This window comes from Pipra filicauda, unplaced genomic scaffold (assembly GCF_003945595.2).
Source record: "Pipra filicauda isolate LSUMZ 115617 unplaced genomic scaffold, ASM394559v2 scaffold138_size1969278_pilon, whole genome shotgun sequence".
Taxonomy (NCBI): Eukaryota; Metazoa; Chordata; class Aves; order Passeriformes; family Pipridae; genus Pipra; species Pipra filicauda.
The window spans coordinates 1,237,877-1,382,055 of record NW_024103862.1 but is presented as its reverse complement, the minus strand read 5'-3'; the positions used below and the strand labels follow the sequence as shown (position 1 = coordinate 1,382,055).

The window sequence follows — 144,179 nt, the reverse complement described above, 5'->3', positions numbered from 1 at the left end:
TGGGAGTCGGTGTACAAGTGGCAGGACAGGAGGACATGGCCTCAGGCTGTGCCAGGGGAGATTTAGGTTGGACATGAGGAAGAATTTCTTCACAGAAACGGTGATTACCCATTGGAATGGGCTGCACAGGCAGATGGTGGAGTCACCGCCTCTGGAGGTGTCTAAGGAAAGACTGGACATGGCACTTAATGCCATGGTCTAGTTGACACGGTGGTATTCGGTCATAGGTTGGACTCGATGATCTCAGAGGTCTTTTCCAACCTAAATGACTCCGTGATTCTGTGATTCCGTGACAGAAGGAGAAGGAGGGAACGAGGGCGTCTGCGAGGGCGCGAGGGGAGGGCGGAGGGCGCATGCGTGCGGCGCCCGCCGAGCCGCCCCTGCCTGGTGCGCGCGGACGGGGAGCGCGAGTGTGGGCAGCGGTGACGTGATGACGCCGCTGTGCGCGTGTCGCCAGCCGCGCGACCCACGCACGGTCCGCCGGGCTCGTGCCTGCTCCTCCAGCCGGGCCGGCGCGCGGGCGGGGCGGAGGCTCCATCCCTCCTCCATCTCCTCCTCCTCCTCCTCCTCCTCTTTCTCTCCCTCCTCCTCCTCCTCCTCCTCCTCTCCGTTCTCCTCCTCCTCCTTCTCCTCCTCCCCCTCCTGCCCGGGTCCCCTCTCCGACGGCCCGGCCCCTTCCCCTCAGCGGAGCGGCGCCTCCTCCTCCTCCTCCTCCTCCCGCTCCCGCTCCCGCTCCCGGCCGTGCCGGACAATAGGGGCGAGCGCGGCGCGTGTCCCTTGGCGCGGCCCCCGGCCCTCCATGCGCGGCGCGGGGCAGCGGCGCTGACAGCGGCTCCCGCCGGCGGCAGCGCGCCCGAGGGCGGGCGGGCGGGAGGGAGGGAGCGGCGGCGGCCGCGGGCTGCGGGCCGGGACTCGCCGCCCCGGGCGCTGACAGAGCCGTCCCGCTCCGCCGCCTCCCCCCAGCTCCCGCCGGCGGCTCCCGCCGGGCTTTGGCGGCAGCGAAGCACAAAGGCGCGGGGCCCGGCGCGGCCCGGCCCGGCCCCCCGGGGGGCGCGGGGGCGGCGAGGAGGCGCCGGGCCCCCGCGGGGCTTCGCCGCCGGCCCTTCCCCGCTGCGGGGAGCCCTGCGCGGGCAGGTGCGGCGGGCGAGGCCGCTGCCCCGCGGCGGGCCGGCGCACCGAGGCTTCGTCAATGGAAGTATGTTACCAGCTGCCCGTGCTGCCGCTGGACAGGCCGGTGCCGCAGCACGTCCTCAGCCGCAGAGGGGCCATCAGCTTCAGCTCCAGCTCCGCACTCTTCGGCTGCCCCAACCCCCGGCAGCTCTCGCAGGTAGGCACCACTACCGGGCCCGCAGCCCTTGCCCGCCTGCGCCCGAACACCGGCGGCGGCGGCGAGAAGATACAGCATTTAATAGATTTATGGCTGGTTATTGCCGATCTTATCTCTGTAGTATTGGTTGCGATGCGATTGGTGAGCTCCTTGGGCTTTATTTCCACAGCCAGTGGATTATTTGTTTCTTCTACAGTTTTTAAGCTAGGGCTGTTTTCTGTCCTCTTTTTTTTTTTTTTTTTTTTTTTTTTTTTTTTTAGCTTTGGCTTTCTTTGAGGGGTCCAAATTTCCTACGGGATTGCCTAAAGCTGCAGCGACTTTGCTGAAATGGTGAACATGCACTGCAGTGTTTTATGTGGGATGCTGTGCTTTTTCTCCCTCCAACTACTGAGACTTGGCAATCCGTCTAGAAGGAGACAAAGATCCTTGGCTTTTTCTTTTCCATGGTATTGTTCCCTGCCCACGTTACATCAGTCACAATATGAACTGCACTGTATTTAGTTTCATCTGATCGTGTTGGAATACTACGAAAAGGGTCATTATGACTATCAGGACAAAAGGCAGGTTTTTCTTGTGAACACTGCCCTAAATTCTGAATGTGCATTAGTATGGTTTCCCAGCACCCAGTGATAAAATTATATTCTAGCGGAAGTCTCTGGAGAAAATTATGGTGGAAAGCATGTTTTGGTGGGGAGTCAGCCCATTTTGGCTTCTAAGGATTTCTTATATCGAGGTTGAAAGGTCTCCTTAAGTGTTCTGAAGTATGTTGTCTTCACAGAAGATGCTGTCTTTGCTCTTTTCACGTGTAATGATAATTTTTTTTCCGTACATTTTTGGTGTATCTTATTACATTATTCTACTTTTTTTTCATGACTTGCTCTTCTTCATATATGCATATGTAGAAATTACAGACCTGTCAGTCACTTTTGGCTTTGTCCCTGGTTTGGTAGCAGTGAAGCTCTCTGTGTGTGTTAGGCACATATATTTTTGGACAGGAAGAATCGACAGAATACTGTGTTAATGACCAGGAATGCATATGGGAATAATTATTGGCAGGCAAACAAAGATGGACGTATGTTGACAATGCTTTCTTCCCCGAATATAAATGTAATAATTGACAAAAACTTTGCTTTTATGACATATTAATTTTCCATGTAGCAGCTCGGTTAGGATCTTCTCCATTTGTAGTGCATGTTGTGAGTTGTACTTGGTGATGGTGAATTTCCCATATTTATAAATTGTCCTGAAAGTCCAGCCTAATGTAGCACGTTTTGTTCTGTGCAAATAAGAGAAGAATCTCTCTTCTTTGAAGCATTCACGGTTTTCTGAAAAGGAATAGTCCAAATGGGCAAGGTGATATGTTGTATTCCTTCCTATATGGTCTCCAGAGCAGGTGACGCATGAAGTGTATACAGGCTTATCAAATTAAATATGGTATTGACATTTGAATTAGGGTTTTTTTCCCCCCCAACTTTCAAGCTTCTCAATGGATTCCTTGTTTTCTGACCAATATGCTGCAGGTATATTAGTGAATTACAGGAAAAGGTGCTTTAATAACTTGTAAAAAAGGGAAACTATATGTGTGCTTGACCAAGTAGTGTTTTGCTTGTATAAACCAAAGAACTAGGTTCATGCATTAACAAAAAGGAATTAGGATATTTAAGTGAGGAAGCCTTTGTTATTATTTGACTTCTGATTAGAATACAGCTATGTTTTGCTGGCTTTACGTGTTTTTTTCCTTTCCCTGAAGTCTTCTGCAGACAATATGATGTGAATGTCTACCAGACCTCCAATCACAGGCTGGACTAAAGCATCACCAGTGACATTAATGATTCTGTGTAACTCCTGAACTTTTCGTCACCTTGCAAGTCTTCTGTAAGACTCAGAGTATTCCAGTTCCATTGCTGTTCTGAGAGGTCTGAACCCATACTAGTCTATCGTTTTCAGTCTTCTGCTCCAGCCAACTTTGGGCAATAGGAGTAAAACTGGAGATGTGTACTCAAGAAGTTGGTATGTACAGCCAACATTTTACAGCTAATACGCATTTAGCAGGTTTTCTTAAAAAATGTAAGGTCTTGAAAACTGAATTCCTGCTTAAGAGATTAAAACTGAAATGATGGAGTCATAAAATGTTTTAGGCTTATCCTTTCAGCAAGACGGTATTTTACATAGGAAACACGTGTGAGGTAAATGCATGCTACATTAGACATATCTAATTTTGGCAGTGCTAAGTGGGCAAATATCTATCTCTGTATATATTAAGTGAAATTTTGGTTTTGTTAAAGTTTCACTAAATGGATTCAAAATGGGCTCTATGTTGCCTTTTAAAACTTAAGTAAAGTGATGCAGCGAATGAACCTCGAGAATTCTGGTCTACTCCTCTCAGCCCCAGGAAGGATAAATTGTACTTACAGTGTTATTAGCAGATGTTTGTCTAATCCGTTTGCTTAATCTGTTTTTTAAGATATAGTCTTATGAGATGAGGTGAGTTGACATAACTCATTATTGATGAAGGTTAAAAGTCCTGTCATTGGGCACATGTTGTTACTACTTCCTCTATGCCATCTCTGATGCTTGTCAGGTGTTTGCTGATTCAGTTCACTAGAACAGCAGAAAACTAACACAAGTAGCAAACTGGATAGCTTCCTGCCACCTCTTTGAATAAAATATGCTTAGTGAAGTTTGTCAGAACTGATTTAAAGAAAAAGATGGTACCACTAGTATTTTGAAACCCATAAAAACCTCAAATAACAGAAATTATGCAAACTCACTAGTCAGTTTTTCTTAATAGTGCTTAACTGCTCTTGTCATGAGAGTTCTTTTTTAATACTGAATTAAATCTTTCTTGTGGTGATTTATATCTTTCACGATCCCCAGTAAATGCAGATAAGAGCTTATTCCTTTTTCTTTGTAGTTTTATGTATTAATTATTTCCCTGTAGTCTTATTTTTGTTAATTTCAAAGTTTTTACAACAGAAATAATGAAAGCAACATCTCTTACCCGAAGGTTACTTGTGATGTTTATTGTTCAAGTCCAGTCAAGTGAAAAGCTGCTATTGTATGGGTTTATACAATTGTTGGAGTTAATAATTTTCTTTGAATGTGAAACAATTTTAAATGCTAGTGGTAAAAGCTGTTTTTAAGGGCACTTGAAATGGGTAACTGGTGAAATGACCAGGACATTTCATACAAATGAGATTGACTTTAGGTTCACCGTGAGATCAAGTGGATGCTAAGTAGTACCTTGAATCATACACTTAGGGTGTTCATTCCAAATGTTACAAAATTATGTTTTTCAAATTAAAGCTGAGCTTTCAGAGAACAAATTTTGATTTATTGCTTCATCTAGTTTTTAACTTGTGTTGTAGTAATATTAGTAAAAAAGAATTTCTAAAAGTGTACTTAGTGTGAAAATTTTTAGTCTGTATTTTTTATGAATAAGGGTTTATAATGAAAACCTCTTCACAAATATGGCTGCAAACACTTTTAAATTGTCCTGCGTTGCACTCCCCCCACCCTCCAAGCTGAATTGACATAAACATATCATAAATGAATAAGAGAACTTTGGCCTAACCTGCTATTTTTGACTCATTTCTCTCCCTCTGCTTTGCAACTGGTTCTGCAGTTTCTTCAGTTCCTCCAAAAATGACATCAGTAGTATCTAATAGCAATGTCTGAATGGAAGTAAAGTTCTTGTTTTGTCCTGAAATGATTGACATTGATGATGGTAAAGATGTCTCCTAATGATGAAATTGCATGAAGAGGGAGTGGAGCACATAATAGGAGACTCCCTTTGAGTCTCAGAAAGGTAGACACTGTCTCCACCTGAAGCACCAAGTATTACTGTGCACCATGTACTGGTCCTCATGTTTGATAAGCCAGTTCATTGTTCTTCTTCATTCCTTCTCCATTTCATGCATTTAAGCAATATAGCATCATACTTTGTGACTTCTCATATGTTATACACCTGAACAATAGACTGTAGATCGTGCGCATGGAATCCTAGATTTGACTTGGAGGATGAAGTGGAGAAAAAAGTCGCTAAGAGCAACTGGAAACGTCCTGCATCGGTGGATTCTTCAGTGAAAGGTGTACACTTCTGAAAAATGTGTTCCCCAACATTAGCCAAGTGTTTTGGCCACCTTTTGCTGTGTAACTTTTCACTATTTGTTACCTGATGTGATCCAAACATGTTTTACTCTGCATGTAGCATGACAAGTTACAAGGCAGAGTTGAGAGGTGTATTTATATGGTCTGAACATAGACATTGGTCTTTAATTCCATGGTTGCACCTTTTTGCTGGGAGAAATGTTGGCGTGACCTATTTTTCCGTTGCAGCTGCTCATTTCTACTCCTGTGTTTTCCTTTTAGTTGTGTCAATGTCTTTTTTTTCCTTTTTTTTTAATCAGGTTATTTTTCAGCCTTGGATGACTCATAGTACAGTTTCATAAATGATTGTGACTGTTAGTAAGTAGGAAGCAGTACACCACAGTGCTAGACCAGGAATAATGAGGAGTGGAGAAACAGAAGGAATGCCTAACGTTGGCCCTACTACTGAATGTGAAACCTTACCCTAAACCCCTTTCTTTTCTTATCCACTGTTTTTCATAATTTTTCTTCTATACCCTTCTAAACCTCTTCATCAGTGTTTGTCAATTGCTTGCTCTTTCAGTAGTTTTCTCCTGCCATTTCCTGTATCTCTGCTGCATGAATAATTAACGAGTTGAAATAATGAAATAATTTTCATGTTGTGATTCCTAGCCTCTGGAATTATTTCTGTGTTGCTGCTATGCTTGCCATTCCCTTCATCTTGTATTTATTGTGTCTGGTTGCTGAGATTACATCTATTCATATGAGAGGCAGAGACTGATTCTACACACAGCACAGACGAGTTCTGATTGAGGCTTTCATGCACTACAGTAATTTTATGTGGAGGTTCATTTTTAAAATGCTCTGAGTTTTATTACCAATTAACTTTTTCATATATTGTAATGTAAGGCAACATTGGTACTTTCATTCTGCAAAAGATCATAGCAGCTTATTTCATGACCTGTAATTGTCTATGTAATATCTAAACAGAATAATAGTTAAAACTCCCCTTTAATTAGATTGTCTTAAATCCCCAGAAGTCAATTCTTCTTTGTCCAGATTGTGTAATAGTATGTTTTGTGCTTTGTATGAACTTCAGTTTTCTTGTACTATCTCTAAAGAGAAATTGGTTTGAAAAGAGATTGTAGTTTTGTGCCCTTTAAGTTGTGAAATATTGAATTTCAACCATAAAACAATTTTACAAGAAGACAGCATTAGTATATGAATATTCAGTATTCTATATGAACTAATTATCTAGTAATAGGATGCAAATACAGGTTGTTGGAATTAGTGTTTTGAATGGGATGTCTGTTTCAGCAGCTTTTCTTAAAACAACTCTCTATTTGCTAAGTAAGGCTGTTTTTTTTAGGTTGTTTGAGAAAAGCAACAGCATCCAAACTAGGTTAATTGTGATTCAATATGGTAATATGCTCAATTTTGAGTTAATAAAATATCACAGAAATAATGTAATTTTCCGACACATCTGTTGTTCTGCAGTTTTGGCTTGTGGAAAACAGTGTTGAGGATGTCTGCATTTTGAATCTATTTCTTCCATTCTTTTATTTTCTGCAAAGCCTACGGTGGAAGAAACCCATGGTAATAGAATGGTGATTTGTTAAAACAATTCTTACTCATGTCGGTGACCACTGGCTTACTGTTTTCTTGTGTTTCCCTCATCACTTGGTATCTACAAGATTCCACTGGTTTTCTGCTAACGTTGTAGATTTCTGAATGTATTCAGTAGTTTTCTGGCATTGCGAATCTCAGATTCATGGCTATATTTCCCAAGTCCTGCTAGGTTATGGCTCAGATATGTGAAACACGTTTTGGATTGGACTAAACGTGTTGTATTTGTATTTGCCTTTGTTACAAATTCACTGAACCTGCATGGAAATAGTGAGTAATTTGACAGCTCAAATTAGTTTGATGGTTTGCCTTTTTTTTTTTTTTTCTCCCAAAAGTGTGAAACCAAAGTAACTTGATTGTCCTTTACTGTGTAAATCTTAGCTAACATACATCAGCACTTTCCACATGTGAATTTGTACAGTGGGGTGTGTAAGATACAAATTCATGTATCTTATGATATAATTAAAGGAACGTAGTGTATTCTGTCAAAATATCCGTTCCTTGTAAATGAAGGTCTGAGGATGGGCGTGCTAAAAACTTGAATCTTAATCTCAGTAATCATACTACATAATGCATTGAGTGCAAATAGTCTTTTGTGCGCATTCACAGGTAAATGAAATGTTCAATTCTCCTCAGGAAAACTCTTTTGTATAAGCAAATAGAAATACTTGGTGTGGGCATGCACATGCATGTAGGGTCTTACAGGAAACATGTGTCTGGGACCAGGAATTGAACCCAGGCCTCTCAAATTCCGGTTCAGAGTTATGCACAGAAATCCTCATAGGAAAACTTGGAAGTGTTTGTCTTTCATTAGATGTGAAGTTTTCCTCAGTTTGTTCTGATTATGTCATTAACAAGTAACTGCAGTGTAAATAAGCACCCTGTGTAATCCAGCAAGGCAACCGGCCAAAGACAAAATATTTTATTAGAAAAATGCAGTTCTAGGAAACTGGGTTTTACAGTTTAGTTGGGGAATTGTTTATTTGTATGTTTGCATCCTAGGTGTATTGAAAGGAATTTGTAGCCAAATATTTTGTTTTCTTTCTGGTTGAAAATAAATTTGTGGCTGTTATCTCACCTTCCCTGCCCTCCTCTCTTCCATACCCTGAGAATTTTTTACTTCTGTTACAGCAGTCTGACTCCTGTTTTCCTCCCACTTCCCCCTCTCTTGTACACCTTTGATATGGCAATCCTATTTATTATCTTTCTGACCACACTCCCACAATAATTATAATTAAAGAGATTCTTGGAGTCTGCTTTTCATCGCAAGGTAGAGGGTGAATTCTTTTCTCATCTCCTAGCTGAATTTGTGAAGGAGCCAAGATTTGCAGCAGGCCCTCCTCCTCTGCCTGCCTGAGCATCAGAAAGGGTATGCTGCAATGAGAATAATAAAGAAAGCTCTGTATTAGCAGAATATTTTACTATTTCTTCCACTCCTTTCTGCCAGATGAGATATGTGGAAAGAAAGAGACTGTTTCCTTTACCGGTGATAGGGATTTTTTTCCTATCTCTCTCTCTGCCCCCCAATAACAGACATAGCTGGAGGCAACTCTGACTAGTAAAACTGGATATTTAATACATGCGAAACACACCGTGTTGCCCCCTTTAGGACAAGGGGTCAGTTCTATCCCGAGGGGTAAAAAATGTCAAAGGAAAAGATACAGGAACCTATTCCAAGGCTGTGAGGGAAAAGTTATAATGGGAAGCTTGAGAGTTCTGTAGGTGGAACAGGAAAGGTGTAGTAACTTTGTGTGAGATTTCTGTCTGATGTGATGGTTCTTAGTTGTCTTAAAAATGGAGTTACATGTGGTGGTAGGATGGTGGCAAGTGATTTCAGGAGGGACTCAGTTATACATCTAGATCACAAAAAGTTAATACACTTGCAAAAAAGATGTAGAATATTATGGTCTGGTAGAGGAGGAACAGTAGTTGTCATGGCAGGAGTGACACTGGCCTGTGTTACTTCTTGCTTTGTGTTTGTAGCTAATTTGCTCCATATATTGATGTCGCAGTTAATGGTGTGCTGAGGAGAAGGTTTCACATTTAGTCAGGCATGAACTTGTACTTCCATTTTCTTAAACTTTCCAGTAAAGTTCATGTGCCACAGTAATCTCCTGAAATGTGTATGTGTGACAGGGGTGTGTGTCTTGTCAGTAGTGCCTTATCTTCTCTTTTGGAATGGTAGAGTCCTGTAACCAGTTTTCAAAGAGCCTGGAGTACTTAAATTTCCTTGATTATTATCTGTGGAATTTTAGACTTTAGATTTCAGCAACTGCAATAATTGAGCTCTTTCTGGTATTGGGCAAAGAAAAATCTGTAGTTTTTTTTCCAGCTGCAAGCGTGGTGTGAAGCAGGTAAATAACAAATATCTATGTATGGAAGTAAAGTTGAGTTTTCTTTGATGTTCTTGTTTATTATGAGAGATCCAGAGAGTAATTTTATGGAGTTTTGTAGTCATTTCTTCTGTTGTAAAGTCTGAGCTACATTTTCTTTAGTGTGGTGATAATAGGAATTTCCGCATTTTTTACTAAATTTATACAGTATATTTAGTCAGCTTTTCCTAACTTGTTTTCATTTGGACAAAATAAACTGATTATATCTTTGTCTAGATAAAACATCTAGTATATAGCTCACAATTTGACAGAGGAAATGGGAAAACTTTATGACCTGAATTAAAAAAAAATTCATCTTGAGTTTCTTTACCTTGAGAAACTCAGAATGTCACAAATACTTTAAAAACGTTGTTGTCCCCTCAATGTTTTTTTCCCTTCTGTTTTCAAAAAGGATATTAGTTCTCTTCTGCGTATAGTCCCCCTGCTTATATCTTTGTCACTTCAGGTTATTGCAAGAATTTTGCAACCCCCCATAAATGAAGACTAGAAGTTAAACATAGCAAATTGCAGGTACTAAATTCCTGAACTTTTGCTTGCGGGGAACGTGTTGGACTTGTACTTTGTGATCTGTACTGAGCTTTAGGCCCTTTTAAGGAGGAGAAAGGCTTCTTTGAATGGTTGAAGCTATGGTTACCTTGTGGTTTTTTGTGTGATACTATGGCACTATGTTATTGCCAGTGCCCTTCCAGCTTAAGTTGAGGTCTGAAGGGATGTTTTTTTTGTCTTAATAAAAGGCCCTTGCTTAAAATTCTCCACCTGTCACCTTTTGATACAATAGACTGTAAGTGAAATAATCAACTGTGCACTACAAAGCTAATCTATTTTCGTGAGATTTGTAGGAAAGATGATTTGAGAGCATCAGAGAAGAAGTTATTATTCATGATTGGCTGAATAAATAAGACTATTATGACTAATGAAGTGTAAGTTTTTTTTCTTCTTAATATTGTTGTATTTTATGAGAACACAGTGTAGGAAGAGCTATATGCTGAAAAATCTGATTGTATTGAAAGCCATTTGCGATCCAGGAGATCAGATTTTTTTTCTTATGGTAAACATGGCAGAGAGTCTGATTAGGGTAGGAGGAGATGAAGGTCGATAAGCTGAAGAATACATCTTGAGTTTGTTTCTTAGTGTAATAAAACATGTTACAGAAGTTTTTTTGTTTCTGACACACCTCAAATTAAGATTGTTAAAGTTAAGTACAATGGTTTTTGTATTTAAAGTGTCATGAAAAATAGGAGGTTAATTTCTTTAATTCTGCCTTGTTTGACACTTTGTAATGCTGTGCTTGTTGCTTGGATGTTGATGATTACTGTTGACAGGAGCCACAGTTTTTATTACTATTCCTATTTTAAATGGAAATTCTTTTTCAGGTAAGAGTTTTATTTAATGTCTGCAGTCATAGTTGCAAAGTGCTTTTGGTGTAGCGTAAGCAGTATGGCTTGTGCAGTAATTGCTTTTAGCTGTAAATCTTTACTCCTCTAGTGCTGACATTTGCACTCCTCTGACCCTGCAGAAAGCTGGTTTTCCGAGCTGGAGTAGCAGAAAGCCCTTTAATTTTTGTAGCAGTAATTTTCTGCTGCTTTGTCTCTCCTTGGCTTTCTTGCAGGATCTGAGGAGTGCTGGTGCAGGGGAAGGAACAGGAATGTGCAGGCAGGGGCCGCACAGTGTGTGGCAACACTGACTCAAGTTGTTTCCATTGCAGTTGGAGGAATGTCCAGAACGCTGACAACTGTGTTGAATTATTTCACTTTCTTCTCAAACAGGAGGGGGCTGAATAATTCCCTGGTGTTATTTGAATTAACTAATGCACTATATCAGATTTTTAGTACTCCCAAAGAAGCATTGTGCACCCATATCTTTTATATATTCTTTTTCTTCACAGAGCTTCAAAATCTGTAATTTCATCTCTATTAGATGAATCCATGGTTCAGTGTATTTCAGATATTGTATAGATGTGACTCAGTAGAAAGAACACTTTAAAAGGACTGTTGTTAACTTTTGAACAAATGCTTGATGAAGTACATTAAGTCAAAAGAATCTATATTCTTATTTTTTAACTGTAAAACATCCAATTTCAAAATTTGGGTTAATAGACTTCAAAATATGAAGTCTTTTGTTTTTCTCATCTATATGAGTAGTACATTTAGAAATAACGTTCAAATGAAAGGTTATTTTCATGTAAAACTGAAAGCATCTTTATGCATTTTTTAATGGAATGTAGCTATGTTTGTTACAGTTTATAAATGAAATGTGTGAGAACATAAGGATCAGTCCTGTCATTTGTCTTTGAGAATTGTTTAGCATACCTAAAAGGCTTGCTAGTGTGTGTTTTTATGTGGGAGTGAGTGTATATGTGTGTATATATATACACACACATATGAAAATAAATATATAGATATATATATGAAAAGATGGTAACTGAATAAGGATATGCTGGGTGCTGCATAGATTCAGAAAGGAGAAAAAAATTATATTTATTGTACCATTTGCTACCATGTTGCCCTGTGTCCATCAAATCACAGGACAAAATAATATCCTAAATATAACAATTTTGGGAATATTTGTTGCTTTCACTTGATCTTTCTAAGCAAGAAGTTTATACTTATTAGATTGTACTTATTAGGTCAACTTTATCATTTACCATAAGTTTTTAGAAGCTTTTGGTCAGAATGAACAATAGATAAAGACACATTAGTTTTAAAGTTGTAAGTGCTTCAGGATGATGTCAGATAACTGTCATAGAATCATAGAATCAGCCGGGTTGGAAGGGACCTCCGAGATCATCAAGTCCAACCCTTGATCCACTACCGCTGCAGTTGCTAGACCATGGCACTGAGTGCCACATCCAGTCTCTTCTTAAAAACCTCCAGGGACGGAGAATCCACCACTTCCCTGGGCAGCCCATTCCAGTGTCTGATTACCCTCTCTGTAAAGAAATTCTTTGTAATATCTAACCTAAACCTCCCCTGGCACAACTTGAGACCATGCCCTCTTGTCTTGCTGATAGTTGCCTGGGAGAAGAGACCAACCCCCACCTGGCTACAACCTCCTTTCAGGGAGTTGTAGAGAGTGATGAGGTCTCTCCTGAGCCTCCTCTTCTCCAGGCTGAACAGCCCCAGCTCCCTCAGCCTCTCCTCATAAGACTTGTGCTTGAGTCCCTTCACCAGCCCTGTTGCTCCCCTCTGGACCTGCTCCAGCATCTCAGTATCCTTCCTGAACTGAGGGGCCCAGAACTGGACACAACACTCCAGGTGTGGCCTCACCAGCACTGAGTCCAGGGGAAGAATCACTCCCTTGGACCTGTTGCTGATCCAGGCCAGGATGCCATTGGCCTTCTTGGCCACCTGGGCACACTGCTGGCTCCTGTTCAGCTTCTTGTCAATCCAAACTCACAGGTCCCTTTCTGCCTGGCTGCTCTCCAGCCACTCTGTCCCAGCCTGTAGCACTGCCTGGGGTTGTTGTGGCCAAAGTGCAGGACCTGGCACTTAAACCTCATCTCGTTGGAATCAGCCCAACTCTCCAACTTATCCAGGTCCCTCTACAGAGCCCTCCTGCCTTCCAGCTGATTGACACTCCCCTCCAGCTTAGTGTCGTCTTCGAATTTGCTGATGATGGACTCAATCATCATCAGTAAAGATTAAACAGAACTGGGCCCAACACTGATCCCTGGGGGACACCACTGGTGACCGGCTGCCAACTGGATGCAGCACCGTTCACCACCACTCTCTGGGCCTGGCCCTCCAGCCAGTTCCTAACCCAGCACAGAGTGCCCCTGTCCAAGCTGTGGGCTGCCAGCTTTTTCAGGAGTATGCTGTGGGAGACAGTGTCAAAGACTTTGCTGAAGTCCAGGTAGACTAAATCCACAGCCTTCCCCTCATCCACCAGGCGGGTCACCTGATCGTAAAAGGAGATCAGGTTGGTCAGACAGGACCTGCCCCTCCTAAACCCCTGCTGGCTGGGTCTGATACCTTGTCCATCCTGTAGGTGCTGTGTGATTGCACTGAGGATGATCTGCTCCATAACCTTGCCAGGCACTGAGGTCAGGCTGACGGGCCTGTAGATTCCCAGGTCCTCCTTCTGGCCCTTTTTGTGGATTGGCGTGACATTCGCCACTTCCAATCATCTGGGACCTCCCCAGTGAGCCAGGACTGTCGGTAGATGATGGAGAGTGGCTTGGTGAGCTCTTCCACCAGCTCCCTCATCACCCTTGGGTGGATCCCATCTGGTCCCATAGACTTGTGGGGATCCAAGCAGCTCAGTAGGTCCCTAACTGTTTCCTTCTGGATTACAGGGGGGCTGTTCAGATTCTTATTTTTTTCTACAAGTTCCAGAAGCCAGCTGTCCTCAGGACAACCTGTCTTACTGTTGAAGACTGAGACAAAGAAGGTGTTAAATACCTCAGCTTTTCCTCATCTTTGATAACTATATTCCTGCGCGTGTCCAGCAAATGGAGGTTTTCCTTGCCCCTCCTTTTGCTGTTGATGTATCTGTAGAAGGACTTCTTGTTATCCTTCACAGAGGTGGCGAGATTCAGTTCAAGTTGTGCCTTCGTCTGTAATTTTCTTTCTACATGACCTAACTATATTCCTAAATTCTTCCTGAGTAGTCAGCCCTTTCTTCCATAATCAGTAGGCTCTCTTCTTTACCCTAATTTCTTTCAAAATCTCCCTGTTCAGCCAGACTGGTTGTCTTCCCTGCCAGCTTGCCTTTTGGCACACTGGGACAGCCTGCTCCTGTGCTTTCAAAACTTGCTTCTTGAAATATGTCCATCCCTCCTGGACCCCTTTGTTTTCAAGGGTTGTTTCCCAGGGTACACTCTGGACTAGTCTTCTGAATAGGCCGAAATCTGCCCTCGGAAGTCCAACATAGAGGTTTTATTGACGGCCCTCCTTGCATCCCTGAGTATTGAAAACTCTATTATTTCATGATCACTGTGCCCCAGACGTCCACCGACCACCACATCTCCCACCAGCCCCTCTCTGTTTGTGAACAGGAGGTCTAGCGGGGCTCCACCCCGGTAGGCTCATTTACCAGCTGGAGCAGGAAATTATCCTCTACACACTCTAGGAATCTCCTAGACTGCCTCTTCTCCGCTGTGTGGAGTTCCCAGCAAACATCCGGCAGGTTAAAGTCACCCACAAGAACAAGGGCTGGCGATTTTGAGACATCTGCCAGCTGCTTGTAGAATAATTCATCACCCTCATCATCCTGGTTGGGTGGTCTGCAACAGACTCCCACCAGGATATCAGCCTTGTTGGCCTTCCCTGATTCTGATCCTCAGGCACTCAACCTTATTGTTACTGACTTCAATTTCTACAGTCAAGAGACTCTCTAACATATAGAGCTACCCCTCCACCTCTCCTACCCTGCCTGTCCCTTCTGAAGAGCTTGTAGCCATCTATGGCAGCACTCCAGTCATGCGAGTCATCCCACCACGTTTCCGTGATAGCGACTACATCACAGCTTTCCTGTTGCACGATGGCTTCCAGCTCCTCTTGTTTGTTACCCATGCTGCGTGCATTGGTGTAAATGCACTTCAGCTGGGCTGCTGATTTGACTCTTAACTTGGGTTGTCCACCCTTGGGCTCCTTACTGGAGAGCCCAGTTTCAACCCCTTCCCCCTTCAAACCTATTTTAAAGCCCTCCTTATCAGGCCCGCCAACTTATGGGCTAGAGTCCTTTTGCCCTTGCTAGATAGATGAAGGATTGTTCTTTCTAGCTTTTTTTTTTTCTGTTTTCCCTTTCTGCAGATTCCTTTTTGTAATATACCTCCTTCAAAGTTTGTAGAGCTTGCCCCAAAGCATGTCTTAAGCCAAGGACAGTCGCATGGTAATAGCTGATTCTCTGTGTTATTGAGTTGCCAAGTCAAACAAACTTGGCTTGACCGTGTACATGTGTGCACAGTTGTTCAGCCATCCGTTTCTGGTGAATTTAGTAGAGTGCACAGTATGCTGATTATGTTGATTGGCAGAATTATTTTGAATCCCAGCCTGAAGTGCATTCAGTTCTGTTGGAGGTATTTGTTGGTGGGTTCATTGGGGGCCTCTGTGGAGCCCAACGCTTGACTTAGGAGTAGTGCCTTGAATTAGGATGCCGTATGTGGTCTGCATAGAGGAGCACCATGAGAACGTTCCTGGGAATTGTCAACATTCAAGGAGATAAAATAGGCTGTACTGCTGGTACGTTTACTGGATCATGATAGAAGAGAAAAAGCTACAGGAATAAATGTATTGGCTTCCATTTCACACATGCTGGCATATGAGAAGAGAACTGATCAGTAGCGGATGATGGGTCTGCAGATGAAGTAAAACTTGAGGATAGAAAAGGTGATGTGTATGGGCATCCTTTCTTAATAGGTTTTCATCTGTGTTGTAGAAGACACTGCGTAAAGGTCTTACCCAAAATTTCCTTTCTAGTGTTTGTGAGAACAAAGAACAAGGAGCGACAAAAGGCAGTGTATGAGAGTTGTGCCACAAGTGCCTTTTGGGGTTTGTTCCCCTTGGGAGAAGGTAATCAGATAATCTGTGTGATGAGCAGGATGGCAGAATATTACCTTTGCGTTTCATGAGATTGTTGTGAAAGCAGTATGGTTTTGTTGAAAGCACACATTGATTCCCATCTGTTTCATCTGTTGCATTTTCTCACCTCTGCTGCCCGCTTTGTGGCATTGCTTTCTTCATGTTCCTTCATGGTGGCTTAGGCCCACATACAGCCTCTCAAAACATTCCGTGAAAGTTTCGAGTGTCTTTATGAGGCCCAGTTCTTCACTTCACTGTGAAAGTGCCAGTGAAAATAAGTTTGGTAAATAAAGGAGATGGATCTATTGCAAAACTATAGAATATTTATTAAAATAATATGTAATAACTTTTTATGCAGGTCTCTGCTCTTTAGGAATTCTACTAATTTATGCTTTGAGAAAAAGAAGGAAGCGGCTCTTGTTTGGAGGAGAAAGCTGTGGACTTTTAAGGCTTTCATGGACACCTAGGTGTGCATGTGCTGTCATGTGGTGGTGTATGCTTTCATCCCTACGTTTTGTGAAGCAACATTCTCTGCTGGCTATGGGCTGTGCTACTAATTCTCTGCAGGGAGTGAAAAAAGACTGTGCTGCAGAGAGTATGGCAGCGCCTACACGAAACAGAGAAGCCTCCAGTGAGGCAATAGTTGCTGAGTTAAAATTTCCTGCATTGAGTTTGCTTCTCCATTGTTTCTTCAGTGCCTCTGTATCAATTTCCTCATTCTTGTTGTAACAATATGGTAGCCTCTAGCACTATCAGAGCAGCGTGAGGGCTCTCACTCTTCTGTTCCAGTGCTCTTTCTGCTTCATGTCCATCAGGTCTGTGATATTGTCTCATAGGTGCTATAATTATCTGTGCTCTCTGTTTGGTTCCCTTGCTGCTGCTTTGCCTGTGATTCCAGTAGACTGAGGACTGCTGTCTGCATGCAACTGGGATAAAGGGGCTGCATTTGAGGCAGTTGTTAGTTAAAGTGAGTTGGAAAAGGGAGGATACAGGAAAAGAGACAGTCCTGGTTTTGGAAGTGGGCCTCATTCTACCGAGTGTTCAGATGGAGAGTATGGTTACAGTTTCTAGTTTCTGGATTTTTGTCTGAAATCTTACTTTTCCTGTGACTGCTGTGAATCTTCTCAACACCCAAGTCAACCAGTAGAGTACAGGCCTGAAACAGCTTATAAAATGGGACTGTGAAATGTGCTATTGTCTTTAGTGCACAGTTCAGTGGTTCAGTTCAGTGATTAGAAGGGGTTTGGTAAAAGCACCAGGGCAATGATATCCAGAGGACTTAACCAGAAAGCTACTTAATTAGATGCATAATGAACTGAAATAATTCAAAGTCAGGTTTCATCCCATGAATAAACTGACCTGGCAAAACTCCCTTATGTGCAGAAAAAAGAATTAGTGTATATAATTGCAGTACTTTTTCAATACCTTCTTTTTTTATATTCAATCCCAGGTATCCTGCAGGTTTTTTCTGTTTTATCAGTCCATGGTTGTACATTTTGTAGTTCAGGAGAAAGAAACATATTAGTGAAAATTCATTGGTGCATTCAACAACGTAGTGTTTGGGTTCAACAAAGATGGGAGATCTGCAGTTTTCAAGGCAGATGGCTTTGTAGTTAAAATAGATATTTAGTGACGTGATTATATTCTTTAGTTTTATAGTGTGCTGATCTAAATGTTATGTGAGTTTTACCCTATGTAGAAACTTATTTTTTCAGTTGGCAATTCTGAACTAGTTGTGTGTGTGCTAGTGATTTACGCTTCCTTGCCTGAAATGTGCATTTTAAATTTTTCTCTGTGCTGTTATGAAAAACAATGTTACAATAAGAAGTCAAAATACTGTTAAACCTCTACTCTAGCGCTGAAAAATTGTGCAAGGAGTGTAGGTGAGATAAGGGACTTGTCATCTCTGCCCTAACAGCAGTGACCTCTCATGTCCTGTGTGATCTGGTTGAAGGGTGCTGCTGAAGTGTCCATCTCCTTCAGCATCTCTGTTCCCATCTCAGCTATGCAGATACACAGAAGTGTATCCCTTCACTTAGCTGTTTTTGGAATCTTTACTCCGTCATAGATTCTCTTTCCAAGCCTTGCAGACTCTTCTATGGGCTCCTTTGTCTACCATAGAATATGATAGTTCTGCTCCTATACTTTTGAGGGGAAGAGGGACTTACGCTTAGGGGAAAAGGATCTGGTCAGTCTGTAATCCTTCATGCTGCTGTTTGAGACAGAAAAAGGTTGAGAATGAAGATAAATATTTTGGGGTCTGATGTTGCCAGCTGGCGCCCAGAACTAGTAATACAGAATTACTGGTGCAGATACTGTAATAGGCAGTAGTGCTGGATTCCTTGGTGTTGCTTTCACTTTTAACTGCAGTGTACTCTTGTAGTGTATTGGTTTTTTACTGAATGAAATTAATGTTTAGGCTTATTTGTGAAAAATTGCTCTGTTAGATAAGGACATGTCTTTGATAATAGCTCATTTATGCTGTGTCTACAACACTTATTTAAGCCTCCAGCAGCAACTGTGGGTTATTCTGATTACTAGGTATGTTTTTTGCTACAGAGAGAAACGTGATGTCTTTTAGCTCTTTAGACTACAGAAAGCATCTCTGGTTGGTGGGCTTTAAAATAAAATGTTGTCTTGGTATTCCATAGGCATTAAAATGCTGTTGGCGTGATAAGCAAGTGCATTTATCTTTCATGAGTGTTCACCTTCATGAGTATATTTTAAGTATTTAGTATCAAATTATTCTGTTTGACTTTATAGTAGACATACTACTAAGGAAAGGACTGCCAAGCTGCTTGTTTTTAAAGGTCTCAGGCAGTGTTTGAATGAAGCTAGCTAGTAGACAGATGCATAAGGGCTGTGCTTGGTAATACTGGCTCTTCATCACGCTGTGTGAAAACTGCAGTAATTGGTCCTTCATACTCAGAAAATGAAGCACTTAAAGTTTGCATCTCCTACTTTTTTGTCTAAGAATGCTGGTTTATTTTTAACTTTGCAACTTTAACTAGAATTCCTCAAACGAATATGTGTTATTTATAAGTGTGAGCTGTGCTTTTTGATATACAGAGGTAAAATATTTCAACAGTAGTGTGAAGGAGAAAAAAACTGTTTGAATGTGTAAAACTAGTAGGAAACAGAGGCAAAAGGTATACCTGAGCCTGTAATTTAAAAGGGAAAAAATACTGAGGAAGGAAGGGGATGTTCATGGGTAGATGTTTCAGATATTTGAGATAGGACTTCCTATATAGTGGTATTTAAGAACTGTGCATTCTTTACTCTTGTCCTTTGTTTCATTGTTAGGGTACAAAAGGTGGCTCAAGTGCAGCCCTCTGGTTTCTGTTGAAAGTGGTAAAGGGACAGACTGGGTCATTCATTTGTTCTCTCTGTCAGGCACACTCACAGGCACACAGCTTAACAAGAAATAAAGGCATTTGAAAATGTTATGTGTGGATGGACAAGTTTAGGAGTTATGAATTTTAAATTGTTCTACAACCGTAGACCAAATTATGGCAAAAGGATGCCTTCTTAAAGATGATTAAGGAATTATAAGTAATTCTAAGAGCAGCTCTTGAGGCCATGGGGCACGAATTAATTCTAATTAGCCCATGGTGGAATGTGTCATTGAGGTTTTTAAAACTGGCTGTTCTATATGGTAGATATCCCAGCATGTTTTTCGAGATGTTTCGCCATGTTAAAATCCACACAACACCACCTGGAGGGTTCTTCTTTAAATTACCAGTCTGCTTTGTGATGTGTATCTCCAAATCCAGCTGACAACTCAAAGCTTTGAACATCTGCAGGGACCACATTACATAAGTGTGTTGGCACCAATGTCGGTTCCTCCCACGCATTTAAATGAAGCTGGTATGGATGTACTGTATCTTTTTAATCAGCTTTGTCCGGCCATCTAGGTGATTTGTCTTTGGAAATGATGTCAGTTACTTAAGAATTTGCGGTACCTCACACGTTGGCAAGGAAAGTGCGGTTGTAAGGAACTGACAGGAGAACAAAAACTGAAGAAGCTGGGGATTAAGGTCTCTTCTGGAAGAGGAGGCCTACGGCATGTTTTCAGTATTGGGTCTCTTTCAGAAAACTGGTTTCGGGGTATGCAGATAAGTAAAAAAAATGTTCTTTTCTTCTGAAGTGAACTTCTAGTCTGGGTTTTTTTGATGGATCTGTGTTATTTATTTTTTGGAGAAGTGAGATAACTTTTTATGAGTCGTATACTGGCTGTCTTGGGGTTGCCTGGAATATAGGCAGGCTGTGCATTGAAGGTTTACAGAGCAGTGCTCCAGAAGTTAAATCTGTACTGACAAATGTAACAACTCCAGTTGCAGCTTTAGTGATTATTACTGTATCAAGAATTTCCAAGGTCACGTAAACTGATTATTTTCCTAGAAATTACCCATTTTGCCTGTTATACAATATGATGCATTCATTATATTTGCAGATAGTAATGATTTAAATAACTGGATTTAAAAAATTGCCTTGTGCATCATGGCAAATAAAAAGTATTTTTGTATCCATTGCTGTCATTCAAGTACAATAGGTGAAGGATCATAATTGCAGCTCTTGGAATACACGTTTTTTTATTCCCAGCTTTTTATTCATATTAGTGGAGGACGTTTTTTTAATTCAACCCTCTTTTTTCAGTTTTCATTACAAGTTTGCACGTTTTTAGCAACTTAAGATTTCAGATAAAATTCTCAGTTCTTCTGTAACACTTAACTTTGATTAGTATTTTCTGTGGGTGAAAAAAGTGAAAGTCTTATTTTAGTACCTTTAAATTACAAACATTAATAGCTGTTGCATCATAAAATTGGTGGGTGATTATAATGTTTTCAGATGGTTTATGCTTTCTAAAATTGGGTTTTATCTTAGCCATTACATTATAACCAAGTGTATTACTCTGATAGCACCAACCCACACCAAAATACTATTCCTGAAAACAATCTCTTGATAGGAAATTTCTAGGAGAGTTTTAGGATCTGCTCTTTCAGGGCTGTCTGGGGAATGGAAGGAGCCTCACTAGTTAATGAAAAACCTTTTGTGTGGATTAATGATTTCAGTTCCATCAGCAGACACGGTGTTCTTTTACCAGCACAATAAAGAACTTAATGTAAAGTCATCACACACCTTCATAATCTGGCAGCCTTGATGTCTTGGAGGCCTTCATTTTGACATATTAATTCAGTTGTGGGCTGTTGATATTCTGCAGAAATGAGTGCAAGGTGAAAAAAAATTTGATGTCATACTTGAGAAGGATTTTGTAGATTTAAAAAACACCTGAATCAAGACAGTGAAGATAGTTTTATCAATTTTTTTAGAGATTAAACTGTCTTTATAGATACTGAATTATCCTTTTACATCAACAGATACAATGGGCCTGTTACTTCACTGGTAATAATTACACAATTGATGTGCTGTTTTAGAGGTATTACAGTTCTTGGCTATTTGCAAAGCTCAAAGTATGAATCTGTGTAATGCTTGACATTATGCATTGGTTTTTGTTATTAATTTCTTTTTTTCTCGTGATCCAATGATTCTTCGATGCTTTAATGCTGAATGCTTTTTGGTTGCTTGCCTATCAGTTTTGACCATAGGTACAAAAAAATGTTCTAGAAAGCAGAATTACCTCCCTCCCAACTGTGTGTCCGTGTGCCCCCCTACCCCCCATAATTTTTTCAGGAACATGGATTGACATCAGATATACCAAGAACTGTTTTCCCTTAAAGGGACATCACTGGTCTGATGTTGATTTGGTCTGATGGAGTTTGACAACGCCTGCGGTTTGAAAAGGCAAGGTCTCTTACTGACACTGAAATGATGCATATGCATATCAAGGAAGTGAGTCACCTAATATTCTCAACTGGAGAGCGAGGTTAGGAATTGGAGCACCCTTGTGCACGCATGTAGCAGGCTTTGACATGCACGGATTTAGCACATACATGGAGGCAGTTCCCATGTTCATAAACTCAGAGTCAGTTCTAGACTTTGTAGTATCGAATTATCGCAGTGCCCAGAATGTGCTGATGTGCTGTATGTGATACTAAGTTGCTCTCTGAAGGATTTCCAGATATCTGGCAGTTTAGATTGATAAATGTAGGAAGATTGGATAGTTACTTTTTAAGAACTTTGCCTGAACTGGTGTGCTCTTGCGTGTGTGTGCTAAAATGGAAACTGTCAATCAGAGGTGAAAAAATAGTCTGCTTGTTGAGGGAGGCAAGAGTATGCCTGACCTCTCTTCTGGTTCCCTGTTTGTGTGAACTGTGAAATGGAGCCCAGGTTTCTTCTGGATTAGTCAGGTGGTGGTGATGCTTAGCTCCTACCTGCAGTTAGTTAATTGTCATGAGTGACAGCTAAAGAAAAGCCTGTGAATGTTGTCTTCTCCTTCCTTAGGGTACACATGCTGTTTACATTTATAGATTCATGAATTCAGTCACTTCCCCCAGCTCCCAGAGTTGGGTTGTTCTTCTGGCTTTGCAAAATGCTTGCTCATCATATTTCAGGAGAAGCTCTTATGCCTCACTACAAGCTGGAGTTTTCCCAGCCTCCCGTTTTCTAAATTCTTGGTTAATGAGCTGGAGCGGTTTGCAGACCTTGTTAAGGTTTCACTGCGAAGACAAGATAAAAGGGAAGAGCAACTAAGTAGCACCATTGAATAGGTCATGGTCTTAGGGCCTGAGATGCACTCATGTATATTCTTGTGAAATAGGCGGGTTGGTTGTACTTCTGCTGCTGCAAGAAAAAATTAGGAAGTGAAACCCAATAAAGTTGAAACTGAGTAAGCAAACCTCTGTCAAACAGATAATGTAACGGGGTGGGGTGGGAGAAAAAATGACTACCCAAATCCATCCGAAGTTATATTTCTTTCTCAAAGATTTTTTCAGACCTCCCCCACCTCCTATTCTTTTCTGTCTTAAGAGCAAACAAAAATTATAAGTAATGCTGATGTTAAGCTTTCTCACCTGTTTTTAGTCTTATCTGCAGTGCAGCATGGGGGCTTTCTGTTCAGTTGTTCATTGGGTTTCTTACAGTTCACCCTTTGTATTTGAAATAACAAAAATGCTGGCAGTTATGGAAATCACCATCCTTTCAATTTTAAAGGAAGACTCTCAAACTATGCCACATGATTTATACATAATTGTTCGGGGAATAAAATAGAAAAGTAATCCATCAGGGGAGTTTGTCAGAACATGTTTTGTTGTACAAAATGTCTAGGAAAAACGAAAGTAAAATAAACAAGTATGCTGTGATATTTGGTTAGAGAATAAAAGCTAGATTTCTCTTTCGAGGGGTTTGTGATGTAATTTAATTTATAGGGCGGAAGAGGTTGGGGGCTGCTAAACTACTTGCTTAATTTCACATATGAGATTCCATTTTATATGGAATGATTTCCATGAAAATATGAGAATATCCAGCTAATTTCATCTGTCATTGGAAAGAAGCTTATTGTCCCTTCAGCAGGTTTTGTGGGGGATATTGTTGTGACCTTCATAACTTCGCATTCAAAGTAATTTTTTAGTTTCTAGTTGTCTACATTTTTTTTTTCTACAAAAACAAGGAGAAAGCATTAACATGAAAACATACTGCTTGATAAAAATTGAAATTTATCCTCTGTATTTCACAGATATATGCTGTTTTTTTAAACATAACCATATTTTTCAGTAATACAATAATAGACTTGCCTTCCTAAGCCTTGAAGAAGTTACAATTTTGATATCAAAACTGTTTCTGTGGTCTGTTCCAACATATGATAATAGATACTTACTTGCAAAAAATAATTTTTTTTACTCCAGTTCCTCTCTTCAGGAGGCTTGCATTTGTATGAGCTTATCCAACTCCTTCACAACATGTCTGGATTCAGGAAGCGGTGGAATAATATATATTGCCTTAGGACAAGCCATGCTTCAGTGGAAGGTTGAAAGGCGTACAGGTGAAGGACAGCGAGCCTCCTGTACCATGTCCGTGGTATGGGGGAGACTGGAGCCAGGAAAGGAGTTCAGCTTATTGGTCACTTTCTTCTACTTCTTGGATGTTGACTTTTATATTGAAACCTATTTTGCAAAATTAGGGAATAGAAAGATCTAGCAATGTACTTAGATTGAGTTCTGAGTCAGCTGGGTGTTGTACCCTGTGCACACACACTGTAACAGGCAGCATTGCAATCTTTTTGCTCAAGGTGGTCTCAAAGGACTTATGTTAGTCTGGTGCCACCAAATACAAGCCGTAACCTGATGACAGGAGGCATCAGCGTTTCAGATAAACTGCCCTATACCTGTGGGTTTTTAAAACATCAGGTAATTATTTTTATTAAACAAGGAAACTTAATTAAGCAATGTTTAGTCTCATTGTAATTATTGTAAAGGAGGAGGCTCTCAAACGCGCTGCAGTGCTCTTGTGGCTAACCTGTTCAAAGCTTTGTACAGTGTTAAATTTTCAGGGTCGAAGGCATTTTGGCGTGAACTGAAAACTTATTCTCATCTCTAAGGACGGATTGCTTTATGGCTAACGCCCTGTCCACACCTAGCCCTGATTACTACACCACTTACAACCCTAGTAGGCATTGTGTGCCTGGAGGAAACAACTTCAGACAACTTTTAAACCCACAAGTTTTAAAGATTTTTATTGAACTTTGGGGTTTGTAGGTAATTAAAGCAGCCAGTCCAGTGTAGAAAGTTCAGTTGTTCAGGGAATAGTATAAGTATCTCAGGTCTAGAAAGATAAAAATGAGTGGGTATACAAAACTACTCTAGGTTTGTTTTTTTTTTTTGCATTGTACCACTTTCTGTAAAAAGTTGGCACTCGCTGGTTGAGAATGATTGCTTTAAATTTGTGCAATTTTTTCTACATATAGCTTATATACTGAGTGTATTTATCTCTATATAAAAGAATTATTACTCTATTGCTCAAGATACACTTTCAGTGTGTTCATTTTTGAAATAGATTTTTGTTTTCTATTATTAGAAATTATGAGTTATGTATGTAGTTTATATCTTACAACAGCAAAAGTTGTCTCTGAGATGAAGATAGAGTTTGTAACTTCTCTGGTAAATTATGGGGGTAGAGTATGTTCTGACCTATAGAGTTTCATAGTTTGGTTGTTGGTTTGTTGTTTTCTGGTTTTTTTTTTTTTTCAATTGAAAGAAAACAAAAAAACTGTGACTGCAGTGTTCTTCCCTTATAGATGTAATGCTAAAGACAAGTACAATATTTGGGAAATACACATTTGGATTGCCTGTGCAATCCATGTTAACATCCTTACATCAGTGCACTGTGGGGTTTTGATTTTGTTTATGTTTTCCAGGAAATCTCTGCCTCTTTTATTGCACAAAATGTACTTGCTTTTGTTATGAGAAGCATTTTAGCCATTCCTTGTGTGTTTTGTCTAAGAAGAATGGAGGATTGTGTGTATTTAAAAGGCAGTTAAATGCCACTCTGGAGAAAAAGATATTTCTCATGCTTCCATCTTGTGATTGCTTATTAGTGCAGACATGTAAATCAAGCTTTTCCTAGGTCATGACTGGATGCTTCTCATTTGTTAAGTGTTTGATGTGAGATCTTGCAGCCTGATTTGCCTTTCCTGTCCTCTTCCTCTCCTCCACCCACTCCCAAAAGAGGAAGGCGCTTAGGCCGGAGAGCTGTGCTTATGTGAGGGCCATATGTGATTAAAAGAATGGAAGAATACAATTCTAGCAGTCTTAAACTGGGACTGATATCTGGGCTCTGATCTTGGTTCTGAGCTGGGGTTTGAGGATGAATACTTGTCATAGAATCACAGAATAGTTTGGGATAGGAGGACCTTAAAGATCATCTCATTCCAAACCCGCTGCCATGGGCAGGGTCACTAGACCAGGTTGCTCAAAGCCCTATCCAGTTGCTCAAAGCCTGGTCTTGAATACTTCCAGGCATCCACAACTTCTCTGGGCAGCAACTTGTGAAGTGCTCTGATAGTTTTGATAAATGCTTTAGAGAAAATTAATTCTGCCGTCGAAGTTTGAGCCCTTTGCAGTGTGTGAAGCCTATTGCCATTTCAGACTTTTCACTTTTTAAGTGAAGAATTATGACGTGGAGCAGCAACCTGTGTGCATAAATTGACTTGGGAATTCTGTGGGAAAACAGAAAGGAATCTTGCTCTTGGTTTGTTAAAAAACAGAGAGTATATGCTGTAGGAGAATTCAGTTAAAATGCACTAGTATTCCTTTTTTTTTGAAAGATATTTTTGAGGGTGAGGTTAAAATTAAGGACATTATAAGGGTGAATTATAATAAGCTGACTATTTCGTCTAATGGTTTATTGCCATGTATACCTTTCAGTGCAGGATATTTTCCAAAATGTTTGTGTTGCTTGTTTGGAAGGACATATATGAAACTTTCTTGAAATAAATAAAAAGTACTTAATAGAAATACTTGTGTATCACAAAGCAGAATAAAAAGTTCAGTGTTGAAAATGAGTTGATTATGTTGAGGATTTGAAAACTCTTAACAGTTTGCAAAGGAAATGAAAGACCAAGGTGATTTCAATAAGTTCTGTGGCATGATACGGAGTAGGACTTTGACCAGGCTGATGGGACAGTATGTGCTACCCTTCTTTTCCTGTTCTCCTACACTATTATTTGGTGGAATATGATGCAAAAGAGGGGACAGTAGAATGAGTGAGTTATTTGATTGCATGAGCAAAATTTTGGTTAAAGGCAAGAGGACAGTTTGTAATTTTGAGTAGGAAGCAATAAGGAAGGAGTTGGGGCAATTTTGGTGGAGGTAGGGTGTTTTATAGCATGGGAAACAAGGTTCTGCCATGTATGTCACAGGCTGGCTCCAGATGGGAGCCAAAAGGCCAGGGATCTTGAACTACAGGCTGGGTTGCATTTCTTTCTATATTTTCTTAGCTGCATCTTTGGGAATAGTCTTTGCACTTCCGGTACTGTTCCTTTGGGGAGCAGCGACATCCATATTCATGTAAACCAAAGAATGTTTTTAACGTTTTCTACTGTTCTTTTTTTCTGTATTTCCATAAAATGAGAAAGGCTTTAATTATATTGAGGCTCGTGTCTGTCTTCCATCCTATTTGGAGAAGTAACTGACAGCAGATCCTCCTTTTACCTGGAGAATGGGGCGAGTGGTGCTGTACCCCTTTTGATCTGTGAACTCCCAGCTCTGACGTAATGATGAGAAGCCTGGAATTATGCTACAATAGTACAGGTTACTCCTCTCGTTCTCTTCCGTCATCTTCCAAATGTGTTTCAGAGGTTGCCTGTTGTTGCCTAAGCTCAACTGTTTTGTCATTCTACTTTGTTCCAAAAGTGCCTCTTTAAAATTAGTTCACTACATTCATAAGGAAATTATGATCCAGTATACCAGATTTCCCCTGTACTGCCTAAGTCATATGACATTAATGAAAATAATTGTGACTTGGTATTTTTATTTTTTTGTGCAGACAGCACAAAATTTGTACTGGAGATAATCCTGTAGCAAGCTGAAATGGCTTCTTGCAGAACAGCAGAATGATTAGTGATGCCAACTTTGAAAACAAAACTGGGATGTGGTAACGAAAATATGTGCAATTTCTACCTGAAATACATACTGAACTACTGTTCAAGGTTCTAGGTTAAAATGAAAGATTTTAACACCAGCTTGTGTGCAAACAGAGAATACAGCAAGCAGACTAACACCAGGACTTCAAAGTAATAAATTCACCCCAAGTAGCTAACTGTTGCCTTAATTAGATACAGCTTCAAAGTATATGCTAAGATTTTTCCACTACAGCTTTTTATCACTTCCACAAGTTCAACATGCCCTATACAGATGCTTAATTTGTATGCTGGGCCCTGTGATAAAGCTATTTCTGTCGATGAGATTCCAAAATTGTAGGCACTGATGTCAATGCAGATGAGGTTAGCCTAATTTGGTCAAGAGAGGGCTATGCCATGCAAAATCTTCTTTACATGGGCACATAAAGGCCAGTGCCAAGGCTGACAGGTGTCTAGTGGGTGGCAAGGAGCTTCAGAGATAAACATTCTTGTTGGTAACTGCTACAATTCTTGTTTCTTTAAGAAACAATATAATAATTGTATGGCTTTTTTTCAGCATCCCTGCGGGATAATTAAGTGAAATGGAAATGGAACATAATTTTATGAATGTAAATCTTTCAAATCCTATTGAAATAACATTTTTTTTCCTGTGCTACATTCTTAATTCAAATTCTGTTTAATGTTAAAGACTTGACAATGGAAGTAGCATCTTGTTACCTTCAAAAATGGCATATTAAGTTTGGAGGTATACTGCTGTGAAATCCATGTAAGAAAAATTACTTGAAAGTAGTTTTTAATTGCAGGAGATCTTGGAATGTTGTAGCTGTGATGAAGTTCACACTCAGGTGAATAATGAGAAGTCTGTACAAGGATATCGTACTTTTGAGAAGACTGTAGAAGGATATTAGTTGCAGTTGAAGAAGTCCCTAGATTTTTTCCTCTGACTTTCCACCTTTTTCTATGTCAATGTGTCAGCTGTGAAGTATATAAAAAATGTATTAATCTATTAATAGAACTCTTTCTTTATGTGCCTGTTTCCATACCTCCTTCCATGCCTACCCCTAACGGGGGATTGCAGTCGTGGGATTTTTTGCCCACAAAATTTTTTATATTAGTTTTGAGCTTGTAATTCTTCTGTTCCTTTGTCAGCTATCTCTTTCTCAGTACTGATGTATTAGATAAAAAAAACAACAACCAAACCAAATAAAAACAAATCCTCTTTCTTTGTATCCAGGAAAATATATCTTACACTGACATCTCTGTAATTGAAGGCTGAGCCTTTTCAGTGTATTTCGCTCTCAAATACAGTCGTCCTTTTCAGTTCAACACCTGCAGACATAAGGCACAACACTACTGAAAAGCTCTCTCTGTTTCAGGGTCAGCTTTATCTATAGTGGGTGAGATGCTGAAATAAGTAGGTTTGGTTTTTGATGAAAAGTGTCTGGACGTATGGATTGCTGACAGCCGCATGCTGACAGAATATTAATGAAAGGCAATAACTACGTGTTTTGCAACTGGGTAAATGTCTACAAAACACAAGTTTTGCATGAAAATACCTTTATTAAACTTCATTAGCAAGCTTTTAAAGCATTTGCTCTAAGAAATTTGCATCTACTGCTGCAGGTCAGAGAATGAGAATTTAGAGGTATGTAAAACAGGGTTATATTGGTAGCTTAATAAAATAAAAGGTGGGAAGCTGTCATAATATATTACAGTCTGGAAAGCGAGGGAAAGTCTTGAAGTGGCAGGTGTGTTGAGCTGTGGCATTTGGAAGATGGGTTTTCAGCTTCCTCTCTCATTAGAGCCTCTCCAGGTTTAAGGAGTTGAGCTGAAATTGGTCTGCTTAACCAGTTCAGTAGAAATTGCTGAGTTTACCCTTAATGGGTGTAGGTTTTAATTAGTTCCTGGAAAAACACATAGAAGGCTAAAAGCATTTTTGAGTATGGTGGGTAAGCAAGTTCTGAAATAAGTGTTTAGTACAGATGAATCTCCAGATGAATTTTCTCCAGAAAGAACTTTGTAGCAGAAACTGTAACTCCTCTGATGGTTTGGGTTTGTGTATGCTTTTGGAGGTTTTTTTGTGCGTTTTTGTTTATACTGATTTGACAGCAAATTGTGTAACCAATTTCAGTGTTTGTCCTGTGTAATCCTTCAGTTATTTTAATGAAAATAATCTCAGAATAGGAAAATGAAAGCCAGGCTTGATTTATTTCAGATGTTCTGATGCTATCTCTGCTTAATTTATGAATATGAAACTTCCAGTTTTCCCCTTGAAATGTAATCTTTTTTGACAACATAATTTTTTGTAATGGCTATCAAGGAACCAGAAACAAAGATGATTCCATTACTGCCTTTTTAATGCTTAGCATACTTTTGGAGCTTTAGCATATAACAGTGTGCCGAGGGAAATGCTGAAATGTTTGGGTGTTTGAGTTTTTTTCTCCCTGTAGGAATTATTAATTTTTTAAAATCAGATCTGCTTATAATAAATGGAAGCTTGGTTGACTGGGGAGTCTTGATAGGTGTCAATATAGCTGTGGGAGATTACCCATCACTTAGTCAAATAGAAGTTTAGTTGTTTTTATTAATTTTATTTATTTCTATTTCCTTTGCAAGTGTGAGTGAGAGAGAAGCCTAGGGAACAAGTCAAAAGGAGCAGCTCACACTGTCCCCTGCCCCTGTGCTTTTTAGCCTTCATGCATTGCACATGGTTGCTCTCTTCTCTGGCTTTATGAGCTAGACAGACACATCTGTGGAAATTCATACATAGAGCTGCTGTCTGGGGAGGCCTTGATTGCTTGCTGTGCTCCTCCTTTCCACACTCACACTCCTGGAAGCTCTGAAGCTGCACAGGTGAGCTAGTAGTGTTCAGATAAACATAAAAGTTACTGGGAAAGCTTCTCTCCAAGGTAAAAAGCTTAAGCCTTGAATGTAGAGGACACACTTGTTGTGTCCTTTGTGTCTTCTATAGATAATTCATGAAGAAATTTAAGATCCAACTTCGTGACTTAAAGTTCTGTGATGTTCTTTTCTGGTGTTGTGGTGTGTTGACAGTTTTATATTGTCTTTCTGTGAGATTCTAAACTCAGTGCTTTTTATTTAGGTTTCCAGTTAAATATAGCACAGTAAGATGGTCTTTCACTGTTCAAAAGATGTGCTTTAGAAATAGAACATAAATGTTTTATTACAGAATCTAAAACATTGGTAGCTTTTCTTGTCACATGTTATTGTTCATCTGTTTTCGCTTACATAGCCAGGTTACTTGTAATATGTGAAGTATGCGGGAATTGAAATTACTGTTTATCTGTTTCCATTATACCACTCAGTCTTTGCTGAAGGTGTATTAGTAGTGGAACACAGTAACTCAAAGCAGCTAAAATTCAACTTTTTGCATCTCACCTTCAGAATTCTGTCTTTAGTGAATGAATTGGCGTCTTGAGACCCTGATGGAGCTTTGTCCTGTGACAATAGTGCAGTTTTTTAACTCTTCAAAATCACAGATGAAGGCATTTTTATTGAATTCCAAAACTGGCCCAGTTTTTTGCTGTGCAGCACACCTTTTGTGAATGAGCAGATGACAATGTCTGCAAACAAGTGTGGGCAGATACAGGCTGATGTGGACCAGTCCTGGTTGAGCATCTCTACGACTGTGCCGACGTGGTTCTTTGTCTGAGGTGATAAGTCTCACTACATCCAACAGTTAAAAAATAAATACTTCCTAAATAACACGACACATACTTGTGTGTAGGCTGCAGTCTTAACTTTTTCATACGTTTTTATTTGTTTGTTTCTTAAAAGAGGATTTGGTAAAAGTAGAGTGGAACTTTTTCCCAAAATCTCTTCTCTGAAGAGAAGTAGAAATCTTGGTTCAGTGGATTTAAACAAAGCCCTAGAATGCAACAGTGAGTAAATATCCATTAAAAATGAGTGTCTGAATAAAATAGAGAAAGAATACTGTGTTGTAGAACTTCATCTTCTGGTGATTTGTTTTAGCTAACTTAGTAAATTTCAGAGTATCTACAAAGAACATACCATTATACATTTAAATAATGTAAATTGGTTGTTTTTTCACTGTGGCAGTTTATACCATATAACACTTTCTCCTATGGAAATGCATCTGGCTATAGAACTGAAGTTCATGGTATGACAGAGGCAGTGAGACCGTTCTAATTTGTATTGCAAAAGAAGCATTTTAGAAAGAAGTAATCTGTTTCTAGATGTTTAATCTATTTAAGGAAATTAAAAATGTGTTCTTCTCTGTCAGTCAACTTAGATATGTATGATTTTGCCTTTTTCAGTTACATATCCATTTCTGTTAACCTGCAAAAGCATGATGTTGAGCAAATAAGATGAAAGATTTAAAACAGCCATCAGAAAAGTGCTATATTTAATAATGTGCTTTCTTTGGCAAAGATTTATGTGATTTGTGTATAAAATACAGACTACCTTTTACCCCTTTTGGACACACAGTACACAGGATATTCCTGGTAGTTTTCTATTGCTACATTACAGTAGCAATAGAAAACTCAGAGTGAGAGATGGTACAGAAACGCAGGTTGTTGGCTTCCTTTCAGTCATTGGGATTGTATCTTTTCTAAGAGGGGTTTCTGTCTTTTCTGTCTTACTGAGGACTGAAATGGAAGATTTCTGAACCTGAGAAGTGGTCTTTAAGGTTGTGCCTAAATGCTGCCTTCTGGATCTGTAACTGTCCTTGACTGTCAGAGTTCATGTTCTGGAGTTCTAAGCCCTTGGTTTAAGATCAACCAGCCTTTTGAGTTTAGTTGCAATGAGTTAGGTAGTTGCAATGATGATTTTTTTGTGGTCATGAAGGTGAATTTGACTAACTTCCTTAAATTTTTCATGTTTGCGTACTGTTTGCTAGCTGAGATGTAGCCTTATGTGGCTGAATCACTATCCCTGGAGGTATTTAAAAGATGCGTTTATGTGGCATTTAGGGACGTGGTTTAATGGTGAACTTGGCAGTGCTGGGTTAATGGTTTGACTTCATGATCTTAAAGGCCTTTTCCAACTATATGATTGTATGATTTTGTTAATAAGCAGCTAGAATTGTTGGAATCTTGTACCTAGTTGCAACATAGACTCATATGGCAAATCATTTAAATAAGAAGCTGAATTGAAAGTGAAATATTTAGGTAACACTTTAAATTAAGATATAAACAGAAATATCATTTGTAAAAGTTGGTCATTGTGTATACATTGTGAAATTCAAAAAGGTCTGCTCTCAGTATCTGTAAAAATAATGGTGTATTTTCCTCTCTTTTTGTTCCCTTGAGTGCAGTGTTTAGTGGTTGGGTTGGGCTGCAGCAATAGCTACCCACACTTGTTACAAGAATACTCATAGATTACCATTTAATTATTCTTTGTTAGTGAAGTCAGCTGGAGAGAGAGAGAGATCACACATGATATATATAATGAGGCAGGGAGAAAAGCAAAGAAAAGATGGAAATGAGTTGAGAGCTGTGGTTTTTTTCACTACGTGCTGATGAATTTGTAAATGATAGGCTTATTTCTCTGCTGTCATTACATGCTGTTAATATAAATACAGTTATATGGTCCGTAGCAAGTAATAGGCCAGTCAGAAGTGTATCCTAGAAGTCAGTGTGCATAAACATCTGTTCTGTGCCTGTTCTGGAAGGGGGTGTTTGAAGGGCAAAAGAGACTCCATGGAGATCTCTTTTCTGGGCCAGGTGTACAAGTGCATGCACATGAAATCAGGTCATTCTGGTAAGTAGGAGTGATTAGCAACAGGCCTCAAACTTCAGCGTAAAAACTCATGTGGTGATGGAGGCCTGTGAAGCCCTCCTGCATTTAAACAGGAGTGTCATATGAGACCCAGTACTGTCTGTGAAATATGGTGCTCTTGCTTCAACTCTTGATTTCCTGTAGGTGTTATTGAAATGGTTTTCTGTGGGATGGAGCATTTAAAGACACTTGTACACATATAGTAGTTACTGAGGTTTGTAAAGCAACCTTGAGTCATTCTTCAGGGCTGATGGACTTCCGTAAAGTTAAAAAAATAATAGAAAAGGATTGGGACAGATGGATATTTAGAAATATACAAGTAAAACTGGGATCCTGTATTTGGTACTTCAGACAACAGAGTACATAATAGGAAATAATGGGTTTCCACATGGAGCCTTGCAGACCTCTAGGAGTGTATATGGAAATAATTGGATCCTTGCAAATCACCATGGCATATTAATGGAGAACTACTTCAAATCAGTCGGAGCTGGTCCCATGTGATGCCAGTTTCACTATGAGAGCAAAAAAAAATACCAGCAAACTGGTTTCTTTAGTAAATTCATTACTGGAATCTTTGTAACAACTGTTGCAAGGCTCCAAGCACTTTCTGCTGTATTGGTAATGAATGCTTGTCTTATTAGGAGTTGCACAGAAAGATTAGCTCAGCAAATGCAAAAACTGTAGCAAAACATGCCTTTGACTGCTTAGATGCATCTACAGTGCTGCATGTCATCAAATTTACATTGAAGTCATTGGGATATTTCTGTTTCTTTGTTTGGAAATTTTAAGAGACAGCAATTGCACTTGTACATTTGAGCTGAGGACAGAGGAACTAGATGATGACTTGTATGCTATAGTTGAATGTTAAGTACTGTAAATCTTGCCTGATGAAACATGGTCTCTCTGCAGGCATCAAGAAAATGGATTTCAGAAAACTGAAAAGGAATATGCTAAAAAGCAGGGAAGAAAAAGAGAAGAAAAAAATGAAACAGCCTTAGGAACTTCCATGATTTTTTTAAGTACAATGCAGTGTATGATAGCTGTTCTTTCTGGTGTGCATCTTAGTTTCAAGATGAAGCTGAGACTGATAGTCATGTCCAGAGTTCAGGGGTCACTGATTGCACTCCCAGAACTGAGGTAGCGTAGCAGGTACTATGTTAACACAGAGGGAATTTAGTGCCACCTTATTTTTATGTAGTCTTCTACCTGCGGGTTTACCAGACTTATAAATTACCTCGAATAATTTCTTGCACGTTTTTGTAAAATGTCATTTCTTTCGCCTTCACCTTGGAATTGGGAGTAGGGTTATTCAAAGTGGTACTTTCCCCAAAAACAGCACTTTAGCTTCTGTGTTAATTTCTTATAGTTCTCATACAAACTGACACACTTTCTGATCTTACTGTCTCCAAATTCAAAATCTTATTTCCAAAACAGTTTTTCCGTTCTCAAGCCATAATTAAAACAAATAATGCTGTAGTGGTGCTTAACAGATGGGCATATATTTTTATTTCAGTGTTCTGATATTAAACTTACGTATGAGACAATAGTTTTAAGAAAACTTCCAGTAAGAGGAGGCTTCTTAATTAAACCATTTACTGTTGGAAGACAAAAGAGGAAAGGATGATTAATTTGTATAGCTGTGTTTTCTAAGGTAATATTGTGTTTCTGAAATTGATGGAAGAAAACCTTGCTCCATGCACCCAGGATAAGACACTTTAAGAACATCTTCATGTGTTTTGAGAGAGGTAAACGGAAGACTTGTAAGGGATGGAAAGCAGTAGTGAGGGAGAGAAGTGCTTGACCTTTCAAAGAGTGTAAGGCTATTTATGTCAGTCTTATTTGGAGGAGAGTTCAGTCTTGAAGCAAATCACCTCATTGTCCCTGTTTATTGTGCCCATTTTTTTTGTTTGTTTTCCAGAGTGCTTTTGGTATGTGCTAACCAGGCTGCTTCCAAAAGAAAATAAATCATTCCACTCCTTGCATGCACCAAATGTACTGTAGTCCATACTACGGTCATAGAGATTTGATCAGTTATTGGGTCATTTTTTGGTGGCTTTGAACCCCTTGTGGTAGGGTCTGTTTCAGGAAGTTTGAGTAAAAATTTTTGCAAAAAAATTTAAAACTCCTGGGTTTCATATCGTATAGGTGTAAAGATCTCAGCAGCAGCTGTTTTGATCTGCTCCAGTTGTGCCAAATTGCTAATGCAAATATAGCCTAATGCCATTTATTATGGGTTTGTTTTTTTTAAAGTAACATCAGACTGGTGGTGACTAATTGTCAGGGTGTTTTAACCTTGTCAACTGGAGGTGGTAATGTTTTTAAATCTGTCTCTGTGACAGTTTGTGTTTTGGGTGGAACTTGACAGACCTTTAGATAAGTGCTGCATTCATTAAGAGAGGTACCAAAAGGTCCATTCTGAGTGTTATGGCCCATGATTTTGCTCTGACTGGTTTTCAGGGGCATGGGGTGGGGACAGAGCAGAAGATACATGTTTGGAGTGTAATAGTGCTGTAGGAACAACTGGTGCTGAGACCATGATTATAGCTTAAAAAGCAGCATAAATATTGGGAATCATCAGGTAAAATAACAGAGCCTTCTCCTGCCTTCAGTAATCATCCACTGTGGTATGTGTCCTCTTTTCCTGTGGATGAGAGGAGATTAATTTCTCAGTGCTGAAGTTAGTGATCTGTGCTAACTTTTGTGTTTTCTGTGCATATTGGAATTTGCAATTGATCTTTTTGCAAAAAAAGTTATATGAAGAGCACAATCTTCATATAATTTTCCTTTCAGTTATTCATCTTCATCCTTTTAAACTCCTCAATGTTCCACACTGTATTTTTCCACCTCTGTAGCTCCTTTTTTTTCCAAACTATTTGAAATTTCTTTGTATTTCTGAAATGAAACATTTTTATCAGCTTACAATGACAAAATTAAAATAAATCTCAAAGCTGCCCCAAGCATGTAGGACCACTTGGCTGCCTAATCAGTGATCTTGGAGGAAGTTGGTCTGCTTTCCAACTCTGGGAAGTTCTAGGGAGGCTACAGCGAAGTTCAACCCTTGGAACAATAAACCAAAGCCACATGCCAGTTCAGGCATGAGCGTGAGTGGCAAGGAAGACAGTATGAAGGATGGCCTGCTTAGTGGACAAAAGAAGAGATTGGAGAATGATGATTGGTTTGAATGATTGCACATATTCAGTGCATTAACTGTCTTTCATTAACATTATTTATAGTAAGTGGCTGTAAAAGCAGTTTTGAAATGTTTTTTTGAAGTGGCAGTTCATAATAGTTCTCCAGGTGGCAGAGATAATAGGAATTTGAGAATATTGGCTGTGGTGGAATCTGCTGGAAACAGGCTCTCGATAGCATTTGAAGGCAAGACAGTATCCTAAATTAACTCAGGTGTTTTGACTACGGGAGTTTGATCCTGTTGTCTGGCACACTTTGCTGTATTAAAATGTGATAAAAGGATGTAATGTGGTTATAGATTTCCTTTAGCATTTCTGCGGGGTTTATTAAGGTTTTACTCTTTGCCGTGCCGTCTGGTTGTGAAACTTTCTTGTGGAGCCCAGCATTGGCAGCGAGGGGAGCGGGGCAGCGCTGCTGTCGCCGAGCACATTGCTGGGGCTGTCAGGTGACAGCTGCCGCCTGCCTTGTGCCTCCCTGCCCTGTCCTGCGGCTCGGGCTCCCAAACCTCGCACGGACTTGAGCACTGGCCGCCAGCGGAGGAGATTATGCTTCAGGAATCCGGGGTAATCCAATGGGAATTGCATTGATCTGGTGTTTAGCTCTGATCCTTATCAAATGGATTACTTCTAAGGTAGGCCTTTTTATTATTCTGTTTTGACTAACTGGGTTTATAAGTGGCCTGAGAGAAAACAAGTCGTTAGGAACTTCACAAGTGCTTATTTTTCTTCTTTAAATCTAATCTGTTTTGGAAACACATCATTCGTCATTTAAGACTATGTTTCCTGAGTGATCATACCTGATTTTGTAGCTCTTGACTTTTGCCTGCCTTGAAGTGGGAAGAGTGTGTTTGTAGCAGTGCCAGTTAGGAGACAGGGGAAAAAGGATCTGAAATGGCTTCTGAATGGCAGGGGTTTGCTTACCTCTGATACTAACGTATCTTCAGTTTTATAGCCCTTTAAAGGCTTTGTGAAAATAAGGAAAAACAATTTTAAACATAGTGAGAATAATACAAATTAAAGTATTTTGCTTCCTGGGCAGGATATCCTTTTTGTATTGTTGATTTTAGAGTTGTGGGAGTGGAAATACCAGTTTTGTTTGATTACATGAAATATGGACTACTTGGCTTACTTTGTAGCCTTTCCATTTTAGATCCCTGTGTTTTGAAAAATATCTGCTAATGTTAGACAGGATTAGGAGTTCCTGCTCTCTCATTCTAAAGAACATAAGTATCCCTGTAATGCATATTGTCCTAGTAAACATAGGTGAGATTGGTGCCTGGAGATGACACCAGGTTCTTCTTAGCATAGCTCACTGTCTAATCTGGAATTAATTCCATAGGGGGAATAAATTTAAGTTAAGGATTGTGAAGAAGAGCCAGAATCATTGGAGAGAATGAGAAAAAAATGAAAAAAAACAAATCAGAGTTCATGCATTTATATGTAGATAGATTTTTTTTTTATTGCTACACACTTCTAAAATTTTTGTACAATTAACAGGAGAATCTGAACGAGCACGAGTTTGAATTTGTTGTAAAAACAGGCTTTGTCAGGCATCCATGCCTGTGCTTGTCAGTCCTTGCCTAGAACATGTTTCTAAGTTTACTAAAAGCAAAAATGGTCAGGCTTCGTTCCTGGCACTTTTGACAACTTTTGTCACATCAAGAAAAAGACCAGGATACCCAATGGATGTTCACTTGTGACTGAGGGTAGATTCTAAATGCCAGAGTGTTACAGCCCATGTGCTAGCCTTGTACATCCACATATTACTGAGGTATTGCCGAACTGCTGCTTTTCTGGAACTTGACATTAAAAGCCTGCTCAAGGATTATGTCTAATCCAGTTTGATCAAAGATTGTTTTAAAGTGGGGAAAAATAGGAATTCCAGTTAGCTGACACAATACAGTTAGGCATAAGAACCTCTGCTTTTTGTGGTTGTGTTTTTACATGTGCTAATGGTTGTTTTTTTAATGAATTAGTATTTTTGTATTCATCCAATTACCCTATTTTGCTGTTGCCTTTGTGTCCTTCTGCTATTCTGATTTAGTTTCTAAAGGCAATACCCCTGTGGGTTTCTGTTGTCACCTAAGTCAATCACTTATGCTTTTTTCTGACTGTACTTTCTGATCAATTGCCAAGCTTTTGTATATTTTTGTTAAATCCTGAATTTCTTATGTTGATAAATCTTTGGGTGAATCTTATGATGCCACGTGATAGACATCTAAGTTATATAAGAGAAAATATCTTACAGGTGCATGCTGGATGTATGTATCATTAACTTTTTGATAACTATAATCAAATGATAGCTGGATTTAAAAATGTTTGCTGTCTGTCTTGGGAGGTGATCATGTGAAATAGCTTTATATGGAAGAAAATTATCACATTCAGATATTTGGAGGGAGTATGTGTTTCTTATTGCTTATTAATATTGCCTTCCTGAAATTCAGCTACATTTTCTTATCACTGGTTTGATAAACTTTAAAAGTACTTCTTTGAACTCCAGTGAAATATTTAGGTAACAGTAGTAGGACCATTTTGCAGTGACTTACCTGAGTTCAGTGGCAGTTTAAGGGCTTTAACTGAACATTTTCCAATGCTTTAGTGAGTAAAAACTTGTTGGTGCCATGTGGAAAACTATGGCTTTATGTTAGCATATAACTTTTAATTACTTGAAATAATTCTAAGAATTATTATACATGACAGTTTTGCTTTTGTAATCCAATGCTACTTGGAGAAATAAGGTCTAATTAGTTTGTAATTCTAGGAACTTCTAGTTGATAAACTATCTTATGATCTTAAATAATTTTTAAGTGTGAATGTTTGAGGCAGCATCACCAGTAAATTGCAATTGCCATGATATAACAACTTCTCCAAACTTGTTCAGTTTGGAGAACTGGTAAGTTCTTCTCCAAACTGATAGAGCGGTTGAGAACAATTTTCTGATAGCTGGGCAAAGAACTTGGACAGAAAAGCCAAGTAGGTAAAAACCCCTGCCTGGCTGTGTTGCCCTCTGTCCTCTGTCTTTTCTTTCCCACCTTCTGAGTAAACAACTGTGTCACAAAATGGGGGTCGTGTTCACTATCAAAAAGCTCAGATGGTTCTTTCTCATGGGCAGTACTGAATTTTGAAGGCTGGCAGCTCTAACAGGTTTTGTTACAGAATGAGACCAGCAGTTGTTTCACTTGACAGTCCAAAAGCTGGCTAGCTGACACTTGCCAAAATGAAGAGCCTGACTGTTCTGAACAAGTTTGGGAAGTCCATGTGATAAAACTGATACATCAATGGAAACGTTTCTGTTTGGCACAAACAGCAGCAGGTGCTCCGTTTCCAAGTGATACATGTATATGCTGTACTCCCTAGCATCACTGAAGCGGTTTCCCTTTGAAGAGATATGTATCTGTGTGCTATTTTGGCATGTAGTTCCCATTGCATGGCCTTTAATAACTTCCTACACTCTATGAAAAGATGTTCAGAAAGATCTGACTGAAATCTAAATTCTGATAGATACTTCCTTTGCATATTTTTGCAGAGTCCTTGTATCATTATTAAAGATTAGTGAATCTCTCACTTTAGTTTGAACTTCTTTCATTCACTTTCCACAAATATGTCACAAAAGAGAATTGAAAGCTTTTTTACTGTATTGCCCTTTGGAAGAATAAGTGACACTCTAATATGAAACTGAAGTTTAAGGTGAGGTTTTCAAAGTGGAAGTCCAGTATGAACAATTCTTCGCAGTCATCTTTCTGACATCTGTCTTCACTGCTGAAGCCAAACAGCCTACCCAGTTCGGATGGCTGTGCTCATGTCTGTAAGGAGGAGAGCAGTTCAGAACCTCACCTGATCATTTGGGGAATTTGTGTAATCATTTGGAGTCCAGAAAACATTCCAACCGACCAAAGTTGTCCTTGTGCTTGAAAAGGGAACCTGCCTAAACACATTAGGATTGTTGTAACTTTGAATGCTAGTAAGTCTGTCTGCCTATTGGAATGATGCTTATTTGTTTGATGTTTGTACAGAGGATCAATATTGTTATTAACAGGTACAAAGCTTCAGGTAGACCAAAGAGGTGGCAGAGATTTAGAAATAAAATTTTATGCTAAATGAGTTAAAAATATTAACAATAACATGATATTTTGAAGTGCCAGAAGTCAGTCTTAGTCCATGAAGATTTTAGCCAAGATTTCCCCAGGGTAATACAGCGTTTGCTATGGTCATCTCAGCTGTGTCAGTAAGGTACATTTTTAGCTTAGGTTTAGTCTTGTTGTAAGTTTAAGTTAAGGTTAAGTATAGTCTGGGTGTAGGCTACAGAAAGTGGGCCTGTGATTAGCAATGAGGAGGGCGGCATTTTTGGTCATCAACAAGGGTAAAATCCTGGTAATTATATTGTTTGAACTGTAGAGTGCTTTACAGCAACTTCAGTTCTTGAAGACACATTTGCCTTCTTACTTATGAATTTACCTCATGTATCAGTTCACATCTCAGTAGAAGCTGATGCTTTAAATCTAATCTTTCTGTTTGCTGGATTTAAATAGTGGCATCTGGGCAGTGCATCTTAAAGAACAACACACAGGATAGATTAAATTACTTCTCTCTTTTTGGTCCTTTTTCCTTGCATTTTTCTAGAGTAGTGTAGGGTGTAATATAACAAATATACAGGCAGTTTTATTTGAAGTGGAAAAATAGGTTTATACACTTCAACCTGCGGTAGATAGTCTGTTACCTGTTTGCAGCATAAGCTGACATAAAGCAATCCATTTCTGGATGAGTGCAGTATTATTTAATTTACTTACCTATCACAAGTAGCTAAAAAACCTTTCTACCATTAGTTCTATCCTTTATCTTTGACTGCCCCCCATAGTGCTCCTAACTCACTTAATTGCCTGGTCTAAAGGTAATAGGTCTGACCATTCATCACCCACCCTTTTTCTATTGGTGAAACTTGCTAATAAGTTTTTTCCTCTTATGTATTTTATTTAACAAATTTCAATGAATGAAATATATTTAGGACCTCTACAGTTTTACAAAACTACCTGAAAATGTCCTACTATTTGTGAAGTATTACTAGTGGAGTTTACACAATAAATAGTCTCTTTTTCCTTAGGAAATCAAACTTTGAAAGGTAATTTTAAAAGATTTGATTGTTCAAAGATTTCTGTGAGATCTTTCAAGGTCCTTGCCAAACAAAATCACTTGTCTATATAAGCAACTACTTTATGTTCTTAAAAATGTACTTTGTGTTTGATATCATACATGGATGTACTATTTTTAGACAGCAAGTAATATTTTAGAATCAACATATGAAAAGTGTTGATTTTTCAGTAAATTTTTGCATATTGTTTTCCTTCTTGGAGACTAATGCTCCAGTTGGGCATGGGTCTTGAAGCTGCATGTGTGCTTAGCTTTCTCCTGTATTAGATTACAGAACTGTACTGGACATGTCTAGAAATCTGTGATAGACAGGTGCAAATTGCAAGTTAGCACTAAATTACATCACTGATTGTGCCTAGTCAGTGATATGAAATGTTCCAGGCTACTGAAAATGTATTCAACTGAGATTTGCTAAAACTCAAAGGTAGGTTATATGAAGAAATTTGAAAATGTTAGTGGGAAATCTGCACAATTTTCTGGCTGATGAGTTGCATTTCTGCCTTTCCTATTAGGACAGGCACACTGCTTTGAGAAATGCTGTACAAACATACTTTGAAAAATTATTTGCATGGTTTGTGATCCTCCAAGGAAATATAGAACAAAAGCTGAGACAACAAAAAAGTGCTGTATAGTTCTTTGTTGTAGTCTTTACAACAGCTATTATCATTGGACCTCATTTGGAGTTAGGTCTTGGGTAATTTCTGTAATTAAATATTAAGCTTACTTTTGGAAAAACTTCTCTGACTTCAAGTGTAAGGTTTTCTTTGTTGTTTTAGCATGAAAAATATTTAAAAAACTAAGTGTAACTAAGGATTTTGGAGTCTTAGCACATCACTTCTACAAATCACTGCGATAGAGGTTATTTATCTCTAGTCTTTCTTTGTGTTCATTCAGTTTGTTCTGATAGATAAATGCACGTAAGCAGTTCTGCCTTTTCCCCCTTCCAAGAAATTTTTCTTTATTTCATCTTCTTTCTTTTACAGTTATTTTCAATAACCAATATCTGTTTTTTCCTCTCCTGTTTTGTAACATGATTTGATTTCTTGTCTTTTGAGCTTGCACATTTTCAGGCCGTTGTGTGTCCCTGGTATAGCATTGCTCCTGCTGCAGTGACGAAAAAATGGGTGCTTGTGTTCACCGCCAGGCTGGCTTTTATGTGAAGTTCTCAAAGGACTCTTCACAGCACTGAGGACTTCACTGTCCTCAGTGTAAGAAAGAAGTGTAGTGGACAGGGGAAGGTCATAGGAGTTTCTAATGTGCACCACTCCCCCTCCTCTCCCCCCCCAAAATCTTATTTCTTTAAATAACAGCCTGATTGTGAAAGTGATCCTCTAATCCCAGGGTTAAGAAGTAACAGTAATGAAGGCCCTAGGAAGTGGCAGAAGATGGTTGAAGCACAGTAAAGGCAGGATTGCTGGGGTAAAGTAAAGGCTGGGTGCTAGGTCAAGCCAAGCTTTGAAGACTTTGTGGTGCCACTGTTGTGTAGCAATGAGAACATTCCTCCAGTTTTTAGCTGTTGGAGGACCACTTCACCACCACCTGTGAGACTTCCCAGATTATAACTATCCCATTAGCTGAATAGGTCTGAAACACGTCTTGTGTAGGTAAGAAATACAGCTTATGTGGGAGTATCTCGATGTTGTGCATGGATAACTTGATGACTCTTTTAGACTTTTATCATAAAATATGAAATAACACTTGCTTGTTTTCTCTGAAATATCTTTATGTATTCTTGCTTCAGTGGTACCTTGATTTGCCTGCAGAAAGCAGTGTGGCAGCCTAGGACTGCAGTTATGGTGTCATTTGCTTTCTTTTACTTCTTTTAAAACTACTTTTATATTTGAAAGATGAAAATAGCCCATAGGCAAAAGTAAATAAATAAACCAGGAGCTGCAAGTATTTTTTTCAAGTATGATGCTCTAGAAGGCTGTGAGAAGCATTTTTTTGTGTCTGTGTAATCTAGGTCTGTGTCTTTTTTTTATTGTGAGGAATGATTGAGGAACATCTGAAAAGAAATTTATGAGGGTATTTTTTTTCCGACACTTTGGTCCTGTTTTTCATAATTTTTTTACTACCAATTCTTGTCCTTCCTTTGTCCCTACTTAAATTAAAATTAGTAGACATATATGTCTTTGAAAGATGCATTTTTCGCGAAAGATGCAAGATTTCTAAAATTAATTTTGAGAGTTAAATTGGAAATGGTCAACTAATATTTTCACTTCAATTTAAAAATTATTTATTTCTAACTTACATAAAATATGCTTTCTCTTTTTGCAGAGACGTGGAGCAATTTCCTATGACAGCTCGGATCAGACTGCGTTGTACATTCGTATGCTAGGTAAGCATACCAGTTTCTGTATTGCAAAGTTCTAACATTTATGATTGATTTAAATAATAACTTTTTAAATATTTGTGTTGAATTCATAAACTTATCAATCTCTTTCTCCTGGATAACATTTTGGTTAGATTCTTTAGAAGAGTTTGGGTTCTTTTGTGTTGACTTGGGTTTTTTGGTTGTTGGATTTTTTTCTTTTTCTTTTTTCCTGAGTTAATTATTGTGTTGGATGTTTTACTCCTGTACTAAAAAAAAAAATAACCCACAAAACAAACAAAACCAAAGAAAAATTCTTGTAATTAACCTAAAGTGCTTGGTAGAAGTTAAGTTTTCTAAGTGACTCATGAATGACCTTTATTTCTGTGATGAATTTACCACCCCTGCATGGTATCCTTCTGGTTAAAACTGTAGCTTAGGGAACATTTGTGTGAGAGTTACCACGCACTCTTAAAAACTTCAATATGGAAGATATGAAATGCTCAAGGTGTTCTTAAAACAATGATATGATTTTAAGCAATATTTTTCTCATTAATCCTAGGAGGTGACTTGAGAAGGAGAGGATGCATGACAGGGCCAGGAGTTCAGTCAACCTATGAATGTTTTCAGAGTAGGAACTAGAGAAAGACTAAAGCTGAATTCAAATGAAAGCACACTACTGGGAGGGGAAGACACCCAAGGGGAGACCCTCTGTGATACTGAGTGCACAGAAGGAGTTGAGGTCACTTGTTGAGAGGAGAAAGATGCAAAGCTCTCACAGTTCTGGCTGCCAGATTCGGTACTTCCCGCACCTCTTCTGGAGGCTGCTGGTGGTGCAGATGGCGTGGGGACTGTGTATGTGCTCTAAGTCTGTTTCACTGCAAAAGGATGCCACTTAATTTAAAGCCATCTTGAGCTATGATTTTCTGTTGAAATGGACTATGAATGTGTTTGCATGATGTCTCTCGCAGCTCAATGAACAACAGCTAGTGATTACTAATTCTTAACCATCTCCAACTCAGTCAGCCATAACGTGTCTTTTTATGCCCTGATTCTTTTCAGTTTGGTTGTATATTGTATGTGTTAAAGTCCCCAGAAATTCATAACTGCCTTGTCTATGAATTTAGAGTTGTAAGCTATATACATGTGTACACATGTGTGTATATTAATTCATAGTCTTAACTTGCATATGTGGGCATATACCTGCATATTTACATAAAAATCCAATTTTGACTTAGCATCTTCTATTTTTGTTTTTTTTTCAATTATTTTAGGTTTTTTATATTTGTGAGGTTGTTAATACTACAGCAGTGACTGTCTACTGAAGGATTTTTGATCAGAGAATTTAATTACTTTGGAGATCTGTTAAGAGGAGGACAGAAGAAGCTGACTTCTAAATGTTTACTGAAAAAGCCTGTGGGTTTTTTTTTGTTGTTGTTGTAATTAGTTTTATTTTGCTTTCAAAACTTAAAATGAAGTAGTTAGGCCCATCATTTCTGCAGAAGGATATGTGATAATGCTCAAGTAATTCTAGAGGAAAGCAAAGCGTGACTTCCTGTAGTTCTTGGTATATACTCCTGAACTGAGGGAAAAATCTCATTTGTCTGGAAAACCTTTAACTATTCTCATAGGCAGAACTGGAAAATAATCAGAATATGATGCTAAGTAAATTAAATTTTCACTTGTTCTCTCATTGGAATTAATTATTACAGTATGTGATTGGTGCTTGTTATGAATAGCATAAGTCTTGCTCGCTGGCGTAACTCATTCGCGCTGTTCTAACTTGGGTAGGGGGAGGAGGGTACCAAAAAGCAAACAAAAAATTGCTCGCTGGATGTTTTAATCAGTATGATAAATTTGTAGTATTTTCTCACTTATTAGGGGTCACTTGGTTCTCCCAAATGTTATGTACACTGTACTGTACAAGTTAGCAACTATTTACATATATAGTACTTTTGTAAGTGTAAATGGACTGTAAAAAAGACCAGCCTGAAAGCTGAACAGTTGGATGCATCGGTATGTAGAAACATTCATATCAGAGTAGATTCAAGAGTTAATATATTCCATTAGAATTTTTTGCAAGAAATGTGAAGCATTGCATTTCCTACAGTATTGTGATGAAGTTTTGTTTTTGTTTTATTTATCGTAGTACATTTTAGTGGAGTGAGCTGTAAGGAATCCTCAGCTGTAACTTAATGGGAAGTTAGGCACAGTCATGAGAGGTTTTGCCTTTTACTTTCTTGGTTTTTATTCCATATAGAGTATACCTACTAGTAAAATGTACCTTGATAAGGTGTTTATTTTAGCAGACCAAAAATATAAAGCCAAGGGTATCTAGGATACCTCTCTTCCTCTATTTAGCTGTGCTGGCTGTAAAGTTTCTTCATTTGATGTTTTTAAGCTGTTCCAATGGGAATCCAATGGATATTAATTTACATCAAGTAAATTGGAATTCCTGTGGTATAGCAGTGTTGCCAGGTTCCACTTAAAAGATCAAATTTTAGGGCTACACAAAATAAACAACTAACTGTTAACTGTCTTCATCAGTGTGTCAATATAAACAAACAGGGTTGACTGTAATGACTCATCTGTCATACCCTATTCCCAAAATATACACTAAGCCACTCCCGAGTGGCTTATTTACTATTTTAAGATATAGATACAGATGCAGCATTGTAGAATTTTTCTTTTAAGACCTTGGAAAGGCTAATACATCTGCATCACCTCAGCTACTACACCCCTCAACTACTTTTCTCAGCAACTATGAGGAATTCTCAAAATATCTTTTAAATGCTTCTGTGTAATCTTGATACTTCCTTGATTTTTTTTCTCTTATTTGCTTTTCTGGTTTCTTTTTCTTGCTGTTTTCTATTGCCTGAAAGTTTTGCTGCTGTGAATGGAGTAGAAAGTGTGGGGCACTGACTGCTTGTATTGGTGAGCGTGCACCTCTCAACTAAAACTGGAGCATTTTACGCTCCTTTAGAGAGATTTTACTCTCCTTTAGAGACGTTGGAGGAAAGCTACTGTGTGATGCACGCTCTTCTCCTGTAGCAGTTATGTTGTATTCAGTTTGCTTTAATTCTGGCGTATTCAGCTGACCTATCATCTGTTTCTTCAACAAATTTAATAGGAACTTTACTCTGTGAAGCTAGTAATTCTGTCTGGAAATCCTGCTCTTCAGAACTTCATGGCTTTGACTTGGGTGCTTTACCTTGAGGTGGCTGTCGTAATTTCTGCTCCCAGCTGTCCTCCGTGATCTCTGAGGTTTCTGCCCCTGCTCCAAAGGCCTCAGCTCCCCAAGCAGCTGCTGCATTGTTACTGTGCCACAGTGGAGCGTTAGGGTAGCACGAAGTATGTGCTGTGTAACCCTAACGCACAGGGATGTCAGCTGTGGCATTTCAGCTGCCTCGGAAGTATCAGAGCTGTCCTTGCCCTGTAAGCAGGAATCTGAGAGAGGGGCAGGAACTAAGCGATCTCTTTCAAGGTAAGTCTTGTTACAGCCCTGATTCCTTTGCTGTTTTCAGTTGTAGCTGCAAACCTCCCACTTAGATTCATTCTTCCATGGTTTATTTAGTCTTCAATTGAGTTTCTGCCTGTATGACCTTTGTCTTAAAAATGCAAGCAATCCTGATCATGTAGAACTATTCTGGAAAAAAATGTAGCTGAATACTCGGCCATCAGATATTTTGTCATTTTTGTGCACAAAATCAGGTTTTGAAAGGAAGGCTTCACACTTTTAAATCTTCTTCTTGATTCTTTGGAATCACAGAAACTCTCAAAGAGGGAAAAAAATTGTTCCTGGAAGTCCGCTGTCATTAAGATGCTGGACTTGAATGTGTTCCCTTAAGGTAACAGAGGAGTCTTTTCAGAGTGGCTAAAAGTCTCCAAAGAAGGGGCACTTAAGATAAAAGCTGTCAGTTAGGTTGCTGTCACTTCTGTGCTCCCCCAAGGAAATACACCTGTGAGCAGACTGTGTGATCTCATTGTTTAAAAAGATTTTGTAACCGTTTTGATATACTTGTAAAGGTCTAAATAAATGAAAATTATTCAAAAGTTCTTTTGGTTTAGGTGTTGAATTTAAATTGTCTTTCAGCTACCGTAATAATGATTGACTCTGAGGCTGGACATCTGTTGCTGTTTGTAGGAATTATGTAACAGTGTCCTTTTGTCTGATAAATTCGAGATGTCTTGTGCCTTTTCTTAAAGTTACCTATGAAGATAAACATGTCTCTTCCTTAAAATTAAATTCTGCATAATTTCAGTGACAGGGTTACAAAACACTTGCACGGGATTTCCCAAGCAAATCGATGCAAATACGTTATGTTGTGTGAAAGCACAAGGATTTGGGGTCTGTTAATCTTTGCAGTTTACAGCAACTGAACAGTGAATGCATAATGACGGTCCAGTATTCCTGGATGTTTTGGGACTAACTATACCTATGCAGTAGAGATAAGTTTCACTGTGCTAATGGCACATAATTTCATGACATGTAGCCAGTTAGATGCTATTCTTTTTTCTGCTTCCATATACTTAGAAACTTCAGATGGAAAAATGCTATCATCAAAATCCGCTTGTACCAGTATTTTTCAAGCACATTTGTTGTCTGAAATCTTAAAAAATGCAGCAGTCCTGTACTATGGTAATGGAGACTGCTTTTCTGCCTTTGTTTTGGTGCAATAGAATTTTCTACTTTGCTTGCTGTAATACATTCCAGTCCTGTAGAAGTGATATATTTTTCCAGAATAAATACAATTGTATTCTAAATAACTAATCCATTGTTAAAATCTTTATTTTTAAAAAAATATCCTCTTCTACCATGATTAAGGAGAGAGAATTTATTTAACAACTGTTTAATGAAAATATTTTGCTTTCCTTGCTGGAATTTCTCATTCCTTATGTAGGCAACTAAATACACTCATTTTAGCTGTATCTTATTACAGTTGCCTTTTTGTTACTTTGTGATGTGCATTTATAATATATAATTTCTTCTTTTGGCTAAATATTCCTGTAAATAGATGTTCTAGTAATTCCTGTTAAAAGCAATGTAGTCAGTTGCACTTCTGCATTTCACTTGTAGACAGTTTTTCATGTTTTCCTACTCAAAATCCTCAACACTGTAGGCATTTCAAGGGTAACAGGGATACTTAGTCTGTCCATACTGTTAGGCAAGGTACTAGTAAATAAAGAAGAACAAAGCACAGAGAAATTTTCTGGACATCATTTATCAGGTGAATCTGCTTGGTTTTTTGTTTGCAGAATTCCATGTTGGTCTTCAGGTATTTTTCTGTGAACTTTTCCTATTCTTGATACTTAAAACAAGTAAATTGTTTGCCAAAACCTAGTTGTACGTTGACTGAAACTATTTGTTGATTTATATTGTGGTTTGTAAATTTTGAAAGTAAAGAACTACCTTGAAAACTAAATATAATTCACAAAATCTATATCACATTTTCTGCAAAAAATTAGCTCAACTAAAAAAGTCTTTTTTCTTTTAATTCAGCTGGTGAACTCATTCACGCAGCTGTAGCTATGCCTGATTACCCAGATAAATGTGAGTGAAAGGTAATGAAAGTTGAATTTGCCTCCGTGTAAACTGATATTTTCATACACAGCTACTAATGCATTCGCTTCCTCTCTTCCAAAGTTTCCTCTCTTTTTCCTTTTCATTAATTTATTTTGTAAATAAAATTCACCAGTTGCTTTTGCCTAACAGAAGACTTCTACAATCTGCTGCCTCTGTATTGCCGGGAAGGAGACAAGTCTCTTGCACTCTGTTCAAATGAATGCTTGAAGCATTTTTAAGTAATATATTGTCAGGTTGCTTTCCCTTGCAGCTCATTTAAGGTTTTCAGTTTCAAAAAATAAAAGGGCTAATTACTGGAAGGCACATGTATTTAGTATGTTTCTACTGTTATACAAATTTTACACCCAGTATTTGGGGAGCCCTGGACCTACTTACCTTTTTGTGGTCCTTCCAGCCTGGTTCACAAGATAACATTCATGTCAAGTGTATCACTCTAGGTATGTCAGTGTTTATAGATATGTATCTCTACAAAGATGCCTGTTGAGCATTAAAAGCTTAAGTCAGTATCTTTAGCTATTTTCTGACAAGTTGCCTGCTTCAGCATTACAGATTAGCCGGTTGGAAAAGAAAAGAAGGGAAAAATACTTTCAAGGTGTCTATTACTTGCTGGAAATTAAATAGCTAGATTTTTATTTTGTTTTTTTCAACTCAGTCATAGTTGCTTTTGTTAAGTACTTATTTTGGATTCATATAAAAAGCGCTGTGTTTGAGGTGAGGAGAATACTACACTTGAAGGATTTTCATAATTAGAAACCAGAACATTTGCACACCTTCAATTTAACTTTTTGTTAGGATTTGAGGAGGGAAACACTATTGCATTTGATCCTCAAAGATTTGTCCAAATTTGTAATTGCAAAAGGATTTTAAGTGAAAGCTTTTAATCGAAGTGAACTACTTATATTAATGCATACAAGTACCTAATGAAAGAATACTGATCAGCTTTCAGTTGGTAAAATGGATAAGTAGAAATCAACTAGCATGCTAAAAGATTCAGGTTGAAGCTAATTACAGTGCAAAATAGTTTGATAAAATTTTAATACTGAGTTTTGGTATTTTAATAGGCTCTTGTGTAATATTCAAACAGCTGAGCACAAGTAAGTAAATGCTAGTGGGAAAATATTCTATTATGTAAAATAAAACCATATTTTAACTAGCTTATTTGCTAAAAGCTACCATTTCTAGAAGTTGAATCTTTTTTGTATTTTATAAAATGTTATCGTTTTATGTGTGTTACTGAGGAACAAATCAACTTTTAAATGTTTGTGTTTTCTGTCATATTAAGGTGCATTTTTACCATACTGATGTAGCAAGCTCTTCCTAATTTCATCTGAATGCTTATCACATGCTTCTGGCAACGTATGCTTAGGCAGGAGAGATTTTGACGAGAAAGCATGTGATTGCATGTTTAACAAGTCTTCAAACTTTGTTTTGAATTCCACCTTTAAAACAAAAAGCATTGAAGTAGGCCTATTGTTTGAATTACTCTCCTCCATTAAGTACATGAATCTTTACCCCTCCAGGCTATGTTCATTTGCATTTTATCTCTGCCACTCTTCCACACTTTTATTTCACTCTTGACCCTGTTTCTAGGAGATGTGCGAGTAAGAAGTCGGGCAGGATTTGAAACAGAGAGAAGAGGTTCTCATCCATACATTGATTTCCGTATTTTTCACTGTAAGTATTTAAAAGCAGATAAATTACAAATACACAAAGGCTTCCATCAGTTTTAACTACTGAACCTCTAAAAGATAGCAGCTTTTATAGCAAGACCATTTTTTATACTTAGGAAAATCCTTCATGCTAGCTCATTACCAAAAATAGAAGAGGACAATCCTCACTGCTAAATTTTTGTTTCTAAAAATTTAGTTTAAACTCATTGAATTTAAACCTGAATCCCTGTGGAAATGAAGACTGTCTTATATCCAGCTACTGGTGTGTGTGCTCACTTGACAGACACAATCAGTTGAGGGGAATAATTTCCTGCTTTTATGCAGCAGCAGAAAGGCCCTGTCGTGCTTGAATAGACTTACAGTAGATATCAATGTGCTTTGACCTCATCATAATCAATTAACATTACGTCTACTCAAACATGTAGCTAGGGCTTAAATTTTTCGACAGATATAAATCTTAAAGTGTTACAGGAAAACAGCAGACTAAATTTTTTTGATTATGTGTTTTAGGAATCATTTTTTCTCAGAAGTGTTGCAAGAATAATGTTTTTGTAGAGAAAAAAGTTAAATTATCTATCTGTGGTGTTATAACTAAATTTGTCAGTAGTTGTTGTAACATGAAGTTTCAATAACCACCAAACCAATATGCAGGGAAAGTGCAGAGGATTTAAGTCTTAATTAAATTATGTCAATAATGAATGTATTAAGTGTCATAAAGTATCTATACCAACACTGAATCAGCACAGTTCCAAGTATTCTGAATACAATGGAGAGATTTAGAAAAACTGATTTCATGATAACAAGTGTGGTTGTTGTAATTACCCTGTTAATAAAAATGAGTGGCAGAAACTGGTCTTATGCTCTGATTGTAACTGAAGTTACTCTTTTAAAAAAGTAGATCACATTTAAAACTCTTAAACTCTTAGTTTCATTCAAAAGTTTCATAACAATAGGTGAGAAAACAAAGTTTGAAGAGTGTGCTATATTGATTTTTCCAACAAAGAGGATAAGAATTTCATCTCAAGTCCTGATTGAGTATAATAAATTCTCTAGAAATAGCATGCAATTTATGAAGTTCATAACTATGTCTTTTTGTGTATGTATATATATGTGGCATTTCATGCTGATAGGGGAAAATACTAACAGAGTAGGAAAAGAACTACCAGTTAAAAGGCAGTCAATGTGTGATATTATTGCTGTTGTCAAACTAACTATTCTCTGTGGTCCTCATCACACTTTTCTTTCCATCCTGATGATTGTGCATCAGGCAGATCATGACTAATCAGGAAGAGGATTTTCACACCCTTTCTTCTTGCCCCTACCTGTTCAGGCGTAGGCACCAACTTTTAGCAACATCACCTGTGGTGTCTGATGACAGCAAAGAATGTTGCTAGGAGGCCCAAAAAATTCTTTGGCTATAGCTTCCCTCTCAAGTCAACTGCTGTGGCAGTTTTCAGAGTTGCCATATTATAGTCATATTTTTTGCACTTCAGGACTGTAGCCTGTTGCAGGGTTGCTCTTCAACTTCAGGCTCCTGCCGTATTGTGGAGTTTCTTTCAAAGTCAGTAAGGAATTCAGAGCCATCTCTCACCATATCACTAGGTTATCTATTAATTAATGTAATTGTGGGATTTTATTAATCAGTAGAATATTTTCTTTTTCTCTGCAATGCTAATTGAGTCCTGATCAATGTTTCCTTAATAGTTTTAAGCAAAAGAAATTTAGTATGATACTATGAGACTGCAAGTCGAGAGAAGTTCTGGGAATCAGACTTGACCTGGTTTTTAGGGTATTGCCCCTGCCCTCTCCCGGTAACTCCAGAAGGATTTGATTTTGCCACATTGAGCTACATGACCGAAAAATGTTCACCCTTACGAGCAATAGCATGTGAGAGGAGCCAGCCAGCTCTTCTTTCCTTGAGGCAAAGACTGAACTGAAAAGGGTCTCTTCTGGAGCCAAAGCAAACTAAACCATCTGAATGCTCGCTTTTTTTTTCCCTCCCCACCACAGCTGTATCCTGAACATCAGTAATGCATGAATATGCTTCCTTCATCATGTTTGTATAGTTTCAGTGTAACTTTCTTCTACCATCCAGTAACTTTATTGTGTGGTACTAAATATTTTGCAAAGATCATGGCTTACCTGTTTTGCAGATGTTGTATATACTGGCTGTCAGTCACAGTGTGGAAGCATTATTGCTGTTTTGTATTTTTCTTAGCTAATTTGTGTTGTTCAGCATTTTCTTTTTGTGTCAGTGATGTTTTTAGAAGAAGTTGAACATCTTTCAGGAGGTCCAGCTAATAATCTGCTGACCAGTTCTCTTTTCCTATATTTTATTGGTAGGCTCTTAACCCCGTATTTTATTAGTAGGTTTGAAGAGTACTGAATTTTAAATGCTTTATTCTATTTTCAGGAAGCTACTGTTGTGTGCATTTGTTTTAAATAGTCACTTCTGTTTCATTACACTGTTTTAACTTGCAACTTCATCTAGTGTTGCTGAAGAAAATTTTTAGCACTTACTTATTAAGACCACTTCTGTATCTTCTTAAGCATTATAAGCTCAGCCTCTGTATCCTCATCCCACAGTTCTGTAATTGACACATGAATATGCAAGTTTTTAACTTGACTAGAAGTATTCTCAACGGTAACCTTTTTCTAGGAAATTCAATTTGAGGAAAGATTGTTGAAAAAATATCTTTATTGTTATTGTTAGAGATGGTGGTATGGGAGTCATCTGAGAATTCTTTAATTCAGGATTTGACTGGTGATCAACCTAAGTTTGTTGGGTGGTAATTTTCCTTCTATGTTACATGTCGTTCGAGAAGTCACCTTTTTATAGGTAATAGCAGGAACTAACCAGGAGGAGTAGCTTAATTAACAAATTTTTGTTTGAATAAGACTGCTTCCTGATGAGTGGGGACTGTATTCCTCGGTTGGTTTGCAGTTGGTTAATGTTGAATCATCAGTTAGTAGCTTTTCTGTTACTGTGGTCTGTTGATTATGCCTGTGTAGGACCATGGGCATAAGCTCAGAAAGCAGCTCAAAGCCACTGTTTCTGGAGAGGAGAGAGCAGGCACACAACTTTCTTCCTCTGAAGTAAATTTTGGCCTTAAATATAATGGTTGTTCAGTGGATGTATATAAATCACACTTGCACATTAAAATGCCTGCACTGTAACGTTTTATTGACTTGACTGTGGAACTTTTAACTCCATGTGTAACAAGGAGGAAGTTTTGCCATTCACTGGGACAATGCAGCACGTACTGTTTGGTTTTCAGGGAAGTTATTGAAAAAGTGATTTCAGTAGTGTTAACCACTCTTCCTGTCTGCTGATTTACAGATAGGCTACAGTTAACATGATTACTTAAAATTTTTTTTTCACATTACTTGAGACATCACAGACAGTAATTCAGTCTACAGCGTTGGGAGAATATGTTGATAAAAGCTAATGCAAAACAGAATCTTTGGTAGAAGAATTGGTAAGTGACAGTATAAAAATATTCCCTTTTTCAAAAATAGTAAACCAGCAATAAATTTTTAGGTTTTGTTTTCTTGCTATTGAGAGGTTGTCAGTAATGTCTATTTTTTTTATATACGTTTGTCTGTGTATATATATACACACACACTTACAAATACACTTAAGTAACTTTGAATATGTTTGTGAGGAGTTTCTAGCATGCACAAAGAGGAGTATATGATGTGCCCCAATCACTCACTATTTCACCTGAAAAAAAAAACCAAGCAGTGCTCATTTGTGTATACAGTATGTTATACTGAGGAAGTGAAACCAAAAGGAATAAAGCTCAAGTGAATAATTAAGATAACAGAAAAAACATTGGGAAGTGCCTTATGCGGATACAACCTAAATTAATGCTTTTAAGCTTCCTTTTTAGGAAAGGGTTGTTGGATATAGTCAGAAGAAATAGATAAAAACCCAAATATTTTTGGGTTTGTGGAGAGGAAACTTTTTTTCTTTGTGCTTTTCCTGTTTTCCCTGACCCTAAATAAATAAAACCTTGTCAAAAGATTTTTAGAATTCTCTTGGGCCACTCTCATCTGAGCATCCTTCTGTGGGGAGATAGTGATGTTGCCAACACATGGGGCTCTATTTTGTGTTTTCTAGATAAGGGAATATGACACATATGTGAGTTAAAATGTCTTGGAAACAAGAAAGGGGTTTTTGAGTTATTCAGTATGTGTCTATATGGCTGAATTTTGAAGCAGATAGATGTTATCATATGGTATAGTGCTTCACATAGGAGAGAAAATAACGTGATTTGAACTTAAGACTTCATTGAGACTTAGACAGTTCTTCTCTTCAGTTGTATATGAAGCCTTTTTAGTGGGAAAAGAAAGGGAGACTACTATAGGTAATGGATAAATCTAGTTCTCTTTCTTGAGAAGGCAAACACTTGAAGACATTCATGAGTTTATTATACAACCTTCAGACAGTTTACTTGGAAATCATAGTTCATGTAACATATTATATGCTACTCTGAGATCTGAAAAAGATGTCAGCATCTACTGTTTGCCATGGTGTTTTTAACTTTTCAGTTTTTTTGGTCACAAATTGTTGGAAAAGGTTTATCTTACACAGTGAATTTAGATTCCCCTTGGCTGAGAGGCCAGAAGTCAAAGAAGAGAGAGGAGTGGAAATCCAAATTGATTGCTTTAAACAATTTGTAAAATCCTTGTGTAACAGCAGCCAGTCCTGCTTTTGATATCATCTAGAGATTGAGATAAAATGAACCTGGTCCAGGTGAATTTGAATGCCCTTTTTAGTTTTGAGAAAACAGAGGAATTACCAAGCTGAATATGGTTAAAAGTAATTGTCTTGTTCAACAGTCTACTGTGAAGGGTGAGTTTCACAATGAGTAAAGTCATGCGAGAAGATTTCTGTGTGGTCATAGGTTGAATGAATTTGTTTCCCTATGAAAAAACCAGCACTGAGAAGTAAAAAGCTTGTACTCAAGAGATTTCTCCAACAGCTGCCTTTCTGTGAAGCATGGGATTCTGAAATGGTCTTCTAATTATTCACAATCCAGATTATTCAAATATATTGTTTTCCTCAATATGAGCAAAATTTTGACTTGGGTTTAGTGTGGAGAATGCAGTCCCACGAGGGGAAGTCACAGACAATGCTCTAAATACAACCTTAGCCAAACGAAAACAGTGAAGATAAACATGAAGTGAAAAGTGAGCTTGAAGTGAGCTTGGTTAAGGAAGATTTTGGGATAAAAGCTGCCAACTGAGAATACAGGACAGGTTTATTTTTTTTCTTTGCTGTCCTAGATTGTTGTTTTACCTACAGTTTCTTCTTTACGAGTTTCTGTAAAACATTGTGTGTGCCCTGGAGTCTTGCACAGATACAGACCACTCTGTTTTATTGCTGAAGTAAGTTTGACCTTAGAAGAAGACAGAGACACATTCTGGTTTCTTTTTCCCTTTTCTTTTGAACCTCTCCATTGCGTTTCTTCTCCAAGTAGCTTATTTTGAAAGCTTTTCTTTTTTTTTTTTTTTTATGCTGGATAATTTGACGGAAAGTATGTGAGAATTCTTTTGTTTTCATGTCTGCTCTTAATTTGACTTTTGTATTTGCAGTCATACAGACTGGTAAAGGAAATTCTTTTTCTGTTAACCATGATGTGTTACTTTTGAATTATTCTTTCATTTCTGGTGGTGGAAAATAGCTAGAAAGTATTACTTGAGGATTCTGACTGTCCATTATTGTAGAACTGAAGATTTCTAGGACGCTGAAGAAAGGTGGGTTTTTTTATAAGACATCAAGAAAATTATTTGATGTTGGTTTGGAATATATTATCCTTTTGGGAAAATAGTGGAACCATTATTGTGTCATGTACTTGTCCTTCAGGAGCATCAGTATCTCGATTAACACAGCATAACCCATTTTGTAAGGGCTGTATTTGTGTTCTGATGATATTCCTCTAAATGTTTTGCTTCAGTGAAGTTCATTGGTTCACACTGTGCTGTTGTGAGCTGCAGATTTGCCTTGCCCAGTGGGTGGGTTCAGGTTTAAAAAAAAAGTACACAATTGCAGGATTACTGGGGTTATGATTCAGTAGATTGGTATGGAAAGATTATGCCTTGTATATAGTTTCCTAGTCCTGAGATTATTGCATAATATTACTCATTCCAGCAGAGGAATGACATTGTATAATTTGCTTAATTTTCTATCTTTCCTGAGGTGTTTACAGAAATATTAAGATTAGCCAAAATTCAAGAGAGATAAATTAGTAAAATCCTGTAGATATCTTTTCACAGTGTTTTCTTTACACTTTTTGTGCTGTGCATTGGCTTACAGTGCCATTGGAGAATTGGCACTTATTTCATACTGAAGTAGTCTAATCTCTTCACTTTGAATAATTTCTCTCAAATTAGCTCTGCTTTGAGCAGAGAATTGGACTAAAGGACTTTGGGAAGTCTCTTCTGGCCCTTCCCACCTAAATTATTCTACAGTTCTGTGGCTCTATATTTTGCTAAAGCAAAAAGTATTTCATTCTGTAAGGTCCTTCAGGAAAGACGTTATCTTTGGTAGTGGTGATATTTAGCAGTTCTTTCTGCCTCCATCGGGGAAGATTTGTTGAAAACCACTGTAGTTTTTAATATAATTTTGGTATTACCAGAGTTTCTTGAGGCTTAACAATTTTTTCTGAATCCACTCAGTCAGAAGACACTTGCAAAGCCATGTTTGTTTCATTGATCCTTAACCTGCATAAGGATTTAGCATATTTTCCATTGATCATTACTATTTGGAAAAGAAATGTATGAATGTTTGTATAAGTAGATATATACTAAAACCAAAACAGTCTGGCTTAATTTTTTTCATTTAAGCAGGAGAGGGGATGTAGTGCCTTACAGTGATGCTGAGCAGGGGTTCAAAGTGCTTATAAGGAAAACAAGAAGTATAATAAGGTAATTTAGACCCCAGTAGTCTTTCTATGTAACTTCAAAATCCTTGCTGAAATTGTATCTTCCAAATGAAATCATAGTTTTATATAATGCTTTAGTACTGAATGTCTTAAAAAGTACTTGAAACTGCAAATCATGAGTGGAAAACTTACAGAAGAGTTAAATAACAGGACTTAATTTTTTAGAAAATGTTCATGGATCTAAAATAATATATTTCTTAATGGTTTGAGGGGGATAGATGGGAAATTAGAATGATTATGGGTCCCTCTAGTGGTGTGAAATGCTAGATAAGACTTTCAAATTATTCATAAATAGAAATTATTTGTATCCTCTAAGACCTTAGAAAGATAAGTGACAAATTGAATATTGCTTTCAAGTGTATATATTTACAAGTAGTAGAAACTTTCAGATATCATGTCATGTTTAGTGACATTATCTGATGTGTAAAAATGATAAATGCATAGTTGGGCTTAATATGGAAAAATCGTGAGAGATTACTTCTGCTGAAAGAAGATATTTCTGTGATAATTCTTAGGAAAAAATCTCCTGGTGGGCCTGTGCATCTCAAACTTCAGGTTTTACATTAAACGTAAGATCCATCCTCTCAAATATTGTTTTTAAATTTCTTTTTTCTGTTAGTGGCAGTGATACCTGAGATCCTCAGTTATGCTCTTTCTATTTATTATAGCAAAAACCAGTGATTTTTATTGTGGATAATTTCCTATTTGCCTTTTGTGCTGTAGCAGGGAAGAAATGGAGGTACAGTTCTTAGACTGGATAGCCTTGTTTCAGCCAGGATCCCATCAGAGGGTATGAGTCTTTATCTTTGCATTAAAATAAAGTTGAAGCATATTGTTAGGATTTAGGTTTTCCATTAATAAAAAATTAAACCAAATCCTAATTAAGCCGTCATTCTGCCTTTTGTTGACTGTCCTTACTGTATGCAAGATGCAAAAATTCAGAGAGCAAATCTATCAGTATATGATTTAGTGATATGATTCTGTGATTATCACTTGTTTTCACTTTGTATTTTTATATCAGCATGAGAAAAATAAATATTTAATATCCCTGTGAAATGTGATAAAGCTTTTTTTTAGATTTTCGTGAAGAGTGACATGCTTGAAAGATTGGGAGTGGGAAGAGAGATTAAAATTAGTGTCTTGAAATACAGATGAAATCTGTTGCATGAAGGCAACGTGCACTATTTTATTGCTGTATATGCATAACATTAGCAAAATAATTGATATTAGTAAACAGAATTACTTTTTTTTTTTTTTAGATAAAGGAATATTTTATTTTACCAGCATCTCACTTAAGATGCTTAGAAACAAGAATATAACAATTTTGATCAAACAAACAAAAAGAAAACCCCCCAAAAATTGGAAAATATTTTGGATGATATCTCTATCTTAGAAAGGAACGAGAAGAAGAATGTCATAGGATGGCTGCTGTCGACTAGGCACAAAGACCTTACAGGTTGTGTTCTGATTCCTTGCATCAAAAGCACTTCCAAATGCTGCAGCTTCCTTAACAAGCCTGCCATCCCAACTTTGCTTTCATTCTCTTTCAGTTCTCAGGGCAGTAAATGGCATACTTATTTTCTCATTCTAATTTGTCTCTAAGCTATCCTTAAGAGCAAATGGTCAGTATTGGATATTAGAAAGGCATTTAGCACACTGAAGGCTCCAAATGAAAGATGTTTGGGCTGGGAGGAGGGACGTCTTTGCAGCATGCTTATTCATGAGCACTCTTCATTCTTCACCACCTTCTTTCCATAATAAATACATTATTGAACCTTGATTTGGTCGGGTCTTCGAAATTAGCATCTCATTTCATGACTCATGATAGAAGAAGGTAGGCTGACATTCTCATATTAATCATGCATATAAAGAGGACTGATGTGCCAGGAGGGAAATACCAAGTTTCCATTGCACAACTGTATTTTACCAGTCCTTCCCATGAACTGGTCTTAGCTGGTCTGCTGGAACCACAAAGCAGTTGGTTTGTGTATCCTTAATAATAATTTATCTGTGAAGAAAAGGAAACAGCAGGCACGGTTGCTATCAGTGTTCCTGCAGCTGAAGAACCTGTCTTCCTCCCACCCCATTCCTTGAAAGCCAGCTATTTTCTGTTTCAGCCTCCCTTTCAAATTAATAACCTGTCAAACCTCCGCAACGGACTCGCCTGTTCTGAATTGTCTTGTGGAAAATGTTTAGCTGTTAAAGGGAGAGAAATTTACTTTTGGGGTTGGTGTTGTCCCCCCGCATGAGGTGTTCTGGAACTGCAGGGGGATGGCAAGGCTCAAGATCTCTTTTCTCAATTGGAAGTTATTCTAATCATTGCAGATCTAAATCATAAAGCCTTTTAGTCGAGGTTTGTTTAACTTGGGCTATACGTGTCCAATAACTAGTAGTTCAAAGGGAAGTGCAAAGCCCGGCCTCTGGGGAGGAACAGCCCCAGCTTGGCTGAAAAGCACCTGAGGCTTCTGGTGGGCACCAAATTGAACATGAACCAGCCATGTGCCCTTGTTGGAAAGAAATGGTATCCTGGGCTACATTAGGAGGAATGGTGCCAGCAGATAGAGGGAAGTGATCCTGCTCCTTTATTCAGCACTGGCAAGGCCTCACCTGGAGTCCTGTGTCCAGGTCTGGTCTCCCCCGTAAAAGAAAGACATGGCCATACCAGAGTCCCATAAAGAGTCAGGAAGATTAAGGGGCCGATGAGAAAAGGCTGAGCTTGGACTGTTCAGGTTAGAGAAGGCTCAGTGGGGGAACTTACCCGTGTATACAAATACCTGAAGGGAGGGTACAAAGATGAGGGAGCCAGGCTCTTTTCAGTGGTGCCCAGTGCCAGGACCAGAGGCAGTGGCACAAACTGAAGCCCAGGAGGTTCCCTCTGAACATCAGGAGACACTTCTCCACTGTGAGGGGTACCAAGTGCTGGTACAGATTGCCCAAGGAGACTGTGGAGTCTCCATCCTGGGAGATACTCAAAAGCCTCTGGGACACTGTCCTGGACAATGTGGTCTGAGTGATCCTGCTTGAGAAGAGCAGTTTGACCAGATGAACCCCAGAAGTTTTGTAATAAGCAGCATTGCTGCTGGGAAAGCTGGAATGATGTAGGCTTTGCTGTTTGTTTGAATTGCATCAGCTGAAGCAGTGCTCTTTTTTTTCTTCCTTTTTCTTAACAAGGGCTAGAAAAAGTAGGATTAATGTGTAAAAGTAGTTTATGAGCTATACAAATAGGTGATAATTTAGAGAGTTTAAACATGCTAAATGTCTCAATAGCATATTGTGAAATAAAGATTAATAATGGTTTACAGAATAATGAAGCTTCACAGAAAACCAAGCAATTCATTTGCCTCTGTGCCTACATCATCATCAGAAAAAATACAGAAGCAAGACCATGTGCAACCCCCCACAATGGCTTACAAATACAAGTGGAATGTCTGTACTGCCAGATTATTGCATTTCTGTGTTCTATTTTGTTCTTTGCTGCCAGAAGCTGCTGTTTTACTTGTATTACCTACATCATACTGTTCTGTCAAAGATTAACATGTGGCATCTGTGACAGTGAAACTTAGTTTGTAGTATGACAACAAGAATAGGTTTTTGTTAACTCTAGATCTGTGGAAGAGTACTTGAGATCAAGAAAAGTATCTGCATTATTTCTCCTACTTTAAATACTTTGGTTTTTTGACATTTAGTCAAGTTCCTGGCTTTTGTATGTGACTTTGTGGATATTTTAGATCATTTTATGACCCAAGTTACAACAATTTTATATTGTTTTATTTTTCAACCTAGCAGCTTCTGTTTTCAAATTTGGATTTTAAGGGATTGGATCAAGGTTGAGGGGGAAGAACTATGCCCCTTTAACAGCAGCAGATGTATTGCTCCCTGATTCTCTGTTCTGCAGCCTGGCAATGCTCAGATTGTAACCTCATGTTAACAAATGTGCTTAGAAATATTGGTAGAGTAATGCAGCCTGACAGAGTCTATTTATTTGCCTGCTGTACATGTGAACGTTGCTTTATAAGCTACTTTTATCATATGTAGTACATATATATATGTATATACATATATATATGTATCAGTGTCTTCAGAGGAAGTACCCTTGTCCTTGAGTATGATAACTTGAAGAAGGATATTTCACATGAAGTTGTCTGAGTTAGCCCTGAATTTCAGTGTCTTGATAAAGTGCTTCAGGCATGTCTGAAAGAATATTCCAGTTTTCTCAGTTTAATCTCTGTTAGCACAGACTGTTCATGTGGAACACTGCTGCGTTTGATTAGATACTGTGTGTTTATCCCACTGTCAGTTCTGTGTAGAGGTGTTTTATTACTGTGGTTTGGAAATCGGTATATTAATGAGCTAACATAGAACAGAAAGTAAGTTGGAACTTCTGCAGGGAGAAGAATTTAAATAGATAAGATTTATTTTACATAGGATTAAGCTGCTGTCACTAGAAATTGCTACGGCTTTTAATTGAAGTTGTCAGTAAGACTACAACTTCCCCTGTACAGCATTTTAGACTGACTTTTAAGAACAAAAGTTGTCACTCCTTACTTCACCAACTTCTAATATGCCTTGTTCTTGGAAGAAGAAGAAGAGATCTGTACTATGGAGTTGAGCTCATGTTGGTTTTGAGGATCTGCATTTTTGGAGAAGAACCTGTTTGCATTGACTTCCTTAATACCTTATTTTTTAATTTTTTTTTCTTTTAGCATAAGTAATTTCAGGCAAAATGAGTGAATATCAAGATTATTGACTCTTGGTTATAGAAAACTGCCATTAGGGTGCTGCTGAAAAGAAAGTAAAGGCCTTCAGTATTTCAAAATCAGAGTATCTGACTTGTTACAAAGAAATTGTAGCTATACATAGTTTGATCTTCAGGTTTCTCAAACACTTCAAGTATATCAAGTGGAATTGGACCTAAGCTAGCATCAGTCATTTGAATAAACAGTTAACCTAGTAAGTATAAAGCAAAATATTTGGATTAATATTTGAAAACAGCTTAAAATAATTTTCTGTTGTGTTTTCACTGTACCGGCAAAGAGATTTGCATATGCTGTGAAAATAAACATGGTACTTGTTTGCCAGAAGAACGTAACTATCTGCAAAAGCACCAGAAGTACTTGAATGTGTTTAAAATTTTGCCAGTAGTAGAGCTAAGAGATTTTCTGAGCTTTAAAATCTGTGTAGAAGTTACTTGTATATGCTCAAAGCCTACTTGTATCTCCTGTATCAACACGCAGTTTCTGATATTCTCTTGCTGGTGTACGTATTTTATGTGATTTGTTAGAGAAACGGATACACGAGAGCAGTTTTCAAAAAATGATTTGTTTGCAGTAGCTATGTGTTTTTAGACTATTTCCATAATGTTTCTGTCCTTTCAATAACAGAGTTCCTTAAAAAGATGTGTTGCAGCTGTGATTTAAATATTCGTTTTTCTTCACAGGGTGCTTACACGGAACACTTTTTTCTAAACCCTGGCTCTGTATTTATTATTAATAAAAATATCTGTATTTGTGACTGAAATGTTTGATACCAAAAAAAAGCATTGGCTTTATACCAGACTTCCCTGAACACTCATCTTTTTGATAAAGGTTTTTTAGCAAGAGTGTTTATTTTCTTGTTTTTTGTAGCAAATTCTGAAATCGAAGTCTCTGTGTCTGCGAGAAATGTGAGAAGGTTGCTTAGTTTCCAGCGATACCTGAGATCTTCCCGTTTTTTCCGTGGTATCACTGTTCCAAATTCTTCAAACATTTTAGATGATGATTATAATGGACAAGCAAAGGTTGGTTGCTTGATCTTTATTTTTTTAAGTATGTTTTTTAAAATGCCTGCTAGCATATATAACTGTATCACATGTTCAAAGTACAACCAAATACGAGTTTTAAGCATGTTTTTTTAATATACGTATGTGTATGTATTTTTGTGTGTTAATATAGATATATCTTAATAGATTGCAACAAACTCCTTTAATGCCTACTAGTGTACTGGGATGATTTTTGTGGCTAGTGTTTTTCTTTCTTTCTTTCTTTTTTTTTTCCTAGTAACTGGTGAATGAAGGGTGCACTCTAAAAAAATTAAGAAAGGAAAATGTATCTGTATATAAGAAATGTAGTGGAGCAATTTGGACAACTGTTTTCTTTCATTTTTAGTCTAACATGACTAAAGAACATCTGAAAGAGTGACTACCTACTACTGCAAACTCAGTAAAATGCAGTAAATTGTTTTCTCAGGACATGTTTATGCCAAACAGACTTTTTCTTTGGTAGGCAATTCTTCTAGAAAAGAAAACTGTGATAGCTATGTGCGGGGGAAACAGGTACTGGGAAGAGAGGTAGTGTTAAGAGAGCAGCTACCTGGATAAAAGACTAGCGTGTTGGGGAAAAAGGATGGATAGTGCTGAAGGAGACTGAACAGGCAAAGATGATTCAGGTTATTCAAGATCCCAGAGGCTGTGTGTCACTGCATTTAGTGCTTTTTTATTTGTCATATTGACACAAAAAAGGAATATACTTACACAATGGACATATCCTAGCTGAACATGACCAGGCTGTGGTGTAGAAAAAAATCTGATAGCCTGGAGGATGGATCTTAAAAATGTACATGTAATTTAATAGCAAAGAGAACTTGTTAATGCTCTTGTTTTCTCAGGTAGCAGAGTTTTAATGGCTAGCAGAGAAAAGCTAAAATGCTTTTTGCATAATTGGATTATAAACCAGCTCTACCAATCTAATGAGAATAGGAGAAGGCAGGAGTCTGTCATAAAATGTGCTGGACAGGTATTTCTCATACAGGTAGGGGAGGCAGAGATTGGGATTACTGAACTCTGGTGAGGCCTCGTGTGATGTTTGGTGTTCTTGCTGATCCCTTTTGCTGGAAGGACAGTTCATGTGAAGCTGCTGAGAAGACATGCTAGTTCAGTGAGGTGGAAAGTCAAAAGCTAGGTTTGTAAAGAATTTAAAATGCATTATGGCTCATATAATGGGTCAAATGCAAATGGCTCATATATCTAGTAAATCATCTAGATACTATTTCTCTTCTATAAGCAGGGAAAAGACAGAAAATGAGGTCGAAGACCACAGATTTATTTTCTAGTTCATTGAAAAACTGAAGTCTGAATGCAGTGTCTTTCTGTCATATTATTTCTGGTTTTAACCTAATTGTTTTAAATTGTGTCTTACTTCTTTTGAGAACTTGACTAAAGGACGAAAGGAAAATCTCCAACCAGTTCTGTCAAGGCACTTCTCGGGTTTTTTCAGTTTTTTAATTTGTAAGATATATTTTAAAGTTTTTCAGTTATCAGGCAAATTTAATTATTTTTTACTATTTTTTTTGTATGTAGAAATCCTAAGACTTGGTCTGTCTCTTAAATCTTAAATACTCCTCCGGGTTACAAGAAGATAGACATACGCTGATTAAAAGATGACAGCTTTTGTGTTTTCTTTCAGTGTATGCTGGAGAAGGTTGGAAATTGGAATTTTGATATTTTTCTGTTTGATAGACTGACAAATGGTGAGTTTACTTTTGCTATTTCGTTTGTGTTTTATCTCCTAGCATAACTTAACTGTGGCACTTGTATTGCAGTATATGATTCACTAAAAAGCACAAATTTCATCAGGTAGTACTTTTTGGTTTAATAGTGTTTAATCTAAGTCCTAGTTTGCCTGGTCACTCCATTAAAATAATGATGCTGTCAGTGCTGATAATAATCACTGATTTGTAGAAGAGCCCCTTCATGTGCTTTGTACTTTCTGTTCTCTTTCAGTAATTTGTAGTAGTAATTTGATATAAATTCACAAATCATTTTACTGTCTTAGACTTTTTTTTTTTCAATTATGGGTTTGCTGGTAATTTATATGCTTGTGTCCAAAAGGTCATTTATATTGAACAAGTATTTTTCTGATAAATTTAAAGTTTGATAGTTCTATTGCTTTATAGTGCAATAAGAAGGCACGTTGGTGTGAATGCATTATAATTAGGACATGTAATAGAATACCTGGAGAATTAGGAGTTGAGGAGAGAGAAGCTGCTGTATTCACAGCTTGCACAAAATAGAAAAAGGAAGAGAGCATCATGGTTAGTTTTGTGCGCCCATTACAAGTAGCAGTAGGAGCTACAGAAGTATTTGGTTAAAAAACCGCCAAAGTATTGTTTAATTTACAGACAGACAGAAAAGAGATCTGTAAAAGTGCTGAAAAGGAGGAGGGAGGGCTGCTGCAGTGGGTAGGGTGAATATTTATGTCATAATCACAGTGATGGAAGCTGGATTTTGAATAAAATGGAAGGAGGAGATAAGCAAGTCCAGCGCCACAGCGACATTTGTGACAGTGTGGGAAGAGAACGAAGGGCAGCTCTTGCAGGTCTTACATCATATGGAGTAGGTAGCAGAATTGCAATTAGAGTGTTTAAAGTTTTGCATCCTAATTAAGTAATTTTAGGAGGACATTTTGATCAGGCAGTCTTGTTCTTGAAAGTTTTTAAGGGCAGAATGCTGTATATAAAACTCTACTGGATGAGCTGCCCTGAATGAACCTCTAAGAAACAAATTACCCAGTAGATGTTCCAAGAATTGCATAATTCATTGTGAGGAAGTGGCATGCACATGGGAATACATTAAGCCCAGTAATAAGCAAGGTTTAGCAGAAATTTTTGTCCTTTTGTACCTCAATTTCTGTCTATGCTAGGTTCTTTAATGCTAAATGAAGATTGTCAGCCATGACATTGTTTGCAGAGCAAATAATGGGCAAGCTATTTCAAATAAACATTTTGGGCTATTCTCTGTCTCTTGCAGTTTTACCTATTTTACCATTGCAAACGATTATAATATAGCTATGAGTAGGCGAAGGATATTGTAAGCTTGTAATAGTATGCGTTTCCTGCAGAAACTTTTTCGTAGAGTTCTGGGTAAAATAAGGAAGAGTTCAGCAAAATACATGACAAAAATGAGAGCATATTTACAATGTGAGCTAATCAATAGTGTTGACTTTTCTCTTTGCCTGATCATTTCTGTATTTGGCTTTCAGCTGTCTGTTTGTGATATGTTGCATAAAGTTACTTATAAGGTTGAATGTCATTGTAATGGGTTTGCATGTTGAAACCTGTTGATTTTTTAGCGTTCAGTAACGTTTTCCTCCTATCAGTTGACACTGGAGAGTTGGTGAATTTATTATCATTAATCAAAACCCGTGGTTATTACTAGAAACAACTAATGGAATCTTGTCATGCAGTAAGATTTAAAAACTTATCATAAATTGGTGTAGAAAAATTTGCTTGTATAATGTTTGTGACCAGTCTGTTTGAAATAATACATTTCTTATGAAAGAGTCACTGATTTCATGGCTTCCAATGAATTAGTATTTTCATCTTATTTTTAGGAAACAGTCTAGTCAGCTTAACCTTTCATCTGTTTAATCTTCATGGACTAATTGAACACTTCCAGTTAGATACGATGAAACTTCGTAGATTTTTGGGTAAATACAGCTTTTTATTATGATGAATATTGCTGCTTTTTTATGCCTTAACTGAAGTGCTGGTTGTAGTTTAGCAGTAAGGTTTGAAGGGTATTAATGCAGTCCAGATCGTGCAGTGATTTAAATTATATTGATTGAGACAATTTCTCAAAGTTTCTATGAGTACAGAACTTTCTGTGTTAAATCCAAACAAGTATTAACAAGTGTAGTAGTTCCATAGCTGATGTTGTATTCCATTTATTAAATCTAAATAATCAGAAATATATGTGACATTGTGTGACATTTGTATTGAGAAAGGCCGGACAGCTCCTTTCTTTTAATATTCAGTTCTGCATTGATCTTTGCTTCCCAGTGATATAGTTTCCTAACTGTATGGAATATGTAAGCTTGGCTGGGTTTGCCAGTGCCAGTTTGATGCTGTCTCTGGCTTGCTCAAACTCTTATACAAGTAAGGACTGTACTGTGGGCATAGTTTCTCCCTAAGCAGAGTGCAGGACAATTTTACTTGAACATTTGGGCCTGCAGCACTGAAATACTTTGATGGAAAGAACTGTAAATACAATGTGGAATATTCAAACCAAGAAGTACATTCACTCAACAGCTGAATGAGCTGTCTTTCTGCATCCCAATGCCATAGACAGGCACTGGTGTACAACGTCTTTCCATTGGTTTTTCTGCGACAGTCAGTACCTTTAATTTTGTGAAGTGGGCATGATTTTTTTAACTGAGCAGGAGAAACAAGTTTCTGGTCCGTTTTAGCAGGCTTTCACAGTTCCAGAGAAAACAATTCTGTGGTTACAAAGTTTGTCATTTAACAGAGGAGAAATCACATTTGGAAGGCTTTTCTCCCCTTTCAAATAAGGGAATGTTTTTGTTTTCATAATTTAGTTCTCTTTCAGCTTAAAAAAAAAAGTTTAGTTCTGTCTTGCATTTCACGTTGCTTCAAAGAGGACTCAATTCCTTCCAGTTTCATAAGTGTAAATCGGCCAACCTTAATGACTGATATATTGAAATGTGAAGAAAATTATTATAGAAATCCAGTCTTAGACTGCTTGAGTTGTAACTGAGTGTGGTTTGTCTTTCTCATCTTGCTTATCTTCTGGTTAGTTGAGATTTAGCAAATCATAGTACTTGAAATGAAAGACTAGTTAGGAATTAGTTAGCTGGTTATCAAAAGATAACTAATAGTTTTAACTACATATGATTACTCAAAGTCATAAGTCACTAAAATGAGATTAGACTTGGAAGAAGGCAAAATTTTATTCTAATTTTGAAAGTCACCACCTTTCCCTTTTGTTAATGCCTTCTACTTAATGTCACTGAGAAGAACATTTCTTATGTCTGTTCTAGTACATCTGTCAAATCAAGGAACTTTTCTTCCAAATGCAGCTTTCAGCATGAACGCAGTTCATTCTTTTCTTTTGCTCCCTCTTGTACTCCAGTCCACAGTAATCTGAAGATCAGATTCTGGAAGACTAGGACAGCACAAGTGGTCCATAGTACCATATAAAATTCACTTTATTTGGGAACTTACTGGAATCTTTTTAAGTAGAAAAATCTGGTTTTAGTTCTCAGTAAGATCTCAACATTTTATTTTTGTATATATATACATCTATATATATGTTTATACACATACATAGTCTTTCAGTGATTACCAAAGTTTACTTGGAGATCTGCATCCTCCTACTGTGTGTTTTCAAACCTGAACAGGGGGAGAGAAAATATGATGTACTCTATTCCTGAAAACATAGGGTGATTGTGCTATTCTAGTTCAGACAAACCATGATCAAAATTTTGACCTAGGTCTGCTTTATTAAATAAGTTAGAAAAATTGTAAACTTCAGGTAGCTTGTAAAGCCACAAAAAAATTAAGGACATCTGCATTCGTGCACTTGATGTGAGGAACAGGTGGGAGAGAGTTCTACTGCAGGTTGATAGAGCTCAAAGACATTTATTTTCATCATTTTTATATGAGCTGTCAGCTATGCATTGAGTAGTTTAGAGGTTATGTGATGGTTACAGTATTTTGACTTTTCATGAACCACAGCTCTTCACAAATACCACGTCAGTAATGCTGTAACATTGCAATCACAATTACATGGACCGTTTTGGCTTGTCAACTGAGTAGAAAAAGAGGTTGTAGGCATGTTTGTTTGATGGGACTGACTGACTGTAGTCAGCCAGGAAAATATTCTTTTAGGTTTGCTTGAAAGAACTAATGTGTTGTATCAGGCCAAACCTTAGAATGCAGTTTGGTTATTGTATTTCAGGTCTTTTTTCCCTCCATATTTTTTAACATTATAGTTCTTTCATTCCATGTACTTGACCTAATGTTGATACCCTTTAAAGAATTCTACCTATACTGTTTGAAGACATCCAGGAAGATGAATGAGAGAGGAGAAAAGCAAGGAAGAAGTTAAATAGGGAATATTGAATCTAGGAGTAGTTAGTCAGACCATCATCTAAACGAGATTCTTTTCTAATTTGCATGTAGGCTTAAATTGTCCTGAGGTATAAGATGCCTAAAAAAGCATAGAGGTGGCTTTCCATGACCACTTTCCTGAATGGGAAAGAAAAGCACTTCATATGGCAGAAATGCAGTGCCTAATTCCTCTGATTCTGTCTATTTTCAAGGCCTGATATGGGATCCTCCTGATGCTTTGGTAAACAGCATCATCATTTTGTATTCAGGATTGCCTCATGGTTTGGACAGTCTAGATTATCAGAGGGAGTCTTCTCTGGGAAGGTCTCAGAGTCTCTCAGATGATATACTGATTTCAAGTTGTTTAATTTTGCTCTGAGATGACTTTACATGTGGTTGATTTCCTTTAGAAAATACTATTTCTTCACATAGAAATGGTATACCTGTGTTGTGGTTCAGCTGATGATTTACTGACTGGGATGTTTTCACGTGTATGTGATTTGGGATATTGCTTATTTCTGTGCCTAGTAATGGAATATAAAATATTACTTTAAAAAACTGTTATTTTATTTAAATTTGGATATATGTTATTTTCCTGCAGTTATGGTTCAAGAAGATTATCACAGTCAAAACCCTTATCATAATGCAGTTCATGCTGCTGATGTGACTCAGGCCATGCACTGTTACTTAAAAGAGCCCAAGGTAAGGGAGTGTTCTCACTTTCATATCACGTGTATGTACAGAAATATGTGCATTTGTGTGTGTGCATATGAATGTATTGTGTGTGCATATCACAGAATCATTTAGGTTGGAAAAGGCCTCTGAGATTGAGTCCAGCCTATGGCCCAACAGCACCATGTCAATTAGACCATGGCACGAAGTGCCACATCCAGTCTTCTCTTGAACACCTCCAGGGACGGTGGCTCCACCACCTCCCTGGGCAGCCCATTCCAATGCTTAACAACCCTTTCTGTGAAGAAATTGTCCTCATGTCCAACCTGAACCTCCTCTGATGCAGCTTGAAGCTGTGTCCTCTCATCCTATCACTAGTTGCCTGGCAGAAGAGGCTGACCCTCACTTGGCTACGACATCCTTACAAGTAGCTGTAGAGAGTGATAAGCTCATGTATCTATATATACGTATACATACATGCATACGTATGTGTATATGTATATATACTTTTTGTTAAAAGTAAAGAAACCTAAGAACCCAACAAGACACTCTCTTGCTCTCTCTGTTGCTGAGGTTGTGGGTTCACACTTAGCAATGTACTTTTCTTTTTTCCCCTCTTCTGAGCTGACACTGTTTTTTGTGTGATTTCACATTGGACCAGAGTAGAGAATTGAGGTTGGAGCTGTTTAACATAGTGCCGTGCCCAAGACATTTGCATAGAATTGTAGCCTGAGTCAGAGCTGGCAATAATAAACTTGTGTATTTATCATTTGGGGTGGAGTTTTTCCCCCAGAAACTACTGTTACCCTTGCTTTGCTCATCTTTGATGTCACTGAATAGGATGCTTCTGCTAGAGGCAGTTGGTAACATTACATTAGGACTTCTCTTTGGCCTTTCTTTTTAAGAAATGGCAGAGTTACAGACATTAAGGAGCTGAGCTGGTTGAGTGTTTGTTCCTCCCTACTTGGACTGCTGTCAGGCTGCTCTGAGTGATTGGACAATTTTAGGACTAAATCCTATTCTTCTGTATTAAATTGAAAACTGCAGTGCTTTATAGCCAGGTGAGGCACGTTATCTACCTTGATGCAGATTATCACCGGTCTGGTATTCTCTGGAATAGCATAGCTCCTTATTCTGCTTCTGAAGTAAAACCAAGTTAAGTTCTGGCTCCCTTGATGTTTTTCAGGGGCTCTTTGCCCACTCCTCCCACTCAGTTTCTCAGTGCTGCTCTCAGATCAGTTGGTGCAGTGAGCCAAATCAGAGCTGATACATGATGAGCTTTTTTATGGCATGCAGTTTGGAAGCTCTGAGCATTTTTTATTTAATACTCATGATGGAAGTTTTGTGATGCTTTAGATACAAGTATAGACTTTGTATTTTTAGTAACATATACAGCTACAGATTCTGTTGCACCAGAGTGCTTTGTAAACATGTGAGGCATGATAGATGGCAAATGCAACAGGGAATATAAACTTCTGTCCACGTGGGGTGTTTGCTGCATTTTACCTTTGTATGGGCAGAATTATCCTCTCTGTTTTAGTGTAAGCTAGACTTTCTGACTAAGTCTAACTCACAAACCTCCCAATCGTAAGTAGTAACAGCTATGAGCAGTGAAAGTAAGTCTGTGCAGGTGAATGCTGAGTTAATTGACATACACATACTTCTTGAAAATATTTATTTGTGACAGAATTTCCTCCTTTGTTTCTGGCCCGCTACACTTTTAAATGTAATTTCGCATAAGAGTAGAAATCCATTCTGACCAGTTCTAAAGTCTTCCAGAGCATTAATTTCTTCCCTTTAAGAGGAAGGGTTTTTTATGCTTTCTAAAATATAGTATGTATTTAAAGCAGAATTAACACATACAGATGGACTCGGTAAATGACAGGGAGAGCTAATTTTAAGAATTTGCTGCTTTTATGGGATCTGCTTAGGAATAGTACTTCATTACCAGACAGAAAGTAGGATTTTGTGTGCCAGTGTTGATTTCAAGACTGAACCTTCTCATTCAGAAAGAATAATGCTTAAACCACTGTTGAAATTTTGTAGCTTTGAGTGGGGCAATACTGTGCAAAGTCAGTGGAATATTAGTTTTACATCTTCAAAATTTTCTCTGAATTTCTGTTGGCTGTTAATTACTAAAAAACAAAAACGCAACATTCGTGCACTTTCTCTAAGGGCATACTTGCATTACTAACATTTATTGGTTTTGCCTTGCAGCTTTCCAAATCTTTAACTCCGTGGGATGTTCTGCTCAGTTTAATAGCAGCTGCCACACATGACTTGGATCACCCAGGCGTTAACCAACCCTTCCTAATTAAAACAAACCATTATTTAGCGACTTTATATAAGGTAAGAACAGAATCAGTTGTTTTGTTAAAGCCTGGTTTGGAGAATGCTTGAGTAGTACAGAAAAAAGAGTATAAATTGTGATGTGTTTAGCTAGTGGTAGGTTTGAATCCAGACATTGTTTCCATGCCACTGTGATAAAAAAATGTGCAAATTAGCAGCATATTTGGGGTTTGTGAGTTTTAACCTCTTTGGGGAAAAAAAAAAAAAAAAAGAAGGAAGAAATAAAAACACCAACTCCAAAACACAGCAAAACTTTCTGGTCTGCTCTTGGTATACAGCTCTGCAGTTTAAGAAAAAGGCATTGACTGATAGGTGTTATTCCCTTTTAATTCGCAGAATACCTCAGTATTAGAGAACCATCACTGGAGATCGGCAGTGGGGTTGCTGAGAGAGTCTGGTTTATTTGCACATATGTCGTTAGAAAACAGGTATGTTTATCCCGAAGAGTATAGATTGCTTTAAGACGCAAGCAAGCTGTCACTTAAGTAAGACAGCCTTGCAAAACAAGATGAATTATTGCATGGCAGTTTTGAATACAAAATGTAGATGATGATCTATTTTAAGAATTCCTGGATACTGTGCTGGTGGAGTAGAGCAGTTCGTGGTGCAACGTGATATCCGGAAAATAACATTTACTGTGAGCACATTGAAGAAGTGTATTCATGTAGACAAGCACCTGTTCAGATTAAACTTGGCAGCCTTTTCTTGTTCTACCACCACAACTGTAGTTTAAAATAGACCCTCTTCACCTACTCTAACAAGAAATAATCCTGAAACAATTAGTTTGTGCATTTTTAAGAACAAAAAAAAGGGAGGGGTGGGGAGAAAAGAAGGTAAAAGCTGTTTTGAAATCTTGAAAGCTACCAGTGAAGTGTCCTGGTGTTTCTGTGGATGTTGTAAGACTTTTTCAGCAAAAGAAAACAAACAAACAAACCAGTTCAGTGAAAATGCTGATTATAAAGCTTGTATTTGTATAATAATAAATATGATAAAAAGACATCTCAATCTTGTGATGACTGTTGTTCTTAATTGTTATGCTTTGAATGTTTGGTATCACTAATTTCAGGCAGCTGATGGAAAGCCAGATAGGCGATCTCATTCTTGCCACAGACATCAGTCAGCAAAACGAGTATCTGTCCATGTTTCGATCCCATTTGGATAGAGGAGACCTATGTTTAGAGAATGCAAACCATCGGCACTTCATTTTACAGGTGATCTTTTTGGGAATATTTTTGAAAACATCATTTTAGAGTAAAAACAATTTACTTAAAAATGCTAAATACTACTTCTACCAGGCTTTCTCCTCCTTTCAAAAGCAGAACTATCTTCTAGTCATTCAATTCCCTTCCCCAGCACTTCTCCCAGGTGATGGTGAGTGTTGGTAAGTCTCATAACTTAAAGCTACTAAAGCAAGGAGAGTTGTTTTTCCAAGAGAGGGTTTAGCTTTTCTAACAACTCCATTGCAGCCTCAGAATTGTGAAATTCTTTGTCAGAACATTTTTTGGGAAAGGAAAGCACTACTGTTGTGAATCAGTTTGCAGCTGTGCTAGTGAGCTTTAACAAACTTTAAAAACAAAAACCTTGAAATTATTTTTAGATTTGTAGACATTTGCTTATTAGGTTCATATTGTGGACTATAAAAAAACTTAAACAGATGAGGAGTTCTGTCTTGTGCAAACCACTGCTAAAAATATGAGCTTCAGAGCCAGAAATGGAAAATACTGTTTGCTTACTTTGATGTTTCTTTTTTCTGAATTTTTTTTTGGCTCCTGTACCAGTGAATATACTAAATATAGCGCCCCTGAAATACTTTGACTTGCCTGAATTTCCATATTACTCAGGGATGATCATGAGATCTGATAGTTCCCTGAGTGTTTTTTAAATATTGCGGAAGATGGGTTTGGAGCGCAGATCTTAGGTAGGTTTGTTATTCAGAAAAGTTAAAATAATCTGCTGTAAGGAAATAAATAATTACAGGTGCTTCTGTTGAAGGGAAAGATGGTCTAACACTGTGTGTTAACTTGTTAGATGGCTTTGAAGTGTGCGGATATTTGTAACCCCTGTCGGACGTGGGAGCTGAGCAAGCAGTGGAGTGAAAAAGTAACAGAGGAGTTCTTCCATCAAGGTAAGAGTAGAATTCTCTGTTAGTATACCATATATTTATAGCGTGGAAAGAGCATCATGAGTCCTAGTCCATTTATATTTAGGACTAACAGGGATGTACAGTGCAGCATGGGATTTTTTTCCTTTCATGGGTTGTACTTCTTGCAAAAGGTCGGAATTACTAAAACTCATTGAAGAATCTGCTTAGAAACTGAACCTAGAATGGCTGGTGCAACCTGAAAGGTGCTTCAGATAAGTAATTATGGCTGCTTTAAATTTACCCAGTGGCTTCAGTAAATTATGATGAAATATGTTCATCATGTGTCTTCAATATTTAAACTTGAGCTGTGAGGCCTGTTGGTAAGCAGGTGAGAGCCAGGGAGGTTTTTAGTTACCATGCAGTTACAACTACTTATATAAGTAGTTAATAAAGCTTGTAATTAACAAATGGAGTGAATTTCCTCCATTATTATTAAATTTTAATAATAAAACTAAGGCTAGTTTAGTTGACTTGAGACCTGCTAATTTGCACATGGATATGATAAATGGGGAACAGACTGCTTTATTTGCTGTTACCCACATGAGGCTTAATCTTTGGTAAAGGTGATGGGGAGGCAGAACCACAAATTGTCTTTAGCCAGAAATTTCTGAACGCTGAGCTATTCTCTTCTATATTACGAAGGGGGGATTTTAATTTGTCATTTCTATGACAGTCTAGGAAGCTTTGTGAGGAAGGGGATGTTAATCCTTCAGTAAACTAGTGGTTCTATGTTTTTTAATTAGTGTTTGATGAAAAATAGTATTTAAATACAGTATTTATAAATACTGTTAGTCTCACTGACAGATCTACTTGGATTTTTTTGGAGATGGGGAGAGAAGTAAATGCATTCTACCATCTACAAGACACCATCCTGGCACAGCTCACCTCTTTTGGTGTTTGTTTTGAGTCTGGACCATATGACTTAACGGTTGTATTATACTTTTGTTTCTTTAGGTGATATTGAAAAAAAATATCACTTGGGTGTGAGTCCACTTTGTGACCGACAGACAGAAACTATTGCCAACATCCAGATTGGTAACTACAGTTCAGTTTATTTCAGTAGATTTCTGAAAAAAGGACCTTTTGGGTACATTTGCTAGAGGCTGTACCTGCTCTGTGTGTGTGTGGCAGCACTTCATAACAAAGAGCACTTTTATTTCAATTTGCTGTATAACACTTCTGGCTTGAACTGTTTACAAGAGGTACTGCACTGAGAGTCTTGGAGACCTGAGCCCCTCTGTTCCCTTACAGAACAGGTACAGCATGGGAGGCAGCTGTCTGACTTCTCCCTGAACTGCTGCTGCCCAGAACTTTCCTGGTCTGAAGTGGCTATTTTGGGAAGAGGAGGGTTCCTTCCCCTTGCTGTGTGCCTCGGGTGCCTTTTGCAGCGAGATTGCCACAATAGGGCTCTAGCTCGCTGGGTTTAGCTTTCTGGAATGTCAGCATTTCCTTTAAATGCAACCTTTAAAGAGGGTGGTGGACAGAGATTTGATGGAGAATGGTGAATAGCCATTATATTAATAGTTTTTCCTAAATTCAATTCGATTTAAAATAGTAAAATGTCCTCTTATTTTAATAAAAGTTGCTTATGTAGGTTAAATGGGACTCAGTTAAAAGCACAGTAAAGAAAAGAATAAATTTGACCACAAACACAGTATTAATTATGCTTTAAATTGACACAAAAGCTGATGTGTTCAATAAGATGCACTGGTTTAATTTAGAATGTTAGGAAAACATACATTTCCATAATTGACAGATTCAATTTTGGTCATCTTACCCTTGAGTTTTTGTTTCATGGAAGTAGACAGTGCACATAAGAGAACATGTGCATATGCACAAAGTTGTGTATAAACACACAAACAAGTATATAAATGTGTGTTAATGTTTTGTGGCCTTGTTTAAAAAATTTCTAGAATTTATATTTTAAAATACTTTTAGCTGGCTTAATATTGTGAAAGTAATATATTCTTTTTTCCCTCTGTGTAGTATAGTTCAGACTGTCTGTGAGGTAATTCATTATAAAATTCCCCCATGTTCCTCAATATTTTCCTTTATTTGGTCATTGCTGTGAAAGACAGAGAGTTAATTTGTAATCCAGTGTATTGCTGCTGTTCTGACTGATTAGTAAAATCTTTTATAGTTTGAGAGATTATTTTGTAAAGATACCCTAAATATTGAAATGGATTTTTAAATGCACATTGGAGAACAGTAGTTTGACAGATTTACATTTTGCTATTAAATTCTATTTAAAATATTTAGGTTGAGGATTTTAATTTTTCTCTGGGTTTGTTTTCTGGTTTTCATTTGTCTCTGTTTGCTTGTTTTTGAAGGTTTTATGACCTACTTAGTGGAACCTCTGTTTGGGGAATGGGCCCGGTTTTCCAACACCAGGCTGTCACAGACAATGCTTGGCCACCTGGGACTGAACAAGGCAAGCTGGAAGGGAGTGCAGAGGGAACAGTCTGGCAGTGGTGACGATGTTGACCCTACTTTTGAGGAAATGGACTCAGACATATTACCTCAGGAACCTCGATTGTCCTGACCTCAGTCCTCATGACAAAACTGCCTCTTCTATTGGTATCTGCACGGTTGGATTAAAGGAGATACGTGCCAGCCCAAGGTTTTAGTAAAATGGTAAAATGATGCCAGCATTATTTATTTCCAAGTTTTCCTTTGACACAGACCATTTGAACCAGAATTTTTTTAAGCCGCAAGATTTGAACATAGAGCAATATGCACCCACCTCAGCTGGTTTTCGTTCGGAACCTTGAATATGCAAAGCACAGCAGTGACTGAGCCTTGGAGCAACTGGACGAAAGCTTCATTGTGCCACACATGGCTTGGGTTTTTTGGTGAAATTTGGAATACGGTCTTCAAATCTAAAACTTGAGATGGATTGTTCCACTCCCTTGGAATTTAGCAAGACTTGCATAAATGTGTTCAAAGCATACCTTCCACTCAGTCCCTGTTTTAATACGGAAATGTGAAGTGCCCATCCTCTGCTGCCTCTGGCAAGACTTGATGTTTACAAATGTACTCTGAAACTGTCGGTTCTAGACTTAACCTTTGCGCATGGCTGTGAAGGAACCACTAACTTCAGTTTTTTGCTTTTTTAAAAGAAAAAGATCAAATCTGAGACTGCAGCTCTCTTTTCTTTGGATGCCAGAAAAGCCTCCCATTTGCCATAATTTTGTTTGTGCACTGGGAGCTGAGCATTCATCATAGAGCACAGCCAAGCTTTACTCCAGTGCTATATGGGAATGCAATTTTTTAACAGCAACAAAACACTTCTGAATCTGGGAAGGGCGGGGTGGGGGTGGGGGGAAGCGTCTGAACTGCATTGCGATTCTGCAGTGGGAACATCGCATGTTGTTCTCACTATTGTACACTTGAACTGCACATGCAAGAAAAAGGTGGAATGTCTAAACACCATAATCAGCTCAGGGTATTTGCCAATCTGAAATAAAGTGGGATGGGAAGCGTGTCCTTCAGAACAAGGGTACAAATGCCCCTTTCGCTGCAGCGTGTGTGTATGTGTGGGTGTGTGAGTACGTTTGGGACGGGGAGGGCGGGAGGGCTCGGGGAAGGGTTTGAACGGCAACATTGTTTTCTTTTATTTTTTTTAATTTATTCTTTTAGAATGTGACAATTTCATGAACAGCCACACTGGGGAGGAAACTGTAACAAATTGCTACAGATGCCTTAAACTATGCACAAAGCTAAGTGACCAAATTTGTTTTTGATTTGAAAAAAAAATAATAAAAAAAAGTGCATTGTTTACGTATTCCTCCCTCTACTGAAACATTACCCACTGATGGGTTTTTGATGGGAAAAGGAGAAAATGTTTTTTAGGACAAAATTAAAGGACTAATTTTAAACTTAAAACATTCCATTTTTGTAATTTGTTTTACATTGTTTTAAGTACAGTAAGCACAACTGTAATCTAGTTTGAGAAACTGGTGCTTTCTTTTAGTTCATTTGTATTTCCCTGTTATTATTGTAAAAGACTGTTTATTAATTCTGTTTACAGTTTGTTGCAACAGCCATTTTTGGGAGAGAGCTTCAGCGTAAAGCCATTTGTAAAGGCTTTGCCATATTCATTTTAATATGTGCCTGTTGCTGTTAACTTTTAATTAATAAAACAAAATCTTTTCACATTATGCTCCTGTACATTTAAGTTACGACTGAGTCCAGCGTTGTGGAAAGGTACCTAAGGTTGCAGTCAGCTTCCACTGTAAAACTAAGCCAACTTTTGGATTTGAAAATACTAGTCCTCATATGCCAAAATTTATTGCCTCTTGAAGCTTGGCCTTTTACTGTTTGAAAAGCAAATCCTGACTTACCTGATTGTTTCCCTTCTAAAATTGTTTATTCTTTCATGTTCCCTGAAGTAGTATCATTAATCTCAAAGTGGCCATGTTTAAAGAAATAAATTTCTAGTGAAACCATTCTGTTGAACCTGCGTGAACTTCCTTCCTTTGCTGTCAGTGCAAGTTCTTGCTGTTGTCTGACTCCAGCAGAGAAGGATCAGATGGGACAATGAGCTTTGGTTGTAACTTGAAGGAACAGAAAAGCACTTTTTAACAGATTGTCTTTGAAAGGGCAACACTTTCCAGTGGTGTTTGAAGCTGTGAGAACACAGAGGTAAGGACTGCGTGTGAGTAACTTACTACAGAGAAAAGCTGCAGCTAAGCTTCCCTACAGCCTGGGCAGGTTTGTAGGGTTAAATGTGGGAAAGTACTGATTCCTCTTGCACTGTTTTGAATAAAAACATGTGCCAAGACTGCAGCTATTTTCAAAACGACCACTGAAATCATTACCTGATGATGTCTTCTGTGATGCATGTGACTTGGTTTAAAGAGCCTCAACTGCATTTTAAATTTTAGTACTCATTAATTTTTAGTACTCACTGCAGGCTGTTTATAAGCACATTTTAATATCTAATGCAAATTAAGCTTAATGGATTTACAAATAGGTATATAGCAGTATTTCAACATACAGTATTTATAAAGAGCCTGTGATTCTTTCACACTGTGCCATCTTGCTGTCCTCTGCTCGGACAGGAACCAGTACAGTTTGTCAAGGTGCTTAGAGTGAAACATGAGTAGTTTTGTTCTAAGCCACCTTTCCTGGAAAGGGGCTTCTATCTTTTCCTACCAGACTGGATTTAAAAAGACTGGTTCTAATCCCACCTCTTAGTGTACATGGAAGGTTCTGACATTAGACTGAATTAAAAAAGCAAAAAAAAAAAAAATAGCCTTTTTTGACTTATCTAGAAATGCTTTCTACAAATCTGCATTAAACTTCAACATTCCTGCAGCTTGAACATTTCATGTGAGAGCTGAGTGTGTCAGGAGCGGGGTCCCTAAAGCACCACAGCCGCTCACAGCCCACGGGAGCCCAGAAATGTGCGAGGGGATGGGGGCCAGGTCCCCACCACAGACTGTCTTAATTCACAGATCTACTCCCAGCACTGTTCACAGACAGATACAAAGAGGCTTCAGGTTATGTCTACGGCCTCTGCCCAACATGAGTGGACGGCCTTAGTTTGAGCACTTTTACTGTGGGCAGTGGCATTGTGCATGTAAAAGATTTCAAGTAGAAAGATACAAATTAGGGTACAGTATAAAGTAAGTTATTTGATGTCAGCTTTGTGGTTTTATTTTCTTGTGCAGATGGCATTTCTTTTACAGTAATTTTACATCAGTGATAAGGCTCACCCCGTTTCTGGGCACTGGATACCTCAGTTCAAGCAGGCAATGCCTGGTGTGGGCTTTTCTCATGCTCTAGCCTAGTTTAATAGGTCACATGATATCCTGAATTTTACATGTTAATTGGACTGCCAGGGGAACCCAGTGTACCAGGGGATGGTTAAACAAGTACCTTCCTGCTATGTTTGTGGTGAGGCATAAACTTCTCACTGGTTCCTCATACCCTTTTTTTTTTTTTTTTGTCGTTTAATCTGAATGTAACTAGGTTAACAGTGTGGGGCTTTTCTAGACTAACTCTGTCACTCCTGGTGCACAGCAAGGTAAGCAGACCAGTCCTGGAGGAGATGGAAGTAGGTTGTCACTACATTGGTTTACAGTCATTGTAACAGAATGTAAACTATACTTTACTGTGGCTGCTATCATTTGTAGAGTACCACAAATCAAATATGCCATGTTTATTTTAACTGCTTTTAATTTTATATAGTGGCAATGGAGCATAAAATACAAAAGTTTAAAACACCTTTTTGGAAGTTAATTTTGGTTTTAAGTCATTTAAAAGAACTCAAGGATTGAATGGCCTGTCAGTAAGACTGATGGCAGAGCATTTTGGAAGGAAGTTACGTTGTGTACATATTAACAGCATTTCAAGTTCCACCCCAGAAAACCCCCTCCTCCATTGTACAGCCTACATTCCAGTTATAAGCAGCAAAGCTTTATCTCCAGTAACCTCGTCATTCAGTTCTCTTTATTAAATAGTGCTGCTTTTGTCTTTTCCTAGAAAACAGAAGCTTCTAGAGGCAGTTGTACTTGTCCCAGGAGCCAGGATCAACTTAGAGCAGGCTCAGCTTTTTCTACTCCCATGTATGGTCAGAGCAAAGCTTGGCTTCATTTCACAGTGTAGCTAAGCTGTAGCTCTGAGCTCCTGAACAGATTTTTTGTATGTTTAGCTTGAGCCTTTTCTACATCTGTGGCTGGAGCCATGAGCTGAGGTGGTTGGTGCAGGTCTGGCAGCAAATAACTGCTGTGGGGAAGCCTCAGAAGGGCTTTCCTTGGAAAGCAGGTTATGTGCAATGGCTTATCCCATGTCTTCCCAGCAAACAGGACCATGAGCGTGCGTGCAGGTCCCAGCTGCAAGAAATTTATCCAAGGACCCAAAACAGCTGGGGAGAAAGGTGTCCACAAACATCCCTTAGAGCAGCAGAGGTGAAAAATGTACTTGCACCCCACGGTACTTTGTACCTTTATTTTCTTACCTCCACTGTTTCTCCTCTAATTAACACATATTCTCTTACTATTTTACTCTGCTGCTATCTACTGGCTATTTCATATTCACTGGACTACCTGTTCACAGAGGCTCCCACAGCACGATTTACTCCTTGTCCTGCACTCTTTGTAACGGCCACAGGACGATGTAAGCAGGTTTTACTCTCTTAGCCTTGCAACCTCATTTGAAACAAACAACCCTGCACAAAAATGTGCTACTACTTAAAATTTATCTGAACTCTGCAGCAGATTCAATTTTTTCCTTTGTTTCACTAAGAAGCAAAGTGCCTCCAGGTTTTCTTTGGGCTAAAATTTTGCTTAAGTTAAATTTAAAAGAAAGGCTTCAACATGAAAATTTCAATATCAAATTACACATTGTAGTGCAAGTTACAGGTAGAGCTCAAATAACTGATATTAACTTAAGGGTGTATCACCATCATCATTAACATGTACACAGATTTTTAAGATGGTCAGTTATGCATAAAGAATGCTGTATATATAACTTAGTGTTAATAAACTAAATCCACCATGTAAGTCTGAGTGGAAAGCCAGGCTTGACTGCAAAATTAATACCTGAGTATAATGGTCCAATTTATTCCCCCTGACAAATCACACACAACCACGTTTAGTGCCTCACTTCTACTTCACATTGAGTCTTTCTGTGCTGTAAGAAAGAGACCACTCAGTACTAGTGCTATTTGCAACATAAAATATTTTGGAGAAAGGAGCTCAACAGTCTTTCGCGTAGTGATCTGAATTCACTAGGATTTTTCAATTAAAGTCTTCATTTTTCCTGTGGACTTCAGCATGTGCGGCCCAAACTGAAAAGGAAACCAGAAACATGTTCAGATTGCTTTCAACAGAAACCTTGCTGAACTACAGTCCATCCAAGTTGTAAGTAAAAGCAGAACTTGGGCAGAGATAATTTCCTCTATCATCCTGCTCCTCTGCCCGTGGATTTCACAAAGTAAAGGAAAACTTGTGTCAGCAGTTGACTGAAATTGCTCAGATGAGGCAGCTAATGACCTGCTGGAGCAGCTCTGACTAGCGACAGCTCACTCTGCCACAGCAAGAAAAGAAGACAGATGCAGTTATCTTTACAAGTTGACAACCAACTGCTCTAGCACCAGTTTTACAGTATTTCTGTTCTTACTCTACTTTGCCTTTTTGTGCAAGTCCTTTTCAGAATGACCACAGAAAGATATCATACAAGTTTGATCTAAGAAAGAAGGTACATACTGGTAAGTAACTGATGGACAGATTTTATTACCTCATTAAAGGTAATAAATGCTCTATTGTCTAACAAAACCCTGCAATTTCCTTAGCTCTTGAGGACTTGACCCTTAATCTCAAAATGTGGACTGTAAATTTTGAAACTAGAAAGTCATAAAAAACCTCTGTCTAAATAAACATTGCCAACTTCTGTTCTTTTCTTTAAAGCCCCAGAGATGCTGGGGAAAGAAGTGATTAATTCTAGGGAATATCTGGCCTTTTAGTTGTGAAGAACAGCCTGAACATTACAGAAATACACCTTTAAAGGCCAAAACCAGAAGGCAAGTAAGTCAACATCAATTAGCAGAAGTACTCAAAAGTCCTGAAATTTGTGGCTTGGGAATGTTATTTTCCTTAAAACTCAATTCAGAGGTGATCCAGCTTTTGGAGTTTTATCTGCATTTTTTCAAATGTATATAAAGGGTTCCATAGCAGAAGGCTTCAAGTATTGCTTACAAACAAAACTGATCTATACCAGCTTGTTTTTTAAGTAAGTGTACATTGCTATAAACTTATATCTTGAACATTCACTGCTTAAAAACCTCTTCAGTTTCAAATCCATCTGAAATAGAAGTCATTAACTGGTGCCATGATGTGGATTTTAAATACAGTTTCACTTTAACATTCTCACACTATTAAGAAACTGCTCTTATTTACTCAGCATTTCCAATTATTAGAAGAAACTCCCTATACCAAGATCCTGCAGGCATTATGAACAATTTTCTTTCTGCATTCCTAGGAATGGTGACATGGTTCAGGATCTTGCTTCAAAGTTTCACCTCCACTCTCTGAATAGGTAAGGTTGGTGGTAGTAACAGGCAAACACAGTTCATATTTGATTCCAGTATGAGCCCTTAGCAATGGAGTTTTCAGAATATCACATGCTTGTGGCAACAGAAAACACTTTTGCTTAAAAAATAAAAATGACAAAACTGTAACAGGACCTTTTAAACCTAGGGCCAAGACAGCACACAGTCCTAAGATTTGAAACTAAAAACATAGGACTGCCACAACTCCTGGCATATCAGCAGTACTTCACAGGGTTTTGTGGATTGGGATGCTAACTTGTGGGTAACTGCATGTGCTGGCAGAAAGATACACTTTTGTTTTCACAACTATAATTTAATCCAAGCATGTGTTCAGAATCACAGTACTCACCAGCACTACCTCACTCTGTGTCTTTGTTTCAGTCTTTGGAATCACTTTTTCTATTTCACTTTGGCTGTCATTTCGGTATCGATGAGCAAATTTCTTTTTGAGAGCTTCTGCTATTAATGCTGCAGGATCTGCAGGGTCAGCCACTTTAGGTTTTGTACCTTCTGAGGATCTAGAGAAGAAAATGAGAAGCGTTAACACAGTCCAAAACTTAACCACTTGTGAATGCTTTTGCTTTCTGTTTGTCAGATGTTCCATCAGCAACTGTCTCACCTTGAGGTAGTTCCAAGTCATAAATCATTACTGCAAATGTTAGCATATTGATACTTATTTCCATTTATTACCTTTTCACCGAGCGTAGTTTCACACTGTTCATGTCTTTGAGGATTTCTAGCATGTTTGGTACTTCAGACTTCTTTGGCCCGTTTTCCATCACACTCTGGCCAGAGTTCGTTTTTTTGTTTTTCCTTTCTTTAATGAGATCAATGGCAGACTTGCTCTGCTGCAGACCCGAGGGAGGGGGTGGTGGCAGAGGAGGAGGTGGCGGTGGTGGAGGTGCAACAGGGACAGCAGCTGGAGCAAGTGGACTTGACCCAACTACAAATGAAATGAGTGTTACACGTCAGTTTACTTGGAACTCCCCTTTACATGTCACAAATGCCCAGGTAAGAACATCACTGTAATAACTTCAATTGCCTCCCCTCTGCCACCTTTAGATTGTCACATAACTTCTTAATTCTTAAACCACCTAAGCTGAAAAGCCACATAAAAATCCTTCTGGAAGAGTGAGAAACGCCCTTTAAATTTCCAGTTCAAATTCTAGGGGCATTCACGTCTACTGCAGTGGGATGGATGTCACGACATCTTTTAGTTATCACAGAATCACAGAATATTCTGAGTTGGAAGGGGCCCAAAAAGGATAATCGAGTCCCACTCTTAAGTTAAGGGCCCATACAGGCATCAAACCTTGGCATTATTAGCCCGTGCTCTAACCAACTGAGCTTATCTCAGGGTCATGTTCTACTGTTACCAGTATTTCACTTTCTTGTAAGAGGCAGGTACTGAGCTGGAAGTCACAATCTGCCAAATGTGAGCAATGTTTCTTCCTACTTACCATCACAAATATGAAATTACCATAAAAGATTTTTAAACATAAATTTCAGAGTTCAAACAGTGCCCAAGTTGAACCTCATACCAGCTCTCCGAGGTTAAGGATTTTTACCTAATCATCTCATCTGGTAGAAGATTGAGATTCTCACAATAATCTTGATTTCAAGTTTCCAGTACAGTTTAGGTAATAAATGAAGGAACCTCTGCTCAAATGCACGTTTAAACAAATCACGAAAACCATATCAAATCAGAGTTTTGAAGCTTGGGTTATAAAGTGTGTAAAGGTATGTATACAGATAATACAGAGGAGTCTATTCTGTGCTGGCAAAGACACAGCATCATTACCACGTTCTACCAGAAGAGGGAGGTAAAGATGATAAAATCAAATAAAAATTTACCTTCCCTAATAAACAGAGGTAAAGGGAAAAAAAAAAAATTATTAGTTATTTCACACACCCCTGTTCCCCCCCACAATTAAAATCCAAGAGTGAAACTATGTGATCCTTAAAACTATTTCATAGTTTTGAATATGAGCAGGTCAAGAAAAATAAAGAAACTACTATCAGTTCACAGACAAAAGCTAAACAAGAGCATCTGAAGAATCAGAATAAGATCTTATACACAAAACACAGGCAAAACTGTACTTGCTAAGTGACTTTAGGAAGGAGTTAAAACCAAATGCCTGTCATCTGCAGTTGACAAGGGCCATCTCCCACTAATCTTAGAAGACTTAAAACTGGAAAGCAGTCAGAGGTGAGGGAAAGAGGAGAAAGAGATTCAGGAAAAGAATTATTCTGTTTACTGCCAGAAATGATGCACCACTTCTGGTTCCATATGGACAATGTGTCTGATCCCAGAGATTATTCCAGTAAACACTTAATTGCCTTTTCTGTTCCTTGTTACGTATATTACATATTCCAAAAGTATAATTAGTATCTTGTATGAATACTTAATGATATCAGAGAGCTTATTTCATGACTGAATGGAAAGACTTCAGTGCTAGTAATTAAGTTACATTCTTTTAGTTTGGTTTAAGCCATCATGTTTATCATGAGCTTTGCTCTGAAAGCTGTTTAATACTACTTCTCTCATTCACAGATTCAGAACTCTGGCAGACTTACACACAGACATGAAGACTTTTGGAATACTGGGAAATACGGAAAATCTGTCAGATCACTTGTCTTCAAGACCTGTTTTGTATCCTTTGGTTAGTGTGCCACGTCTGTCTACCAAACTAACAAAAACAATATGGAGAAGTGCTCAGTGTTGCAGTATTTCACAAAAATGAATTAGCACAGTATTAATTATAAAAGGGACAAATCCATTAACTAATTTTTGCTAAAAGTACAGCAAATTTAATACCTGCTGTCAAGTTCTGCTGTTCTTGCAAGGTTACAATTTTGGCTATTTGTGCTCTTAAAGTGGCCAGTTCATTTTCTAGAGCACTGATCTTCTGCAGTGCTTCTTCATTTGCCATCACTGCGCTCCTGGGCACTGGTTCTTCTGCCGGTGGGTTTTGTAAGGACACTTGTCTACATGGAGACCTCCTGGAATGATGTAGTTCCCCTGAGGGAGGCTGGGCTGTTTGTGACCAAACTTCTGATCTGTAACAAAAATATCACAAGCTATTTTAAAGGCTTTGTAATAAGATAAAAGCTAAAGCAACGTTGCCTACAAACCAGGAATACAAATGAAGACCTGACTTCAAAAATCTCTTTATGTAAATCACTTCCACCAACACCTTATGTAGCTTAAGGTAAATAAGAGCTTCTCGTCCTTTCTGTTTGCATCACTACCTGTATTTCTTCTCTTCCCCAGGCCAGCTTTTTGTAGAATCCTTCATTTCAGAAGAAAAAAGGAATACATTCCCCCTCACCCCAATCTATTTCTCTGTTTCATACCTATTGTATATTTTATTGGATTTAAGATCTTTTTTTTGCCCTCAAATGCCACCATTTTCCCCCATGGGCTGCAAACAGTCACTTGTTGATTCACTTGAAGTAGGAAGAGTTTATTAGTTTCACAGAGTATTTTTTGTACTTTTTTACTTCTGAGGGGACAATCCCCAAGTCTAGCAATGTTGGAAATATGGAGTATGTGAAACAGCTTAGTGATGCAGAGGCTGCTTATCAGTAGATGGGCAAGGGTCATGTATCCAGTTTCCTAACGTAATAATTAGAACTACAGAGAAAAAAAAGTCTTACAGTTTTAAAGAGTCCGTGACCTTCCTTCCTCTTCTCACAAGAAAATGCAGCGCTGCTGCCTTCCTTTATTACCCACCCAAGCTCAAGCCATGTTAAACACTGAGGCATTATGGAAAAACTGCTCAGGTAAGTCACATAAGCCCTTACAAAGACACCAACATTGTTAAACGGTTTATCTCAATATCTGAGTTGAAGATGTCCCTGCTCATTGCAGGGGGCTTGGACTAGATGGCTTTTAAAGGTACCTTCCAATACAAACTATTGATGATACTATAAGTAGAACTGATAGGGATTGATGACAACAAATTATCATAAACATTAAAACTGCAAAATATGACCACATTACTTGGTGGTCATACCTCAATCCTCCTTAACTTCAATCCCAAAACTTCTCAGGCGTGTCAGGATTCCATTGTTTATTCAAACATGAGAGTAAGAACAGGGGCTGGTGATAGGACTTTTTGAAATGTGTAGAGAGGCTCCAGATTAATACAGCCCAAGTGCCCCATCACTTTGGATGCATGGATTAAGCTGCTGTGGATGCTCATCACGTTAAATCTGCAGTTGTGCTACACCTAAAGCAAGAGCCAAGATTTAAGGCTAGAATGAACTCCCACCTCAAACCAGGAGTAGATACAGATTTGAGTCTTCCATGACTCTGACAGAAAACATCAGCACAACTTGCAGAAATTTGTTCAAGGAAAATTGAATGTTATCAAGGATGATAAAATTTAGGTGTTGTTACCTAGACAGGAATAGAAACTAAAGCTGAGAACAGGATACTTCCTACAGCAGCCACCTCCCTGCTCTCCCTAAGGTGGAAGGAGCCAGTGGTCACTTCACTCTTTATTATTGCTCTGAACAGAAAACACCCTTTGTTTTTTAGCTATTCTGCTCCTTTAAAGTTTCTAGAAGGCAGGTTTAAGTGTTTTAAGGAAATGTCTTGATTGGAACCTAACACTGTGGGAAAATATTATGTCTGAGTTGTCATTACTGCTCTGACTAGGAGTAGGGGAAAAATGATTTGTCATTGAGTTGCTTCCTCTATAAAACTGCATTCACAGAAGAAAAACGATGTCTGCAAGACTGTTTACTGAATTATACCATGAATAAATATTTAACAGTAACACCTATGTGATCTTGTCGAAACAGAATTTCAAAAGCCTGGAAAACACCTAATGCATACTAGCTCCATGAGTGATACTGTGCACAGACATAATAAACAGGGCACATTGAAATACTCCTATTTGCTAAGTAATTCACTTACATGCTCCATTATAAGCTGTTTGCCTTAAGGTCACTATATATCTGCAGGATTATTTTAGTCCCATCCCACATCCATCTGTCCCCCTTCCCCGCTTCCCAGGCAGACGTTTCAGCAAATATGCAAGTCCTACATCTTTTGTAATAGGTTCTTTGAAGCACCAAAGAGCTATTCTCCCTGTTGTCTCCATTAAACATAATAACTTTACAGTTCAATCCTTAAACAAAATGTTTCTGTGCAAACAAAAGTAGTATTGGGCAGTTAATTTCCTTTGTATCAAATAGACTTCACAAATAGTGTTTCCCAAACAAGTGTTGATTTCTGTGACTCCCCTCTGAGTTTGTGAAATTAATGTGGGCAGTGCCAGAATGTTTGTTATGCAAAGCTTCACTGTAACAAGTCATGTTGGAGGGCATCTAAGTCATTACTTACCTATATCATGCTTTCAAATTAAGAACAGTATCCTCCAGTAATCTCTGAAGCCAACAATCTCTGCCCTTCTCTGGAAGGTTAGTTTATTTAAAACAAAAAGCTCCTCTGCACTACAGAACTGTACCTCTGTTCCAGGCTAATCTGAGCAGCAATTTGAATAGGATGAAATAGAGAACTTCATCCCTTCAGCCAACCCGTTTCATGCAGTGACAGTGCTGTGTAGAACCCTTGGTCCAACACAGCAGTACCTATCCCACCATTCTGGACACATGTGCTCACATGCTTCCCTGCCAGTTTTCGTTATGAAGATTAGAGATGAAACACCAACCACAATTTTTCAGTTGTACTTAACAGACTGCAGAGACTTAACTAGAAAGGTGAAAAACAACGTGCTAATTACTGGATTGTCAAAATGACCATTGCTGCTAATGAGGAAGCTGTGCAGTACTGCCCTGGATCTCAGAACTGGAAAACCAGTGTTAGCAATTGTCATACCACAGCAGACATCTTTGTGGGGACAAGGATGCTTGAAGCTACTGCATGGAACTCTTTGCAATACATAAATAAAACCCACAGTCTTCCTTGTATAAAGCCAATGTCCCGTATCTTTTCAAACCAGTCCTTTTTTCACAATCCTGTTAGTCTAATTTCTACTGTTTCTTTTCAAGACCCTACCTCTGGCTCTTCCCTCTCTCTTCTCCCAGCATTCAAGTGCCCTCAGTTAACTGCAATGCACAACAGCTTCTCATCAGAGAGGAGCGAGGTTTCTTCCTCTCAGTTCAGGATTTCAGAGAGAAGATCTGAGAAACATACCTGAGCCTTGTAAAGACTTCTCCTTCTTCTTCAGCAACCCAGCCCACATCTGCAAAGGAGGCCACTGCATCTTCTCTAAGTTGAGCAGGACGGTTTCCTTCCGTGACATGAGAAATAAGCTAAATTTTAAAGACAAGATTGAAGGCCTTAGAGTCAACATTCCCAGCCCATGCCACAGTTATTTTATCCAACACTTCTACTGAGGCTACATGTCACTATTAACACATACACGCACAAACACATCTGTAGCCTTAGCACACTTATTTCTGTCCTGGGCTTTGTCCAGAACCATTTCACTGACTTCAAACTATTCAATCTAGTCTGCTGAATGCCTTACAGAGGTTCATGAACTATCACATGAACTACTGAACACTAAAAATCCAAGGCAAATTGTTACCTTCAAGACAAACAAATATCAACATTCTCACACAGTTTGCTGTATTAACTCAAATAGTATGTTTTCAAATTACATTCATGACCAGTCATTAAAAAAGACACTAAGGCTACCAGTACTTCTTAAGTCTTTTGCTCTGATTTAGTATTATTTTGAAAGTGAAATTTTGTTGAAGCTTCCCTTTCCCTACAACTTCCAGAATTTCTGCACAAGAAGTATGTACATTGCACAGGAAAAGCAAGCAAATGAACAAACGCCAAAACCAGGCAAAAAAGCCATTTCTACTAGCTCAGTAATCACAAAGACTGAGTGAGAGGTAGGATGCAATCATAACATTATACACTATTTGCTAACAATCCTATTTACAACATGCCAAACAAACTGACCATTTTCCAGCATGGTTCTGGCCATTAGCTTTACAGCTGTTTGAAGCCAAAGGTGAGCAAGGCTCCAGAGATTGGAACCTTTCTTAGACTTCCAGCTAAGTGACATAAACCGAGATTTGAAAAATTGTTCGGACCATCAGTACCTGCTCCATAGCCACAACTCAACAAAATGGTTTCAAATCTATTTTGAAATTCTGCTTCCCTGGGTTAGACGAGGGCATGTGTACACAGTCACTGGACTCCTGAGCAGCCTGGGCTCAGTATCTCAGCTGATAAAAGCTACTGAACCAATTTTCAGTAATTTCTTCTGCTCAGTCTGTCACCTTGAGTTACCTATCTCCAACACAACCACGTCCCCTCTTTTCTTGTATTATACAGAATCACAGAATTGTTAGGGTTGGAAAAGCCCTCTAAGATCATCAAGCCCAACTGTTAACCCAACACTACACACAAATCCACAGCCAAATCTGCACCAGTTGTTGCAGCTGTTCAAGTGCTGCCTACGGCTAACAGTGGCCAAGAGCTGGGAATACTGACAGAGGTGGTGGTAGTAGGTATCAGTCTGTGAAGGCAGCTTGGATCCAGCCCATTAGCACTTAGGTCAATTTTCAAGGCAAATCCTCTCTGTAAGGGCAAACTACTATGTAGAAGCAACTATAAAATGTTGGCATTAATCTGAATTTGTAGCAGACCCATCACAGTAGGACTGCAGTCTGGATGCAGTGAAACCATTTCTCAAGAATATCCACACATACTTTAGTTGTAGCCTAAAGACACAAGTCCCAGGAAGAAAGAAGTTTTGGAACTGGGGCTGTTTTTCCCCAGGAGTTGTTACAAACAGCTTTAGAAATTGAGATTAGTCATCTTCACCTCACACTCTCACAACTTGTATGTGAGCCTTTATCACAGCTCCCAGGAGTGTGTATTGGCACCATCAGATCATTTGGAAACAACAGGGTTTTTTCCAGGTAGCATCAGCACAGATGGTAATATGTTTATCACATTAACAGTTGTGCCTAATACCATTACAGTCTGCCTCTCTTTGAAACAGTCTAGAGAATACTATACTGCATGTTAGGATTTTTGCTGTTTGATGTGTCCTTGGCTTTTTTCTTTTTAAAAATAAATTGAAATTTTCATGACTGCAGCATTTGTATTAATGTTAATGGCAATTTAAAAAATTTGTAATACATCAGCCACTTCTTGCAGGTGATACAGATTTTCCTGACAGTAATGGCCACATGAGGAACTATTACCATTTGAAGACTGAAGCCAAATTTAAATAAAGGCACTACACATACTTGAATCAAATATAATTTTATAAATCAACAGTAAGGAAATACATTTATCACTGCCAGATTTCCTGAATTGTGAGATAAATAACTTCCAATTCAACATTTAGGAGCAACCCTTCTGTTATATTATGATACAAGTTTCTTCTTACTTTTTTATTCATATTTATATGTAAGCAGAATATGCTTGTTACCCCATATACAGATGTTTCTTTCCTCAATCCCTAAAGACAACAAACCCTTCCACGGCAGTAGATTTTGAATTTAAGTTAATGCAAGATTTTTACTTTCATTTAAAGGTTAAAAGCCAACATCCATCTCTTAAAAACCATCACCTGCCTGTAAACAACTCTGTGACTACCCTATTCCTCCAGTCAATTCCAGCTGAAGAAAACTCTGTCGACTGTTCTGCCAGCACCTGATATGGAGAACAGAGCACTGAAAACAGAGTCCCAGTTCTACTGGATGGCAGGAACTGAAAGAATCAGTAAAGTAGGCTGCTTTTCTTTCTCTGCAATCTACATACTTGCTTTCCCCACTTTGTCCTGCAGAAGCTTTTTTTGCCGATTGTAGTGTGCTGATTTTTTTGCCGATTGCACGTTGCACACACAGACACACAAACACACACGCCTGGGGGTTTCAGACTCAGCACGGATGTCTGAACATTACACACACAGAACTGGAACGGATGCATAAAGAATCATTGAGTCCAACTCCCCGAGAAAGAGTCAGCCTCGCCAGTGTTTCCGCCCGGTTTCGAACCGGGGACCTTTCGCGTGTTAGGCGAACGTGATAACCACTACACTACGGAAACGCTGCTTGGGGATGTGTCAGGGCAGGATCCCCACTTTTTGTTTGCTCCAGAAAGTGCAAAGTAGAACAAATACTTTTATGCTTCTAAGGACAGAACAAAACTCTCTAGTTTCAAATTAATAATACAGTTATGTATTAGACATTTGGAAATACTTCTTCAAGTAAGATGAACTTGCTATGATTTTTCAAATTAGCCCAGTAAATTCAGATGTTTGCTACGTGCACACCAATTCCTTAGGAGACTTTACTGAGTTATCAGGTATCCATCAGACAGACAGGAGAAGCGTGGGACTAAAACAGAGATACTGTAGCTGAAGGATACTATCTTCAGAGACGCTCCTGTAGGTTTGGTTGAATCTACCTAGGCTATACTGGTAAGTTTATTTTTCCTAAAGACTACAGATAAACCTAAAAAATATGACATACAAAAGAACTGTATCAACCATTTAGAGTAGTAAGGTAAGCTCTGCTGCCTTTTACTGAATACTTGAGCAGCATTTAGCAATTAATTTAAATGTTTACTGTGGCAAGATCCATAGAGACAGACAGAACAGTCAGCAGACCCCAAACATCAAAATGTTAAGCTACCATTCTTTTTTGTCCAGACCAGCTGAACAAACGCACACGAGAAGATAAGTATGAACATTACAGAGATATTCATTCAGTATCTTTCATCCATTTATCATAAAGAAAATGAGGACTTGAGGACAGTTTGCTGCTCTGGGGTTAGAAACAGTGATTACATACATGCACCCTGAGATGAGGCAAGTAAGATTTGATTTGTTTTTTCAAATAAAGTGACTTACAGCAAGGTTCAGTGCATGGTCCTTTCATAAAATAGCTAAAGCTGGCAAGAAAGAAAGAGGAAGAGACAGCTATAGGAAAGCATCAGTTGCAACAGCATGAAAACGATCAAGATCAGGATTGAACTTCACTACAGAATCTTAATGCTGAGATAAAGACACAAAAAACAGATGTTAGCATCATGGTTACATGTTCAACAGTTTATATATTAAAATAGTATAATGTCTCCATAAACCATATAACTTTTAATGTGTTTCAAGGCTCAAATTTTGAAATTCCTTTTTCTAACTAAATCAACTCTGACAACTGTACTTCTATTTTTAGGATCCTTTCCTTTCATCTAATAGAAGGTGAATGCTTAGACTTAGTGTGCATGGAAAGCTGACTGAATGTCTCTTTAAGAGGTAAAAAAGGCAAATGTTATATTTAACAGAATTCAGACCAAAACATGTATATGTATTTATTTATTTGTTTGTTTAAACACTAAAAATATTCAGGAACAGCTTCACCAGATATATCTTACTGTTCTTTGCTACATTAACCAGAAATGTCTTCTTTTATGTACCATATTAAGAGAAGGTAGTATTTGGCAAACTGTCTGCAAATGAGCATGATCTTCCCTTGTATAGCCTTTACAGTACAGCAAATCAGACACATTATAGGAGGACTTCACTTCCTTCCAAATCCGAGGCACAGGCAGCCCTATTGCTGGCAAAACTACTGCTACTGCTACTTCAAAAGTTTAAATGCAGCACACCATTTGCTCTCCTTCTCACTTGCACGAATTCCCATCCCCCCCCTTATTTTTTAAATTTCACCAAACCACTATAAATGTGAGACAGCTGCCCCTCCACCCCCTCGTTTCTCAATGTACTTATTTAAGAGAGGCAAAATGGCTTTTACTATGACACCAACAAGGCTTCTATGGTCATCTTAACTATCTAGTTTTGCTACTGTAATTTCAAGCCTAAATATTGCTCTTACATTTCATTTAGGATAAAGAAATTAATTTAAACACTGAAAAATTAGCTGTGTGGAAATTAATTCATCTTAGTGTGGTAGATGATTCCCTCCATTCATCTTTATGCTTCCTGCCCTTGCTCAGCCCATGAAACATTCCTCCCAACTTGAGTTTCAAGTACTAAATTTTTCCAATTCTATACCCACCCCTACCCCCCTAATACAAACACAGAGTTGAAGAAATCATGTGTAACAGCTTCCACTTTCCCATCTGTTCCTGAAAGACTCATTATAAAAAGCATGGGTTTTCTCTTCCTTGAGTTTTTTACCCTTGCTCTTTACCCTCCCCTTTCACCTACACAGCCTTGTATTTTAAACAAAAGCAGAGTACTCATGTTATCTTGTTACTAATGTCTTATTTTCTGATAAAGTTGTTCATTTTCCCAAATATTGTTAACACTGTTCATCTTTACATGCCTCTTAAGCCTAGCTTGTAAGTACTGTTTATAGAAATAAGTTTCAAAAAATTTTCTCTTTTATGATTTTTTTTTTTCAATTCAGTTGAACTGGAAGCAGGAAGAACTGAAGTAGGCTAATTCTCCTATGTCTAGTTTATCATATTCTGCTTTTACAAACCTTCTAGTCAGGAGCAAATACCTTTATCAGTATAGTGAAACACATATTCTAAACTGTTGAGGACACCTACCTGAAACTGAACTCTTGGACACTGGATAAGAGAGAGGTTAGTACCAATTTTTCTTACAATACTTCGAGATGAACCATAAGGCTTGCTTGACCAAAGCACCTGGATGGGGAAGAAAAAAGAAGCCAGCTGTTAGGGAATGGATTTTTATATCATATTGTAATAGTTCTCCCTTATCCTTCAATACTATGCTTGTGCTAACTGTATTTAGTTATTCCTTTCATGCTAGAACACAATACAATGTATATACACTAAAATCTGTATCAGTGAACTCCTTACATCCTATACATGAATTGATACAAGATTTCTTCATGTCATTACATTATAGCTATGGCTACTTAAGGTCAAGACAACCTTTGCATTAAGCAATAAATCAGGTAACACAGAAGGATTCAAGAGCTGGAAGCATCTTCAAAAACATAATTTGTTGATTTTCAAGACAACAAAGAACCTACATCAGGTCAGACAGTTTTTTTTATGGGATTTCAAGAAAAGACACTCAATCATCGAAAACTCCATAAAGTTATGTAATTCTACATGTCCCAAAATATCTCTTTTCTTTTTTAATTAAGAGCTGTTCTAAAACAAGAATAGTGTCTACCAGTCTTAATAGAAATAACTAAACTATAAGAAACATGAAAGTGTAACTGCGAAATTAAAGAGCAAAGGAAAGTAAAAAGGGGAAAATAAAACAAAATTTTTGTAAGAAAGGAACTTTGTCCTAAAAAACCCCACCCAAACATTCACCTATAGAAAACTACCCATGGCACCTCAACACACCTTGCTTTATCAGAACTGTTTCCACTGCAGTTTAGATTTCCTCCACGTTGTTTCAACGGGGATTAAATTTGCTTTCTTCTGTTGTATTTAATGTTTGCTCTATTATTTACCATAATTGCACGAAATGAAATAAGATGGGACTTTAATCCTAGGAGAATACTACAAAACGAACCAGAATAAAAGCAAAAAGCACCAGAAAGAAGTATGAGAGATTTCAACACAGGAAAGGCAACGAAAACAATGCAAAGAAGAAAAAGAATAATGAGAAGACTCTAACACAGGGTACATTGTTAGTAAACAATTAGAACACTGTATGGTAATTTAAAAACTTGGCCAGTGTTTACTTATGGCTGCAAATACGAATTTACCACTGAGACATTTTAAAGGCTCATAGCTTCAAGCAAACTCAACATCCTGTTAGAAGGTTGCCTGACAACAAACACTTAGATAAAGTCCAGGCTATTAATACTGAAACAACCCTCATCTGGCACAGGAGTATTGCCTGTATTGCACTGTAGTACAGCTGTGGGAGTTACTCAACACACAGCTAAACTATACACAGCAGATATGCTAAGCAAGAATCACTAGTCTTAGATGTTGAAGGTTCTATTAAAAAGAAAACTTTATGCTTCCTAGTATTCATCCCCAGATTATCTCAGAAACTTTACACAAACATTTTGCCTATTTCTAAACAAGTATCTTTCCTTCCTCTGGCTTTAAAAATGTTGACAAAATAAATGTGCACTGCACGTATGCTATGCTATATCCTCACATCAGGGCTACAACTTTGCCATGAATCCACTCAGATCTATTTTTTTTCAGTCTATGAAACATACATTCTGTTGCTTGATACTCTGCTAAGTTTGAACACAAATGTTTCAATGCAGAGTATTGATTCTGTACTTTGGTTGCCCCAACAAAGACCTCAAGTTTGTGACTCTCACATGATTGTTTGTTTGTGCCTGAGCAAACAGCAGGTAGATCAGTAGCCTTCAAGAAATAGTCACTGACAAACAGTACCACAGTAATACAACTGATTGTGGTGTCTGAAGCAGAAGTGTTGGAGATAGACTCAAAGTGATGTGGCATTGGAAAAAATAATACCAGTCAAGGGAAGGCTTAATTAATTACAGAAGTATTTCCACAACAGCAAGAGAGCCCAGACTACATGCTATCTTACCAACATAAGTGCAGTGCATTTTAAACAAGTGGCAAAACTTGTTCAGAGATTGCTCAGACCACAGACAAGATGTTGACTAGCACCCAGATACTCAAAAATATTTGGTGCCCAAATGCCCTCAGGGCTCTTCAACCACAGTGGCCTGGTGCATCAAAACTTTGAATGACCCAGTTTTGGTAATTCAAGATGTGCCAGGACAATATTTTCATGCAAACTGTGCCACAAGGTATGCAAGTAAAGTCAGTGCACTACTGCTCAGCTCAGCTACACAATCTCAGCACTGCTCTAACCAAGTTCACACAGCTTCTTGTTGACTTGAAGCACTGGCAGAGCAAGTCTGCAAAATATTACTTAGTCATACACTCCTATTGCATCAGTGTTCTGCTGCTGTCCAGAACAGCTGACATTTGGAAATGTAACTGCATTATCACAAACTTGATATAAGTAGAGAATGGGAAGAAACAGACTAAAAACTCACTCCTCTCCCTATTTAGGCTGAAATCGCTGAATTATGCAGCAACACTCAAGGTAATGCTACATATTCTTATACTTTGAATTTTCAAAGTTATATAAAAATCTCAGATCAAAGTTCAAATAACATCCCAAAATACAGATTCTTGTTGGCAATTTTAATTTGGTATGTATAAACGTTTTGCTATCCACAGATTCCCAAGACCGATAAAAGGTTCTAGCACAGTAATACAGAGTAAGCACTGCACATAGCTGTTAAGGATTTCCCCATTGTTAAAACATTAAAATATTTTAACAACTTACAGGGATTACTGCACTGAGGCCAACACTTGTACTCAAAATAGCTTCCTCAAGGTCCCAGCGACAAAGCACTTCATGTATAGCAGCGCTCTCTCTCTCTCTCTCTCTGCTGAGCATTCAAAGAAAACTACATACACACTTTCCTCCAAAACGAGAGCTATGCATGCACATTCCTTTGTTCAGCCAGTGCAGAACACAGCTGTCTTGCTCTCATGTATTTTAACACTTTCAGAAATAGGTAAACATAGCACAATTATAATCATCTCAGTTTCATGAGGCTTTTCATATCTCCAAGGTAAGAGCAAGAAACATTTTTTTCATCACTGAAAGTTCTCCTTCAGCTTCAAAACACACATGGAAGTCCAGCATGAAAAGCAGTGTTTACAAAGTAAACAGTTTGTTATTAGAGCTAGAAGGAACTGCATAGTTCTTTTAACACATACATTGCTCAATACTTCAGTGTCCAAGTTGTAAACTTCATGATTTTTCAGCAATGCAGAATCAGTACTGAGTGTTCTGCTACAACTGGCAAGCACAAACTAAAATACATGAAGTGCTTTCTATACCTGATTTTCTGAAAACATAAAGGAAGTTTGAAATACTTACTGATTCCATCTTCAATCCAACTTGTTCAAATGCCATCCTAATTAAGCGCTTAAGCCAGCAAATCATCTGGAATGGAAAAGGCCTTTCCAAACTTGGATTTAAGCCTTCCAAATCTACAGGGCTGCCGAGGTTCCATAGTAGTTCTGAAATGAGACACAAGAATTTTAGATGCATGTTGTGGAACATACACAGAAGTAAACTGCTACATGTATTCCTAAAAAAACAAGCTTTAGAAACAGTGAAAACGAGACACATTAGATGACACCAATTCCTCGTACTGGAAAGCAAAGGCATTCAGAAGGTATTTATTTACTCAATACAGGTAACAAAGACTTTTTAGTAGGGTCATTTTTATGGAATCCTAGAATGGTCTGTGTTGGAAGGGACCTTAAAAATCATCTTTTTCCAACACTCCTGCAATGGGCAGGGACAACTTCCACTAGACCAGATGCCTCAGGGCCCTATCCAACCTGGCCTTGAACACTTCCAGGGATGGGGCATCCACAGCTTCTGTGGGCAACCTGTTCCAGTGCCTCACCACCCTCGCAGCGGTACGTATCTAATCCAAACCTGATCTCTTTCAGTATAAAGCCCCTTGTCTTGTCACTACATGCCCTTGTAAAAGTCCCTCTCCAGCTCTCCTGTAGCCCCCTTCAGGTACTGGAAAGAAATCAAACCATTGTAAAGTTAACATTTAAAAAGTTGGGGAAATGATTGCTCACTTGAGCTTGGACAGATGATGGTGTTCGACAACTCCAAGTGAGTATCAAGCCCTATGGAACACCTGCAGGTGCAGATCAGCACTATCATTCAAGTGCCATACCATATCTAAAACTCATTTCTATGCAGGAATTGACTGCAGAAAGCTGACCACCTCTCTTGATTCACATTCTCTGACAGCGTTGTTGTTTATTCCTTTTTTTCTACAACTAAGGAGAGAAAGGAAACACGGAAAAATGACTAATGCAAGAAAATGACAGGAAATACTGTAGTGTGGGAATTGAAAATATTCAAGCAGTTTATAAAGCTGGACACATTTCAAATTTCATCTATTTATATACACTCCCATTCACTTAAATCAAGATGGTTTTATTGCTCCTTAAGTGAAAATAGTATAATTTTTCTTTAGCTGTGTTCAACACCAGTCATAACGTGGATGTCACTGACAAGTGTATCCACCAAAACCAGAAAAGGAAGCCATAGATTTAGGTTTACGTTTGTTTTGTGTATCAGGCTGGAAACAACACTCTGTTGAACCACCCTGAGCAACATATTTGTAGTATGAACAACGGCATTGCTGAAGCCACTCTGAACCCAGACAGTGATGACTAAAGCAGTGTAACAGCAAGGAACCGGTACTTGGGAAGTTTGAAAGCCAGGAGATGGAAAACCAATGCTGTTTGAAACTGCCCACAAGCCCTACAGTTAAATCATCGCTGTTTCCATCACAAATTTTTTTCCAACAGTTTGTGGTTCCTTAGTAATAACCTACTTCTCGTGGAAACTTGGCAGAAACAATGCAATTCTACAGTTATCTTTTTTTAGACAGGCTTAAAAAAAAAAGTTGATATTAAGTGTCTCATCTCCACAGATAATAAAATACATTTCCCAACAGAATTTTCTTTTGTTTCTGAATAAACTAGGAAGAAACTACTAATCTACACCATGAGATTAGAATGGAAATTGAAATTGTTATAAGAAAAACAATAGGGAAGAATAATAGGCTACCTACCAAACAGCCATGAATACAAGCTACAGTCATTCATCATAAATAGATAAGACAGGGACTTCCTTATGGAACTCTGGAGAAGTCTGTTAGGGAAGCATGACCATCTACTTGATCTATTATTCCTTTAGGCATCTGTTATTCTTCCCTTAGACAATCTACCTTATGGACTGTGTGGATCTTTGATCACATTGCACCTGCTGTGTTCTTAAAACAGGAAGAACACAACTCTTTCTATGTGCCCCACATTAGATATGGCATCATATCTATATGGTACTGTAGACATGCAGTGACATAGAAGAGACAGGAATGCTCCTTTAAAAGGGGAAACCTGATCCAAAAGCATGGTACATGTGATACACTCCACCTCACTTCAAAGTCTAGACTTGTTGAACATGCAGTGTGGAAATCAAAGAGAAGAAAAACGGAAGCTGTGTCAAGACATTCAAACAAAAGAGAAGAAAAGGTAGAGTACTCCTGAGCAACTGCAAGGCAGGGCTGGCTGAGAAAGGCAAGTGAAAGGACTAAAAGGAATGACTGTATCCTGATACATTGCTCCTTCAACAGATAGCCAGGTTATTAGTTTAAAAATCCCCAGACAAAGTCAGAGGCAGGTGTTGTTTCAGGAAGTGAAGAAAAGGTATTATTTTGTTTCTGATCCACTGAGAAATCCCAGTCTTTAATAACAGAAACAATTCGGACAGAAGTAAAAAGAGAGTGTTAGAACTTCCTCTGAGAAAATCAGAGGAGGTTTAGAAAGTTTCCATGAATTTAAGAAATTTAAAGGCAAAGAGGTAAAGGACCAACACAAAAACTGACAAAACAATCCATTAAAGGCACAAACCAGATGTAGAAAAAGGTAGCATAATATGAGGATGACAGAATAGTATAAATAGGAAATAGTAAGCTAAAAAAGGCTAAGGTACAAAATGAGTTCCAGCTTACAGACATAAAAGAAGTCCTACACATGTATTGGCAGTAAGAAACAAGAGATACAGCCACAACGTAACAAGTGAGGAAAGAAAGCAATGAGAGATATGGATAGTCAGTATATTCAGTGTTTTAATTTGAGGATGGTAGAAAAGACAGACAGATAGTGGAATGGTTTATAGATAGCTCTGAAAAGTTATAAACATCCAGTATTTAGAGAATTTTACCTTGCAAAGTACAGAAAACAGCCAAAGCGATTTCTGAAATATTACTGACGAATTTTAGAAACTTGTTCAATGAAATCCAAAAGATCCAGGAATAAAAGGAGCATGCTGACACAAAGCATTGGAAATAGTCCCAAACACCTATCCTGCCCTAAGACATTAAGGTGACCTTTGATAATTCCAGGTTCCAAGACTTTGATGATCGAGCACAAAAGAGCATGCATTGAACAAAAGAACTAGTTCAGTAAAATTAATATTTATAGTTCACTTTATAAGTAATTTTTAACTCTGTAGCCTAAATACTTCAAGTACCTAAGACTGGGGTCATCAATGCCTTGCTGATGTGAATGACCTGCCTGCTTTTGCAGCAGAAAGTGACTGAAATCAGTCTGTAAGAGTGCAGAGTACCACCCAGTTCCTGAAATAGTTTCCTTAGTTTATGGTACTAAGGAAAACCACCATGTTTGAACAACCTCCAGCTTATCGGTTATCTAAAAGGAAAAGGCTTCTAAGTAAATCTTCTAAGTAAAATTATTAGTTCTACAGAATTATCCCCGGGGCAAACTTCCTACTCATTTCTTTCAGACTGTATTCAGACACCTTTCTTCACCAAACTTAGATATTTCATAATTGGTTTATGTGCCAAGAACGGACAGAGTTCATTCCAAAAGAAACTGCTGGGCAGCAAGAATGAAAGTGTTAGCAAATTCTTCTCTCCTGCTCTGTATACATGCCAATTTCAGAAGCAGGAGTTAAATGTTAATGCTTTTAGTAATAATATCTCTTCTAAAATACTGACCCTTGTGGTATTTATCGTCTGTTTTCTTGGTGCTACCTACACTAAAAACAGTAGAAGTTGAATTCCCCCCCAAATTTCCACAACTCAATTACTACAATAAAGAGCCCTGAGTAACAATAATATTGCTATAAAAATTGGTCCTTCTGCTCTGCCTCAGCAAAATTATTACATGCATAAGCAGCAGTCACAGACAAGATTACAAAGAGATTCAAAGAACAACAGCACAAAGAATTACATTTCACTGCAGGAAGCACAAAGGGATTGGAATTTCATGGGTTCATTTAAATAAAACCCAAAAATTAGCAATGCTGAAGAACTTTCTTTCTGATACGGAAATATGCAGGAATTCCCTCGTTTAGAAATTAAGAGGTCTACATTTCCAAGTGTAGGGATTCTCATTTTAGCCTCCTTGAGCTCTCTTTTGCCCCTACTCTTCCCAATCACTTTTGCAGGTTTCATTCAATACTGTCATATCAAATCTCAAGTCTACAAAGCTGAGAGATAATACCACTTTTAAATTACAAAATGTTCATTAAATAAATATAAAGGCTTTGGAGTCTGTACACGTACATTCAGTAAATAAGAACATTCAGTACATAAGAACTTTCTAGTGAGTCCTACACATGAAAGATGAAAAGAAAGAGAAATCAAATGCAACTGCTTTTAAATTGAAACTCTTCCATGTATATTTTCCATATTTGTCCAAGTCCCTTTCAAAGCATAAGTTCTCACTCTTAAAAAGAAATATGATATTCATATTTTTCCTACTGAAGGAAGTTTCTCTCATTCACTTAATATCCACACAAAAATAAAAGAGAATGACTTAATGGGCTTGATGGAGCAGATCAGCTTTAACAAAGAATAAACACGGGCATGAAATCTGAAAAATTAAAGGTCTAGTCTCTAAATTGAAAGGGTATAACATAAATAAGTACAAAATTTTCAAAGAATCACGGGTTCAAAGGAATATCACCAACAAAAAAAAAAAAAAATCAAACACAAAAAGATCAGGCTCCTCATTATTTCAGCAAGAACTAGGGCAAGCATATCTCCCCAGTCTTTTAGGCTGACACATGAACCAAGCTCATCTAATGAAATTATAACCATAAGGAAACATATTAAAAAAGTAACAAAGAAAGATAAAGCCAACAAAACATTATCACAGCAATAGCCAAAGGGGCAGGAGCAATCCTCTGACAAAGGACCAGATCCTTTCCCAAACTGACGCAGACCAGTTACAAGTTATTTAAGTATGTGTTTGTCAGAGGTCACATAGCCAAAAACAGAGGTCTAATTTTTGGTGTGGAAGCCACAAATAATGAAGCACCCAAGTACTTTCAGAAACACCTGTTTGGAAAGATATGCAGAGACAGACAAAAGTCAGTGAATACTGCAGAGACAATCAAGGGCTTATCTAAACTAGTACCAGCGTGAAATCTAAAGCAGGAATTGAAAATTATACATACTTGCAACAGAACTTGCTAAAGGTTTCTTGAAAACATAGCCCCATCACATATACCTGAGAGAGCAAAACTATATTCATCACATCTCACTCATGTTAACCTATCTTGTCAACTAAGGACTGAGGAAAAAAAAAATCCATGTTTCAGCACCAGTTTAATCAAAAGCCTTTGCTCAGCAGAGATCATACCTGCACAGTGCACTGTGATACCATTGAGAGGTAACTGAAACCCTTCACCATGATGGTATTACCACCATGTGGTATTACATGATACAGACACAACCACACACCTACACTTCCCTGCCAGACGGACAGACCTCCCTGGTAATCGCTGTGAACACCATTCTTTCTGCCACAGCTTTGAGAAACACAACCATGCAAATCTTATTAACAAAAGGGTGTGTTTGTCTGAAAAAAGCATTTTAAACACCCAATTTTCCCCCCGTAAATCTCTCTTTATAACAATGTTGAATTCCTACACACAGTAATCATATTTTAGCTAGTGACCCCTACGAAGCAAGTTATTTGGATTCAGCAACAACTAACTAAAACTTCTAGAGATGATCTGCAGATAACTCAGCTGCCTTCTTTTTTCCTTATCAACTAGCTAAGAAGCAGTGGGGATCAGAAGACTCAATTCCTTTTCATTTAGTCTTTGTAAGTCTTGCCTTCACAAGAGCTGAAGAGCCCTACAGCTGCCTGAGGACAGCATGTAAATAATGTTAATGAAGTCCTGCTGACGCTGTCAGGCACAGGTCAATGCACTACGCTTGATTTCAGCGTTCAAAATCTACTCACACTCAATATTTGGAATTTCAACAGCTTGTTAAACAAAATGAAAACAAGCATCCAGCAAGTTACTTATTTATGACCACTGCAGAAGAACCTGAGCCCAGCAGCAGCATCACTAAAGGTGTACAAAGCAAGCAGCGTAAGTTTACGGAAAAGGGAAATAAAAGCACCAGACTCCCTCATTTTCTCTTTATACATCAACTCTGTGTTTTACAGCCTCCTTAAAAATCCTCCCTCAGACTTCCCCAGATTATCTTTTATTTACACTGTTCCTTGTGACCTGTCACCCCTATCGCAGCAGTTCACCTGTAGGCACGACCGCTTCGACCCCGGCACCCCGAGCCGCTCCCACGGCCTGGCACCTGCCCTGCCCTGCCGGGACGAGTCCCGGGCGCCGCCACGCTCCCGGCGGGAGGCGGTATGGCCCTGCCTGCGGACAGCGGCCTGTACCTACGGCCAGCCGAGCGGCGCCACTGCCGCAGCTCCCTTCTTCCCCCCTCCGCACCGCCCCCCGCCCGGGACCGGCCGCGCCAAGAGGAGTTCCCATGGGAAGGGGAGCCCCGGGCCCCCCCGGCGCGCCTCACCCGCCACCGCCGCCGCGCCGCCTCACCGCTGCTCGCGCGGCCGGTCGCGAGCCGCCCCCGCCAGCCAATCCGCGGCCGGCTCGGCGCCGCCCTGGCCAATCGTGGCCGCGCCCGTGCCCGCGGGAGGTGGGACTTGGCGCGCGCTGCGCCGTGAGACGAAATACCCGGCAGGGGCGGGGGAGCGCGAGGTCACGTGACCGGGACCCATCCGATAGGGGCGGGGCTCTGGGAACGTCACTGGAGGGAGGGTGGTCCTGGTCCTCCCATGGAGGGTCGGGGCTGACCTTGCTACTCTCTACACCTACCTGGGAGGAGGTTATAGCCACTTGGGGGTCGGTCTCTTTTGCCAGGCAACTAATAACAGGATGAGAGAACGTGGCCTCAAGCTGTGTCAGGAGAGGTTGAGTTTGGACACTAGGAGGAATTTCTTCACAGAGAGGATGATTAAACTTTGGAATGGGCTACCTGAGGAGGTGGAAGGAGTCACCGTCCCTGGAGGTGTTTGAGAAAAGACGGGATGTGGCACTCAGTGCCGTGGTCTAGTGACACGGTGGTGTTCGGTCACAGGTTGGACTCGGTGATCTCAGAGGCCTTTTCCAAGCTAATTCATCCTGTGTTTCTGAGGCGGTGGGGAAGGGCAGCGGCCCTCCCTTGTCTCCACCGAGCCGGCGCTGCGGTGCGTGTTTGAGGGCTGTTCCCGGCTCCCCAGCGGGGGCCGAGGGCGCTGCCTGACGGGCTGCGGCATCGCCCGGGGCTCCGTGGGTGGTGTCGGCTGTGTCCCAGTAAAACCCGGTTGGAAGCACCGCTAGGACCACTGGGAGTCGGAGGGCGCTGGGTGGGTTGCGGGGTAGAGGGGAGCTCGGGGTGTTTCCTCGTGCTGAATTGATTTAAGGATTACTTTGGGGATGTTTCCAGCTTTACAAACTTTACTGAGAACTTTGCTCAACCATTTCAAAATAAGGTGCAAAGCTGACGAGTGGAGGAATACGGAAATGGAAAACCTTTGAAACTTGGAGGGCACGGGGACCGAAACCTTCAATAAAGGATCCAGATGTTGGACCCGATGCTGTTAGAGGGTTTTTCCAGCCTTGACGATTCCTTGATTCTATCTTAAAACAAATTTAATTGTCAGGGTCTCATAGAGTAGGGATTACCCGCTTCGGCACTGCGTCTCCTATGCAGCATCGGGTGTGGTTCATACTATATTGTTTTACAGTACACGCTACGCTTTACTTGAGCAGTAAAATCAGCTTCTGGAGGTGACTGCCTATGGAAAAAAAACCCAAACGGACCTGCGGGGCCGCCGCTCCCTTACTGCCGGTCGAGTGGGGTGGTCAGGACTACTACTTCCGGACTACAAGTCCCGTCGTACATCGCGCCCCGCCAGGAGCAAAGCGCGCAGAGATTGGGGGAGAGCCGCTACCGGTCCTGGGCCAATCGCGCCGCGCGGTGTTGCGCGGTGCCGGGTCAGAGCGGGCCCGGCGGGCGGTGCGGTGAGTCTGGTCCCGCTGCTCTTCCCGTTGCTGTTTCCGCTGTTCTTTCCGGGTTTCACCGCCGCTCTCCGCAGGCCGCGCCGCTCCGCGGGACATGGGGGCGCGGGGCTGAGCTGTTCTGCCGCCCGGGGACTGCTTCTGCGACGGTAGGGCCCTGCCGGGGAGGGGAACAGGCCGCGCCGGGTAAGGGCCGCGGGGGCGCGGCAGGTCCAGCCGAGGCTCCCTCCGCGCTCCTGGAGCTCGCGGTGTCCGGGGCCTGCGGGGCTGAGCCTCCACCGGGCGCGGGGCCCGGGAGCTGAGCTGCGGAGCCTGTTCGCCGCCGGGCCGTGGGCTCGGGCGCTCAGGGGGCGCTGGCAGCGGGTGCGGGCTGCGGAGGTGCCTCCCTGGGGCCGCTCCGACGGGGGCACAGAGCAGCAGAGAGAGAGAGCTGCGGTGCTTGTGGTGGGGTTTGATCTCAGAGCTACGAGGAGGGGAGATGAGCCAGCACCTGGCTCACTGCTCTGCCAGGCTCCTAAATTCTAAGTAACTTCTTAGAACTTATAAAACAGCTTAATGTTTTTATAAACAAATGCCGGCGGGGGTGGAGGAAGCGAGTTTTCATAAAATTGGTTGTTGCAGGTCATGGTGAGAACTTAAGATATCCTCGCAGTTGTGGCTGAGGGGGGATGGAGAAGAGTCTGGGAGAACATAAAACCACAGAATGTTTTGGATTGGAAGGGACCTTAAAGGTCCTCTGGTTCCAACCCCTCTGCTGTGAGCAGGGACACCTTCCACTAGACTCAGAGCTCCATCCAACCTGGCCTTGAACACTTATAGGGATGGGGCATCCACAACTTCTCTAGGCAACCTGTTTTAGTGCCTCACCATCCTCACAGCAAAGGATTTCTTTCCCATATCTGATCTAAACCTACTCTCTTTCAGTTTGAAGTCATTCCTTCTTGTCATATCACTATATGCTCTTGTAAAAAGTTCATCTTCAGCTGTCTTGTAGGTTCCCTTCAGATGAGTGTGGCCTAATGGGATAGGAGGTGGTAAAATTTGGTATCTTTTTTTTTTTTTCTTAGAAGATTAGAAAGCAAAAGATAAAAGATGATCAGGATAGAAAGAGTCATGGGAATGATCTGGTGCTTGGAATGCAGAATTTGAACTCAGACTTTGGTTGGCATCAGCTCCACAACTGACTTGATTTCTAAGTTTTGAATAAATTCCTTTGTGAACATTGTAAAGTAATAATATTAAAGAGAGTTGCTTTGTTTTTTGTTTTGTTGGTGGTTTTGTTTTTTTTTTTTAATTTAGAATTGTTTTCTTTGGAAATACAAACTTTTCTGTTGATTGTGCTGCTGTATCTCCCAGGTAATCTCTCTTGGACTTGTGATAGTCAAGAAAAATACCCTGAAGACTAATCATTGGCATGTACTTTTCACTTTAGCACTGTCTTTCCTGAAGGAAGAAGCAGTGACTTGGAGATTAACAGTATTTTTTCTATGTGAAAATGTCAGAAATTATCATAATCCAAACGCATGTTTATGGCTCTTTTTTTTGATGAGTGTGATTAATTTATGTTGCTGAAAGGCCAACCTTCGGTGAGAAAAAACTATACATAATGTTTGTACAGTAGTAGTTGGTTGACAGATGATGCTAAGAGATGTTAAAATGATGTCACAAATTTAATTTGTTTTATTTTTATTCAGGGAAAACGAGATATTTAACAAATTACCAAGACATATTTATTTACTTGCACTTTTATGCCTTAAAATAAGTTACTTGGATGAGCTGGTAGTTTGGAACGACCAGAACCACAGTTAGTGTTTAGTAGTTTCAGAGACACATAATCAATCTGAGGAGACAAACTAGTTTTTTGCACCAAGATACAGTATTTTCTCTGAGTAAGCTTATGCTTTTGTTGCTTGTTAAGTAGTTATTATTAAACAACTGCGAAATCCAATACTCTCAAGGTAACACTTGTCTCCTTTGAAACTGATCTGGTGGCCTGGGCTTCAGCTGGATCGAGGAGTGACCTGCTTGCTCTTCTTGTATTGACAGTGAAAAGGGAAAAAAACACCCCAAACCCAGCCTCTAAAACCCTTTTTGCCTTTGAGTATGGCATTACAGTAGTTTTTTTATATATATGTATATGTGTGTGCAGAGTAACGTTTTACGTTCACTGTTCTTGATGAAATGTTAGTATTTTGCTGACTTTTCTGTTTGATTTTAGTGTAAAATTTGTGGATTGCCAAAGCTACTCTGAAAATACGTATTCTGAATTTGCATGTGTTTACACAGAAGTATGTTTGCAGACTTCTAAGGTGCCTTGTGAAAAAACTATGGATTTCCTGGAAACATTTGTCAATAGTGTAAAAAATACAAATGTGCTCTCATAGAGGCTGACAGGTCTGGAATAACATATAAGAAACAAATAAAAATCTTATTAACCAAATATACCTGTTCTTTGCATAGGAAGTTTAGATTTCTAGTTTACAAGTTTCAAGATCCATTCAAGATCAATTCCATCCGTGTTTTATGAATTCTAGTCCTTGTTTCTTACATACTTTTTTGCTTAGAACTAATCAATGCCTTTGTTCTTTTTCTTATCTGTGTTTTAGTTGAGGGTAAGTATTGTGGTAGCAGTAATACAGGTTTTTTTACCAGCAGGTGTATTTTGTATGCATGGTGCAGAAAAAATGAACTCCGCTATGAGTGAGGAGCCTGATGCCCTCTCTGTAGTTAACCAGCTCCGAGATCTAGCAGCTGATCCCTTGAACAGACGGGCCATTGTTCAGGATCAAGGATGCCTGCCAGGTCTTATTCTGTTTTTGGACCATCCGAACCCTCCAGTTGTTCATTCAGCTTTACTAGTAAGTACTCTGGGAATGAATTTGTATGTTGGTAGGGCATTTTCAAACTTTGTTAAACAAGGTGTTTAAACAAACAGTTTATAAACAAAACTGTTTTAACAGTTTGGTTAAACAAGGAAAAAAAACACCTGGCTTTATGTTATGTTGATATTTGTTATATGTGTTTTTTTTAAAAGACATGTATTTCAGAAAATTTTTAGCAATGACACGTTATTCCAGGGTTGACCTTTTCAATATGTTAATTCACTTTGCATTTTTTCCCTAATACAGCTATTTCACTTTTTGTGTGGAGGGAGGTAAGGACCCTTAAATCTCTTTCTAAAGATGTAGTCATGGAGCTTGGTAAATACACACAGTGATTTGACATTCATGGTGTAAAGAACAAAAAAACCCCATATCATAGGGTAATTTAAGTTAGAAACAACCTCCAGAGGTTATGTAGTACAATCCCATGCCCAAATTAAGTGCACTAAAATCACAGCTCAAGGCTGTGCCTGTTTGGTTTTGAACACCTTGATGGATGGAGATTTAATAACCTCTCTGGCACCCTGTTCTATCATTTGACCACCCTCATGTTATTAAAAACAAACAAAACCCTCTCAAAACCCAAAGAACCAGCCAACCCAAAATCTATCGATATCTACTACAACTTGTTCCAGCTTTCATCTGTTTCTTCTCATTCTAAGTCATGAACACTGAAGTCCCAGTTTCTTATCCTGAATCTGAATACTAATTTAAAGCGCATTTATTGCTTAGAAGTGAGACAAATGAAAGTCAAAATTGAGTTATTTGAAGAATTGAATTAGACTTTTAAGATTTTAAGTTACTGAAATTTATGTGGTGCTCTTTTTTTTTCCATTTTTATGTCCTTATTGAATTGTAAATAATGTGAAAGAACAAAGAGCTCTGACTTTTACATGCAAGTAAACATTATTCTTTATGTCACTGAGACATCTCTGTACCATGATTTTTTATTCTTCATTTGGATTGCTGTCATAGTAGATATTAGTAGACTTCTTGGAATTACCTTAGTGACTCTGATATTCTTCCAGGTTTCGGGAATAAGGTCCCATAATTCAGAAAACCTGTATCCTGCTAAGTGTTTTTTATATTAGCCTTGTTCTAGCACTTGTCAGATTATAATGTTCTTCAGTAAGAGAACTTTGAGTTTACTGTACTTGGGAATATGTTGCATTGGTTTTCTTTCCAGTGTGGTTTCCTTAGGTTCTGTTCTTAAAAGAAGATCTTGTTTGGATGTCTTTTTCCTTCCTTTGTTCCATTGGGCTGTGTATTCTCACAGCCTGCATGAGATTCAGAAATCAGTCTGTGCTCATGTTACAAAAACTAACTCTACACAAAAAAGACTGGCTTTGTCAGAGTGATGAGGACTAATGCAGTTTGCAGTGTGGTTCCACAGCCCCAGACAGTACTCAAGTTGTGTTGTAAGGACAGCTCGGTGGGTGAGAATGGGGGACAGCTGGGTTGTTCCATTTGGGAATAACGTACGGTTAGAGTGTATTAAAAATTGGGATTTAGAGGAGACCATGCTAGATCCCAGGACCCTGGCTGCAATGAGAAATGGATCAGTTTACTGTGAAAACATGCTTTGGTCTGCTACCCAGACTCTTTGTGTTCATGAGTTCTTGAACTGCTTAGGTTCTGTAGCTTTTAATATCTTCACTGATAACTTTTTATATTTCGTGTTTTGTATTTTTCTATTCTGAAAAGTCTTTTGGTTTTGTTTTTCTAGTCATCCCATTAGTCAAAAGGTGCTTCCCTTTGGATGGGAATCATTAAATGTAATGATCTTTCATCAAGTTTATATCTTATAAAAGGATATACAGCACTGATTTTCAATTTCTTATTACGCTGTTCTGGGATTTCTCTAACTGTGAAATTATAATAGTCTCTATGAATCATAATAATTGCCTTTTTAACTTTTTTGATATGTTATAGAATCTTTCAGGGAAGGTGTTTTCCTCCCCCTGTGCAGTTACAACTCAGTCTTTTCTTCTGTCTGATCAAGAAGTGATATATATTTTCTATAGTTTTCTCTAATCTTGATTTCAGGAATTTTTTATGTTACACTTCAAATGCTAAGAGTTTTGGAATGATTTAATTTAAAAAGATCAGAAGTAACCTGGGCAATACTGCTTTCTTTTCCTCTTAAATTTGGACTAAAATTTTAAAAAATAGGACTCTAAAGTTAAGAAACTACCTTAAAATTTCACTTAAAACCATCAAAGATGCCTTCTGTTATTAAAATTGAGAACAGTATGTTCTGTATTGAAGTCTGGAGATATTCCTGTTGAGTATGATGAACTTACTTGTGAACCTTAAAGGTAACATAGGTATGTGTTTAGCTGAACAAAGGTTGAGCCAAAGTTCATAACAGTAACCTTCCCTGTGCTTTCAGTATACTGGATTTAATAAGTAAAAATGATCTCACTTCTTGGAAGGTTCAGACCTTTGTATCTCCCATGGGGGGCAGGGGGAATAGGAACTTCCTTATGTTGAAAAGTTGGGTCGCTTAAGTTGGTGTCACTACTTTGTATTTGGTGTTATTTTAATGGAAGTTACATGTGTGAGGTAAGAGTATGTAACAGATGGAAAAGAGACTGCCTGTGTTTTTGACTCAAAAAATCAGCTGTTAAGGGAATAGGTTTTTCTTTGTCCAACTGGATTGTACCCTTACTACATTGCCAGAGACTAATAAAAATATGAAACCTATTCCACCAATAAGGATATATTTCATAGCATGCAAGTTACTTCAGAGCTATTATTTAGGTATTTTCCCATAATTGAAAAGTAAGATAATAAATGCATATACAACATTTATAGACTGCAACTATCAGTACTGATCCACATCAGGAAATAACAAAAATCACTTCTAAAGTTTTTATCATGCCAGACAGCAACCAGAGTTTCTCAAAAGGCAATAAAATGGTTTTGTGACTTTTACCTAATATGTGCTGAAGATGACTTGATAAAAAACCACCTCAAGCGATTAGTTCTCTATTTCTGGAGGGATTAAGGAACTTGTTATTTTTAAAGCAGTTACCGAGCAGCATAGCTATTATATGACTATATTTAAAGAATCGGTGCACTTCTAAACCTATCACAAAACCCTTTTTATAAATCATTGTATCTGTGTATTGCAGGATTTTGCAAGTGCAGTTCTTGTACCTGCATCAATAAAACACCTTTGGAAGTTCTTTCTAAGAAAACTTTTTCAGCACAAACTATAGAGAGATATCTTGTGCAAAGAAGGACTGACACTGTAACTGGAAGGGAGTGTTAGGAGGATCATACAGATATGCAGGTGCCAACTGGGGTCAGCAGTGTGAAACTGTGCAAAGAATCTACCTTCAAAGTCAAATAAACAAAATTTTGGGCAACAAATAAGTGTAAATACCCAGTTTAGGTAACGGTAAGATAAGCAGCTTGCTGCTGTTTGCATTCTGTTCCCGGAGTGATGGATTATTCATGGTATGATGAATATTGCAGTTAATCTTCAAAAGCTTACACATGTGGTAGCCCTCTTTCTGTGGACTTGGTAGAGACTTGGTGGTGCTGAGTTTTCTAGTGCTGGGGAAGCTGATAGAATTGATGGAAATTATATTAGAAGCATCATGTATAAAAATTACTTTAGATCTCAGGTCACAAAAATGTTTGTTGGAAGGGACTTCTGGAAGTCATTGACTTCAACTTCCTGCTTGAATTGGGACTGTCACCAGCACTCAATCAGGTCAGTTGTAGCTTTGTCTCGTTGATTCTGCAGTTCCACTAGGTCATGTGTTCCAGTGTTGTAGTACCTTCAGAGGTAATATCTGATTTAAACTTCTCAAGCTACAATTTGTGGCTGCTCCCCCTTGTTGCATTGTCTGCTGCTGTAGAGGAAAGTTGGGCTTGATCATCTTCATGAAGGCTTCTTGTGTAGCTGTAGATAGCTCTTAGATTGTCCCTTAGACTCTCAGCCAGTATAAGCAAACCCAGTCTCTCAGCCTTTTCTCTTAGATTAGATACTCTATGCTTTCAATGTATTTATAAGAATAAAATAATTTTTTAATGTTCACAGTAGATAAATTTTTTTCTCTTCTTACTAGAACTGCCATTGTGAATGTTTTTCAGATATACACTAGTAGGAATGATTTCTAATGTACTGGAGGTATTACTGATTTGCTGTGATCCTCTTTTTTTAGGCTCTCCGCTATTTGGCTGAGTGCCGTGTCAACAGAGAAAAGATGAAGAGTGAATTGGGTATGATGCTCAGCTTACAGAATGTAATACAAAAGTAAGTTTACAATGGGTTGTTGGGTCCAAACAGTGTAAATGTAACATTCTGATGCAAAGTGAAAGTTTTACTATGAATTTGTAGACTCTGTTTCTAGTATTTCATTCTTCCCTGTTGAAATTATGTGGCTGCAAACAATTAATTGTTTTCATTTTACAGTATTTCAAAGTAGTCAGACCACAGTCTACAAGAAATCTTAATTTGCAAGTCATTTGACAAACAACAGTTTTCTTTGCCTTGTTACTGATAACTAATTTTGTCCCTTCCCTTTAGTTTCTCTTATGATCCTTCTCATCATTGTAAAAGGATGTCCTGCAGTAGTGCATTTAATGAAATTGTTTGGTATCTGCCACATTTATTCTTTGAATCCCACCTTTGGGAAGGGAATTTTTTTCCATGTATTTTTGAAGGTAATGTATCTGCAGCTCTCTGTTGAGGAAACATCTTGCAGGTGGAGTAGAAGCTAATATGGTTTGTAGTCTCTGATATCTTTGTACAGTGTGTCATCTGGGTTCGAACACTGTCAGGGTAGGGGGTGAGCATCCACAACCTCCTTAGGCAAGCTGTTCCAGTGTCTAACCACCCTCACAATAAAGAATTTCTTCCTAATCTAACCTAAATTTTCCCTCTTTGAATTTATACCTCTTTCTTCTTGTCCTATCACTACAGTTCCTGATAATGAGTCCCTCTCCTGCTTCCCTGTAGGCCCCCTTCAGATACTGGAAGGTTGCTAAGAGGTCTCCACGCAACCTTCTCTTCCCCAGACTGAACAGCCCCAACTTTCTCAGCCTGTCTTTGTAGGGGAGATGCTCCAGTCCTCTTACCAACCTCATGGCCCTCCTCTGGACTTGCTCCAACAGTTCTGTGTTCTTCTTATGTTGGGGACGCCAGACGCCAGACCTGTTTGCTGTACTCCAGGTGGGGTCTCACAAGAGCAGAATAGAGAGGGAGAATCATCTCCTTTGACCTGCTGGCTACACTGCTTTTGATGCAGCCCAGCATTCAGTACTCCTGTTATTAGATATTGCAGGATTATTGTTGTATCTCTGTCTGACACTACTTACCTGTCTATATGTGCGAACCTGAAAAACTGGAGGGAAGATTCTGGTCTGTACACAAGTCTTGTGTGATACGTGATCTAGGAAATATTACAATTGTTTACTTTGCTTTACTTCATTAAATCTGCTGAAACTAAGAAGATTATGTATTGGCATGGAATTCTGAATTATGCCTAAGTATCATCTTGTTATTCACCAGTTACCCAAAACAAAAAGACTTAAAAAAAATGTCTTAAGAAGAACAATGATGGAAATGACTAAAATGCAGAAGATTTGCCAAATTTTTTGAATAATGTAACAATTATACCTTTTTAAAATGATAGGTGTCTTGAATGTGATGTATGGGGGGAAAAATGAAATTTAAGTCTTACAATTTTCACCTTTTTTTAAGAACAAGCATAATTAAGGTAAAATATAGAGAAGTCTTTTCTTTCTACTGTTATAATAACAATAAGACCTGAAATGTTTAGGTAATAACAGAAGCATGTATTTCAGAAGAACTTTTAGTATAGATTACATGTCTATTTGGAGCGCAGAGACATCCTGAAGAAGTTGTTGAGAGGGGAATGGTAGTTCATTATCAGTCTCTACAGCTTACAGATATTACGTGGGAAACATTGAAGAATTTCATGGAAATCTCTTCAGCGTTTTTTTCTAGGTTTCAATTTCAAGGGTCAAAAGAATGTGAAGTTCAGAAATGTGTAGGAAAGGAGAGAGAAGTCAATAAAAACTGGAAATCTTGTAGGTGTTCTTTTTTTTTCTAGAAAGCTCTTTGGCAAGAGTAAGAACATTCGTTTGATTTGTATGCTTGTAACATTTGGAAAGTGTGATATCATGAAAATTTAAATACATAGCATCTTCAAATATAAGACTTTGTCATGTGCTTGTCAGGATTTTAGGTTTTAATGTTGACAGGAAATGCTGAAGTTAAGTTTTGTATTGCCTGCATAAATATGAAGAAAGATGGTTGAGAAGTGCCTAGAAGATAGATGTAAAATGATTTTTGTCACAAAAAACCAATGGTTTGGGGTTGTGGCTTGTTTTGTTAGAAAGTCTGTAGGGCAGAAAACTAGGTCTCTACAGTCTTTAATTTGCTTTACAAAATGTGGGGTTTAGCATTTAACATGATTTCAGTTTACCAGAAGATTATATTGCATGAACTGAAACTAAACATTAATAAGTCTTAATTAATGATCTTAATGACTGACTGGTCATGCTGTACGTTCCCTTTTACTTCTAGAATCTGTGTATTTAGCTCATCACTCTATCTAAAATATTTTTATTATTTCCAGAATTTGATTTGGGATTTAGATTTTTTTTTTTTGGTGATGTGTTACAAAAATGCAAACAAATTGTACAAAAAAATACAGAGTTCTGACAGAATTCTGCTTTTCCAGTTATTGCTTGGTTCTCTCAAGCAAGACAGAACTCAGCATCTTTTGGACCAAAAGGCAAGTCACAAACTGAGTATTTGTCATAGTTCAGACTTAAGTTGATGTTTGGCAGTGCTAAACTGACACTGTGTTAGGAAGCTGAGTTTGTCTAGAATTCCGGTTCTCCTTTGCTTTCAGTGATGCAAATCCTGAAATTTGAGGGCTTTTCTCATCATATATCTCTTTATAAGCCTTGAAGGTCTTTGTATTAGAGACCTCAAGTTCAGGTGTGGAATTTCTTGTCATAACCTACGTACAGCTAATGAGTCTAACAGATCTTTAAATGGTCAATGCCATCAACTGGAAAGTAGTTGGAATTGATTTGCTATTGATGACTTCTTGTAATAGTACATGGGAGCCTCAGGCATAGGCCCAAACCCTTTTGTTGTAAGTAATAGACAGCCAATGGAAAAAGAATATAGCACTTATACACTCATAATCATGAAGGTAAAGTACTGTTTCCTTCATAAGACTGCTGAGGATGAGAGTTGAAATTGAGTGCCAGCTGTTTATCCAGTCATGGAATGGCCTGGGTCGGAAGGGACCTTAAAGATAGTCTAGTTCCATGCCATGGACAGGGACACCTTCCACTAGACCAAGTTGCTGGGAGCCCCATCCAACCTGCCTTGAACACTTCCAGGGATGGGGGACCCACAGTTCCTCTGGGCAACCTGTTCCAGTGCCTCACCACCCTCACAGTAAAGAATTTTTTCCTAATATCTAATCTAAATCTACTCTCTTTCAATTTGAAACCATTCCCCCTCGTCCTGTCACTATTTACATGCTCTTGTAAATAGTTGCTCTCCATGTTCCTTGGAGGCTTCCGTTAGGTACTGGAAGGATGAAATTAGGTCACCCCAAAGCCTTCTCTTCTCCAGGCTGAACAAACCCAATTCTCTCAATCCCTGTAGGAGAGGTGCTCCATCCATCTAATTATCTTGGTGCTTTCCTCTCGACCTGCTCCAACAGGTCAATGTCCTTCCTGTGCTGAGAACCTCAGTAATAAGCAGTAAATCATGGTGTATCATGAAGAGTGGGTAGGAAGTATTTGAGACATCCAAGTTTAACAGTAGTTCTTTGAGGTACCTTAATATCTCCTTTCATGACTTACCCATCCTCTAGCATTCATTATCTGATCAGCTTTTTTTGTATTTGCTTATAATAAGCATTATAGCTCAGTTGTGAAAATCTTGTTGCTGCTTAAAATGCATGTCTGGCTGACTCCTTAAGGAACAAAGGACACGTTTTAGGTTCACTGTGACTCATTTTTGAGATGTATGAAGATTATTTTTTGCTAACAGAAGAGTAACAGATCTTAAATGTAGATACTGGAGGTTATAGGTTCTAGAGGAGAAATATGAAATGTCAGCTCCGAGGAGTACAAAATAAAAATTTGAAGGCAGCGAGATATTTTTATGTTTAGGACTTTTTTTTTCAAACTGAAACTTGATTTAGAACACATATGACTTTCTGAGATACTTCATACGAAAGGCTTCATACACTCCCACATTTATCTAGGACGTATGAAAAGCTGTTCAAGTTTTGTGGAATATTTCAAAACATTTTTCGAAAGTGAAGGTTTCTGATGTCCTGTTCTATACTTGCTGCTTTTTCCCTTAGCATGGGAGATTTTTTCTTCTGTTAGTCTACATCTGCTTATTTTTAAGTAAAACTTCATGCATCTTTCCGTGTTACAATCTAGAAGCAAGCAACGGTGTTGGAGAGAAATCAGACCTTTAAAATTCCAAAATTTCAAACTTCTTTATTTGTTTTTTTTACTGACTGATACTGCTTTATGGCTATTTCAAAAATGTTTTGCTCCCTTGTCAGGTGACTGAGTACCAGTAAGTGTATGTGCAGAAGTGTTTATGTAAATAGGTAAAAAGGAGAGGAAAAATTAAAGCTCATTGGATAATGAGCTCCATTATCTAATTCCATTCATTGCATTCCAGCAGTCATCAGCAGTTATTTAATATTGAAAACTGGTTTAGTTGCTGGCTTTATGAATTGTATAGAGGACTTAATGTGTCCGTATGGACTTTCTAAAATGTTATTAGCAGCTTCTAGAATTAAAATTAATTAGGATTTATAGCATACAAGGAAATATACTAATTTGTGTTCAGAGTGAAAGTGACTTTTGATGGACAGTAAAGGTCAAAGTTCATAATTTTTCATAATCTTTATGAGCAGCATAATGGTACTGTTTAAATATAACTGGTATGTATTTAAAAAAAACACTGATGAAGAGTCAATATACTAAATAGCTCTTATTATGGAACGGCAAATTACTGAGAGTAAAATTCCAATTACTTAGCTAAAAGAGCTTTTCAAGATAGTCTTCCTTTGCCAGGGTGTCAGATTTAACAAGCTGAACTAAATCCAGTGCATTAATCAGCTCTTCCAATTTATTACTTGCCTAAGAAGATTAGGGCAATTAATATGTGTTTAATTAGAGTCCCTTGCAGATCTGGTAAAATACATGCAGTCTGTAATTACTGACTTCTTACTCAATTTTAATTTTGGTAGTCTTAATTACCTGCACTTTTTGAAAATTTAATTATTCGTTGAAACCAGCAAAGTTTAAATTTATGATGTCTAACAAAAAAAAAAAAGCAAAACCCTAGTGTTTCAGGTAGTGTTTGCTGAAATTTAAATAGTAGGGATATAGCATCACAATAATTTTATCATTTTTTGGTTGTGTGACATACTACTTTTTCTCTTTTGTGAGAAAGGAGGAATGGTTGGGGACAGACAGGGCAAAGGCCATATATTAATTAGCAAGTAGGCAAACTATGCATTTAAAGGGGTATCTGATGATGAAAGGGATGTTGCCATATAACTAGCTTCAAGATAATATTTTATGAGAAAGTACAGCTAAAAGAAATTCTGTGAACTTTTCACATTTAATGCATTTATGCTATTAATTGGAATACCTAAATTCTGATCTGCAAAAGAGCTGTAGAGATTTTATTTTTCTATACCTGAATCACTTAGTCATCTTGGTTTTGTCGTCCTTGGTATGTGGGTTCATTTTAACACATCAAAATTGAGAAATAGTTAAGATTGGGTAACAGGAAGCGTGACTTGGTTGCATGATTATTTTTGGACTGTACCATACTTGTGATTCTGCACTGAGAAGTTGTGTTTTTGGAGAAAAATATGGTTATCCTAGGTCTTAAGTATTCATGTCAGCAAGAGGTTCCAAGAACTTTGGTTTTAGAAATTATTTACAAATTGCAGTATCATCTGGAACAATAGTAATACACACATCTCTGCATATTTCACCTTAACTTTCCTGGCAGGCCTTTCCTTTCCTGTTACTTTCCTAAGCCTCCTTGTTTTACCCACTTTGTTACATTTTGTGTTTTATAAGGTAAGTGCATCTAGAAAATGACACCGCTGGTTGCTGGTGCATCTCCTCAGGCTGTGGGGCTCCCTTGTATTTATTTATATTGTGTTGTAGCAATGTGCTTGTTAATAATAGATGGTCGTGGCAGGAGGATGCCTGCAGGCTGTTTTATTCAGCATTGTTAGGCAAAGTAGCTTAATGCCCCCCTGTCCCTTTGATACCCCTAGTTGAAGAAAATTTTTACTGTAATTTTCCAAATCTTACAAGTTTTGGACGTAGATTGTTTCTTGAAGTTATTTTTGAGAAAGCATCTTCTTTCCACCCACGAAAAGAAAAAACACAAACAAACAAAAACCCCAAAGCAATGCAATATTAGGAAATGTAGGAGACATCAGTATGTCCTCTTTAAATATACTATGTTATTTGTTTCAAGTGACTGAAAGCTTCTTTTGTCTGTCAGACAGCTTCCTGGTGTTTGAAGAGGTTCTCTCTAGGAAGGAGTGGAGGGACAGGAGAGAGGGTTCAATGTTGTGGGCTACTTTGGTCAGTTAGGCATGTAAAACTTCATGCTCTTTTTGTTCATGCATCATGGCAAACTCACAAGAGTTCAGACTTAATCATGGTTCAGCAGTTGGTTTTAATGTGTTCCGAGACCTTTCTTTTGTGTATTAGTTGTATTTTGTCTATATCCTGTAATGTGTTTTTTAGTTTTATGAACAATATAGGAAGTCGCGATCTCAACACAGAGGTGCAGGCACAGGTACAAATGGAAACAATAAATAAAACACAAAAAGCATTACCTAATGAAATGGTGTAAAATCCTAGTGTTACAGTATCAGTGTTAACCTGGACTTCAGTCGTGGTCTAATAGGCTTTCTAGGAGAATCTTATGGTTGTTGTGAGGTAAGTAAATAGGGCTTAAAGGCTTGGAAAGTTGGATGTAATTTTTAAGAGTAGTCCAAGACTGGATTGTCTGCAATTCAAATGTAGCTAGTAATTTACATGTTGAAATACTACCGTGGGTTTATATTTTGCAGGTGTTAATAGAAATTAGCAGTCTTGTAAATAACTGTTCTAAAAGACTTATTATGAGAGGTACGATTTAGGATGTGCTTACTGGTTTTGTTTGTGTGTGTAGAATTGGTCACTGAGAAAAATAAGAAAACATGATCAAATGTAGGGCACAGACACCTTCCAAGATGTACTTTTGTTTTAGGGGCAGGGGTGGGAAGGAGTTATTGGGGTTTTTTTTGCTTGTTTATCTCGGGACCTTTCTGTGGTCAGAGACATTCCACAATCATCATTTTTACTTGCATGCAACTTACTTGCTTAGTGAGCTCTATATGATCGGTACTGTTTCTGTACTCAACAATTAGGTGTTTGTTAACCTCTAGTTTTGGATTTTTGTGTGTTTACATTATTATTTTTCTCTTTCTGTCATGTGTGTAATTCCTATTACAATATTTTTCACTGCAGTCAGAAATGCAGTTCAGTTCTACTTTTTGCTTTCCAAGCTACTACTTTTACCTTAAAACTTCCCACTTGTCTGGCATCTGTATCAGGACTGTCGGTTGTGTGGCTTTTCATCATCCGACATCTGTATCAATTTAATCTGGGTACTATGCATCCATAGACCTTTTAATATACCAGTTCAGTACAATACTAGTTCAATTAGTTCAGCCTTAAGTATGCTACTTCAGTGCATTTGCACGCTCCATGGAACAGCAGAACTTCTGTTACTGGTTTCTGTGCAGCACTTGCAGTTAATGCAGAGCTTTCTCTGACACTGCAGTGCCTGCATTTCAACAGTTTCTCTGGTCCCTTTACTTTGGTGTATATTTCATTGTCTTGGCATTTCTAAAATTTCAGGTAAAGTTGACAAACAGTGAGGTAACAAAGTAAGTAGTCATTAATGCAATGTTTTTATGTAGCATAAGATTTAGAGAGTACCTGCAAGTTCTTCAAAATCATGGACTTCAGCTGGTTTACAGTGACTGGCTTAAGAGTATGACAAGCAGTGCAAGTAGTTACCTAAGCATCAAAGTGCCTAAGTTCTACAGTGGTGATTTATGTAAAATATTGAAAAGCCACTTTACCAAATCATAGGTTCCAAAAGTCACTTTACCAAATCATAGGTTCCTAAACCTGGAAAAGAATTTTCAGTACCTGTTACTGAGTGTATAGGCATTATTCCGGTGTTACTTTTCTGACAGAGGGGCACAATCATAACTGCTTTGAGTGCTTTTTATTTAAATGGGGGAAATATAATCAGTTGAGAAGTTAAAAATTAAGAACTAATTGCTTTTTATTGTAGGCAAGAAACATTGTGATGAGTATTGCAGAATAAAAAAAGTTAAGAACTTTGAAACATCGAAAAAAGTGTGTTAAATATAAAATAAATTCAATAAAAATACATGTTTGAAAGTGCTTTGTGCTCAATGTCTTAGCCACTTTCTTCTTTATTTAGAAATTGACTGGAGTAGGGAGTTAAGTATTTTAGAAAGCAGTATAAGTTTAAGGTGTTTTTACTTCCTGTTTTTTCTGCAGACCTTATATTAAACCACATAGAGAGCTCTGAGAAATGATTATAAAAATGAAGTGGTTTACGGAGTGAGACACAATGATATGATATGTTAAAAATAATAGAATTAAATTAGTATTTAACTGCTGACTGTAGGGTAGGAAAAAAATACTATAATGCTGAACTTAGTGATTCAAGATGCACGTGACATGGTGTGCCAAAAAGCAACTGTCTTTTCTTTTTATGGTGGGATTCTGTATTGAGGTGGAAGGGAAGAGATTTAAGTGGATTGACAGAAGAGTCAGGATTGGTAATGGCAACGCAGGATGCCTTTAACACTCAATAAACCTCATCATCAGCTGGTGTCAAACACGTTTTAGGCATACAGTGACCTTCACTGGTTACTATTGAATTTACAAGAACAGTGCTTAGGTAGGTTCTTCCATATGCTGACTTTTGCTGACATCTTACAAAAATTAAGGATTAAGAAGCATTGAAGTAAAATTAGCAAGTTCTGTTGTGAATATTTAATATTAGTGCAGATGTGGATTGACTGTATTGTAGGCTGGAGCCATTTACTTATGAAAGGGAAGTTGATAAATAACACTGTGAAGTTCCTCATTTTTCCTTTCCAGTGTCATTGTGTCTGTATTTGGTTTACAGTGAGTTTATCCACAGATAATGTTTGTTCCTGTTTTTTTGACCTTCATAGTAAGAATCCCAACGAAATTGCAGATTCTTTTTCTAATAAACCATAAGTGTCTGGATTACCCTACTATTTTTATTTTTTATTTTCTGAGTGCTGCTTGATCGATAAACATAGTAAGGTGCTGATGTATGATTAGAAGCTACGTGGTTTAAATGGGTATTAGAGGCAGTATATGCTACAAAGGGAAATGCCTAAAAAAATTAATGATGAAACAGTCTTCATTAACAGTTTCTGAATGGAGTTGTTATTTCAGAAGAAAGTGAATTTTATTCTGGAACAACTAGTGCAAAGTGAACATGTTATTCTGAATTACATGTATTTTTATCCAGGAGTGTGTTTTGATACTTTGTTTTGCATTACCTGCTACAATATCTTTCAACAAGACATCCATTGAATTTTGCATGTAGAAAGTCCTATCTAGTAACTTGGAACAAATTGAAATTGTTAGCACATTCTTTATTTATACAGTGCATCATGAAGTTCCCACAATGTTTGCTTTAAACCTTGGTATATGCTTTGAACTATTTTGCATGGGGCGGTCCCTTTAGCTAGAAGTGAAGCTACTAATACTGGCTTGCTTAAAAAATAAAATAACCAAGTCCTTTGCTTATAAATAAGTAGCTGAAGAGAAGGAAAACAAGATGTTGAAATAGTTACCTACTTCAAGTCTCTGCTGAGTAGATATTAACTATATTAGCAAATTAGTCAAATACAAAGCTTACCTATAGATATGCCTACATAGATTAAACCTGCATTTTTTTTCTCTGGGACAGGTTGGTGCTGTAGTTTGATTCTTATTATTCATACAGGTTTTGTTTAGGGAAGCCCTTTTCTGTAAGTTTGGAAACTTTTTGTTTGTTTGTTTGTTTAACTTTCTCCAGTAAATGTCAGGGAAATAATCAGATGTAACATACTTCTCAAAATTAAAATAAATGGTGGGTTTTTTTTTAAAATATAAATGGATTTTCCAGATAGTTATATAGTATAATCATGTATTGTTGTATTATGTACTTAATGCTGTTAGCATGTTGATAACACAAGAAAGTGATATTTAGCTTCCTTCAAGATGTTTGTAAAATCCTTCAGTACCAAGCCTAATCTCAGCACTACTGATACTGCTACCTGGTTGCTACAGCATTATTCCTGGGAAGGATTGGCTTTTTAATGGCAGCATCTTGAGTCTTTCACTGTAAAGGACCAGAGGCAGTTGGTTACCCTTAAGAATTTTTATTTTTTTAACCTTGATGCAATTTGTTTAAGCCATATAATAAACATGATTTCTGCAATATAAATCCATAAAATTATTACTGTTCATTAGCAGGCAAGATGTTAGAATTAGCTACTGTGAAATGCAGTATGGAGTTTGTGTCTGTTATGTAGACTCTTGTCTAGCAAATGCTACTATGAAGCCTTTTGAGTTTAGTTGAGTAACAGGCCCTGATTTTTTTTTTTTTTAATTTTTGTAGATGGAGAGTATGTCCATATGGTAGATACCAAACTGTGGAAGATTAAAAGTTGATTTTCCATTTAGTGTATAAATAGCAAGAATTAAACAAAATTGGATGAATAGCTGGGTTAAGCATATGGCATATGTTCAAATTTGTTATCCTGTTCTTGAAAGTTCCTTCTCTTCTCATGATCAGAGGACAATAGAATGAATCAGGAAAATGTTCAAAGTATGATAATTACTCCATTTGCCAAATGTTTAAGGTTGTATCACAGTCACTGATTTTGCAGCAGTCAATGGGACTGTACTGTGATTTTACTCATATTTACAATTCATATTTAATATTTAGGCTTGCTTTTTTCGTTTTCAGCAGTCTTCAGAACATCCCAGCATTTACATGGGGTTTCTGTACATTTTCAGGGTCAGTAGCCATATGATGGAAATTGAGCTGTAAGTGACACTGGGAATCCAATCCTCACTCCTAATTTCAGTGAGGTATATCTTGTTTAGTATAAAATCAAGCTTACAACATCAGGTTTCTTTGTGCTATTACGAGCTTTTTAGTTTAGTGTCTCCTGGTCAAATTGTCACAGCCAATAGTGTGAGTAGAGTCTGGAAGACTGGCCAAGGGGCAAGGGTCTTGCAGTTCTGGAGAGCATTCTAGCAAAATGTGCCTGACCTTGCCTTGTTACTGCGGTGTGACAGCCTTGGAACACATAGTTGATACCACGGGAGTGCGGTCACATGTAACACTGCACTCAGGCTGTACATAGGTCCATTGAGCAGTCCACCTGCTTGGTCTTGGGATTTGGAGTTCCATATGCTGCTGCTTATTCTGTCACTTAAAACTTGCCCAGTCCTACAGGTTCTCTTGTTTCTCCTGTTTTACACGTATGAATTGTTTTTCCTGTTATTAACCTGCTACTATGCTTTGATAATGCTTGATATATTGTTGTTGGCCAACAGAAGAATCCTACTGCCTGCATGCTTTAGGATTTTGACTTCTTTCTTTTTGAAGAAAGCAGGTAATGATCATTTTTTTCAACTGCTCTATAATATTATCTGGTCTTTGTGTCTTGGGGCTGGAGGGAACTGATGTGTACTGTGAAGTGTGGCATGGTAATAGCACCATACCGGGACTCTGAGAAGGTGTGCACTGAAGTAATGGGGCTCTTCAAGTTGTTTTCAAATGATGTGCCCATTGCCTGGAATGAGTCGGGGAAGCAGCCATGCTTGTGAGTGATCCCGCTGTATGATGGGATGCACTAAAAGCTCACAAGAAAGAGCAGCATTCTTGGAGGTAAGAAAGAATTTTGACCTGGCACTGGAGCAGAACAGCCAGAAAAACAACTAGATCGGATAACTGTCTTGAAACAGATTGCTTTTTCTCTAATACCATGCTCTTTCTTTAGGCTTGTCATTCATGCTCAACATTTTTATCAAAACCATGTCAATCACTGTGTCTTACTTCTAAAGTGAAGGATCAGTGATTTCCTACCCCTTACAGAATGTAGCAACTCTTTGCAACTTACTGCTCCCTTTAGTTGTTGCTGGAGACAGTTCCTGTCTTTAAGTAGAGGAAGAATGGGCTCCAAAAGAAATTAGTCACCTGGAAACAAATACATCAGTGGTCTTAATGCACAGTTGATTTAATATCCATTTGTTAGCCATTTACAACCATAATTAAATGATAACTCTCTACCATGTATATACTTCAAGTATTCTAATTCACATGCATTTGCCCAACAATGTATTTAGAATTAGAATTGATGCCGATCCATGAAATTCTTACCTATGCTTTTTGTGTCATATGGGATACTACATTTATTGCAGTGAATGAAGTTCATTACGGAAATAAAATGATGGTTGAAAATATCACTACTTAGGATCCTAGGGAAAAATATTACAGAATCACAGAATATGCTGAGTGTGAAGGAACCCACAAGGATCATCGAGTCCAGCTCCTGGCCCTGCACAGGACCATCCCCAAGAGTCACACCATGTGCCTGAGAGTATCATCCAAACACTTCTTAAACTCTATCAGGCCTGGTGCTGTGACCACTTCCCTGGGGAGCCTGTTCCAGTGCCCAACCACCCTCTGGGTGAAGAACCTTTGTTTTAATATCCAACCTAAACCTCCTCTGACACAACATCAGGCCATTCCCTCAGGTCTTATAACTGGTCACCACCGAGAACAGATAAGAGCCTGTCCCTCCTCTTCCCCTCAGGAGAAAGTTGTAGATTGCTCTGCCATATAGAGCAGTATTCACATGTATGAGAAGGATTGGGATCAAGTGAAAGTATCTGCTCCTATGTGATCATAAGTTTTCTCAAACTTTTTGGAAAGGCATTTAGATCATTCTATAAATGGAGTCTCTCAAAACAGTAGTTTAAGGAAAAATGATGTGTTTGGTCCTTTGTTACATTCATTGATTTAGGATTTTTCTGTGAAAGACTAAGTTAAATCTGTGTGTTGTTTTTACTTTTAATTTATGAGTAGGTTAATTAGGATGGGGTTCAGATGAGGTCTTGTCAATTATTGGAGCCTTAACTTAGATAATGAAGACATTTTTCTTCTTCAAACTCTTCATATTTGTTAGACTGTGTTGTGTAGTGGAATCTTTTTGAAGACCTGTGCTTTAACTTTCCATTACTATGTAAAATCCTGAAGCTGTCAACAGAAGAAATTTTACCCGAATTGACTTAAAGGTTGAGATCTATACCACAGGCATTCTCCATGAATTGTAAGGCTGTGTGTCATGCTCCCTCACTTACGGGGCCATGCCTGCTGAAAATAGGTATAGTACAGACTCTTTGTATGTGAAAGTGTCTATTACATAAGTGGTGTACTGTAAATGTACTATTCCTGTATATAATTTTTCTTGCTTGGATCTTAACAGAGTTCTGGCAGTGAGTTTTATGACAGAAAGAGTCTACCTCTGGTTGCCCTCTTCTCACAGAGGTTTCTCAGCCTTTTGCAGGGGATAAGCTATAGTACTTCTCCATGTATCCTGAGAATCACAGAATATCCTGAGTTGGAAGAGACCCACAAAGATCATTGAGTCCAGCTCTTGGTCCTGCACAGGACAGACTGACAGGTCAACACTGAGTTGTAAGTGATGCCCCATTCTAGAGCTAGAAGTTGAGAATGGTCTGTCTTTGGATCTCTTTATTCCTGAGCAACCCTGGGGAAAAAGATCCTTTGGCACAAGGCTGAGATTGGTCCCTAGATTACAAATTAAACTCTTGAACTACATCAGATTTGGTTAAGAGAGTAAAAATGTAAACTCCTGAGTAAGCTTGTTATACATTGACATTTTGATCTATGTTGTGAAATTACTTGAGTTTAAAGTATTTCTTTGGTATGCCTGTGTGATCTCATTTTTGGCTTTATATTAAATTTATACTAAATTTACTCAATACAATTATTGTGCTAAGTAGGACAACAAAGAAATCATATATTTTGACAGAGAAGACTGGGAGCAGTGTTTTCCTAAAATCAAATGTCATGTTTGAACCAGTGAATTATTGGGGTTTTGAGTTTTGTATTAAAAGTTTCTAAATTGTTATTATAAGGTGTAATAATCTCAAATAGCTTTTCCTTCATGCTATAAGTTAAGGTGGAACAGGTTGCCCCATCCCTGAAGGTGTTCAAGGCCAGGTTGAATGGGGCTCTGAACTACCTGGTCCCTGCCCACAGCAGTGGGGTTGTAATGAGATGATCTTCAAGGTCTCCTTTCAACCCAAACCATTCTATAATGATTCTGTGAAGGTGAAAACATTTGGAATGCCAGTTGACAAATTTTAATGACTTTGAGAACAAAGCCTCCCTTTTTCCATCTAGTCTTGCCTTTAGTTCATGTTGCCTTAAGATAAAACAATTTAGAACTGATCAGTGAACTGTAAGTCTAAATATGGGAGCAGGAAATTTCTGAAATCAGTCTGTCTAATTGTCAGATGCATTAAGAGTTATGTAAGCTGTCATGCAGAACTCTTTGGAAGACAATGTATAAGGAAAATAGTTGCCAGGAAAATTAAATAAATTTGTGCTTTACATAAAAGCCTGTCTCCTAAAATACTCTTAATCTGAAAAATCAGATATCCATCAGTAGGTAAAAATGGATGTGCTCCCTGTATATTGCTCTATGAATTTACTGAATGACTTCTCATTATGTGTTCACAGACTCACAGAGGCGTTGAAGTTGGAAAGGACCTCTTCAGGTCATCTGGTCCAACTCCTCTACTGAGATAGTCACCTAAACCCCTTGCCCAAAACCATGTCCAGGCAGATTTTGAATATCTTTAAGAGTGGAGACTCTACAACCTGTCTGGACAGCTTCTGTCAGTGCTTAGTCACCTTCACTTTTCAGTGGAAAAAGTGTTTTCTGGTTTTTCAGTTTGTGCCACTGCCTCTTATCCTGGCACTGGGCACCACTGAAAAGAGCCTGGCTCTGTCCTCTTCGCACCTTCTGTTCAGGTAGTTATATACATTGATAACACACCCCCCCCCGAGTCTTCTCTAGGCTGAACAATCCCAGCCCAGCTCTCACCCCTCTCTCATCAGCCCCTTAATTATATTCTTGACCCTTTGTTGGACTCTGCAGCACATTCATATATCTTGTGTACTGGGGAGCCCAGACCTGGACACAGCACTCCAGATGAGGCCTCACCAGTGCTAAAAGGGGCAGGATCACCTCCCTCCACCTGCTGGCAGCACTCTTCCTAGTGCAGCCCAGGATACCAGTAGCCTTCTTTGCTGCAAGGGCATGTTGTTGGCTAATGGTGGACTTCATGTCCACCAGGGCCCCCAGGTTCTTTGCAAAGCTGCTTTCCCACATGGTCATCCCGAGATTATGCCTGACTTGAGCTGGTGCCTGGGGCTGTTCCTCCCCAGATGCAGGACTTTGCACTTTCCCTTGTTGGACTTAATGAGGTTCCTGTCAGCCCATTTTTCCAGTCTGTTGCACCTCTGGCACAACCATCTAGCATATCAGCCCCTCCTTCCTGTTTTGTTTCATCTGCAGACTTGCTAAGGGTCCATTCTGCCCTATTGTAGAGATTGTTAATGAAGATATTGAACAGAATTGGACCTGGTGTTGACCCATGATGTACACTGCTAGATATTGACCTCCATCTGGATTTCATGGCCTTGATTACCACCTTCTGGGACTGGCTATCTAGACAGTTTTCAGTCCACTTTGCAATCTGCAATTCTTCATCAGCTTTTCTGTGAGGATTGTGTAGGACACTGTGTCAAAAGACAATATCCATTTGCTGTCCCATCCCAATGAAGCCAGTCACTTCATTGTGAAGGCTCTCAGGGTGATCACACATGACTTCCTCTTTGTGAATCCAGGCTCACCCTTCCTGGTTGCTTTCTTGTGCTTTATGTACTTGGAAGAAAGGGTTTCCAGGTTTGTTTCATCACCTTCCTAGGGGTGCAGAGATTATCAAAAGCCTTGAAATTGCATGGATGGGTAATTACTTTGTCATCTTATTGTGGGTACTGGACAAATTGAGCAAGTACATCCAAAAGCAGAATTACTGTGGAACTGAGACTTTTGGAATTAAATGATGCAAATCTTGTTTTGATAGAATCTGGGATGTAATTGAGTCTTGGGTAAAGAAAAATTCCCTTTTTTATTTGAAAACCTCCTGTCTCAAGGTTATAAAGTCAGTAGAAACACTCTAATGAAAGCTGTTACAGTATGTTTGTTACTGTTTGGCTAATGTGTCTTTAGAGTGCAATGTGTGCCACTAAGGAAATTCATTTGTAATAGTTTCTGTGCTTGTGCACAGGATCTGCTGTACTTTGAGCAGGGTTATGGATGCATCTGTTTCCTCTGATACAGGCGTGTGTCTGTAATATACATGTATGTGCATATGTTTATTTTAAAAAGGATGCATAGTTGCTTTAGAAAGGATAAGGTGATCTTTTACACCCCCCCATATATGTATATTTATAAATATATTGGTCTTGTCCTTCTCTAAAAGGGGAAAATCCACTATATTAGTCCTTCTCAGACTTTGTGCTTCTTCTAAAGGGAGAAACTAAGTTTCTGTGTTACCTTTGCATCGTATGCAGCAATGTTAGGAAGATTGTTGGTCCCTTCAATATTATCATGCATGATGCTCTGTGTATACTTAAGTCACATGCTGGTTGTACAGCCATAATGCTACATGCTGCTTATGCATTCTTTCCAAGCATCCATATTCAACCTAGATCACGTACATCTTTGGAGTTGTAATCAGTAGGTTTTTGGGTCCTTTAAGTTTAGCTAAAACTTTAAAAAATGTCTTGTTATGTTAATAAAACCCCTGCAGCACTTGGACCATGTTTACAAAGTTATTTTTAATTGTGAAGCAAATGAGAACTGTTTCTTGTATCCTCTTCTGACAGATACAGCACATGTCACTTGGATTCTGTGTTCATATTACTTTTACAGCCAGCCTTGGGTGAACATGATGGAAGGACAGGCAGCAATCTAGGATGACAGGAATTCAAGAAGACAGTGAAAACTAAAGGGTTGGGTCTCTGACAGGCATCTTCTGAATGTTGCTGAAGTAATGTAAGATGTTACCGCCTCTGAAAGAGATGGTAACCAACTCTTGCCAACTTTGCTCTAACTAGATACTGCCATTTCCCTAGCAGGGCAGGAGAACACTAGTCACAGAATCACAGAACAGCCCAGGTTGGAAAGGACCTCAAAAGATCATCTAGGAAAGGGAACCTAGGTGAGAATCTCTCATGCCCTGTCCAATTGTATCCTGAAAACCTCCAGTGGTGGGAACTCTGCCATGTCCCTGGTGAGGTTATTCCAGTGATTGATTGTTCTCAAACAATCTCTAACTGCATATTGACTTTATAGGACGTACCTGCACATTCGGGGTGAATAAAGTGCTAAACTGGAGTGAGAATGAGAGTGGGAGAAAGATGTGCAAGAGTTCCCTTGTGCTGCTCTGATGATGGCAGGAGGCTGGCTCAGACAGCTCTGGGCAGTAGTATCTGAAACTCCTGATGAACAGGTGCTGGAATGGCCCATGTCCGTGCCCTCTTCTTTTAAAGTTGCTTTTTTTTCTCATTTTGGGCAACAAAACCACAGCCTATGTGTTATCCTTGTATTTTTTTAAAAAACTTCCACTGTTCTATGGTTTAATTTTACATGTAGTTTCATCGCGTTTATCTTTTTATTACCAATATAGTGTATAAAGAAACAGAGTCAGCATTGAATGTCACCGTGGTTTTGCAATAGGGAGGGTTTATTATACTTACTTCCAGATAGAATTTTTTTTTTTCCTTAAAGGTGATAGAATTATCATAGAATATGAATGCCTATGGGACCTGTAGGGGTTGTCTAGTCCAACCCCTCTGCAATGAGCAGGGATGTCTTCAAGTCAATCAGAGCTCTGTCCAATGTCCTTGAACATTTCCAGGGATGAGGCAACGACCACCTCTATGGGCAACCTGTTCCAGTGTTTCACTGCCATCATAAAAAAATTCCTTTTGTCTAGTCTGATGTTACGCTTTCTGTTCTTTTTATAGCTGTTGTATAAATTGCTTTAATGAAAAGAATAAGGGGTTGATGCAAAACTTGTATTCACTCATTTCACCAGTGCATTCACTCATTTCACCAGTGCACTAAAACTTGTTGAAGGCTTTGTCAGGACTTATGAGGGTCTTTGTTTTCAAGTGAGTTGCCAAAAGTGTAGTATTTTATTTCTGTGGAATAAAACTGGTGTATACCTTTATTGGGGATTGTTTTGCGATCTGATATTCTTACAGGACATCCATTGTTCTTACCCTTGTAGTGTAGTGTCCGAGTTTCTTGCTGCATTTTATTACACAGTCAGTTCCTTATTACAGATTCTCTTTATATAAAAAGATTAAAGCCTTGCATTTGGACTTTTTTTTAATGTATAGTGGTAACTAGAGTTATCATCTGTAACTTAGTGGGAGGTAACAGTGATCCTCTGTTTGGAAAAATACAGGAAGTGAGTAGCTTGTTTAAGAGAGTATGTGTGTACACAGAACATTGACCTGTATAGACTTTTTTTAGGAAGATTTTAGGATAACTGTATCAAATAAGAACAAATTTAGATTTGTGTTTTCAAATGAACGGGTTGTTTCAACAGTACAATTAATGTAAGGTCATTAGTTTTCCAAGAACTGTGCCAACTAATGTCAGGAGAACAAAACATGTATGAAAATCACTGTTGATTTTTTACTTTTAGGCATTTAAATATCTTATATTTGCTGACCTATTGACAGCTTTAAACTCTCTTTTGTGTAGGTATGTGTATATATGTATGTATAAATATATATACAATGGCAAATATCAAGTATACTTTATTTCTCATTTGTCTTTCTGCTTTTTTTTAAACTCTGTGATGCAACAGTGCAATTGTATTCAGGCAAAAACCCCTTAGCAACAGCATAATGGGTGCAGTAGATGGGGTAATGACTTTTTCAACAGTGTGCTTAGTGAGCTGAATTTAAACTTACCAAAAAATAAAAGTACTCTATTGTAAATCACTTGATATGGACAGGATTGTTGTTGAAAGAATTTGCCAAAACTAACAGGTGGGTTAATTTCTTAGTATCTTGATAAGATGTCATTTTTTGCAGAAGCTAATTTATTACTACTTCAAGACATCAGCTTGCATGGCTTTATCATCTGTTCTATTACTTTGTCTAATGAATTATGGAAGGATGAAGTTGAAATATTTGTGAGTTCTCAACACTTGTTTCTGTGAAGTAACATAAGCATTTTTTCAGTGTAGGAAAGCAGAACGTAAGCACGTATTTAAATTTGAACATATGCTGAAATTCTTTCCTTTTTTTAGGTCTTGGTTGTTTTGCTTATTACCAATTTTTTCTTTTTTTTTTTCTTTTTTTTTTTTCCCCTTGGAATGCTAGTAATGCACTGAATTATCACAAGAACTTATATTTTCCTCTCCAAATGGGTGCTGTTCAAAACAAGGTGCAGAGGAAAAAAAAAAGGCTAGCTTAGACCCCCACAAGCCAAGAACTCCTAACATGATTACTTCAGTGTTCTCTCTTGTCCATATGGTAGGATGGAAAATGTGTTTAATGTCTGGTAATTAAGGAAGTCAAATGGAAAAAAATAAATCTAAAGGTACTTGTTACTTACTTAGTGTTTGCTAAACAAAGCAGCAAAGCTGTCATTCATCATTTTAAAATTAATTGCAACTTGATGTGGTAATAATTTTGTTCTGCCCAAAGCTTTAAATCACTGGCATAATTAAAACAGGGCCGAATTTGGACAACAGATTTATATTAGTACCTTATTAAAATTAGTTTTAATTAATCATAAGAATTTAATATATGTTCAGCCTATTATCTACATTTTTTTCTACCTAAAAAATGCTATCCTATAGTTCATACCATAAATTTTAATCTAATCAAAAATAACCTTTGGATTCTTCAAGAAAATTTGTGTTTCTGCTGTGTTGATGCCTGGTAAATTTGGAGAAGAAAACTTTTGGAAAGATTACAGTTCTACAGAGGAATTATTTTTATAATGTAGCAAGGAAAGTGGGAAACAAAATGTGTCAGAAGGCAATTGGAAAATTTTTGTTTTAAAAAAATAAAATAAAGCTCAACACAAAGTAACCACAATGCAGTGACCATCTACTGCCATGTTTGGTTTCTAGTTGTCAAACTGGTGTAAACTGTATTCATGTTGAGACCAGAGTTGTTTATAATGGTCTTGGAATTAACAGATCGACATAAAAGTTGGAGTATGGGAAAGAAAATGGTTTTACCTTAATTTCTGCTCTCCTCTCTTAACATTTTTGCTAATCTAGACCGTAGCATAGGGAGTATTCCACTTACAAGGATGTAATCAACAGCTGTCTGGAGTTCTAATGTAAAAATACTTAAAAATCTTAACCACTTTTTTTTTTTTTTAAGGACCACTACACCAGGAGAGACTAAACTTTTAGCTTCCGAAGTCTATGATATCCTCCAGTCTTCCAACATGTCAGACATGGACAATGTGAATGAGATGAATTATCGTCGACGGAAAGCACAGTTTTTCCTTGGCAGCACAAATAAGCGTGCCAAGACAGTGGTTTTGCATATAGACGGCCTTGATGATTCGGTAAGGAAAGCTTGCAGAGTTCATGTAAATAAGGCATGCTGTACTGAGATGTGTTTTGCCCACAGAAATAAGGTACTTGGGGCTACTTGTGTGGCGTCATCAGTTGTCAGCAATTTCTGTGGATCGTATTTTGAATCACGAGATACATATAAAATCTTGCATAAATTGAGCTTACTCAGAATATCTAAAGATGTTCTAAGGCAGTTTTCTTGATTTTTTTTTTTTAAATAATCTAAAAAATCTATTCTGTTTCTACCTCTCCTAATTTTCTTTCCTTTTTCAAGAAAGAATGGAATAAACAAGGTGCCTTCAGCGTTTTCACTTACAGGTATCTTGTGGTTGTTTCAGTGAGTTAATCTAAAAAAAGTTTCCTTTTAGTTATCAGAGATTTTAGACACTTTTTTTGTTGCTCTTAATTTAGAAATGCTGTATTTTTTTTGAGTTGGTTTTGATACAACTTTTCATTGTCCGTGAGATCTTTTCTACCGTAGTGACCAGAATGGCATTTGAGTTAATGAGGTCTCACTGAGTCTTTATGTAATGTCAGAATAACTTCTACGGATTTATCTACCATACCCCTGTAGATAACACCCCAGGGCCATGTTTGCCTTTTTACGGCTGCCAAACAGCATGTAGGCTGCTTAAGCATGTTATCCACAAGTGCCCTCCGGACTCTGTATCTTTCAGTTTTGTACCCATTTTAAATGATCAAACCTGATCCTTTGCTTTGTTGCTTTACATTTTGCCAAGTAAGCGTGTCCACAGGCCCAGTTTATCAACAGCATCCCCACTGTACTGTTTTCATAAGACCACAGCTAATTCCTTTAGAAATAACATGCTGCTCTAGCTCACTTTATACAAAGTAAATATTTTTTACAGTTTTGTCCTTCCAGCACTTGCTCTATCTAGAAAGGGAGTGCTTTGTCAACACCATTGGCTTTTGTGCTCTGTGAAGTTTTTTTAATTCAGTTCCATCAATTGTTGGTTTAAAGCTTGTAGTTGATTTGTTTTTTCACAGGTATCTCCAAGCAAGAAATGTCAACCATTTCTACTTTGTGAGTTTAGATATTTTGCCTGTAGTCTGATTATATCTTAAAAGTGTTTCTTTATGTTCTTTGACAAGTGCAGCTTAGCAAGATCTGTGGAGTTTTCTCTCTTCGATACTGATGCAGAGGTATTGAGAAAAAGCATAGGGTATTTAGATATTCGTCTGCAGAGAAAAAAACTGCAGGTAGACCAGCATATTTTCTAGCTTGTTATTAAAGAAAAATGTGGCTGTGCACTGGCTGAGATGGCTAGTGTACAAATGTTAGTGATACTCCAGGTGCTCACCCAGCAGTTAAACTTCCCTTTAATGCTACTTTAAATGTCACAATAAGGTAGGACTGGGAGGATGGTGAACAAGGTGAGCAACAAAAGCAGCTTACTTTCATTGAATACGTTGTTCTTGACTTAACTAGCAAAGAATATTAAGTGGCATGTATGAGCATTAAAAGGCATAGTGAGCAAACACAGGGCTTTAGACGTGGTGTTCTCAGTCATTTACATTTGTAACAAAAAGCTGCTGTTAGGAGTGATTGCAGATCCTACAAGTGCTTGTGGATTTCAAAACCTCAAATAGTAGATATTGATTGTTTTAGGAAGATAGAGGAAAGGTCATTTAGCGTGTTGTCAGATGTTTTAAGATCTAATTATCAAATTTGGTGATAATTACTAAAAATGTTAAAAAAAGGAAAAAAACCAAGGCAATAATTCAGCAGTTCGTGGCATGCCCTTCAGTCAGTTTTCTAGTCTGTGCATCTTAGTACTGTTTGTTAGGGTATGGTAATCAGGCTTTGGTGTGCAAGAAAATAACCTACATTTTGCCTGTCCTACCTTGTGCCCATGCTTCAGGAATACCATGCAGAAAGATGTCTACCTGTGTATTGCTGGGGTTTATAGCTACCTGCCATAGTTAAATGTCTTGTGCAAAGTATGTCTGTGCAGCAAGGCTTGACAGCTGCCAGCTTTTTAAGGAGTTCATATGAACCTTAGTAAGTTTTGTCTTTAAGAAATGTGTGAGAAATAAAATCTCAGATTCATTATATGATGAGAGCAAACAGTGCTGTGGTGTCCAAGCCAAGTCTATGTGACTCAGGAGGCCTGTCACACTCAAAGCAGGCACAATATTCTGTATTTATTCTCAGCTAATTCATGCATATTCATTATACATAGGCATAAACAGTATACATTGTTATGTCAGGAATTCAACAGATGTTTTTCTTAGACAAGGTTGTTATCTACACATGAGCATAAATATTATATATTGTTAAGTCAGACATTCAACAGATGTTTTTCTTAGACAAAGTTATAAATCCTTAAGAAAGGTGTTACCATCTAGTTAACTAAACAGAGTCTCCTCACTATAAATTTCATACAAGGTAAAAGGGAGATAACTTGTTTTATGTCTTTATAGGGGCCCAATTAAGTTTTACGATTTGTTTTTCTTCTTTCCCTAGGTTATACTGACCTTAAGCTGTTTTCTTTTTAATTAGCATGAATCACTCTGTTCGGTTATCACAAAGTGGTTCACCAGTTATCTGGTCACTGGAAGCCTCATTTGAAATTAAACTGAGGTGCCTATGACTTACCTGGGATCTTAAAGTAAAAAGCCAGATTCTGTCACAGAATTGCCATACACTCATGTAAGCATAAATTATTTGTTTAGGCTAAGGAAGCTATGAATGTTTGGCTTCTTGTGTCCACAAGTAGTTTCAACTTTCAGTCGTGTAAGGCAGCCTGACATCTTTGCATCAAATATTTTCTTTGTATAGAAAAGGTAGCCTACCTGACAAAGTTATTTTTTGTAAAACACAAAAATGTTATTTATTTCACTACATAAACTTTCACAAATGAATTATTTCAATATACATGCTAAACTGCTAAAAAAACCCCAAACTGCTTCAGTAGGTTCTTCCAGAGATTAAAAGAATTTAATTTGCGTGTTATGCATGGAGCCTCCCTAAATGCTGACCAGTGATTATTTCATAACTAATGCAAATATACTTTGAAATAAAAAATTGTATAAAACTTCGCAGAAACTTGCAGTGAAAGTTAAATACATGATTATTTTAAACCTGTGTAAAGGTTGTCAGTTTATTTCTGATACAGTGTATCTTTTTTATCCCCTTATGTGCTAGCAGTCTCTCCAGTATTTTAATTATTTTTGTTACAACCATCTTGTGCAAATATTAAAAGGAAAAAATAGAACGTTCTAAGGTATTGTAACGGTTGCAACTAGTACAGGTCAGTGTAATATTAGAGCACAGGCATCACTTGCTTTAAACATTCTGTGAGTTATCAACCAAATATTTTCCCTTTGAAGTAAGAATTAAGCTAATGCTGTGCCATGATGTCTGTGAGCTGCCACAGATGAAGCAGCTGATAAATACAACAGCTGCTTTGATGCATTCAGTCAGTATGGAGCCAAGGTGCCTGATAAATAGCAACTTAAACACTAACTACTCATCAATGAGCACTTCAGTCAATCAGAACTTAACCAGAGGGGACTGTTTAGCTGATCATACAGAGAAAAACATTCTTTGCTTTTCAGCACTTTTCTCTAATTATTTACAGTTGATTCCATCCTTCTTTGACTTCTAAAGTGTAAGCAATTTTTTTTTTTGGGTGGCAAGAGAGTCTAATATTTGTGCACTAAAATGTAAGTCTTGGTTTTTCTGTTACAAAAATGTGGTTCTGTAACCATGTGCCTGGAGACATACAGGAATACCTTAACAAATAATTGTGAGCATTTTCACTGGGTGTATTACAAAAGGACTTTAGTTGTGGGATTGTTATTTGTTTTTCAGTCTCGACGGAATCTTTGTGAAGAAGCCTTGTTGAAAATTAAAGGTGTTATTAGTTTTACCTTTCAAATGGCTGTTCAAAGGTGTGTGGTCCGAATTCGCTCAGACTTAAAAGCAGAGGTAAGTGCTTGGTAATCCTCCAGATCCTCACATTATTGCATTCTGTCACACTGAGCTCTTGGTTTTTTTCTGTATACTTGTAGGCATTGGCAACGGCCATAGCATCAACCAAAGTTATGAAGGCACAGCAAGTTGTGAAAAGTGAAAGTGGTGAGGAGGTAGGACATGTATCTTTCTAAATACCGACTGTTATAGCTTGGCTGTGTCTTTAGTGTCAGCACCTCTGTGCCTGTAACATCTGGTGGTAGTGCAACACATACAGTCCAAAGAGAATAAAGGGTATCCTATGTCAATTCGTGAATAGTAGAACAGTTTTACAGAACTTATTGTTCAGAAGAAGGACAAAAATAGTGTAATTGTTACTTTCCTTAATGGTATGAAAAGGGGCACAATGAACCTGGGTTTTTTTGGTTGGAGTTGCTGATGTGATTCACAACTACAGTAAAAGGGCTATGTCTTTATTTATTTGATACTTTTTTCTCCATATTAAGCCAAAGCTTTTCTTGTGTATCTTCTAAGCATATTAGGTTCCGTTTATATTCTTGATGTATAGGGCGATGGGGAGGAGTGTCACAATGTGCATGTCTGTCATCCTGAACATGTATCTGTTATAACTTTGATTCATTCTTTTAAGTTACAACATCTGACATAATTTTAATCTGTGTTGTGTTTTATCAGATGCTAGTTCCGTTCCAAGATACTCCAGTGGAAGTAGAGCAGAACACAGATCTACCTGAATATTTACCAGAAGATGAAAGCCCTACTAAGGAACAGGACAAAGCAGTGTCTCGTGTTGGGTCACACCCAGAAGGTGCAGCAAGCTGGCTCAGCACAGCAGCAAACTTTCTATCAAGATCTTTCTACTGGTGACTTGTATTTGGTGTTAAAAGACTGTGTGAATGAACAACAGGGGGCCAGTTTTCCATTGGTGTGGTGAACTGCCAAGTGCAATTTGCAATAAATCATCACGAAAATTTTAGATTAAGTAAATGTATGCTGCATTTTACATTTTATTGGACGTTTAGCCTGATAGGGCAGGGGTCAAAGGACAGAGGCCTCCAATCAAGTTGTTCTTCCATTTGTTTTTCATGTAGATTTTATTGCATCACTTTTTAAAAATGGGTCCACTGTTATATACCAAATGTTTATGCTATACGTATAGAGCTTTAAGTTTGACTTCACATGAAACCCATGGTAGGGAGAATCCATTCAACTCAAGTCTCAGGGCCTCTGTGAAAGAAAATTCTTAATAGCTCTAGTTGTACATTAAATAAAATGCCCTCTTTGTTTCTGCATCCCTTTGGATTAACATTATTTTGTTTAATTTTCTAGATTTTGACTCCAGAGAAAAATACAGTCTGCCACTTTTTTTGCCTTTATTTTTGCCAACCATGTGCACAGTGTGAGCACGATGTTCCCCTCTTGCTGTTAAACTAGAATCACTACAGACTTGAAATGTATAACCTTTTATGTATACTGAATTTTTTCCCAGCCTGCCCTTAACTGTTGGAGTGCTTAAGATAAGAAAAAAGGGATTGAATAAACACAAATATGTATACATACATTGTACAGTAAATAAACTAGAACATATTTGTAATGATGAGTGTGACTGACTGATATATATATATATATATATTAAAAGCTAATAAGTACCACTGACTGCTGTTTAGGCTAGCTGGGAAGACTAGCAGAAAAAGCTGTGGTCTAATGCAGTGATGACCCATTGCAGCCCTGCCTGCAGAGAATAGAGGAATGTAGACTGTACTTGGTTAAGAAATGGTGTTTACTGTTAGGAAGTATTTAATGGTAACTAAAACTTTAAACTTGAAGTATAAAGCAGGACAGAATGCCTCTTGCCACAGTGCCACACATAAATTTTGACTTTAACTCTGGGTTTTTTGCCCTAACAAATCTGATATGCAATTACTATTCTCTTCTAATGTCTTTGATGAGTGTCCCATGAAAGTACATCAGCGTGGCTTAAAAACATATGCAAACAATTGGCTTTGCCCTGTAACTTAAAGACAGTATAAGTTTAGAGATGTCTTAGTAATTTCTGTGAGCAGAAGTGATAATAAAAGCAGAACTTCTGTAGCTAGAGAATAATATATATCTGAGCTGTTAGTAAACACTGTGTGTGAGAGGATTCAAAACACAGTGCTTGAAAACTGCAGTGCCACTGCTTTGTTGCACCAGAGAAATACAGCTGAGGACTTCAAAACGTTATAAACCTCATTATACAATGCTTTTTTGTGGTAATGTATTTGCTATAATAGGAGTTATATTTACCACTTGGAGACTCAGAAAAGAAATTTAGTGCATCAAAGTTATTCCCTGTGCCTATGCACAAGGAATAAATTAAAAAAAAAAAATCACAGGCTGTCGTATCATAATACTACAGAAATGCTGAGGATATGATAATGTAAAATAACAATGCAGGTCAGAGTTCACCCACCCAGGTTAATTGTCATTCTAGGAAAAAACAAAACAAAATAAAAGCTTGTTGGCAGACTAGATGTCTCATGTTTTTTAATATATATAGTTTATTTTTGATTCAGGTTTACACGCACAGATTGAACATACAGGCTTTTCAGGGCATGTATTGCTTTAAATATGTAATACTACTCATTGCTGTCTAGAATGTTACAGTACCAAATGTATTTGAAAAGTCCTCTGTTCTATAGCCATGAATGCAGAGTTTTGGTTTTCTGCATTAACATCTGTTTGCATTTGCATTACTGCACATCTGTTTACTAAAAGACTACACCCTTTGGATATTAATGGTTCAATACCAGTAGGTACTACAGTTTGTTTGTGCATTCGGTCTGTAGGTGTGCTTTTATGACAGTATTGCAGCTCTTGTAGAACAGTTTAAGGCATCTGTAAAAGTTTTTGAAATACATTGTAAAATAATAAAGGATAATATAACTAAACAAGACATGACTGGTGCCTTTTTAAATGTTCTGACATTCTTTTAAGCTTATTGTGGTATTAGAAGTATATGTTTTTCATCTTTAACAGAGAGGAATGTAAATGTCTAGTCCTAGTGAGTCCTTTGCTGCATATCACAGCTGGGCTTTTGTGTATGTCTAAACATGCTTCCATTTCAACAAAGGTTTTTTAAAAAGTAGGTAAACAAAAGCTACCTGAGGATATTGTCTCAAATTCATTTTTAGGGAGGTTTTTTGGACATTAGCTTTTTTTTTTTTTTAATAACTGATGCTATGTAGGTAATATTTCATTAGGGAAATTAGGAAGAATCAACATTCCTAGAGAAACCTCTTACTTTGAAAAAAGTGTGGGGAAAAAAGTCACAGTACAGACTCATTTGTTTTATGCTTGTACTTTTTCAGAGGTCAGATTAAGCATAAGAAAACCCTTTTACTCTGACCTAAGGATATGACCGAAAAAATTTGCAGCATTAAAGGCTTCCAAAAAGAAGCTGAACTGAGAGACAGAGCACTGGTATCACATTGCACTAGTTGCAAAGTACTTGATTGCCAGGGAAGCCACCACATCCATCATGGTTTAAGCTCCTGAAACCGTCCTAGGGTTAAAGCTGTGTACAGCATAATAAGGGAATAATCACTGCTGTGTTTCCTCATAATAAGAGTAAATGCTGATGGGATAAGTAGAGGCAAAATTGAGGCTCATAACTGTGCCTCTGTTAAGAGCTGTCAAAGCACTGTAAGCATTCTGCAGTATTGCAAAATACATCATACTCTAGCTTTCCCACTCCATGATCACCTATGGCTTATTCCGTACAAAAATAGCCAGTGTTGCTGAGTTTTGCCATAGGCCATGTAAGCTGAGGGGGAGAGTACTGCGTGGGGCTAATTTGGAAGAAAACATTGAATACCTCGGCAGATGCAAACTGGCAGGTGTGAAATACTCCTGTAACTGCCTGCAATGTGAAATAAAATGTGGGTGCTCCTTTTTGCCTGTGACAACATTCCAGCTGCCAACTAGCAGAGTTTAAAAACATGCCTAATAAAAGTTAGCAGCAGCAGTCCTTGCCATAGTCACTTTGCAGAAGGCTGGACCATATAGTCTTTCCTGTTTCTTCATCTGTACCTAATTATTCTGAGTTCCTAAAATGTGAACAAACCTGTCTATAAGGATTGAAAATAAAGACGGAGATGAGAATAACCTCTCAATTCATCTCTGATGCTGATTGCAATTCTTTAGGAAAAGTTGAGAGCACGTGATTTGGTGAGAGGGGGTGAGCATCGGGGTCACTGGAGACTTCTTCATTGAGGTATAGCATCTAATTAGCCTCAGGGGTGAGACTCCTGTTGAGACTCCTGCTCTAAAGCTTAGTATGAAGCTGTTAGAAAGAAAATTGTCCTTTTCATAGTTTACACAGAGCAGGCAATGCTCTTTGTTTAGCCTGTGTTGCAGGTTTTGTATAGGGTTGAAAAAAGATGGTTTAAATTTTTGGTACTTTGCACATACATAGGTTAACGCACAGAGAGCAAGGTCTACCTCTGTAAGCTGATGCATGTGCCACATCAGAATCTGCATTATTTTAAAGTTTCTTCATGTTATTGTTCATTTATGTGCATGTTGCACTAGTGACTGCAAGAGTTAGAGCTTCCTCTGTGGAATAAATTAAGATCCCTTAAAGCAGTTAAAGTCTCAGGATACAAAAACATCTCAGAGGAGATGCCTGCTGTGAACAGATTTTTGTTCCAGTTGTCATGGTAGAAGTTGTTTATCATGTTAGTGTCTGAAGGCTGCTATCTGGATGAAGTTCCCAGCAGCTTGGTCTCTTCATGGCTACCAAGCTACAGAACTTGATAGCCAAATACTTTCTGCAGTGTTTAATACTTTCCTGGTGACTTCAGTGCAGGTCAGTTGGCCCATGGTGCTTGTGCTTATCTAACCAGCATTTCTAAGGAGATGAATAAAATCACAACTGGAACCAAACTTCTCATGTAAAAAGCGCTCCTGTGCCAGCAGTGCATGGCAATATGTCTGACTGGCATAACAAGGGTCTTTTAAGTAGCAGATACAAAAATCTGAATACCACAGAACCACCATATGACAGGATTGCTGCTTTCATTTCCTGTTGGAGCACTGACTTAAGTGTAAGTACTGAGAGTAAGTGGATACTGCTGGTCTGAAGTAATACCTTGCCCTTTCATACCTCTTCTCTTTGAGGTGCTTCAGGGAAACGGCATGCGAATCCACCGGTGCAGGGAATTGCTGTGTCACCTTCTCTGTGGGAACTGCCCCTCTGTATGTTTGCCGGTGAAAGGGCAGGGTGAGCTATCACGTGAGCCCATGGTGAGCTAACAGGGAGCAGCTGGCACTCTGTTCACACCTAACATCCACAGACACTTGAACATATG

At 38.3% G+C, this 144,179-nt stretch overlaps 3 protein-coding genes and 1 non-coding gene across 9 annotated transcripts; 2 read left to right on the top strand and 2 right to left on the bottom strand.

Moving 5' to 3' along the window:
• The first annotated feature begins 666 nt into the window (after window positions 1–666).
• On the top strand, window positions 667–77,790 carry PDE7A (phosphodiesterase 7A). Of its 4 annotated transcripts, XM_039378423.1 has the most exons (15): window positions 667–1,327; window positions 43,863–43,923; window positions 44,459–44,527; window positions 50,542–50,574; window positions 51,071–51,154; window positions 63,725–63,876; window positions 65,540–65,603; window positions 67,466–67,561; window positions 70,585–70,685; window positions 72,873–73,004; window positions 73,341–73,432; window positions 74,071–74,215; window positions 75,033–75,129; window positions 76,102–76,182; window positions 77,478–77,790. In XM_039378423.1, the coding sequence occupies exons 1-15, from the start codon at window positions 1,190–1,192 to the stop codon at window positions 77,687–77,689; spliced, it is 1,557 nt and encodes a 518-aa protein (XP_039234357.1). In that variant the 5' UTR covers window positions 667–1,189; the 3' UTR covers window positions 77,690–77,790. The 4 variants fall into 4 exon arrangements, with proteins under 4 accessions (XP_039234357.1, XP_039234358.1, XP_027603998.1 ...); XM_039378424.1 differs by lacking the exon at window positions 44,459–44,527; XM_027748197.2 differs by lacking the exons at window positions 44,459–44,527; window positions 50,542–50,574 and having other exon boundaries at window positions 668–1,327.
• Window positions 77,791–80,778: 2,988 nt separating this feature from the next.
• Window positions 80,779–105,593, bottom strand: MTFR1 (mitochondrial fission regulator 1). 2 transcript variants are annotated; one of them, XM_027748205.2, is made up of 8 exons: window positions 105,578–105,593; window positions 99,061–99,203; window positions 95,727–95,825; window positions 90,372–90,490; window positions 87,021–87,262; window positions 84,893–85,145; window positions 84,552–84,720; window positions 80,779–82,942 (listed from the first exon to the last, which is right to left on the bottom strand). In XM_027748205.2, the coding sequence occupies exons 2-8, from the start codon at window positions 99,124–99,126 to the stop codon at window positions 82,883–82,885; spliced, it is 1,008 nt and encodes a 335-aa protein (XP_027604006.2). In that variant the 5' UTR covers window positions 99,127–99,203; window positions 105,578–105,593; the 3' UTR covers window positions 80,779–82,882. The 2 variants fall into 2 exon arrangements, with proteins under 2 accessions (XP_027604006.2, XP_039234359.1); XM_039378425.1 differs by lacking the exon at window positions 105,578–105,593 and adding an exon at window positions 105,300–105,419.
• Window positions 93,185–93,257, bottom strand: TRNAV-AAC. Its single transcript has one exon. It is a non-coding gene; the product is annotated as a tRNA-Val (tRNA).
• A 1,458-nt stretch (window positions 105,594–107,051) lies between the features above and the next one.
• Window positions 107,052–141,761, top strand: ARMC1 (armadillo repeat containing 1). Of its 2 annotated transcripts, none has more exons than XM_027748209.2 (7): window positions 107,052–107,216; window positions 109,723–109,925; window positions 114,128–114,219; window positions 134,671–134,860; window positions 138,709–138,825; window positions 138,909–138,983; window positions 139,504–141,761. In XM_027748209.2, the coding sequence occupies exons 2-7, from the start codon at window positions 109,734–109,736 to the stop codon at window positions 139,693–139,695; spliced, it is 858 nt and encodes a 285-aa protein (XP_027604010.1). In that variant the 5' UTR covers window positions 107,052–107,216; window positions 109,723–109,733; the 3' UTR covers window positions 139,696–141,761. The 2 variants fall into 2 exon arrangements, with proteins under 2 accessions (XP_027604010.1, XP_027604011.1); XM_027748210.2 differs by having other exon boundaries at window positions 109,720–109,925.
• The last annotated feature ends 2,418 nt before the right edge of the window (window positions 141,762–144,179 follow it).

Excerpts from the sequence above, each read along its gene's own strand:
- PDE7A (XM_039378423.1), top strand. The coding sequence starts at position 1,190 with ATGGAAGTATGTTACCAGCTGCCCGTGCTGCCGCTGGACAGGCCGGTG. Across the intron at positions 63,877-65,539 it reads ATTATAATGGACAAGCAAAG|TGTATGCTGGAGAAGGTTGG; the intron begins GTTGGTTGCTTG and ends GTTTTCTTTCAG. Across the intron at positions 75,130-76,101 it reads AGAGGAGTTCTTCCATCAAG|GTGATATTGAAAAAAAATAT; the intron begins GTAAGAGTAGAA and ends TTGTTTCTTTAG.
- MTFR1 (XM_027748205.2), bottom strand. The coding sequence starts at position 99,126 with ATGATTTGCTGGCTTAAGCGCTTAATTAGGATGGCATTTGAACAAGTT. Across the intron at positions 90,491-95,726 it reads GTCCAAGAGTTCAGTTTCAG|CTTATTTCTCATGTCACGGA; the intron begins GTAGGTGTCCTC and ends TTTAAAATTTAG. Across the intron at positions 85,146-87,020 it reads ACAGCAGAACTTGACAGCAG|TTGGGTCAAGTCCACTTGCT; the intron begins GTATTAAATTTG and ends TTTCATTTGTAG.
- ARMC1 (XM_027748209.2), top strand. The coding sequence starts at position 109,734 with ATGCATGGTGCAGAAAAAATGAACTCCGCTATGAGTGAGGAGCCTGAT. Across the intron at positions 114,220-134,670 it reads TTACAGAATGTAATACAAAA|GACCACTACACCAGGAGAGA; the intron begins GTAAGTTTACAA and ends TTTTTTTTTAAG. Across the intron at positions 138,826-138,908 it reads GCTCAGACTTAAAAGCAGAG|GCATTGGCAACGGCCATAGC; the intron begins GTAAGTGCTTGG and ends GTATACTTGTAG.